This window comes from Zea mays, chromosome 7 (genome assembly GCF_902167145.1).
Source record: "Zea mays cultivar B73 chromosome 7, Zm-B73-REFERENCE-NAM-5.0, whole genome shotgun sequence".
Lineage (NCBI taxonomy): Eukaryota > Viridiplantae > Streptophyta > Magnoliopsida > Poales > Poaceae > Zea > Zea mays.
The window spans coordinates 171319543-171461427 of NC_050102.1; the positions used below are offsets into that span (position 1 = coordinate 171319543).

At 49.2% G+C, this 141885-nt stretch overlaps 7 protein-coding genes, 1 long non-coding RNA gene and 1 pseudogene across 43 annotated transcripts in view; 6 read left to right on the plus strand and 3 right to left on the minus strand.

Moving 5' to 3' along the window:
• Window positions 1-38, plus strand: part of LOC103633378 (uncharacterized) — a 1072-nt gene extending 1034 nt beyond the window's left edge. The window contains exon 2 of the long non-coding RNA XR_556485.1: window positions 1-38. This exon is cut by the window's left edge and continues 231 nt beyond it. This is a non-coding gene — a long non-coding RNA (uncharacterized lncRNA).
• A 33397-nt stretch (window positions 39-33435) lies between these two features.
• On the plus strand, window positions 33436-37397 carry LOC100282288 (uncharacterized). Of its 2 annotated transcripts, none has more exons than XM_035960586.1 (9): window positions 33436-33663; window positions 33938-34078; window positions 34615-34912; window positions 35298-35557; window positions 35647-35821; window positions 35917-36035; window positions 36123-36188; window positions 36364-36433; window positions 36997-37397. In XM_035960586.1, the coding sequence occupies exons 1-9, from the start codon at window positions 33637-33639 to the stop codon at window positions 37149-37151; spliced, it is 1311 nt and encodes a 436-aa protein (XP_035816479.1). In that variant the 5' UTR covers window positions 33436-33636; the 3' UTR covers window positions 37152-37397.
• A 3625-nt stretch (window positions 37398-41022) lies between these two features.
• LOC107546753 (uncharacterized) lies at window positions 41023-42119 on the plus strand. The gene has a single exon (NM_001322458.1). The coding sequence runs from the start codon at window positions 41220-41222 to the stop codon at window positions 41775-41777; it is 558 nt and encodes a 185-aa protein (NP_001309387.1). The 5' UTR covers window positions 41023-41219; the 3' UTR covers window positions 41778-42119.
• LOC103633379 (SAC3 superfamily protein and akyrin-repeat superfamily protein pseudogene) lies at window positions 41876-65359 on the plus strand (annotated as a pseudogene). Of its 33 annotated transcripts, none has more exons than XR_004851593.1 (21): window positions 41876-42166; window positions 42307-42748; window positions 42828-42934; window positions 43011-43120; window positions 43207-43614; window positions 43816-43981; window positions 44179-44534; window positions 44641-44992; window positions 47088-47203; window positions 47669-47783; window positions 48030-48591; window positions 48720-48820; window positions 49332-49378; window positions 49514-49652; window positions 62802-62923; window positions 63075-63131; window positions 63466-63634; window positions 63751-64086; window positions 64271-64414; window positions 64747-64850; window positions 64926-65359. The product of XR_004851593.1 is annotated as an SAC3 superfamily protein and akyrin-repeat superfamily protein pseudogene, transcript variant X1 (transcript). The 33 variants fall into 33 exon arrangements; XR_002263765.3 differs by having other exon boundaries at window positions 44641-44726; XR_002748834.2 differs by having other exon boundaries at window positions 44179-44486.
• A 45-nt stretch (window positions 65360-65404) lies between these two features.
• LOC103633380 (putative protein TPRXL) lies at window positions 65405-66849 on the minus strand. Its single transcript, XM_008655083.4, has one exon. The coding sequence runs from the start codon at window positions 66523-66525 to the stop codon at window positions 65668-65670; it is 858 nt and encodes a 285-aa protein (XP_008653305.1). The 5' UTR covers window positions 66526-66849; the 3' UTR covers window positions 65405-65667.
• Window positions 66850-69497: 2648 nt separating this feature from the next.
• On the plus strand, window positions 69498-70650 carry LOC118472999 (zinc finger protein 36). The gene has a single exon (XM_035961140.1). It carries the CDS (start codon window positions 69768-69770, stop codon window positions 70362-70364), a length of 597 nt encoding a protein of 198 aa, XP_035817033.1. The 5' UTR covers window positions 69498-69767; the 3' UTR covers window positions 70365-70650.
• A 654-nt stretch (window positions 70651-71304) lies between these two features.
• LOC103633383 (pentatricopeptide repeat-containing protein) lies at window positions 71305-78995 on the plus strand. 2 transcript variants are annotated; one of them, XM_035961142.1, is made up of 4 exons: window positions 71305-73807; window positions 76128-76271; window positions 76747-76963; window positions 77618-78995. In XM_035961142.1, the coding sequence occupies exon 1, from the start codon at window positions 71374-71376 to the stop codon at window positions 73759-73761; it is 2388 nt and encodes a 795-aa protein (XP_035817035.1). In that variant the 5' UTR covers window positions 71305-71373; the 3' UTR covers window positions 73762-73807; window positions 76128-76271; window positions 76747-76963; window positions 77618-78995. The 2 variants fall into 2 exon arrangements, with proteins under 2 accessions (XP_035817035.1, XP_035817034.1); XM_035961141.1 differs by having other exon boundaries at window positions 76128-76963.
• On the minus strand, window positions 78987-80760 carry LOC100281910 (uncharacterized). The gene is made up of 2 exons (NM_001154829.2): window positions 80115-80760; window positions 78987-79286 (listed from the first exon to the last, which is right to left on the minus strand). The coding sequence occupies exons 1-2, from the start codon at window positions 80727-80729 to the stop codon at window positions 79218-79220; spliced, it is 684 nt and encodes a 227-aa protein (NP_001148301.2). The 5' UTR covers window positions 80730-80760; the 3' UTR covers window positions 78987-79217.
• Window positions 80761-98702: 17942 nt separating this feature from the next.
• Window positions 98703-100922, minus strand: LOC100277866 (uncharacterized). The gene is made up of 3 exons (NM_001151322.2): window positions 100071-100922; window positions 99574-99933; window positions 98703-99453 (listed from the first exon to the last, which is right to left on the minus strand). The coding sequence occupies exons 1-3, from the start codon at window positions 100614-100616 to the stop codon at window positions 98806-98808; spliced, it is 1554 nt and encodes a 517-aa protein (NP_001144794.2). The 5' UTR covers window positions 100617-100922; the 3' UTR covers window positions 98703-98805.
• Between the last annotated feature and the right edge of the window lie 40963 nt (window positions 100923-141885).

The window sequence follows — 141885 nt, forward strand, 5'->3', positions numbered from 1 at the left end:
TTTTGCAAACTGGATATATGAAGGATAGGTAATTGTAATTTACAAGTGTTTTTGTCCTTTGTGTTGTTTAAGAACAGATATGGTACACTTGATCTGATGTGTATGTCCTTTATGCCAATGATGATAGCGAAAATGGATATTAAGCCTAATCAGGTAGCCATTTACTAATATTCGTTGTTTGTGAACAGATATCATTTATGTTGTTTTTATGTCCTATATGGTGCTTAAGAACAGATATGCTACACGATTTGATGTGTCCTATTTGTTGTTTACATGTTCACATTTGCTGCCCTGTTTGAATTCCTGATGTTTCTATATAGTAGTTGGCTACACTGTCATGTGGAAAATTTTATTGAGTTGAGTCTAATAACAAAAAATTCACTGTCATGTCATGTTTGCTGCTTTTACAAGTTTTGTTTGCTATCATGTTTGAAGTCCTGTTTGCTTTTTGAGAACACTTGATGTTCTGTTGCGTTTACAAGTCATGACTCGTTTAAGATTTGTAAGTGTTTGGTGTGTATTTACAAGTGTTTTGGACTCTATTTAAGCTATGTTAGAAGTTTTGTTTACTTTTTGAGAACAAATATGGTACAAGTCAGATGGCCTCTATTTGCTGCTTTTAGAAGTTAGATGGTCTCTATTTACAAGTGTTTTGGTCTCTATTTACAACTATTTACAAGTTTATGTATTTACAAGTGTTTAGATAGTTGAACAAAACAGTGATGTGTTTACAAGTATTTACAAGTGTTTAAATAGTTGAACAAAAAATAGTGATGTGTGTACAAGTACTGACAAGCGTATGTATTTACAAGTGAACATTCGAAGTGTTTTGATCCATGGCATGGTCTCTGATGTGTGCATAGTAGCAATTTTTCAGTGCTACAAGTGAGCATTACAAGTGAACATTTGTGTCACACCCGGTTTTAGAAGGCAAACCGAATGCGAACCATGTACGTGCCAGGATCAGTTATTCACGTACACAGCAGTTACATAACATGGACATCATCACACAGTGCTCAAATAGCATTAAAAAGGGAAATAATAGTCGATTACATCATACGTCTGAGACGTCCATATAGTTCTTACAATAAATCAAAGTGCGGAAAAGAAACGTAGATAACGCGGCCTTCACAGGCAGCCGACTGGGGGTTGCCGCTAACCCACACCTAGAACTCGTCGTAGTCTTGGAACTCCTAGAAGTCTCCTTCCACAGCTTCATCTTCGCCTGAGCAGTGGTTGCAATGCTGACAACCTGGGGGGGGGTTGGTGTGTAGAGCAAGGGTGAGTACACATCAACATACTCAGCAAGTATCCTGTTTGGCTGTAGTGGACTAGCTTTATGTGGGGATAAGTCAAGCAGTTGCTTTTAGTTGGTCAGGTTATTACTTACTAGTAGAAAGCCAGGTTTTAACATTAACCCAAGTTATTAGCCCAATGTATCCTTTCCAAACGGAAAGAATACCACTTACCAATACCATAATCATAATCAGAACCATCAATCTCATTGCCACCTGTACCAAAGTATCTCTGATCAAGTATCACTAATCTCTGGAGCTCCCTTGGCCGCTCATAACCGTGAGCACGACTGATATATCAGTTTCATAACACTCTGCAGAGGTTGTGCACTTTACCCACAAGTCGTGATTCCCTCTCTGGCCCGGGCTTGCAAGACCCTTATTCACTCCCGAGGTGAATGGCCAAGGATTCACTACGAAGCCTTTACAAAGATTCCCCGGGGCTGTAGCCACCCGTTAGGTTTCCTAAATGTACCGCACTCCTCCCCAAGGGACAAATCAACCTTGGTAGAGCGAGTCGCATACACCGAGCCCCATTGACGGCACGACGGCGAAGCGAACTACACCCCGGATCCTCTAATTATTCAGCTAAGGGCACCCCATTCCACCCTCATGGTTGCACTGTTTTCCCGGGCGGTCATCCATTGAACAGGTCCTTACGGAGAGGCACTCGAGAAACCGCTCGAGTCCCCTTAAATGCCACAAGTATAATCATAAATAAGAACGGGAAAACAGCGTATCATAGATAACCACATCATGTTCATTGATTAAAGTTGAGCAATAGCATCAAACTAAGCAGTAATAATCTGACCCAAATAGGTAAACAAGGACATGGATAACAAAAAGCTAGTCAATCCTTAGGTATAAATGTGTGATGCGGGAGGTGAATTAAAGAATGAATAGGACAGAGATAGGTCAAAGGACACTTGCCTCCACCAACCGACTGCTGCTCAGGGGCTTCTCCTGCGAATTCCTCGGGCTCTTCGACCGGATCGTTCTCTATGCGAGCGCAAACATACATACATCCATCCACATATTTAATACAAAAGAACAGTACACCATACAAGGGAACAAATAAAGCGAATATGCATCAAGTATGACATTTGACATCGCATTTGTTATGGTTAGAAAGAAACGGGAAAAGGGTCTCGCAGGGGGGTTAAAGTTTATGCACTAATGATTAGTTAAATTATGCACTCTAGTTTCAATAGGTTCCTAACAAAAGAATTCTGTTATATGCACTAGTGGGAACCTAATCATTTTAAGTTGATTAACATTGCACGGGATAAACAATTAACTAAATGAATCAACTAGCGCAACGAAATTCTAAATTAAACTTCTCATTTCCATAGCATGAACAATGATTAACTTACCTAAAATAAAGTAATTATGATCACAGAAAGTAAATAAAATAAAATAAAAAAAATAAAAAAAACAGAGGGGGGCGGTTGAACCGGCCATGCGCAGGGGGCGCGGCCAAGGGCCAGGCGGGCGGTCGGGACTGGCCAGGGGCCGGCTGGGGCCGGCCAGGCGGGGGCTGGGGCGCGCGGCCAGGGGCGGCCGTGGCCGGCTGGGGCCAGGGCGGCGCGGCAGCGGCCGGCTGGGGGCGCGGCCAAGGCGGCCAGGCCAGGGCGGCCAGGCGGCCGGGCTGCCGAGGAGAGAGGAGGGGGAGGGGAGAGGGAGGGAGGAGGGAGAGAGGGAGGAGGGGGGCTCACCGGCGAGGGGCGGCCGACGGCGAGGGCGGCGGCCGGCGCTAGGGCAGGGGGGTAGGGGCGGCGGCGGCTTAGGGTGGGGGAGAGAAAATGAGAGAAAATGAGAGGGAGGGAGAGAGAAGTGGGGAAAAAGGGGAGGTGGGGGGGCGGTTGGGCCTTTTTGGGCCCAAAAGGGGGCGCAAGGGCGGCTGGGCCGGCCGGGGTCGGCCCACGGCGCGGGAGGGAGAGAAAGAGAGGAGAGAGAGAAAGAAAAAGAAAAAGAAAGAAAAGGTTCTCCTTATTTTTCGAAATCCGATCTTTCTACATGAATGCATTTGCACTTTCAAAGCAATCAAAAGAAATGCAAGGTTCGGCATGGTGCATCAAACAACATAAAGTATTTAGGGTTTTTCATTACACGGGAATTCCAAACCGAATCCCGCTAAAACTTTGGAAAAGGTCAAGGTCTAGCGAGGGGAAAAAGAAAAGGAAAAGGTAACACCCGAATTTTGGCGAGTAAAGAAAAGAAAAAATTCAACTGCAAAATTCGGGGCGTTACAAACCTATCCCCCTTAAAAGAATCTCGCCCTCGAGATTCAGGGCTGGCTAGCAAAGAGCTCTGGGTATTTGGCCACTAGATCGTCTTCACGCTCCCAGGTTGCTTCTTCCTCAGAGTGGTGATTCCATCTGACTTTGCACATTCTGATGGTCTTCCTTCGGGTGACTCTGTCTGCAATCTCAAGGATCTGAGCTAGCTTCTCAACATAGGTCAAGTCCTCCTGGACCTCAAGACCTTCCACTGGCAACTGCTCTTCTGGCACACGCAAGCACTTCTTCAACTGAGACACATGAAAGACATCATGCACAGCAGACAAATTCTCTGGCAGGCTGAGCTGATAAGCCACTTCTCCACGCTTTGAGAGAATTTGATACGGACCAATGTAGCGGGGTGCTAGCTTGCCTTTCACTCCGAATCTTCTGACTCCTCTGATCGGTGACACTTTCAGATAGACAAAGTCTCCGACTTCAAAACTCAACTCTCTTCTTCTTGTGTCTGCATAGCTTCGCTGCCTCGATTGCGCTATCTTCAGATTCTCTCGGACCATCTTGATGTTCTCTTCGGCTTCAAGCAGAATGTCTGGCCCAAACACTTGCTTCTCTCCAGGCTGATCCCATTGCAACGGAGTTCTACAACTCCTTCCATAAAGCGCCTGAAACGGTGACATCTTCAAACTGGCCTGGTAACTGTTGTTATAGGAAAACTCTGCATAAGGCAATCGCTTGTCCCATCCGGACTGATCTTGCAACGCACAGGCTCTCAACATATCTTCGAGAATTTGATTGGTCCTTTCAGTCTGGTCATCTGTCTGCGGGTGATAAGCTGAACTGAAATTCAGATGTGTGCCCAAGGCTTCATGCAACTGCTGCCAGAAATGAGAGGTGAACTGCGTTCCTCTGTCTGACACTATCTTCTTTGGCACACCATGAAGACAAACGATCCGAGACATATACAACTCTGCCAATACTGCACTGTTGTAGTTGGTCTTGACAGGTATGAAGTGGGCTGACTTGGTCAAACGGTCCACTACTACCCAAATAGAATCGTAGCCGGCTCGAGTGCGAGGCAATCCGACTATGAAATCCATACCAATTTCATCCCATTTCCACTGAGGGATCTGCAACGGTTGCAACAATCCAGCTGGTCTCTGGTGCTCTGCCTTAATTCTTCGACAACTATCGCACTTAGCCACATGCTCTGCGATTTCCCTCTTCATTCCGTACCACCAGAATTTCTTCTTCAGATCCTGATACATCTTCTCACTACCAGGGTGAATCGAATAGGCTGTCTCATGAGCTTCCTTGAGGATCAACTCTCGAATAGACTGGACATTGGGAACACATAAGCGGTCTTTGAACCATATCACGCCTTCAGCATCTTCTCGAAAATCTTTGCCTCTGCCATCTAGAATCAATCGCCGAATCTCACTGATCTTTTCATCATTCTTCTGCGCTTCTTTGATTTCTCGCTCCAAGGTAGGTTCCAATTCAACTGTGACTCCTCGCGAATTGTTCAGAAACCCGAGACTCAACCTATCGAACTCCTTGGCCAACTCATAAGGCATCGGGCGAGCGACCATCAGATTGACTTGACTCTTTCTGCTCAAAGCATCTGCCACTACGTTTGCTTTGCCTGGATGGTAATGAATCTCCAACTCATAGTCTTTGATCAGCTCTAACCATCTTCGTTGCCTCATGTTCAGCTCTGTCTGAGTGAATATGTACTTCAGACTCTTGTGATCTGTGTAAACATCGCATTTCTGTCCATACAGATAGTGCCTCCATGTCTTCAGTGCGTGAACCACTGTTGCCAACTCTAGATCATGGATTGGGTAATTCTTCTCATGAACCTTCAACTGTCGGGACGAGTAAGCCACAACTCTTCCCTCTTGCATCAACACACATCCCAAACCCGTGTAACAAGCATCACAATACACCGAGAAGGGCTTGTGCACCTCAGGCAAGACTAGGACAGGCGCTGTAGTCAACTTCTCTTTCAGCGCTTCAAAGGCCTCTTGGCATTTCTGGGTCCATTTGAACTCAACCTTGTTGCCTAGCAACGCTGTCATTGGTTTCGCAATCTTCGAAAACCCTTCGATGAATCGCCGATAATATCCGGCCATTCCAATGAAACTCTTGATTCCTCTAGCATCTGTTGGCGCTTTCCAGTTCAGAATGTCTGCCACTTTCTTCGGATCCACAGCCAATCCTTCCTTGTTGATTATGTGACCCAAGAACAGGACTTCACTGATCCAGAACTCACACTTGCTCAACTTTGCATACAACTGGTGCTCTCGCAATCTCTGCAATACCATCCTCAAATGATCTGCGTGCTCTTCTTCGCTTTGGGAATAAATCAGAATGTCATCAATGAATACCACCACAAACTTATCGAGATAATCCATGAATACACTGTTCATCAAGTTCATGAAGAACGCTGGCGCATTGGTCAAACCAAAAGACATCACTGTGAACTCATACAACCCATACTTGGAAATGAAGGCCGTCTTCGGAATGTCCGAAGGTCGGATCCTGAGCTGATGATATCCTGATCTCAGATCAATCTTGGAGAACACACTGGCTCCTCTCAACTGGTCGAACAGATCTTCTATTCTGGGCAAGGGATACTTGTTCTTGATCGTGACTTCATTCAAAGCTCGGTAATCGATGCACATCCTCTTGGTGCCATCTTTCTTCTCCACAAATAGGACAGGGGCGGCCCAAGGCGAGGTGCTTGGCCGGATGTAACCTTTCTCTAACAGCTCATCAATCTGCTTCTTAAGCTCAACCAACTCTGGTCCAGATATTCTGTAAGCTCTCTTAAAGATGGGGGCGGTTCCAGGAAGAAGCTCTATAGCTAGGGATGGCAATGGGTACATACCCGTCGGGTAGTGTCGTTCCATACCCGTACCCATCAAGAAAACTTCTACCCGTCGGGTTACCCATATATGCTCGCGGGTATAAAATCCTACCCATACCCGTACCCGCGCGGGTAATTTTACCCATCGGGTAACCCATACCCGCTAGGAAAGTCTTAAATTCCAATATAACAATCACTCAAAACATTAAATAAACATAAAAAACAAGTCCAACTTCACATATAACAAATCATATGATTACATAACTTGGTAGCTAGACAAATGATAGCTAGAGAAGAGTTTTATTTTAGCTAAGATGAGCTCTATTAGATGATTATAGTGGTATTGTTGCGGGTATATTCTACCCATGGGCACATGGGTATGGGTAGTACCAACCCGTACCCGTACCCGTCTACCCAACGGGTAGAGGATCTTGCCCATTAACATACCCGCGGGTAGAGAAATCATCCCATACCCGCCTTCATAACGGGTAAAACCCGTCGGGTAGTCGGGTTTCGGGTACCCATTGCCATCTCTATCTATAGCGAATTCAACCTTCCGCTCTGGTGGCATACCCGGTAAATCCTTTGGAAACACATCTAGGAATTCAGACACAACCTTGATACTCTCAATTGGGTCTGCTTCACTGCTATCGACAGCCATCTGATAACAACTTCCTCTCTTCGGCTCAGGCGGGACTAACTCGGTCACCACTTCCTTTCCTAGTGGGGACACCAACTTGATTGTCCTTTTATCACAACTGATAACTGCCTGATACTTATCTAACCAATTCATCCCTAGGATGACATCTATTCCCTGAGTACCCATTACTATAAGGTTGGCGGGAAACGCTATCCCCCTTATTTCCACACTTATATTCAAACAAATGCTATCAGCTCGAATTCTACCACCGGCTGAGTCAATTTGAATAGGGGTTGACATGGTAATAATTGGAAGATTATGTGCTTCTACCCATGATGCAGTAATGAAAGAATGCGTTGCTCCAGTATCAAATAACACTTCTGCAATATGGGAGTCGACTGGGAACATACCTACTGTCATGCCGGGGGTCTCCTGAACTGCTTCAGCCTCCAAGTGATTCAATCTTCCATGATTATAGCGCTGTTGAGGGCGGTTGCCTGCTCCAGGCTGAGACACATTCTGCTTTGCTGGGGCACTAGGGCCTGACTGCTGCTGGGCTGCCTTCTTCGGACATTGCATCACCCAATGGCCCTGCTCTCCACAGTGGAAACATGCCCTGTTTCCAACCTGAGCTGGTGCTGCCTGACTGTTCTGCTGGTTTGCTGGGGCAGGAAGACGGGGTGCCTGCTGATTCTGCCTTTGAAACTGACCTCCTGACTGATTGCTCTGACGGTTCTGGTACTGATGCTGAGGATACTGCCTTTGGAACTGCTGATGCTGCTGACGCTGCTGAGGTGGACGCTGGTTCTGCCTGAACTGCTGAGGTTGATTGCCTGACAAACGAGGGCGGCTGCTGCTTCCAGGCTGGGGTCCACTGATCTTGCGCTTACGATCTTCCATCTCCTTGCGCTTTCTCTCTGTCATGATTGCTCTGTCAATCAGGTGCTGGAATGTCGGGAAGGTGTGATTCATCAGTTGATACTGCAGAGGGTCAACCAAGCCTCTCAGGAAACGATAATGTCGCTTGGCGTCGGTGTTGACATCCTCAGGAGCATAGCAAGACAATTGCAGAAACCTGTCTCGATACTCACTGACAGATGATGACCCTTGCTTAAGGGCCAGGAACTCCTTCTTCACTGTCATCAGACCTGCAGGCACGTGGTACTGACGAAAGCTACCTCTGAATTCTTCCCAGGTGATGGTGTCGGGGTTGGCATGGGTGGCGAGGTAAGACTCCCACCATGATTGGGCTGCTCCTCTCAACAGACGGGGACCATACAAGACTTTCTCCCTGTCATCACACTGAGCGGTATGCAACTCCCGCTCCACAGTGCGCAGCCAATCTTCAGCATCCATGGGGTCAGAAGAGTGAGCGAACGTTGGTGGATGACCTCTCATGAATTCAGCACGCTTGTCTCTGGGCATCTGAGGCATCTGAGGCTGGGGTGGTGCTTGCTGCTGTTGCTGCTGCTGCTGCTGAATGGCGGCCAGAGTCTGACCGATGGCTTGAACTGCCTGAGTCTGCATCAGAAACATCTGCTCGATCGACATCGGGGGCGGGGGTGGCAGCTGCTGCTGCTGGGGCGCCTCATCTTGTTGACCGGCTTGCTCCTGCTGAGCACGCCTTCCTCCTCTGCGCCTGTTCTCTGACATCTGCAGAATGCAACCACACATCAGAACTGATCTGGCAAATCTTGCAGCATAAGAAAAGAGTATAGAATTCTTCAACAGCACTGAGCAGGTGAGCATCTTCACTGATCTCCAACACAGACCACACAGCTTCTCAGATAAAGAGGAAAGTGGAATAAAAGGTTTCCCAACTTATATAACTAACTCCATTAACATAATATGTAAACCAAAATGCAGGGGATACCCACACTCTGGTGACAATCATTACAAAGATCCAAACCAAACATAGTTCATCATGACAAGCATAAATGCACAGGATATAGCAAACTACCCTGTCTAACTAAGACTAACTAAGACCGAGATTAACGCTAAGACTGAAGCTTCTATGCATATATTTCGTATTAATTACAAGATCCAACTCTAACGATCTATGGTTCTAGATTTATCTTGGTCTTGCAGTCGGGATTGCCATAAGACTGGTGTCCACGCTGAGGTGAGCGGTACGGGTGCTGGGTCCCGACGGGAGCGGGGGAACCACCATCCAGATGACGACGTTCCGCGCGCTCAGCCCGCAGCAGGGCGATCTCAGCACGAGCCCTACTCAGCTCGTCTAATGCATGGTCCAGCTCCGTGTTTAGCACGGCGGCTAGGTTGACTGTGCTGCTCAACCTAGGATTGCCCTCACCGACAGGTGAGACAATCACGCCTCCTGTGCTGCCAGATGAACGACGGGGGTAATACTTCAGGTCGAGACCGTCAGCTGCCCCACCGAAAACCGAGCAGTAGTGCGAAAGCGCACGCCATGCAGCATCTTGCATGGCTGCCTCAGCTGAGTCCCGCTCAGAGATAGAATAGTGCTCTGAGCAGGCCTCTGCACCCTGGAGACTGTCCTCCGGGCAGCGCACCAAGCAAGTCGCCTCCCAGCGGTCCGGGTAGACCCCGCGACTATGCTGGTAGACCACACAGCGATACTCGACGGACCAAGTATGCCGGTCAAATGCCCGACGTAGCAGGGTGTCGAGCGCATCGTGGAAGTGACACCCGCGAGCAGCGTCGCGAGTGATGGGTCGAGCAACCCATCCTTCCGGCTCAGGGTTAGCAGAGAAGTCGGTGTCGTGGCTCGAGCTGTCGTCGCCATCTCCGTCGTCTGGGTCTCCTCCAGCAGCTACTCCAGAAGCTGGGGCGCCCAGTGGTGGTGCAGGGGGCGCCTCCAGAGGAAGCACAGGAGAGCAGCTCCTCACAGACTCTATCTCCTGGTGGAGCGAGAAAGAAGAGCCCTGCTGCTCCTGTCGTCGACGTTCCTGCTCCTCACGCAGGCGGTGGTGTAGTCTCTCCAAGTGGCTGGACTGTCCGGCCACGGGACGGCGAAGCGGACGCTCAGCAAGGCGGGAGGGTAAGAAGGGGATGACTGACTTTCGTGCAGTGTGTCTAAGTCGAGCCATCTACAAAAGACATCGCAAGCAAAAGGGTGAGAACAGAATTAATATGACCAGCAAGTAATAAGTGAATGAAGGATCAGAATGAAACACAATTTTTTAGCAAGGTATAATATATAGTAGAACATAGGTTTGGTCGGTAGGACCAACTTTTGAAGAGATATCAAAGTCAATGTAGGGACAGAGGTCTATAATCCTTAAAACGACCATTCTACTCTAGGTTAGCGGTCCTACAGTCAGCACGGCTTTGATACCACTTATGTCACACCCGGTTTTAGAAGGCAAACCGAATGCGAACCATGTACGTGCCAGGATCAGTTATTCACGTACACAGCAGTTACATAACATGGACATCATCACACAGTGCTCAAATAGCATTAAAAAGGGAAATAATAGTCGATCACATCATACGTCTGAGACGTCCATATAGTTCTTACAATAAATCAAAGTGCGGAAAAGAAACGTAGATAACGCGGCCTTCACAGGCAGCCGACTGGGGGTTGCCGCTAACCCACACCTAGAACTCGTCGTAGTCTTGGAACTCCTGGAAGTCTCCTTCCACAGCTTCATCTTCGCCTGAGCAGTGGTTGCAATGCTGACAACCTGGGGGGGGTTTGGTGTGTAGAGCAAGGGTGAGTACACATCAACATACTCAGCAAGTATCCTGTTTGGCTGTAGTGGACTAGCTTTATGTGGGGATAAGTCAAGCAGTTGCTTTTAGTTGGTCAGGTTATTACTTACTAGTAGAAAGCCAGGTTTTAACATTAACCCAAGTTATTAGCCCAATGTATCCTTTCCAAACGGAAAGAATACCACTTACCAATACCATAATCATAATCAGAACCATCAATCTCATTGCCACCTGTACCAAAGTATCTCTGATCAAGTATCACTAATCTCTGGAGCTCCCTTGGCCGCTCATAACCGTGAGCACGGCTGATATATCAGTTTCATAACACTCTGCAGAGGTTGTGCACTTTACCCACAAGCCGTGATTCCCTCTCTGGCCCGGGCTTGCAAGACCCTTATTCACTCCCGAGGTGAATGGCCAAGGATTCACTACGAAGCCTTTACAAAGATTCCCCGGGGCTGTAGCCACCCGTTAGGTTTCCTAAATGTACCGCACTCCTCCCCAAGGGACAAATCAACCTTGGCAGAGCGAGCCGCATACACCGAGCCCCATTGACGGCACGACGACGAAGCGAACTACACCCCAGATCCTCTAATTATTCAGCTAAGGGCACCCCATTCCACCCTCATGGTTGCACTGTTTTCCCGGGCGGTCATCCATTGAACAGGTCCTTACGGAGAGGCACTCGAGAAACCGCTCGAGTCCCCTTAAATGCCACAAGTATAATCATAAATAAGAACGGGAAAACAGCGTATCATAGATAACCACATCATGTTCATTGATTAAAGTTGAGCAATAGCATCAAACTAAGCAGTAATAATCTGACCCAAATAGGTAAACAAAGACATGGATAACAAAAAGCTAGTCAATCCTTAGGTATAAATGTGTGATGCGGGAGGTGAATTAAAGAATGAATAGGACAGAGATAGGTCAAAGGACACTTGCCTCCACCAACCGACTACTGCTCAGGGGCTTCTCCTGCGAATTCCTCGGGCTCTTCGACCGGATCGTTCTCTATGCGAGCGCAAACATACATACATCCATCCACATATTTAATACAAAAGAACAGTACACCATACAAGGGAACAAATAAAGCGAATATGCATCAAGTATGACATTTGACATCGCATTTGTTATGGTTAGAAAGAAACGGGAAAAGGGTCTCGCAGGGGGGTTAAAGTTTATGCACTAATGTTTAGTTAAATTATGCACTCTAGTTTCAATAGGTTCCTAACAAAAGAATTTTGTTATATGCACTAGTGGGAACCTAATCATTTTAAGTTGATTAACATTGCACGGGATAAACAATTAACTAAATGAATCAACTAGCGCAACGAAATTCTAAATTAAACTTCTCATTTCCATAGCATGAACAATGATTAACTTACCTAAAATAAAGTAATTATGATCACAGAAAGTAAATAAAATAAAATAAAAAAAATAAAAAAACAGAGGGGGGGGCGGTTGAACCGGCCCTAGGGGCGGTTGAACCGGCCCTGCGCAGGGGGCGCTAGGGATGAAAACGGTCGGAAACGGTCGGTAAACACTAAAACCATTACCGTTTTCATTTTTTTTATCGGAAACTGAAAGGGAAATAGGCTTTAAACCTTTTCCTAAATGATTTTGGTGGTTGAATGTCCAACACAAACAATTGGACTAATTAGTTTGCTCTAGATTACATGTTCTACAGGTGCCAAAGATTCAACTCAAAACTAATAAAAAGAACAAGACAGGGTTCAAAAGAAAGGAGCAAAGAAAAACCGAAGTGCTCCCTGGTATGGCGCACCGGACTGTCCGGTGTGCCACCGGACAGTGTCCGGTGCTCCACCGGACAGTGTCCGGTGCACCAGGGAGGATTGCCTTCAAACTCTTCACCTTCGGGTTTCTCAGGCGCAGCCCACTATAATTCACCGGACTGTCCGGTGCACCACCGGACAGTGTCCGGTGCTCCAGAGTGAAGCGGCTCTGAACTGGCCAGCTTCGGGAAAGTGGGAGGTCGCTCCGCTAAAATTCACCGGACTGTCCGGTGTGCCAGCGGAGCAACGGTCATCTGCGCGCAACGGTCGACTCTGCAAAGTGTACAGTTGAATTCAGAGTGTCAGAGCAGAAGTCAGAGGGGCACCGGACTGTCCGGTGCTGCACCGGACTGTCCGGTGCCACATGAGGACAAAGCCTCCAACGGTCGACCAGCTCCAATCTCAACGGATAGGATGACGTGGCTGGTGCACCGGACATGTCCGGTGTGCACCGGACTGTCCGGTGCGCCCATCGCCAGCAGCTTCTCCAACGGCTACATAATTGGATGGTGGCTATAAATACCACCCCAACCGGCCACTTCAAGGTGTGGGAGTCCAAGCAACATTCCAAGTCATCTAGTTGACATACTCAAGCCCTCCCAACCACCTATATTCATTGATCCATCCTATACACAAGATCTAGTCCACTACAACCAACACAAGTGCCACAAAAGAGAGAGCGAGCAATTGAGAGCTACTCAATTGAGTTTAGCCCTAGTGCCTTGTGAGATACATTGAGAGATAGTGTGTGCTTCATCTTTGTGTTCATTTGCGCGTGGAGTTTTGACTCCCATTCAAACTTCCTCCAAAGTGTTGGAGGCTTGTAAAAGCTAGCAAGAGACACCAAAGAGTGTGGTGGTCCTTGCGGGATCGAGAGTGATCCTTGAGAAGAAGAAGAGCTCACCGATCCTTGTGTGATCGGTGGAGAGAGGGAAAGGGTTGAAAAAGACCCGTCCTTAAGTGGACTCCTCAACGGGGACTAGGCCTTCGAGGGCCGAACCTCGGTAAAACAAATCACCCGTGTTCATTGTGTTTATTGCTTGTGATTTGTTTGTTTTCCCTTCTCTAAGTTTTCTTGCGTCACTCTTTGTCGATATCATTTGGTGTTGCTTCAAGTTACATTCTCATTTAGTAAAGCAACACTTCGCAAGAAAGAAACTTGATTAATTGTTTTTCTCATCTAAGTCTTCTTGCTTTTCTATCCATATATCTAGTAGTTGTATTGCTTATCAATTCCGCATTATTTCAAAGCAACTTTGATTACAAGCAAAGGACTTAGTTGTTATACTCCGATAATCATACTTCTTGTTCTAACCACTAATCAAAGGATCTAGCTGGGGGATAAAGTTTTAATTTTCAGGTTTCGCCTATCCACCCCCCCTCTAGGCGACTTTCAATTGGTATCGGAGCTAGGCACTTCATCTTGAGTCTAACAACTCGAAGTGATGGCTCGTAGAAGATCCCAAAAGAACAAGAAGACCCAAGAGAACACAACTCGGAAGGAGGTAACTCTTGAGATTTTATTTGATGATTGTTCTAACTATGATTCATGGTCTACTAGTGTGCTAAATGCTTTTAGAACCGTAGATCCTCGATTAGAACAAATTATTGACAAGAGTATTTTTCTCTCTAGTTTTAATGAAAAAATTAATTCCGAGGAGGATCAAAGATGTTATCGCTTAAACTACCTAGCTTTTGACATCTTAAGCAATTCTCTTAGCATAGAAGATTATCGTGCCTTCATATCAAACTATGACGAATCCATTCATGACGTGCATGATATTTGGACTAGAATTAGAAGCAAATTTGATGAGTTCAAACATGATAGTTCATTTTGTGCTTCTACTTCCTTTAGTTCTTGTGATACTAACCCTTGCAAGGAAGAAGAAGAAAATGAACGATGGAGACCAAACGATGAATCCACCTCTCCAAAAGGTTTGTCTTCCCATTTCGATTTCCACATGTGTTGTGTGGCTAATGAAAATGATAGCGGAAGCACAAATAAGGATGAGGAGGAAGAAAGAAGCTTTGTGCAACTCTACGCTCGCCTAAGCCAAGAAGATAAGGCGGTCATGCTCAAACTTCTAGAAAGAGCGAGAGAGCAAAGCGAAGCTCGTCAAAGGCTAGAAGATATTCTCTCCATGAAAATGCAATGCTTTGACGAGTTGACTAAAGAACATGAGGAGTTAAGGTGCTCTCATGTTGATTTGGTCCAAAGGTATGAAACTATTTCAATTGAGCAAGATAACGCTTTACATTGTATCGCTCAATTAGTAAATAGGAATACCTTGCTTAAGGACCAAGTAGAAAAGCTAAAAGTTGAAAATCTAGCTTTTCAAGAAAAATATGATATGCTCCTATGCTCTCATGAAAATCTTATGAATGATCATATCATGTTAAACATTGCTCATGAGGTTGTGATAGAAAACTTAAAATTCCAACAACCTCACTCTTGCACATGTGTTCATATTAATACTATATTACCATGTGCTAATGCTTGTTGTCCGTCGACAAGCAAATCTTCTTTTAAGCTAGAATTTGCAGGAACAAATGATGATACATATCAAAAGCTCAAAGAAGAAAATGAGAGGCTAAAGATGAGCTTGACACAACTTAAAGGGAAATGCATCGCTCAACCTTCTCAAGATAACCGTGATTACATGGTGAAGAAGCTTGAGACGGGAACAACCGTGGCATGCACTACATCCCTTGAAGAAAATGTCAAGGACTGGAGGATTACCAAGAAGAGGAAGCAAAAGAAGAAAATCAACACCTCTTTCAAAAGCCTCAACCATGCCTCCACAAAAGGTAACATCCAAGGTAATGATCAAACCACACTTCACATTAAGAGGTGTAGTGAATGCTTTGAAGAGGGGCACTTGATTAGATCATGTCCCTACATTAAAAGTGTCTTGATTATTAACAAGGATGATAGACATTGTTTTAAATGCTCCAAGAAGGGACACTTACTTAGATCTTGTCCCCATTTAAAACAAAAAGGCATAGGGTTAGAAAAGAAAGTTTTTACTAACCATGTAGCAAGCAACAAACAAGGAAAGAAGAAATCTTCAAAACTTGGAAAACGCTTGTGCTACACATGCCAAAAGATGGGACATCAATGCAAGGATTGTCCCATTGGTAACAATTCCACTCCTAACTTGTCAATTGATTTTCATGTAACTAGGCAACCCAAAATTGCAACCTGTGCTAGAAAGGTAACGAGTTTACCAAGCGCTAGCACAAAGGACACTTGGGTTCCTAGATCCTTGTTTACTAACCTTAACGGACCCATCAAGCGATGGGTACCAAAATGTGCTTAACAAAGCTTTGTAGGAAAAGGAGATGGTATGAAGCCTTGGGTTGCTTGAGGGAGTTAATTCAATTCTTATCAACTCAAGCTATCAATCTTCAAGTGATCTACATATTCAAGATTGACCCAAGGTTACTTCAATTTATTGTATTCAAAACCCATATCATCTCGGGGAAGATATTGATGTTGTAGGAATTGAAGAATCATCATGTATGGAAAATCAAGGCCTACAACATGGAGGAATGTCAAAGGATGGTAACACTTATGCTTTTAAGTGCAAGTATCTTAAATTATCATTTCTTATGTGTCTTGTGTAGTCACATAGAAAAAGAAAGCACTTAAGATGGTTTTAAAATTATGTCACCATTCTTTGAAGAAATTCCTCTCATATGGTAGATTGCATATTCTTCATTTCTATATTACGACAATCTACATGCTTTAAAATTATTGCTATTTCCCATGGCATGTGTTACTTTAATTATCCAATTATTGCCATGATTCTAGATATAAAGAGACATTTCAAGTTCTTAAAAGAATAAGGTGTCATGTAAGGAATTCAAATCCTTAGGACACTTATAAAAGGAAAACTCTCTCTATAACTAGAATAGTGAGACTAATGATTTTATCTAAGTAACCCAAGTAGTCTCACTTGTAGAGAATATGTTTCTCTTTGGAAAAGCATGTAATCTAACATGAAATGAAAAATCAATCCAATAATTTATGATGCACCTCTACTTGCTTGAATTGGATTTGATTCTTTCACAATTATCGCTTTACATATCATGAATTAGATTTATTCCCATAATCTTGAAGGATTATTTATGCTTGTTTTATGAGTTAAAATTGAACATAACATCATCTATGGATAATCTAGTTCATGCTATGAAGTTTCCTTGCTTTTAGTAATATAGCTTTTCATTCCCTATCAAAATAATTACTAAATGGAAACTGGTGCTTGTGTTACTAACATTTCTCTTAAGCTCACTTATAAATATGCCAAAATAGAAAAGTGCACAAGCCTCATGGGTTGATCTTCACCCAAAAGAAGAAAGGTAAAAGCAAAGGTATGGGAACTCATCTTCCTAATTAAGTTTAGTTTCATCTCAATGGGTATTTAATCTAAAGTTATCATATTCTACCCTTGTGAGGAATAGATTCTTTATTGGACCGAAATTATCTAAGTATGCATTTAATATCATATTCATAAATGCGCTTGTCCATTAGAATCCATTTCATACCTTTGCTATAAATGTTCTCATATTGACTTGTTTTTAAAGTAATGATTAATAAACTCAATATGAAGAAGTAAATTCCTATGATTGATCAAATGGTTAAATAGTGCATACTCCTCTTCTCTTATGATGTGCACTAATGCTAGGAACTTTACTTCATGTCTGTGTGACTTATGGATGATGAATTGTTCATATTTATTTTCTAAAAGAAATCATCATTCATCATATACTCCCTTGCGCTATTGACATCTCTCTTGAGTATATTCAATAAGTTTGGAAAGAAAAAGAGACAACTACAAAGGGAGGACACTCAAATGAAAAAGGAAGATCATCAAGAACAACAACACCTACTTGGACAATAAGGCCTTCACAACAATCAATGGTGTGGTTGTAAGTATTCTAAATCTTTTTTCATTGTGAGAATACAAGGCTTAAGTTGTTTATTGCAAATTTTATAAGCCTTGATCAAGATGTATAATTGAAAGGGAAATGTGCCTTTGGGCCATTTCTAAGTATTTTGGTGATTGAGTGCAAACACAAGTGCTTAAATGTGAAAATATGCCCAAGGATAATGTTGGGGGCCTTCGGCTTCCGAAGGTCCTCAAAAACATGATTTAACAATGTTTCTGGAGTATAATGTGTGAACAGGTATCTTCGGACTTGAATCAGAAAGGGAGAAGCTCAAAAGATACGAAGGTTGACACAGTGCCGAAGCTGTGAAGCAGGAAAGCTTCGGCATGTTCGCAGAAAAGGGAACCGACTTAAAGATGAAAAGGCCATTTAGACCTCGATAGAATGCTATAGAATTATCACCAAATGTAAAGGGCATGTATGTAATTTTGTATGGGTTGTACCCCGTGCCTATAAATAGGTGAACAGTACTCCCGTACTGTTCACGCTGACTTGGCATTTGCTTTTGCGTCACACTTGTACTTTCTACCCTCTCTCAGGACCGAAGGTACATTTGTAATTTGAAATCATTTCTATTTTTCCATGTTAATAAAATAGAAATGATTCTACGATGATGCTTATATTATGTTTCATGTTTTATATAAGTCCTTCGTCATTATCTGTTATGTTTACGAAGGTATTTCTCTTATAACCTTCGTCCCAGACTCATTATTTCCCGAAGGGGACATAATGCTTCGAAGGACGAAGGACTTTAACACTTAACACTTTTTATGTTGCCTTGTTCTTAACTCTTAGCATTTGAGAACAAGTCCCCAACAGATAATCAAAGTGCAAATCACAAGTTAAGGTATGTTTCTAAGCCTTAGTACATTGGTTTTGTGTACTAATATATTTGTCTAAGTGTTAGAAACAGATAGAAGAAGAGAAGAGAAGACTTGGCTGTGTACAGCCAAGGGGCTGCTTCGGTCTGGGGCACCGGACTGTCCGGTGGTGCACCGGACAGTGTCCGGTGCGCCAGGCTGCCTCGGCCGAAGAGGCCGCTCTCGGGTTTTTCTCCGGCGACTTCGGCTAAAATTCACCGGACTGTCCGGTGTGCACCGGACTGTCCGGTGAGCCAACGGTCGGCCAGGGCCAACGGTCGGCCGCGCAATCCGCGCGGGACACGTGGCCGAGCCAACGGTCGGAAGACGGCACCGGACTGTCCGGTGTGCACCGGACATGTCCGGTGCGCCAACAGCGCCAGATCTGCCAACGGTCTGCAACGGTCGTCTTCGCCGTTTAAGGAAACAAATCGGGCACCGGACAGTGTCCGGTGTGCACCGGACTGTCCGGTGCCCCCGACGACAGAAGGCAAGGATGGCCTTCCGGATTTGCTCTCAACGGCTCCTAGCTGCCTTGGGGCTATAAAAGGAGCCCCTAGGCGCATGGAGGAGACACACAAGCAACCTTTGAGCATTCTTGATCATCCACACTAAGTCTCTGCGCATTCGTTTGTGTTTCTAAGTGATTCGAGCTCTGTTCTAAGTGAGAACTCTGAGATAGTCTTGTGAGCTCGATTCTTGGCCGTGTGTGTGCGCTTTTACTGTGGACTTGTGTGTGTTGCTTCCCTCCCTTACTCTGTGTTTCATTTGTGATCATATACTTGTAAGGGCAAGAGACTCCAATTTGTGGAGATTCCTTGCAAACGGGATAGTGAAAGGAAAACAAAACACCGTGGTATTCAAGTGGGTCTTTGGACCGCTTGAGAGGGGTTGATTGCAACCCTCGTCCGTTGGGACGCCACAACGTGGAGTAGGCAAGCGTTGGTCTTGGCCGAACCACGGGATAAAACCACTGTGTCACTCTGTGCTTGATTCTCTTGTGGTACTGTGTTTTGTTGAGATTGTTGAGACTTCACCTTAGCCACTTGGCAATAATCGTGCTAACACTTAACAAGTTTTTTGTGGCTTAAGTTTGAAGTTTTTACAGGATCACCTATTCACCCCCCCCCCTCTAGGTGCTCTCAATTGGTATCGGAGCCGTTCTCTTCACAAAGGGACTAACCGCCCGAAGAGATGGATCCTAAGGGGAAGGGTATAGTGATCAACGACAAAGAGAAGGAATCCTTCGTCAACGAGCCGAAGGACGATAAGCCTACCGACTCCGGCTCGGGCCAAAGACGGAAGGAAGGGAAGAAGAAGAAGACCAGGCGCATCAAGGAGATCATCTACTACGACAGCGACGAGTCTACTTCTTCCCACAAGGACGAGGACCACAACGACTACGAGAGAAGAAAACCGGTTAATTCGAACTTTTCTTTTGATTACTCTCGTATTCCGCAAAGTTCACATTCTCATTTGCTCTCCATTCCACTCGGCAAGCCCCCACACTTTGATGGAGAGGACTACGGATTTTGGAGCCACAAAATGCGTAGTCACCTATTCTCTCTCCATCCTAGTATATGGGAGATTGTAGAGAGTGGAATGCATTTTGATAGTTCGGATAGTCCCATGTTCATTAATGAACAAATTCATAAGAATGCACAAGCTACTACTGTTCTTCTAGCTTCCTTGTGCAGGAATGAATACCATAAGGTGAGCGGCTTGGATAACGCCAAGCAAATCTGGGACACCCTCAAGATTTCTCATGAGGGGAACGACGTCACCTTACTCACCAAGATGGAGTCGGTGGAGGGCGAGCTTGGACGGTTCGCAATGATAAGGGGCGAGGAGCCAACGCAAACATACAATCGGCTCAAGACCCTTATCAACAAGATAAGAAGCTACGGGAGCACGCGATGGACGGACCACGACGTCGTCCGCCTAATGCTAAGGTCATTTACCGTTCTTGATCCTCACTTGGTGAACAATATACGTGAAAATCCCAGGTACACCAAGATGTCGCCCGAAGAAGTTCTTGGGAAATTTGTTAGCGGGCGAATGATGATCAAGGAGGCGAGATATGTGGACGACGCCTTGAATGGTCCGATCAACGAGCCGCAACCTCTCGCTCTCAAGGCAACACGAAGCAAGGAGGCGCTACCTAGCAAGGTGGCACAAATTGAGGCGGCCGGACTCAACGATGAAGAGATGGCTCTCATCATCAAGAGATTCAAGACGGCGCTAAATGGTCGCAAGGGGCAGCCAAGCAAGACCAAGACCAAGGGGAAGCGCTCATGCTTCAAATGCGGTAAGCTTGGTCATTTTATCGCTAACTGTCCCGATAATGAAAGTGACCAGGAAAAGGGGAACAAAAGAGAAAAGAAGAAGCAATACAAGAAGGCAAAGGGCGAGGCGCATCTAGGAAAAGAGTGGGACTCGGATTGCTCCTCCTCCGACTCCGACAACGAAGGACTCGCCGCCACTGCCTTCAACAAATCGGCTCTCTTCCCCAACGAGCGTCTCACATGTCTTATGGCAAGGGAGAAGAAGGTGAGTACTCAAGACTCCACTTATGCTTCTTCTAGTGATAGTGAGTCTAGTGATGATGACATAGATTATTCATGCTTGTTCAAGGGCTTAGATAGATCTAAGATAGATAAAATCAATGAATTGATTGATGCATTGAATGAAAAGGATAGGCTTTTAGAAAAGCAGGAGGATTTATTGTATGATGAACATGATAAATTTGTAGAGGCACAAAAATCATATGCTTTAGAAGTAAAAAGAAATGAAATGCTTTCTTATGAACTATCTACTTGTCATGAAACCATTTCTACTTTACAAGGTGTTAACAATGATTTAAATGCTAAGTTAGAGGTAGCAAATAAATCTAATTCTTGTGTAGAACATGTTGAAATTTGTACTAGGTGTAAAGACTTTGACATTAATGCTTGTAGTGAACACCTAGTTTCAATTTCCAAGCTTAATGATGAACTGGCTAGTCTTAATGCTCAACTTAAGACTAGCAAGAATGATTTTGATAAGCTAAAATTTGCAAGGGATGCCTACACAATTGGTAGACACCCCTCAATTAAGGATGGACTTGGCTTCAAGAGAGAAGCTAAGAACTTAACAAGCCATAAGGCGCCCATTCCCGCCAAGGAGAAAGGGAAGGCCCCTATGGCTACTAGTGCTAAAAGGAACCATGCATTTTTGTATCATGATAGAAGACAAACTAGAAATGTAAGTCATGATGCTTATGATTCATATGTTTATGATTCTCATGCCATGTTTGCTCCTAGTTCCTCTTATGTGTATGATAGAAATGTTACTAGGAGAAATGTTGTTCCTAAAAGAAATGCTATTCATCATGTGCCTAGAAGGAATGTTATTCATGCTCCTAGGAAAATAGCAAATGAACCTTCTACAATTTATTGTGCTTTGAATGCTTCATTTGCAATTTGTAGAAAGGATAGAAAAGTAATTGCTAGGAAGTTAGGGGCAAAATGCAAAGGTGATAAAACTTGCATTTGGGTCCCTAAGGAAATTGTGACTAACCTTGTAGGACCCAACAAGAGTTGGGTACCTAAGTCCCAAGCCTAAATTTGCCTTGCAGGTTTATGCATCCGGGGGTTCAAGCTGGATTATCGACAGCGGATGCACAAACCATATGACGGGGGAAAAGAAGATGTTCACCTCCTACGTCAAAAATAAGGATTCCCAAGATTCAATTGTATTCGGTGATGGGAATCAAGGCAAGGTAAAAGGGTTAGGTAAAATCGCGATTTCTAATGAGCATTCTATCTCTAATGTATTTTTAGTAGAGAGTCTTGGATATAATTTGCTATCTGTTAGTCAATTATGTCATATGGGGTATAACTGTCTATTTACAAACGTAGATGTGTCTGTCTTTAGAAGGAGTGATGGTTCACTAGCTTTTAAGGGTGTATTAGACGGCAAACTTTATTTAGTTGATTTTGCAAAAGAAGAGGCCGGTCTAGATGCATGCTTAATAGCTAAGACTAGCATGGGCTGGCTGTGGCATCGCCGCTTAGCACATGTGGGGATGAAGAACCTTCACAAGCTTCTAAAGGGAGAACACGTGATAGGTTTGACTAACGTTCAATTCGAAAAAGATAGACCTTGTGCAGCTTGTCAAGCAGGGAAACAGGTGGGAGGAGCACATCACAGCAAGAATGTGATGACCACTTCAAGACCCCTGGAGCTGCTGCATATGGATCTCTTCGGACCCGTCGCCTATCTAAGCATAGGGGGAAGTAAGTATGGTCTAGTTATTGTTGATGACTTTTCCCGCTTCACTTGGGTGTTCTTTTTGCAGGATAAGTCTGAAACCCAAGGGACCCTCAAGCGCTTCCTCAGGAGGGCTCAAAATGAGTTTGAGCTCAAAGTGAAAAAGATAAGGAGCGACAACGGGTCCGAGTTCAAGAACCTTCAAGTGGAGGAGTTCCTTGAAGAAGAAGGGATCAAGCACGAGTTCTCCGCTCCCTACACACCACAGCAAAATGGTGTGGTAGAGAGGAAGAACAGGACGCTCATCGACATGGCGAGGACGATGCTAGGAGAGTTCAAGACCCCCGAGTGCTTTTGGACGGAAGCCGTGAACACAGCGTGCCACGCCATCAACAGGGTCTACCTTCATCGCCTCCTCAAGAAGACGTCGTATGAGCTACTAACCGGTAACAAACCCAATGTATCGTACTTTCGTGTATTTGGGAGTAAATGCTACATTCTAGTGAAGAAGGGTAGAAATTCTAAGTTTGCTCCCAAAGCTGTAGAAGGGTTTTTGTTAGGTTATGACTCAAATACAAAGGCGTATAGAGTCTTCAACAAATCATCGGGTTTGGTTGAAGCCTCTAGCGACGTTGTATTTGATGAGACTAATGGCTCTCCAAGAGAGCAAGTTGTTGATTGTGATGATGTAGATGAAGAAGATGTTCCGACGGCCGCTATACGAACCATGGCGATTGGAGAAGTGCGGCCACAGGAACAAGATGAGCAAGATCAACCCTCTTCCTCAATTATGGTGCATCCCCCGACTCAAGACGATGAACAGGTTCATCATAAGGAGGCGTGTGATCAAGGGGGAGCACAAGATGATAACGTAATGGAGGAAGAAGTGCAACCGGCACCTCCAACTCAAGTTCGAGCGATGATTCAAAGGGATCATCCCGTCGACCAAATTCTGGGTGACATTAGCAAGGGAGTAACTACTCGATCTCGTTTAGTTAATTTTTGTGAGCATTACTCCTTTGTCTCTTCTATTGAGCCTTTCAGGGTAGAAGAGGCCTTGCTAGATCCGGACTGGGTGTTGGCCATGCAAGAGGAGTTAAACAACTTCAAGCGCAATGAAGTTTGGACACTGGTGCCTCGTCCGAAGCAAAATGTTGTGGGAACCAAGTGGGTGTTCCGCAACAAACAGGACGAGCACGGGGTGGTGACGAGGAACAAGGCTCGACTTGTGGCAAAAGGTTATGCCCAAGTCGCAGGTTTGGATTTCGAGGAGACCTTTGCTCCTGTGGCTAGGCTAGAGTCAATTCGAATCTTGCTAGCATATGCCGCTCACCATTCTTTCAGGTTGTTTCAAATGGATGTAAAGAGCGCTTTCCTCAACGGGCCAATCAAGGAGGAGGTGTACGTGGAGCAACCCCCTGGCTTCGAGGATGAACGGTACCCCGACCATGTGTGTAAGCTCTCTAAGGCGCTCTATGGACTTAAGCAAGCCCCAAGAGCATGGTATGAATGCCTTAGAGATTTCTTAATTGCTAATGCTTTCAAGGTTGGGAAAGCCGATCCAACTCTTTTTACTAAGACTTGTAATGGTGATTTGTTTGTGTGCCAAATTTATGTCGATGACATAATATTTGGTTCTACTAACCAAAAGTCTTGTGAAGAGTTTAGCAGGGTGATGACGCAGAAATTCGAGATGTCGATGATGGGCGAGTTGAACTACTTCCTTGGGTTCCAAGTGAAGCAACTCAAGGATGGCACCTTCATCTCCCAAACGAAGTACACGCAAGATCTGCTAAAGCGGTTTGGGATGAAGGACGCCAAGCCCGCAAAGACTCCGATGGGGACCGACGGACACACCGACCTCAACAAAGGAGGTAAGTCCGTTGATCAAAAAGCATACCGGTCAATGATAGGTTCTTTGCTTTACTTATGTGCTAGTAGACCGGATATTATGCTTAGCGTATGCATGTGTGCTAGATTTCAATCCGATCCTAAGGAGTGTCACTTAGTGGCGGTGAAGCGAATTCTTAGATATTTGGTTGCTACGCCTTGCTTCGGGCTCTGGTATCCAAAGGGGTCTACCTTTGACTTAGTTGGATACTCAGACTCCGACTATGCTGGATGTAAGGTCGATAGGAAGAGTACATCGGGGACGTGCCAATTCTTAGGAAGGTCCCTGGTGTCATGGAACTCTAAGAAACAAACTTCCGTTGCCCTATCCACCGCTGAGGCCGAGTATGTTGCCGCAGGACAGTGTTGCGCGCAACTACTTTGGATGAGGCAAACCCTCAGGGACTTTGGCTACAATCTGAGCAAAGTCCCACTCCTATGTGATAATGAGAGTGCTATCCGCATGGCAGAAAATCCTGTTGAACACAGCCGCACAAAGCACATAGACATCCGGCATCACTTTTTGAGAGACCACCAGCAAAAGGGAGATATCGAAGTGTTTCATGTTAGCACCGAGAACCAGCTAGCCGATATCTTCACTAAGCCTCTAGATGAGAAGACCTTTTGCAGGTTGCGTAGTGAGCTAAATGTCTTAGATTCGCGGAACCTGGATTGAATTGTAGCATACATGTAGTTATGCTTTTGATCATGTTCCTTTTTGCATTTTGTTGCTTATTGTGGTGCTCAAGTTGTACAAACCCTCCCTGGACCTCACAAGTCCGTTGCAAAGTGATGCACATGTTTAGGGGGAGATGTGTTACAACTTGACCCTTTGAGACTAACCATTTGCTTGAGTTTGCTTGATTTAGTCTCGAAGGTGAATTGAAAGGGAAAGGTGAACTTGGACCATGAAAGACTTCCACTGCACTCCGATGAGAGGGTAACTAATTCCAAGTTCATCTCATGAAATCTTATTGCCATTTGCTCTTAATTGAAGACTTTGGTGAGGCAATGAGGTTAAAAGGCCAAGATTGATCCCGTTTTGGTGCTTGATGCCAAAGGGGGAGAAAATAAAGGCCAAAGCGATAAATGGATCAGCTACCACTTGAGAGATTTTGAAAATAGTAGAATAGAGTTTTTGTTGTGTCAAAAGCTTTTATTGTCTCTCTTGTCAAAAGTTGGCTTCTTGTGGGGAGAAGTATTGATTATGGGAAATAGGGGGAGTTTTTGAAATCTTTGATCAATCTCTTTTGGAATGACTCTCTTTATACTTCAACATGTGAGTTTGACTTAGAGATAGAGATTTGAGTTTGATTTGCAAAAACAAACCAAGTGGTGGCAAAGGATGATCCATATATGCCAAAATTGAATAAAACCAATTTGAGTTTTTATTTAAAGTGATTTTGCACTTGTTCTAGTTGCTTTATATTGTGTTGGCATAAATCACCAAAAAGGGGGAGATTGAAAGGGAAATGTGCCTTTGGGCCATTTCTAAGTATTTTGGTGATTGAGTGCAAACACAAGTGCTTAAATGTGAAAATATGCCCAAGGATAATCAAAGTGCAAATCACAAGTTAAGGTATGTTTCTAAGCCTTAGTACATTGGTTTTGTGTACTAATATATTTGTCTAAGTGTTAGAAACAGATAGAAGAAGAGAAGAGAAGACTTGGCTGTGTACAGCCAAGGGGCTGCTTCGGTCTGGGGCACCGGACTGTCCGGTGGTGCACCGGACAGTGTCCGGTGCGCCAGGCTGCCTCGGCCGAAGAGGCCGCTCTCGGGTTTTTCTCCGGCGACTTCGGCTAAAATTCACCGGACTGTCCGGTGTGCACCGGACTGTCCGGTGAGCCAACGGTCGGCCAGGGCCAACGGTCGGCCGCGCAATCCGCGCGGGACACGTGGCCGAGCCAACGGTCGGAAGACGGCACCGGACTGTCCGGTGTGCACCGGACATGTCCGGTGCGCCAACAGCGCCAGATCTGCCAACGGTCTGCAACGGTCGTCTTCGCCGTTTAAGGAAACAAATCGGGCACCGGACAGTGTCCGGTGTGCACCGGACTGTCCGGTGCCCCCGACGACAGAAGGCAAGGATGGCCTTCCGGATTTGCTCTCAACGGCTCCTAGCTGCCTTGGGGCTATAAAAGGAGCCCCTAGGCGCATGGAGGAGACACACAAGCAACCTTTGAGCATTCTTGATCATCCACACTAAGTCTCTGCGCATTCGTTTGTGTTTCTAAGTGATTCGAGCTCTGTTCTAAGTGAGAACTCTGAGATAGTCTTGTGAGCTCGATTCTTGGCCGTGTGTGTGCGCTTTTACTGTGGACTTGTGTGTGTTGCTTCCCTCCCTTACTCTGTGTTTCATTTGTGATCATATACTTGTAAGGGCAAGAGACTCCAATTTGTGGAGATTCCTTGCAAACGGGATAGTGAAAGGAAAACAAAACACCGTGGTATTCAAGTGGGTCTTTGGACCGCTTGAGAGGGGTTGATTGCAACCCTCGTCCGTTGGGACGCCACAACGTGGAGTAGGCAAGCGTTGGTCTTGGCCGAACCACGGGATAAAACCACTGTGTCACTCTGTGCTTGATTCTCTTGTGGTACTGTGTTTTGTTGAGATTGTTGAGACTTCACCTTAGCCACTTGGCAATAATCGTGCTAACACTTAACAAGTTTTTTGTGGCTTAAGTTTGAAGTTTTTACAGGATCACCTATTCACCCCCCCCCCTCTAGGTGCTCTCAATAATGGATCTCCCTTTATGTCTTTAAAAGAGAATGCATCAAAATCAATTCTTTCAATTACTTGATGCATATTTTTAGGAGGAGTCCATTCTTACATTTTTGATGTTGTTGAGACTATTGCTTCATCTTAGTAATTTCATATAGTCTCTTGCATGAGAATAATGTTTCTCATGTAGTATGCTACTACACATCAATCCAACTTGTTAAAATAATGTCACTTTTATCAAGGTTGTAGCTTTCATTGTTATAGTAGCATCTCTGCTGGATTCTCCTATCTTAAGTGTGTTTGATGATCTAATGCCTATGTTGTTCTTTTGATCGCATCTATTGCTTGTTTGATCAATGAATAACTTCAATTAAACACTTATGTTTCTTAGTGCATTATTTAAATTTCGATCAATATCCTTCTTAATATGCACTATGTTATAAGGAGAATTCATGATATATTTATGCAATTTGTGATCCACTTGATATTTGTTAATCATGACTTGGAAAAGGATCACTAGTTGTAGAACTCTCTCTTGTGCAAAATATTTTCATTCACTGTCATTAAGCAAACAAGACTAAGGACAAAGCACAATGAAGAGAGCATCTACAAGTAAAGGTACAAAAAGGGTAAAACTAATTCCTATTATTTACATATGTACCTAAATCTTCCTCTTATATACACTCCTTGCGTATCTTGTATAAAAGGAAGAGAAAGCATGTCCTTTGCATTTATCCCTGCTTCATACCTAGTTTAACCTCTTAAAATTTCTCTCATGCATTATTGCATCTTTGTTAAAACTGGATGAAGTGGTTTTATTGTCAAAGAGCTTAAAGCTTAACCTTGTAACGAGGATAAGCTACCTTTGTTCCAAAGGTGGATGGTCCTTAAGTCTCTTTGAAATCTTTAAAGGAAAATGCTAAAAATGTTTGCAACATGCTTTCATAAGTGCATAATCTGTCATAAGCATCACACATATACTATGACACAATGCACTTCACTTTCTCTATGGTATAGACTTGTCCTCATTAACCTAATTATGTGCACTTGGCATTTAAGGCCAAAATATGTATTCCTCTCAAGGCACATATTTAGGGGGAGAAATCTATACTGTATAGAACTATGATCATGCTTAATTGACATATCTTTTGATCATATCTCTTTCATTTTGGTACAAATGCATATATCTTATTATTCTCGTACCATGACTACGACTAATATGTTTCCAAGTATATTTCTATACTAAGTCGTAGATTGAAAGGGAAATGGAGTCTTCGGCGAAGACAATGCTTCCACTCAACTCTATCGGTACTATTTATCCTTCGCCATCACTCCACACTAGCTCTCCACATTGGTATAATCTTTCACTCATATATTATTTGCCAAAGGGGGAGACAACTTATAGAAAGGGGCTTATATTTCACTCATATGTATCCGTTTTTGGCGATTTATGCCAAAGGGGGAGAGAATGTTAGCCCAAAGCAAAAGGACCGCACCACCACCAATTTCAAAAACTTAAGTGTTGAATATTTTCAATTGGTAGCCCAAAGCAAAAGGACCGCACCACCACCTAATTTTAAAAAGAGTTTCAATTAAAAATTTCAAATTGGTATCTTATTGTGTTCAAAAGGGGGAGAAAGTAGTATCTTAAAACCCTCTTTAACACTAAGAGGAGGATTTAATCTAGGGGGAGTTTTGTTTAGTCAAAGGAAAAGCATTTGAAACAGGGGGAGAAATTTTCAAATCTTATGATTCATTTACCTTTGACTATTTACAAAAGACTTTGAAAAAGAATTTCCAAAACATTTGCAAAAACAAAACTTTAAGTGCAAGCATGGTCCAAAATGTTAAAAATAAAGAAAAGCATCCTTGCATATCTTATGAAATGAATATTGGTTTAATTCCAAGCAATCTTTGCACCTATCTTATGCAAACTAGTTCAATTATTCTCTTATATATTTGCTTTGGTTTGTGTTGGCATCAATCACCAAAAAGGGGGAGATTGAAAGGGAAATAGGCTTTAAACCTTTTCCTAAATGATTTTGGTGGTCGAATGTCCAACACAAACAATTGGACTAATTAGTTTGCTCTAGATTACATGTTCTACAGGTGCCAAAGATTCAACTCAAAACCAATAAAAAGAACAAGACAGGGTTCAAAAGAAAGGAGCAAAGAAAAACCGAAGTGCTCCCTGGTATGGCGCACCGGACTGTCCGGTGTGCCACCGGACAGTGTCCGGTGCTCCACCGGACAGTGTCCGGTGCACCAGGGAGGATTGCCTTCAAACTCTTCACCTTCGGGTTTCTCAGGCGCAGCCCACTATAATTCACCGGACTGTCCGGTGCACCACCGGACAGTGTCCGGTGCTCCAGAGTGAAGCGGCTCTGAACTGGCCAGCTTCGGGAAAGTGGGAGGTCGCTCCGCTAAAATTCACCGGACTGTCCGGTGTACACCGGACTGTCCGGTGTGCCAGCGGAGCAACGGTCATCTGCGCGCAACGGTCGACTCTGCAAAGTGTACAGTTGAATTCAGAGTGTCAGAGCAGAAGTCAGAGGGGCACCGGACTGTCCGGTGCTGCACCGGACTGTCCGGTGCCACATGAGGACAAAGCCTCCAACGGTCGACCAGCTCCAATCTCAACGGATAGGATGACGTGGCTGGTGCACCGGACATGTCCGGTGTGCACCGGACTGTCCGGTGCGCCCATCGCCAGTAGCTTCTCCAACGGCTACATAATTGGATGGTGGCTATAAATACCACCCCAACCGGCCACTTCAAGGTGTGGGAGTCCAAGCAACATTCCAAGTCATCTAGTTGACATACTCAAGCCCTCCCAACCACCTATATTCATTGATCCATCCTATACACAAGATCTAGTCCACTACAACCAACACAAGTGCCACAAAAGAGAGAGCGAGCAATTGAGAGCTACTCAATTGAGTTTAGCCCTAGTGCCTTGTGAGATACATTGAGAGATAGTGTGTGCTTCATCTTTGTGTTCATTTGCGCGTGGAGTTTTGACTCCCATTCAAACTTCCTCCAAAGTGTTGGAGGCTTGTAAAAGCTAGCAAGAGACACCAAAGAGTGTGGTGGTCCTTGCGGGATCGAGAGTGATCCTTGAGAAGAAGAAGAGCTCACCGATCCTTGTGTGATCGGTGGAGAGAGGGAAAGGGTTGAAAAAGACCCGTCCTTAAGTGGACTCCTCAACGGGGACTAGGCCTTCGAGGGCCGAACCTCGGTAAAACAAATCACCCGTGTTCATTGTGTTTATTGCTTGTGATTTGTTTGTTTTCCCTTCTCTAAGTTTTCTTGTGTCACTCTTTGTCGATATCATTTGGTGTTGCTTCAAGTTACATTCTCATTTAGTAAAGCAACACTTCGCAAGAAAGAAACTTGATTAATTGTTTTTCTCATCTAAGTCTTCTTGCTTTTCTATCCATATATCTAGTAGTTGTATTGCTTATCAATTCCGCATTATTTCAAAGCAACTTTGATTACAAGCAAAGGACTTAGTTGTTATACTCCGATAATCATACTTCTTGTTCTAACCACTAATCAAAGGATCTAGCTGGGGGATAAAGTTTTAATTTTCAGGTTTCGCCTATCCACCCCCCCTCTAGGCGACTTTCAGAAACAAAATCGAAAACGGTAACTCCGGAAACGGAAACGATATCGGTATTTCGGAAACATCGGAAACGAAAGTTTGGTGCGGAAAATACACCGGTAACGGTCGGAATCTAAAATACAATCGGTAAATATATTAAACTTCATAATACAACAAAGTTGACAAAAGATCACAAGTTCACAATTCATGATACAACAAGTTCACAATATAAAAAGTTCACAATGATCACAAATTTGTAATATAAAAAGTGTGCAAAGATCACAAGTTCACAATATAACAAAGTTCACAGTATAACAAGTTCATAAAGATCACAAGTTCATAAACTCAAAGTTCACAATTCACAATATCCACTCAATCTAGCTGACATGGCATGCTTACTTATGAAATATTTTTTCCTCACATAAAAAGTTTTTCACAACCTCACAGGAAAACCCTAAAACCTAGTGTGTGAAAAAGACCAAATCGTTAATCTCAACTGCCTTCCAAAACCATCTATCCAAAAAAAATCTAAAGGTGTCCAAAAAATACAAAAATAAGTAACCCTTATCTAGAGATGTACAAGCGATGCGAAAAATCACATGCTGGAAAATTCCGAAAAAATCCGAGACACAATTCCGAAAAATTCCGAGACACAATTCCGGAAAATTCCGAGACACAATTCCGGTAATTTCCGACAAAAACCGGTAACCGAAGGAAACGGTCGGTAAAACACCACGCCGATTCCGATACCGATTCCGATAGAAAATTCCGAAAACCGATTCCGTTTTCGAAAAATACCGTTACCGATGAATCCGACCGAAAAAATTCGAAATCGGTTTCCGGAATACCAAAAAATTCCGAAACCGTTTTCATCCCTAGGGGGCGCGACCAAGGGCCAGGCGGGCGGCCGGGGCTGGCCAGGCGGGGGCTGGGGCGCGCGGCCAGGGGCCGGCTGGGGCTGGCCAGGCGGGGGCTGGGGCGCGCGGCCAGGGGCGGCCGTGGCCGGCTGGGGCCAGGGCGGCGCGGCAGCGGCCGGCTGGGGGCGCGGCCAAGGCGGCCAGGCCAGGGCGGCCAGGCGGCCGGGCTGCCGAGGAGAGAGGAGGGGGAGGGGAGAGGGAGGGAGGAGGGAGAGAGGGAGAAGGGGGGGCTCACCGGCGAGGGGCGGCCGACGGCGAGGGCGGCGGCCGGCGCTAGGGCAGGGGGGTAGGGGCGGCGGCGGCTTAGGGTGGGGGAGAGAAAATGAGAGAAAATGAGAGGGAGGGAGAGAGAAGTGGGGAAAAACGGGAGGTGGGGGGGGGGGGGGCGGTTGGGCCTTTTTGGGCCCAAAAGGGGGCGCAAGGGCGGCTGGGCCGGCCGGGGTCGGCCCACGGCGCGGGAGGGAGAGAAAGAGAGGAGAGAGAGAAAGAAAAAGAAAAAGAAAGAAAATGTTCTCCTTATTTTTCGAAATCCGATCTTTCTACATGAATGCATTTGCACTTTCAAAGCAATCAAAAGAAATGCAAGGTTCGGCATGGTGCATCAAACAACATAAAGTATTTAGGGTTTTTCATTACACGGGAATTCCAAACCGAATCCCGCTAAAACTTTGGAAAAGGTCAAGGTCTAGCGAGGGGAAAAAGAAAAGGAAAAGGTAACGCCCGAATTTTGGCGAGTAAAGAAAAGAAAAAATTCAACTGCAAAATTCGGGGCGTTACAATTTGATCATGTACATTCGATCCTAGACATTACTGCTACTTCTACTTTCCAATGAGCTGTCTCTACGAGTCTGCGTACATTCCTATGTACGAGTCTGCGTACATTACTATGTAATTTTTCAATTGCATGTGTTACAAGTGAAGCAAACCAAACATGAGCATTGTTGGCGCAACTTACAAAAGAAGTAAACCAAACATGGGTTGTGTTGATCCTGGCTAATTGGGATCAGACAACCAAACACGCATGCTACTGTGTAATTGCATCAACTCATCCTGCATATGGTCTTGAACCGGCTCTACTCATCTACCGTTAAGGCCTTGTTCGGTTATTCCCATTATACATGGATTGAATGAGATTGGAAAAAAAATTAGAAGAACTTTGACTTGCTTAGGATTTAAATCCATCCAATCCCACTCAATCCACATGGATTGAGAGCTAACCGAACAAGCCCTAAAGCGGAAGAGCGAGCACTGTTGCCCTTAAGGCTTTGTTCGGTTATTCACAATACACATGAATTGGATGAGATTGGAAAAATTTCTTAAGAAGTTTGACTTGTTTGGGATTCAAACTCATCCAATCTCACTCAATCCACATGGATTGAGAGCTAACAGAACAAGCCCTAATGTGGGGTATGTGAGTTCATCTGTTCAAGACGGTCTTATAAACGAGTGTGAGAAACTATTTAGGAACAATTGGATCTATACCATTAAAAGATCCAAACTTTAGATATATACCATGGACCCCACATGTCATTGACTCATGTGGACCCACATGTAAGTGAGATAGTAATGGTATGGATCCAAAGTGGTGATCTTTTAATGGTATGGATCCAAATTTCCCAACTATTTATGGGTGTGAACACAAAACAGAATGTACTTGGATGAGACAGATGTTTTATCAAGGGGTCCCTACGCAAAGTATCCGGATACGTTCCCAGCACCGATCGAGTCCCTCCACCCTTGATCCGTCGGCTATGGGCCTGTGGCTGCTGCGTAACACGGTGGCATCGCAGGGTCAGCAGCATCATTAGAAAACGACGTCTCGCCGTTCTTCGTCTTCAGATCTAGGGTTCTCTCGTGCTCTGTTCTCATCTTCTGCTCGCTGGTGTCCCCTCCCTCTCACCCATGGCTTCGGCGGCGGCGGCAACTCAGGTACTCCCTCCCCCCTATCCATCCCCCATGGGTTAGTGGTGTAGACTGGGGAAGGATCTCCCTTTACCCTCACGCGAAGCAAAATCCTATCCCCTTAATCCCGCCCGCCACCCTCCGCGGCGGCCCATCGTCGTTAGCTCGGGGATTAATCTGCCCCACGCGGCCTGGGTATGGGTTCCGGTGGTTTTCGCGTGCGATGAGTTGATTATGCGGCCTGGCTATGGGTTCCGGTGGTTTTCCCGTGCGATGAGTTGATTAATCCGTGGCTTGGCAGGTGGGGACTTACTTCCTGCGGAACTACTACAACCTGCTGCAACAAACCCCCGATGTCGTCCACCAGTTCTACAGCGAAGCCAGCACCATGGTCCGCGTCGACGACCTCACCGGCACGACCGCGGCTGCCAACAACATGATGGTTTGTCGCAACCTTTCTGTTCGCCCTCACTGTCCATCTTAGATTGCGTTTCTTCTTTATTTGCCATCGTATCATTTGGCTTAGGATTTTTGCCTACTCAATCTACACATGAGCTGTTGTTGTAATGTACCACTATTCATGGCCCATCACTTAGCTCATAGAACCTTACTGCCCCCCCACCCCCCAAAATAAAAAAATGATCTTTGAACTGCTGGCGTAAGCTTTTATTTTCATGCGTTATCACAGTGTCTTGTTATGCATGCCACTTGTTTGTCAGCTTCACATAGTTGATTTTGCTTATGCTGCTGCTAAAGTTGGATATACGTGTGCCACTTTGTTTGCCCACTTCACTTAGTTGAGTTTGCTTATAGCACTGCTAAAGCTGGATACATGCGCCACCACTTTTTTGTTGGCTTCCTCGGTTGATTTTGCTTATAATGCTCCTAAAGTTGGATGTAACCACTCTGGTTCACATATACCCTGTGTGTTTCATACCTGCATATATATCTAACCTTAAATACACACTACTTTTGCAGGACATACACTCACTCATCATGTCTTTGAACTTCACCCAAATTGAGATCAAGACTGCCAATTTTGTGAACTCATGGGGCGATGGGGTGCTAGTTATGGTCTCTGGTCTAGTGCAGACCAAGGAGTACAGCCACCAAAGGAAATTTATCCAGATGTTCTTCCTTGCCCCTCAAGAGAAGGGTTACTTTGTCCTCAACGATTACTTTCACTTCGTTGACCAAGAACATGTGCAGCCTGCGCCAGTGATTGCTCAGGAAGACTACGAGAGCAATTTGGCACCCAACACAGTTGTTGAGACCGGTATGGAAGTTCAAATATTTGGCTGATGAAGCATCCTCAATAAAAACTTAGAAGTTGCACCTATTTTAGTCTTTTTAAAATTATGTTGATTGACTGAGATTTATATGTGAAGTATTTAATTCCAATTCATGCTTTATTTGGAGTTTTGGACTATCCTGTCTTGCATTAGGTGTCATGAGGTAGTTGCTTACATCTTCATATGAAACTTATCTCTCTTTTTTAAACTGCCAAAGGCGCTGTTGGGATGCTATTTTGGTGGACACCATTAGTAATTTAGTATTCACATATGGATAGGCTTCGCGGCAGTACTTATTTTCTATAACATGTTTACTGTCTCATACACAAATTAATAGTCAGTCTTCCTGCCTATTGTCATTGCCTGCAGCTCCTGAGTACGTTCACGAGGAAGAAGCTCAACAAATAGCACCTGAAGTACATGATGTGGTCGAAAACTATACTTATTCTGAGCCACAACAGCAAGTAGTGTCGGACAACTGGGGAGAGGAGCCTCTTCCTGAAGAACCGCCTTCTTTCTCAAATGAAATGGCAGTCGCTCCTGAGGAGCCAGTGCAAGCTCCACCTGTGCCACTTCCTCACGTGGATGAGCCTGTTTGTGAACCAGTAAAGAAGACTTATGCTTCCATCGTATGTCACTTCTTACTTGCTGTATCATTTTATTTATTTGACATCTTGCCTGATGCATCTTTAAAACTACACTTGACTGATTCATGCAGCTAAAAACCGCAAAGGCTCCTGCATTCCCAGTAGCCCAGCAAGTACCTGTGAGTAAGACTTCTCACCCTACAACAGAGTCAAACCAAACCCAGCATTCAGTTATGGCTTCATCAATGGGAACCGAGAAACCGAGGTCTGATGTCTTTGGTGAGGGTGCTTCCCATGATGACGAAGGTTGTCCTATCCTCTGTGTTAAACATCAAATTTCTCTGGTGATTTGGCTCTTATGCATTGTTTACTGACCCAATCTTTTCTGTTCATATAACTAGAGAGCAAATCTGTGTATGTCGGCAACGTGCCATCATCTGTAAGTGAGGCTGATCTTGAAAACGAGTTCAAGAAATTTGGCCGGCTTATTCCTGACGGTGTTGCTATCAGAAGCCGAAAGGTTTGCTGTTAATTGTCTTTTGATTCTCCACTTCCGATAACACAACTTAAACTATTAGTTGATTTGGTTTTGCATCCAAATTGGCAGGAGACTGGCGGCTATTATGCTTTCGTGGAATTCGAGGAACTCAGCGGTGTACACAATGCGTTAAAGGTGACTGTTAGCATCAATGCATTTCAAAATCATTTGTGTGTTAGTTCCTTCAGTTTCTTTTCTGTTCTCTTTTTCTGTTGAGAAAAGCTATATGTTTTCTTTCTTCATCATTGTTTTGTGTCTTTTAATCATGTTTCAACGGGTCATATATCTAAATTATATCGTCCCATTTTAGGCTTCACCAATTGAAATAAATGGGCGGCAGATATATGTTGAGGAGAGGAAGCCAAATAGCGGAATAAGAGGTGGAAGTAAGTTCTTGTTTTCTGTTGATACTTGTGCGATATTTGCATTTTCCTGGTATTTTCGCCAACTCTTTCCTCTAGGAGGTTTATAGTGCTATCAAAAACTTGATGCTATAAACTTATACTTCATACCTATACATTACCATGATTTTAATTGTGATGGTTTGGTGCTTGTTTGAGTGTATAAAAGGAAAAAAACACTACATTAGTATTCCGAAAATATACATCAAAATGTTATATTTGAAGGGCAAACTGAGTGGTTCTATTTAGGGGTGTTCAACTTGTTTGATCCACAGGCTGTTCAACTCAGATAGTACACTGTTAACGGTAAAATGGTTGTCTGTCAATCTGTGGTTCTGCAAATATATACAGTAAAAAAACACAAATGGTTTGGCAGTGACCGGTTTCTACGTTTATGTTTGTTGCTGCTCCTTGCAGCAGAAGGATGGTGTCGATTACAGTATGCATGTTCTTTGGATGAAATAGGTGGCACACCTAGCAAGATGTGGATATCAAACCATGAACATGTTGTACTAATGGGTTTTTTACATTGGCATTGGCAGGGAGGGGAGGACGTGGCCGTTTCAGTGGTGGAGGCCGGGGATATTCGAGAGGTGGAGGCGATGAGTACAATAGTAACCGTGGGAGGTCAAACGGTTACGGTCGTGCTCCTCACCAAGAGAGGGGCATACTTGGGAGCCACACCCCAAGGAACTGATTCAGTCCAGCAGCAAACATAAGGTTTTGATCCGTGTCGTCAAAGCGAGAGAGAGAGAGATCCTAAACAATCTGCCTATCAGCTACTAGGCCGCGTTTGGGTTTTGGGGCTTGTTTTGTCGATGAATGTGTGTGCGCGCGTCATCGACCTATGTGACACTTAAAACTTTTGCTAGTCTGACGCTATCTCTTTACATTAAGATCGGCTGTTCTATTAACCTTGCTGCTATTGTTGCTCGTGCATTTCTGGCGGTGGTATTTGATGTTTTGCCTCTGCATGGAAAAGGTTTCAGCTTTACATATGTTACATTGCAGTCCCCCCCAAAACTTCTTCCGCCAGGCCTAGCTAGTGTCCCGTCGGCCCATCCACACCATTTCTTCGTTTGTCGCGTGCTTTCTTCGTGAAGTCTCTGCTGGTGCCGCCAGCCACTCTCCCCTGCCCCCACATTCCTCTTCACCGCCGGCGGCGACTCTGCCTCGCCCCCACTTCCCAGCCGGGGTGGGTGTCAAATACGTACGAGGGATGTGGCTTCCCTTCCAAGAAGGCAACTGCAGCGTACGATGGCTGCGACTACACGTCCACACGGACTCAGCTTCCAGACTTTGTACGACTCCATCCCACTCCAATCCTACGACTGGGAATTTGGAGCCTATGGTATCTTGTGTAGCAGCAGACCATACTTCTCAGTTTGGATCGATTAATGGAACTTGTATAGCAGCAGACAATACGCCGCCGGGAAGCTATAGCGATATCTGACTCCAAGCAAGATCACCGCTGCACAGGGACAGTTTTGAAGGCGACGGCACGGCCCCATGGGCATAGCAGACGACGGCGCACAAGTACAAAGACAGATATCACCGTGCAGTGGCCTATGAACGAGTCCGGTCTGGTCCAGTTTAATTTTTTGTTTTTTTTGGTAACCTGATGGAGATTACAATAAACAAACAACTTTGATACGGTTTAGGTTGCTCCAAAAAATACTCTTAACGCTTTGTTCGGTTATTTCAATTCCATGTGTATTGATGTGTATTAGGATGGATTGGAATGTATTTTGACTTGCTATGGAATTAAACCGACTCAATACCACCCAATCCACATGGATTAACGGTGAAACGAACAAGCCCTAAGGGAGAATTTTATGTGGTTCTTTTGTAGATGCTCTAAGTTCAAATGGATTTACGGCCACTGGGACTGTAAATGTCATTTTTTAAGAAAAAAAAAACCGGCCGAGTTGCGCGCCCCGTAGCCCTCGTACAGGTCCTGGTATATCCGTATACGGTGTGCTACGAGCCTACGAGTAGACGGATTCGTGATGTAGCACACCATGTCCATGCGCCTCCCCGGGGATGGGACATGGGACTGGGTCATCTGTCTCTGTGGGTCGTCAAACGATGATCGTGGCTCTGGCCGGCCCCCCACGCGAGGACCACGGTGATGAACTGGTTAGCCGGTCGAGCACAGTACTACGCTTGTTTGTCTGTTTCGTATCATGACATGGCCGGACGGCCCTGGGCCTGGGGTGTGTGCGCGTGGTGTCTCCAAGGTCCAAACCAAACAGCCCACCACTTTTTGACTGACACACACACATACTCCATTAATCTATACCTACAGAGCCAGAGTACTTAGGCTATCCGCAGCGGTTCCCTCTAAATTTTTCTCCCTATATCACTTTTCTGGGTCACATCATTAATAGTGTATCCCCTACTTTTTCATCTCCCGCAGTGGTTCCCCCTAAATATTCCCCCTATACCCCACTACAATATAAAATATTATTTTCTATACCTACTTTTTATCTACTATCAATTTTTCTTCTACTATTAATTCAAAGCGGGCCCACACGAACAGTGCAAGGGGGAGCTCGCGCGCGCGCTGCAGCCGGCGGGAGAGAGAGGAGTCCCACGCGGTGGAGTGCGCGATAGCGCGCTGCGCTGCGGGCGATAGCGCGTGCGCTGTAGCCGGCATGCAAGCGAGCGCGCGCCGTAGCGTGCGGCGCTGCGGCCAGTCTTATGGTACTCCCAAGGTTTGCCTCCGGGGGACGACGAGATCCACACGTTTCGTGAGAGTGGCATACTGGCATAGTCGCATGGCATGGGTTCCATTTCGTAGGGACATGGCGGCGAGTAGAGGTTGATTAGGTTTTTTTATTAGACTGCTCCAAAAGCACTTTTAGGCGCCTCGGGAATTGGAACCCCATAAGCGGCGGTTGGCTGGAAACACAAAACCATCGCGCAGCCTTTTGTGCGTAGCGTAGCGGCGTGAGGTGCCATGCCATGATGAACTGAACTCGTTCGTTCGTAGTAAGTACCCTCCGTTTCGTTTTAGTTGTCGCTGGATAGTGCAAAATTGAACTATCTAGCGACAACTAAAAAGAAATGGGAGTAGTAGTTTATGCCGCGTTCTGCACACCGTAGGTTTCGGTTGACGCCATGAGAACCCTGGCCTGGCCATGAGTTGACGCCAGCGTGTTTCGAACTTTACCCCTGCGAAATCCCTCCCTCCCTCCCCTTTTGCGACCTAGCTAGTGCCACTTTGTCAGCCACCCGCTTTGCTCTCTTTTCCCAGGCTCAGTCACTGGTAGTCACTTTCTCAGGCTCAGTCACGCCCCCCTGGTAGTGCCCTCGGTTGCTCTTTGAGTACCACACACTACTATTACCCCTTCTGCTGTTGTGCACTCGTCGCACCAGATAGATAAGGCGCGGCACGACCAGGCAGGCCCTTTTGCTCGTCTAACCGAACGAGGCTGGCTTTATTAGGTGACGGTTAGATGAGCTGTTTTATTTAAGTAAATAAAGAAATTTGCATACCGCTGCGCGCCTCCGGTCCGGCGATCGGGGCTCACCTACCCGAACCTGCCGGCGCCCAGGATTTGGCGATCCGTCGATGGATGGGAATGGGATCGAGCAGCTTGAAGCGTAGTAGACCCTGAGCGCGCTGGGCCGGGCGCTCCTAGGTCTCCGGCCTGACACGCGGGCGCTATCAGCGCCAGCGAGCTCCGGACGCGACAGAGGAGGGAGACGGACAGACGTCGCCGTCAGGCGTCGCGGAGGGGGAACGGATTATGAGGCCTGCGCCGGGCCGGCCGCCGTCGCGATCGCCAATTCACCACAGCGGGCACGCGACGCGAGTTCAGTTCAGGCAACGGAGATCACGCCACGCGCCCGCCAGTACTACTACTGCTACGTAGTACAGTAACTGGCAACCGGCCAACCACAGCACAGCCACAGACGAGACGACCCTGTCGCTGTCGCGGTATCCATCGGAGATAGTACAACCGCGTCAGCGGCAGCGTCCACGCCGAACCGGCAGGCGGCAGGGGCTCCTTTCCAGGTATCTCACGGCGACGAGGACGCCCGTAATACACGTGATACGACGGCGGCGAGGAGGTTCAGGCAACGCCACTAGTGGCCTGGCGCATGCTCACGCCTGCCGCGTTGGAAAGGATTCATCAAAGGACTCGCCACCAGCACCACACCAAGCTTCCCCCAAACTCTGCTGTGTCAGGACAGGAGTGTTCATGCCATAAACCACGGTATCCCAGGCACATGGAATTTCAGATGAAGTCGTTTTTTATTTCTAACATTGACTCCTACCCGCACGACACCCTCAAACTGCACAAGCAGGTGCTCTGATTGCCAGAATGGCAAAAACCTGGGGCAGCAGAACAAAGGTTAGCTGTGATGAAGTCAGACTTCGTATACTCGGTACAAATCTCTACTACTAATTATGTTAGTAGTGTAGACGTCCAACCACCGCATGGCGCACGTTCTGCCGCGCCCGCATCCCGCGTACGCCCGCAGCCGCCCCAGTCGCGCATCCCGCAGCCGCGCCGCGCCGCAACCCGCAGCCTCCCCGCATACGCCCACAGCCGCCCCACGCGCGCATCCCGCAGCCGCGCGATCCGTCCGCTTCCTCCTCCCCGCGCCCGCAGCCCCCGCCGCCGATGCCAGCCGCCGCGCCCGCGCAAGGGAAGTTGCTTCCCAAATCCCGCAGACAAGATTTAATCCCGTGATTCTTCCCATCCATGGCAGCCGTGCCCGCAAACCGCGCCTCCCCACGACTCCCACTTCCATGGCGTCGCCCCCTTCCATCCATGGCAGTCACGCTCCCTCTGCGCCCTTCCATCCATGGCTGCGGCTCCCTCCGCGCCGCAATTCTTCCCATCCTCTCCTTCCGCGCGGTTTGCGGCTACCAATCCTCTCCCTCTGCGTCGTGTTCTTCCCATCCTCTCCCTCCGCGCCGGATCTCGCCCCATGTCCACCAACGCCGGTGTCCGTGATGGCGCGCTCGGGGCAGCGGTGGACGCAGCCTTTGCCAGGCGTGTGCTCCAGGCCGAGGCCCTCCTCGGGTACCTCTCCGCGCTGGCCACCAGCCCGCGTGCCGAGGGCGACAGGGTGGACCCCGCCGTCGCCGCGGCGCAGCTCGGGGCGCTCGGCCGGTGGAAGGGCTCGGCGAGGGGCCTTCCCGAGTACACGGTCGTCCACGGCATCGATGGTGCCGTCGTCGCCGCCCCTGGGAGAGCCAAAGCCAAGCAGAGGAGGCCGCAGTCGACCGGATTTGGGAATCCTGCTCCTGCCAAACGGGATGAACGGAAGGAAGCAAAATCTTTCTGGGGTTGATTTGGCTTGAAGGAAGCGGGATCTTTCTGGACAATGGCTGTCTAGCTTCATCCATTCTGGTAACAAAGAAAAAAACAAGAAACATCTGGTATCTGAGTCCAGTAGAAAGTTGTGCAAAGAGAAGAGCAAAATATCTACACCAGACGTCTCTTTTAGGTACAGAGGGATGGAGTCTTGTAAGAAGGTAGCTGCAAGCTTGAAGTCGTGTGAGCCATGGGGGAACAGGGCATCCTGGACAAACGCCGTTGGGCCAGGTTGGAAGTTGAGCTTTGCTGTTGAGCCATGGACTAAGGGCTTTAGCGCGTCGTGTGCGGCGCCATATTCTGCTGGAGCCACAGAGCATCAATTATCGCTCGATGAGAAGGTGGATAACTCCACCGTTGCATCTGGTTTTGATGGGTATGTACCATATTATTAATGCCTCTATTTTCTGTTTATATAAACAGACCATTAATAATTTTCAGGTAAAGTTATCTGTCATGTTGTCAATAATTTCTGTTTATATAAACAGACCATTAATGCATCTGATTCTGATGCAGGTAAAGTTATCTATCAGCTAGATTCATGGCAGGAAAGGTTTTTTCTATTGTCGGTATCCAGCACCTAAGTAGGCCTAGGATTTTTTTCTTCTATCTTTAATTAGCAATTGCCTTTTTCAGCAACCCGTTCTTATGAATTTCTTTTATTGACAACATGAATTAGTCTATTTTAGTTCATCTCTTTCTTGTCACAAATTTAAATGAATATAATTGTTTGTTTCAGTGGCAATTCTGTGAAGCCCAAAGGTTCCAAGTCACCATGAAAAAATTGAAATGACGAGATCTCTTAATCTAATTGTTGCACCTTGGAAGGTCTGAACCATCATAGTTTAATTGTATCACCCATTTACACAAGTTCCTACCATCAGAGTTCAACTGTATCACCCATCCATAAGCAATTCCTTTTGTTGAAATTTATGAGAAGACATATGCCTCTGTTAAGGTAAACCTTATTCTTCAGTTACAAATACTTATTGTTAATGTGATGGTCTTAATTTTATGGTCGCTACCATGACTTGCAGTCTCAGGAACTTTTTTGCTGGGAAGCCAATTCCTTACTGATCTGAGGGACAACATTTTTGTTTGCCTGATATAAGGTGATGAAGGTGGCTGGATAACACGATTATGGGTATTTTCTTATCGAGGTATGCTTTTCCTTTTTTTTGATAATTGAATATATTTATGGATATTTGTTTGTGGAGCAGGTAAAGTGTGAAAGGGAAACGCGAAAAGAAACGTGTCCTGGTCCCAAGTCACCTGCCATACTGAACACGATTGATCGCAGAAAGAAACACGTTCTGGTCTAGACTGACAGGTTCCGCTGCTACTATTTTGTATATATAAACTATCTTATATAAAGAGTACGCACTTCGTTCTCCCATTTATGAAAATTATTCATAGTTTTGGAGCTGGAGCCGGCCATGCGCTCGATCAGAGTTCCGCTGCAGCCACGACCTCTCTCCCGAACGCGCACGAGGAGACCAGGTGGAACATATGCAAGCAGGTTCTAGAGCAATAACCCCATGAATCCAGATCGGGGGTCTGCATCTACACGGGCGTGTACTCCGCACCGCTCCCCTCCGGCCCCGACCGCCGTGTGCTCGTTGTAGCCGGGGTCGACCTCAACCACGACGACGATGCGGTCTCCTCGCCCCAGGCTCGACCTCCTCGCTGACCTCGCCCTGCTCCACCTCAACTCGCGATGAGGATTGTCGGCACGTTCACACCGCGCCGTTGCAGAACGTTGGAGCCTCTCAGAACTCTAGAAGCTGCCTACCACCACGCACCCTAAGATAGGGGCATATCTGTGTTAGTCGCCTGCACACATACTGAAATATGGGCATATCCACCATGTATTCTTCTCTTAGTTATGTTAGATAAGACTTTTACTCTGTCATTTACTGATCTGGTCTGTTTTTAGCTCCATTAGCTTGTTCACAAGCTTATGTTAGAGAAGGCGTTATGGCTTTTCTCAAGATTATAACATTTCTGAATAACTGTTCTGCGTAGGCATGGTACCATCTTCATCATGTAGCTGGGATGAGCTGGCACCATGAAAGAATTCAAGTGGTTAAATCATGCATCTGCAGAAATATTGTACTCTCAAATGGTGGGTTGCTGCGTCATGGGAGTTTGGGTGAAGGCCTGAAGGATGTGATGCAAAACGTCGATGCAGGTTCATGTCTTCTCCTAACATTATTCCTACTCTATTTGAATTTGAGGCACATATCATGAACTACTGCTTGGACATTCTTAGTGTGTCAAATATGTCATGTAAAGTGAAGTTCAGTGGTATGAATAATGCTTTGTTGTTTACTGAATGTTCATTGTTCAGTGATAGCAGCTTACACACCCCATGCTTTATTTCTCTAGGTCTGGGATGTCCGCCTCATTATGGATCAAAATTCATGACGTTCTAAAGGTGTCGGATGAGTACCTATATACTCCCTCCCAGAAAACAAGGCGCCTCATTACACTATTGGAAGCTGGACGACATGGATGACTCTGGCAAGATGCGGTGGGAGCACGACGACATGGATGACTCCGACCATGAGTTCGACAGGAAGCCTAGCAACAGTACGCAGTAGCAAGGTTGACCAGAGGGGCAGTGGAGACTAACCCAACACCCCCTCCTCCGACCGTCATAGCGCTTCTTTCCTCTGGCTTCATTTCTTACCTATGTATGGATGGTCTTCACCACTGGTTACATCTAGCAAGTCCTCCTAGGGGTGAGCTCAATTTTCTCCTGATTTGCTCTCTCCTTTGTTTTTTATTGATTCATCTATGCACATTTAATGATCTATGGCGTGCCTTCAATGCAATTGGTGGAGGCAGTGACATGAAGGAGATTGTCATGCTGCCAAAGCACATCAAGGACAATGCAAACAAGGACAGAGGAAGACCGGACATGCCATTTCCAGGTGGTGACATTTCTATTCTCACGCGCCCACCCAACATTTTTGCTTTTACTAAATGACTATGTGCGCGAATGCTTTGTGGATGTTGAGAGGGATTATCTGTGCTTGACAAAACAGTATCCCAGACTTGCAATTACTCCAGAATTTTCTAAGGTTGGGCATTTTGTACATTGAACTTTTGTTGCTGATCGATATTCAATGTGGCTTTTGGCATTCTCTGTCACTCTAGCTAGGTCCTTGGATGAGCCACACTATTGACATGGGTTTAGGTGAGTGACTCATCACGGTGCCTTTATATGGCTCGATCAATTCCAAATTTGCTATAGTCTAGTTGTCACTAGAATTTCCTCATTTGGCATGCAATAATTACAATTGATTTGCCTGGTACTCTGATTGAAATGGGAAAGTTGAGTGCTTACATATGTTGATCCACAATATTTCTTTATTGTCAAGGGCAGAGTTAAAGTGAATTGTGTGGATTCACACCAACTGCACCTTTGGATCTCTTCTGGGTCGTTTCATTTCAAAAAATACTGGCCATATCCCCCTCTATATCTGGTAAACATAGATTGAGGACTAGATAGATCAGGATAAACAAGGCGTGTTAATTGTTGACAAATACAATAAAAGTAAAATCACAGTAATGACGAGTGAACAAACATGCCTTCGCTGCTTCATCTGTTTGAAACTAGAGATATCAACCTTTAAGTGCAGCTTAAGGTTTTTTGGGATGATTCTTTGTTTATCATCGCAGGATATAATGCACATGGGTTAGTTCATCTCTTTTTCTTTTGCACCCAAGTATGCCATTTTGGGGATTTCTCCACTATGTATGTTTAAATGAGCACATTATTTAGAAGCCTTTTATTATCATGTTGTTATGTTCTATGTTGTTTACTGCTTGCTTGGTGTAATCTCTAGACCCGTGGATCTAATTGCTTTTGCAAGGGAAAGAGATATGCCTTCTGATTCAGATAGGACCTTAAATGAAGACAAGCGTTTCATATCTTGTAGTATGCCACAGGAGCATCAAAAGATCTTTGAATTGGGCTGAAGAAAACATAGAATATAGTGTAATCTTATAGTATAAAATTTAGAGTCTATTGTCACCCATACATATAAGTCTTGTGAACGTTTATGGAACCAGGGAATAAGACATTGTTCTGTATGGCCAGTCTGTTGGTAGCAGACCAACCCTTGATCTAGCTATTCGTTTCAATCATGAAGAGATGTGGTATTAATCATAGATAAGGGATGTTTAGTTCCAGAGACTAAAGTTTAGTACGTGTCACATAGAATATTTGAATCTCATTTTACTATGGATTTATATATCATAGTGACATTTGTCGTTATGTATTGATGTTTTATACTCATATTGTTTGGTTGCTGGACTAGCGTTCGGCTGCTGCCCCTGCAGCAGTAGCTGATGCTGCTACGTCACGTTATATAAAAAGTAAATATTGTAGCATTTGCAGCTATCACAGCTCTTAGACCATCACCGAATAAGTATACTAATTTTTAACTTACGTAGCGAAGCACGGGCACATACCTAGTCTCTACAACTATTAAGACCCAAGTGTAGACTGCCCCCGCCTCCATACGCCTGCACACCCGCAATCCAGCCACCGCCGCGATCCGCCCGCCCGTGCATGCCGCAACCGCGCGATCCGCCCGTCCGCCGTGATCTCGCGGCCCGCCCGTCCACCATCCAGCCACCCCGCCGCGACCGCTCCGTCCATGCCTCCACTGTCGCGATCCGATCTAGCGCCGCGCCGCGCCTCACCAGCCATCACTGTGGCACCAAGCTAAAAATCGCAATCCCCCGCGGCAAACCTGTCATGCTGAAGCGACAGCGACACGGAAGCAAGCTGGGAACAAGAGCAGGAGCGGAATCTACCGAGCCTAGATGCGGGCCCGCGGTGTTGGCAGCGTTCGCAGCGGCTCGGCGGCCCAGCTCGGCGCCGGCGCCGGCCATGGCGGAGCAGCACCAGTCGGTCGTCGGTTCGTGGCGGCCGATGCGCAGCAGCTAGCGGAATTGGGGAGAGGCTTGAGGCGGAGAAGCCGAGAGAGGGGTTGGTCTAGAAGCAAGCACTGGCGGTTGGATGAGCGAGGGCGACCTCCACCACCTCCCCCCACGATCTCCAGGTCGTGTCCTCTTGGCATGATCGCACAGGACGGTGGCGGCCCTCCTTTGTAGCTGGATTTTGCTAAACGTAGGTTTACTGATGGGATTTTCCCCATTTGTTTCTTTCTCCTCTTAAAAAAACGTGCCAAGGCAGTGCTCTGAAAAAAATACCATCTCTTTTTTTTCTGCCAACTCTGATGAAGAACTGACAATTCCATGCTTTTGCCTCTTGACTCCAGAGAACTTCTCAAGGGCCCGCTGTATTATGCCTGTGCTATAACTCTGACAACAATAGTTTTCTGGAGGACATCTCCCATCTCAATCGCGGTGATCTGCAATTTGTGTGCCGGAGATGGTATTAACTTGCTTCTTTCTTCGATCGCAACTACAATCTGTTAGTAGCAGAAGAGGCTCCGCCATAGCCACAATCTCTCTTTGTTTGTTCGCGTGAAACCTGAACCCACAACCCAGCACACTGTTTCCTTTTAGGTGTTGCCGACATAGCTGGGAGACTGTCGCTTGTGATGCCCCCTCTCCCCCACCCCCATACGCTCGCCCCCACCCCCATGTCTGGTTATTGGAGCTGGATTGCCTATTAGCTCCCCTTTGTCCTATCATGAGGATTATGAGGATCATAGTATTAGTAACGGCACAAATGATGATTGGTTACCAATTGTTATGCCCGCAAAGAAACTAATTTCTGATGAAAACCTGAAATCAATACTGAGGTTCTTTTATACTTGTTATATTCCTTTATGCTCCCATCAGTAGAACTTTGGTGGTAACTTATAAAAGCTTCATTCCTATTGTGGTGTTTCAGGAAATGGAGGCAGCATGCTGCTGACAAGCGATTACTTAGGGAGCAGAAGAATGCTCTTGCTGTTGCAGCATTGTGTTCTCTATCACTTGGCCCACCAGTTCATAAAAGTACAACGGTAAGACATGTCATAGTTTTTTTCCCAGTATCAGTAAATTGAGGTATCACTTTTCTTCTCCCGCTGCATTATAAATATCACTTTCTGCAAGATAAAAATTAAATTGGATGGACTTGTGTACCTCTATTATTAATTGATAAATCATCGAATTTTGGTGAAATTTCTGTGTGAACTGATGTTTTAGTGATTCTTTATAGTGTTGTTAAAAAGTGATAATGATTAAGACTTGTGTACTATACTATGAAGGTGTCTAAGCTAGCAGTTGAAGAACTAGATATTGGCCACGCCTTTAAAGAAAGACAAGCAAGAAAGCAAAGGTCCTGGTCACGGCTAAATGTTTCGGAGTTGTCTGGTCCCATTCTAAATGAAAATAACCCTGATGCTAGATGCCTCTGCTGGATGTTGCTTGTACTTGTTCCACCGGGTATGGAATCCCAGACCAACAGTTTTGTCTCAAAATGGTTACTTAGAAAGCTCATGGGTTATGGAACCGGATATATTGGATTGGTTGTTTCTTCAGCAGGCCTATCAATTTGGACAGAGTGGATCAGTTTTCCAAATGCATGTTGTTTGTCTGTTGTTAGGGCCAGCGATCAGCAAGTTATTGATAATGATATTTGGTCGTGTTTTGGTCAGTATGACATGGCGGCAGTGGTATCCACAATGTTGCTCGTCACCGGGGTGACTACATTGCTGCACATGTTTGTTGGAACGAGACTATCCACTTGTGCAGGGTCCATCCTTTTTATACCTGGCTCCTGCCCTTGCGATCATCAACTCACAAGAATTCTTTGGGATCAATGATAATGTATGCACGAATTTCTGTGTCTTATGTTGTTGCATGCCTAGAACATGGCAAATGTTTTAGTCATGCAAGGCTTTTTTGTTTTCTACTAGCAGTCCTGACTGAGCTTAACAATTTGCATTTCATTACAGAATTCTAAACACATAATGAAGCACCTGCAGGGAGCTATAATAATTGGAGGTGCATTCCAAGTGTTTTTGGGATATAGAGGCCTCATGTCACTATTTCTTAGGTCTACCTTTTTTTCTTTTGATAAAATATAAACCCGTTTTCTTATCCCTTTATGTGTGCAAATCATTATTTAATGCAAAACATGATTGGCCTTTAAAAAATGTTTTTGGTGGCATACACACTTAGGATATATAAGATCTGACCTGAAGTTTTGTTCTGATTTCTGAATGCCAAATATCTGAAGTCTATAACAACTTTTGCATGGGCTTGAAACCATCTAACAAGTAGGAGCAATGCACAGACATATTGTTGTATATATTGATGGCTTAAAAGCTACAGGGATCATTGTTGTTATGGGTTGGCCGCTTTGTGTTGGTTTCTAAGTGTAATTGTGTAAACTGTTTGTCTACCAGACATAAACATCTTTTCATGTTTCTGTAACTGATGACTAGAATTACTCATGCACCTCATCTTTTTGGTGTATAATTCACCATATGTTACAGTGACAAGTAGTAATACTCAGGGTGATATGTATCTTATTTGTGTGATTTGTCTTCATCTGCTTATTTCAGGTTGATAAATCCAGTGGCGATGAGCTCCACCTGCTGCTGCTTATAAGGTATGGTGCTTGTGAGACCTGTCATGGTTGCTTGCTTTGCTTTGTTTAGAGATGCTCTCGCCATGGCTGCCAGTTGCACTGGTATTCATGCAACCTACATTTGGTCCCTGCAATATAGTTGCTTCTTGAAAGCAGGTAGGTGGAGATGGTCGAGAAATTGAGACACATGGTTCTGCTGTCCTGGGTAACTTCTGCGACAAGCGCATTCGATGGTACAAAAGACATAATGGAAGCTCTTAGCAACAAACATACTAATCTAGCCAATGAGCTTGAGGTAAATATCATATTATTATGTTCTCTAAAATCATGTTAAGCTTTACTTTATTTATTTTGCTACATTTTGCTTTGATTTTCTTTTACGGTATTTGGCTACGTGCTTGGTAATACTGATTTTGAAGGCTGATTTGTTTGCCTGTCTAGAAAAACATAACAGAGTGGATAAGAAAAAAAACATGGTTAAAATATTAGGATGTTGAATAAGATTATGTTTTCAGGCATTGTAAAGTACATTCTAATAGGATGCATATGTTCTATCTTTACCTGTGGTTTGCTATTGCAAAAGTATCTAAAAAAGCGTGCTTGTTCATGATCATCTATTTTTTAGTTTTTCATAATTTTCCTTTCATGGCCTCCTTACATGCTTGATTTCTGTCCCAGCGCAATACTTTTTGTTTGCGCTTGCTGGGGGCAAGCTGATAGAGCGTATTCGTGCCTTGTCATTTCAAAGCATTGTGCGCTAGGAAATTTCTTGGTTTGACTATGTCTCAAATTCCAGGTACGATAAAGACTTCTTATTTCTTATTGTTTATTTTCTAATACACATATACAGATTTAATGGAGGGATTGGTACAAGGCTCTTAGTTGATGCGCTAAATGTCCGACACTTAGCAGGAGATAACCTGGCCCTTATAATGCAGTCCATAGCTACACTAATAACTAGATTTGCCATACGCTTAGCAGGAGATAACCTGGCCCTTATAATGCAGTGAATAGGTTGAACCTATAGGTATATACATCTGTGGTAGTTGACTGTATCTCTTGTCATCAGTATTGTAATTGTTTTAGGATAGTTTAGTGAATATGTTAGTAAGTGCATCTTATAATATGCATAAGCAAATAAGGCGAAGCTATATGTATATACCTAGATAAAACGGTACAATATTTATGAGCAATAAAATGTGAAAAAATAGAGGAGTAGAAAACATTGCCACGAGCAATTTGAACAAATGAATTGGGATGTGCTTTCTAATTCCCCGAGTCAAAAGCTACAATAGTAAGTAGGAGTAGAAAAGCATGGGGTTAGTTGGTTAGGTCCTAATCAGACAAACAGATCTATCATTGAGGAAAATATCCAATTAGTAGTTTCAGAGAATTCATTCATTCCAAATGGGCTCCAACACTGCTAATCAGATTAGAAGTTTTTTCATTGCAATAGTAAACATCGTAGTGATTTGACAAAAAAGACGCAGCCTGTATGCAGAGGTGTTATATCTGCACAACATATGAATATTTATGGTTCCCATGTGCACTCTAGGTTGTGCACTAGCTTTTAAGTTTGTTGCTATATTAAGTGGTCACAGAAGCATGATACTGTCACACCCGGTTTTAGAAGGCAAACCGAATGCGAACCATGTACGTGCCAGGATCAGTTATTCACGTACACAGCAGTTACATAACATGGACATCATCACACAGTGCTCAAAATAGTATTAAAAGGGAATAATAGTCGATTACATCATACGTCTGAGACGTCCATATAGTCCTTACAATAAATCAAAGTGCGAAAACGAAACGTAGATAACACGGCCTTCACAGGCAGCCGACTGGGGGTTGCCGCTAACCCACACCTAGAACTCGTCGTAGTCTTGGAACTCCTGGAAGTCTCCTTCCACAGCTTCATCTTCTCCTGAGCAGTGGTTGCAATGCTGACAACCTGGGGGGGGGGGGTTTGGTGTGTAGAGCAAGGGTGAGTACACATCAACATACTCAGCAAGTATCCTGTTTGGCTGTAGTGGACTAGCTTTATGTGGGGATCAGTCAAGCAGTTGCTTTTAGTTGGTCAGGTTATTACTTACTAGTAGAAAGCCAGGTTTTAACATTAACCCAAGTTATTAACCCAATGTATCCTTTCCAAACGGAAAGAATACCACTTACCAATACCATAATCATAACCAGAACCATCAATCTCATTGCCACCTGTACCAAAATATCTCTGATCAAGTATCACTAATCTCTGGAGCTCCCTTGGCCGCTCATAACCGTGAGCACGGCTGATATATCAGTTTCATAACACTCTGCAGAGGTTGTGCACTTTACCCACAAGCCGTGATTCCCTCTTGCCTCGGGCCGATCAAACCCTTAAACACTACCAAGGTGAATAGGCAGGGTTTCACTACGTAGCCTTTACAAAGATTCCCCGGGGCTGTAGCCACCCGTTAGGTTTCCTAAATGCACCGCACTCCTCCCCAAGGGGCGAACCCAAACTTGGCAGAGCGAGCCGCATACACCGAGCCCCATTGACGGCACGACGGCTAAGTGAACTACATCCCGGATCCTCTAATTATTCAGCTAAGGGCACCCCATTCCACCCTCATGGTTGCACTGTTTTCCCGGGCGGTCATCCATAGAACAGGTCCTTACGGAGAGGCACTCGAGAAACCGCTCGAGTCCCCTTGAAAACCACAAGTATAATCATAAAGAAGAACGGGAAAACAACGTATCATAGATAATCACATCATGTTCATTGATTAGAGTTGAGCAATAGCATCAGACTAAGTAGTAATAATCCGACCCAAATAGGTAAACAAGGACATGGATAACAACAGCTAGTCAATCCTTAGGTATAAATGTGTAATGCGGGAGGTGAATTAAAGAATGAATAGGACAGAGATAGGTCAAAGGACACTTGCCTCCACCAACCGACTGCTGCTCAGGGGCTTCTCCTGCGAATTCCTCGGGCTCTTCGACCGGATCGTTCTCTATGCGAGCGCAAACATACATACATCCATCCACATATTTAATACAAAAGAACAGTACACCATACAAGATAACAAATAAAGTGAATATGCACCAAGTATGACATTCGATAACGCATTTGTTATGGTTAGAAAGAAACGGGAAAGGTCTCGCAGGGGTTAAATCTTATGCACTAATGACACAATTGGTTTTTAACAAAATAATTCTGTTATATATATTTATATATACTAATGGAAACCTAATCACTTTTAGTTGATCAACATTGCACAGGGTAAACAATTAACTACGTGAATCAATAACATAACGGAATTGTAAATTAAACTTCCTATTTTCCCATAGCATGAACAGTGATTAGCCTACTTAAAATACAGTAATTATGATCACAGAAAGTAAATAAAATAAAATAAAAAAAAATAAAAAAAAACAGAGGGGGGGGGCGGTTGAACCGGCCCTAGGGGCGGTTGAACCGGCCCTAGGCGGGGCGCGCAGGGGCGGCCGAGCCGGGGCGGCTGAGCCGGCGGCGGGCGGCCGGGCTGGCGAGGGCGGGCGGCGCAGGGGGCGGCCGAGCCGGCCGAGCAGGGGGGCGGGGCGGCCGAGCTGGCCAGGCGGCCGAGCCGGGGGCGCGCTGGGGGGCCGGGGGCGCGGCCAAGGGGCCGAGCGGGCGGGGTGGGGCGGGCGGCCGAACCGGCCATGGGGCCGAGCGGCGAGGGGAAGGGGAGGGAGGAGAGGGGGAGGGAGGAGAGGGGGAGGGGCCTCACCGGGGACGGGGACGGGGCGGCCGAGCGGGGCGGCGGATCGGCGACGGGGAGGGGCGGCGGCCTAGGCAGGGGCGGCGGCTAGGGCAGGGGTAGGGGCGGCGGCTTAGGGAGAGAGAGGGAAAATGAGAGGGAGAGGGAGAGGGTTTTGGGAAAAAGGGAGATGGGGGGCGGCATGGGCCAATTGGGCCCAAAAGGGGGGGCGCCAGGGGCGGCTGGGCCGGCCGGGGTCGGCCCACGGCGCGGGATAGAGAGAAAAAGAGGAGAGAGAAAGAGAGAGAAAAAGAAAGAAAAGATCTTCTCCTCATTTTCGAAATCCGATCTTTCTACATGCATGCATTTGCACTTTCAAAGCAATCAAAAGAAATGCAAGGTTCGGCATGGTGCATCAAACAACATAAGGTATTTAGGGTTTTTTCCTACACGGGAGATCCAAACCGAATCCCGCTAAACTTTGAAAAAGGTCAAGGTTTAGCGAGGGGAAAAAGAAAAGGGAAAGGTAACGCCCGAATTTTGGCGAGTAAAGAAAAGAAAAAATTCAACTGCAAAATTCGGGGCGTTACAAACCTATCCCCCTTAAAAGAATCTCGCCCTCGAGATTCAGGGCTGGCTAGCAAAGAGCTCCGGGTACTTGGCCATCAGATCATCTTCACGCTCCCAGGTTGCTTCTTCCTCAGAGTGGTGACTCCATCTGACTTTGCACATTCTGACGGTCTTCCTTCGGGTGACTCTATCTGCAACCTCAAGGATCTGAGCTGGCTTCTCAATATAGGTCAAGTCCTCCTGGACTTCAAGACCTTCCACTGGCAACTGCTCTTCTGGCACACGCAAACACTTCTTCAATTGAGACACATGAAAGACATCATGCACAGCAGACAAATTCTCTGGCAGGCTGAGCTGATAAGCCACTTCTCCACGCTTTGAGAGAATTTGATACGGACCAATGTAGCGGGGTGCCAGCTTGCCTTTGACTCCGAATCTTCTGACTCCTCTGATCGGTGACACTTTCAGATAGACAAAGTCTCCGACTTCGAAACTCAGCTCTCTTCTTCTTGTGTCTGCATAGCTTCGCTGCCTTGATTGCGCTATCTTCAGATTCTCTCGGACCATCTTGATGTTCTCTTCGGCTTCAAGCAAAATATCTGGCCCAAACACCTGCTTCTCTCCAGGCTGATCCCATTGCAACGGAGTTCTGCAACTCCTTCCATACAGCGCTTGAAACGGTGACATCTTCAAACTGGCCTGGTAACTGTTGTTATAGGAAAACTCCGCATAAGGCAATCGCTTGTCCCATCCGGACTGATCTTGCAACGCACAGGCTCTCAACATATCTTCAAGGATTTGATTGGTTCTTTCAGTCTGACCATCTGTCTGCGGGTGATAAGCTGAACTGAAATTCAGATGCGTGCCCAAGGCTTCATGCAACTGCTGCCAGAAATGAGAGGTGAACTGCGTTCCTCTGTCTGACACTATCTTCTTTGGCACACCATGAAGACAAACGATCCGAGACATATACAATTCTGCCAATACTGCACTGTTGTAGTTGGTCTTGACAGGTATGAAGTGGGCTGACTTGGTCAAGCGGTCCACTACTACCCAAATGGAATCATAGCCGGCTCGAGTGCGAGGCAATCCGACTATGAAATCCATACCAATTTCATCCCATTTCCACTGAGGGATCTGCAACGGTTGCAACAATCCAGCTGGTCTCTGGTGTTCTGCCTTAATTCTTCGACAACTATCGCACATAGCCACATGCTCTGCGATTTCTCTTTTCATTCCGTACCACCAGAATTTCTTCTTCAGATCCTGATACATCTTCTCACTGCCAGGGTGAATCGAATAAGCTGTCTCATGAGCTTCCTTAAGAATCAACTCCCGAATAGACTGGACATTGGGAACACACAAGCGGTCTTTGAACCATACCACACCTTCTGCATCTTCTCGAAAGTCTTTGCCTCTGCCATCTAGAATCAATCGCCGAATCTCACTGATCTTCTCATCATTTTTCTGCGCTTCTTTGATTTCGCGCTCCAAGGTAGGTTCCAATTCAACTGTGACTCCTCGCGAATTGTTCAGAAACCCGAGACTCAACCTGTCAAACTCTTTGGCCAACTCATAAGGCATCGGTCGAGCAACCATCAGATTGACTTGACTCTTTCTGCTCAAAGCATCTGCCACTACGTTCGCTTTTCCTGGATGGTAATGAATCTCCAACTCATAGTCTTTGATCAATTCTAACCATCTTCGTTGCCTCATGTTCAATTCTGACTGAGTGAATATGTACTTCAGACTCTTGTGGTCTGTGTAAACATCACATTTCTGTCCATACAGATAGTGCCTCCATGTCTTCAGTGCGTGAACCACTGCTGCCAACTCTAGATCATGGATTGGGTAGTTCTTCTCATGAACCTTCAGCTGTCGGGACGAGTAAGCCACAACTCTTCCCTCTTGCATCAACACACATCCCAAACCTGTGTAACAAGCATCGCAATACACCGAGAAGGGCTTGTGCACATCAGGCAAGACTAGGACAGGCGCTGTTGTCAACTTCTCTTTCAGCGCTTCAAAGGCCTCTTGGCATTTCTGGGTCCACTTGAACTCAACCTTGTTGCCTAGCAACGCTGTCATTGGCTTCGCAATCTTCGAAAACCCTTCAATGAATCGCCGATAATATCCGGCCATTCCAATGAAGCTCTTGATTCCTCGAGCATCCGTTGGCGCTTTCCAGTTTAGAATGTCTGCCACTTTCTTCGGATCCACAGCCAATCCTTCTTTGTTGATTATGTGACCCAAGAACAGGACTTCACTGATCCAGAACTCACACTTGCTCAACTTTGCATACAACTGGTGCTCTCGCAATCTCTGCAATACCATCCTCAAATGATCTGCATGCTCTTCTTCACTTTGAGAATAAACCAGAATGTCATCAATGAATACCACCACGAACTTATCAAGATAATCCATGAATACACTGTTCATCAAGTTCATAAAGAATGCTGGCGCATTGGTCAAACCAAAAGACATCACTGTGAACTCATATAAACCATACTTGGTAATGAATGCCGTCTTCGGAATGTCCGAAGGTCGGATCCTGAGCTGATGATAACCTGACCTCAGATCGATCTTGGAGAACACACTGGCTCCTCTCAACTGGTCGAACAGATCTTCTATTCTGGGCAAAGGATACTTGTTCTTGATCGTGACTTCATTCAAAGCTCGATAATCGATACACATCCTCTTGGTGCCATCTTTCTTCTCCACAAACAAGGCAGGGGCGGCCCAAGGCGAGGTGCTTGGCCGGATGTAACCTTTCTCTGACAGCTCATCAATCTGCTTCTTAAGCTCAACCAACTCTGGTCCAGATATTCTGTAAGCTCTCTTAGAGATGGGGGCGGTTCCAGGAAGAAGCTCTATAGCAAATTCAACTTTCCGCTCTGGTGGCATACCCGGTAAATCCTTTGGAAACACATCTGGGAATTCAGACACAACCTTGATACTCTCAATTGGGTCTGCTTCACTGCTATCGACAGCCATCTGATAACAACTTCCTTTCTTTGGCTCAGGCGGGACTAACTCGGTCACCACTTCCTCTCCTAGTGGGGACACCAACTTGATTGTCCTTTTATCACAACTGATAACTGCCTGATACTTATCTAACCAATTCATCCCTAGGATGACATCTATTCCCTGAGTACCCATTACTATAAGGTTGGCGGGAAACGCTATCCCCCTTATTTCCACACTTACATTTAAACAAATGCTATCAGCTCGAATTCTACCACCAGCTGAGTCAATTTGAATAGGGGTTGACATGGTAGTAATTGGAAGATTATGTGCTTCTACCCATGATGCAGTAATGAAAGAATGTGTTGCTCCAGTATCAAATAACACTTCTGCAATATGGGAGTCGACTGGGAACATACCTACTATCATGTCGGGGGTCTCCTGAACTGCTTCAGCCTCCAAGTGGTTCAGCCTTCCATGATTATAGCGCGGCTGAGGGCGATTGCCTGCTCCAGGCTGAGACACATTCTGCTTTGCTGGGGCATTGGGGCCTGACTGCTGCTGGGCTGCCTTCTTCGGACATTGCATCACCCAATGGCCTTGCTCTCCACAGTGGAAACATGCCCTGTTTCCAACCTGAGCTGGTGCTGCCTGACTGTTCTGCTGATTTGCTGGGGCAGGAAGACGAGGTGCTTGCTGATTCTGCCTTTGAAACTGACCTCCTGACTGATTGCTCTGACGGTTCTGGTACTGGTGCTGAGGATACTGCCTTTGGAACTGCTGATACTGCTGACGCTGCTGATGCTGCTGAGGTGGACGCTGGTTCTGCCTGAACTGCTGAGGTTGATTGCCTGAGAAACGGGGACGGCTGCTGCTTCCAGGCTGGGGTCCACTGATCTTGCGCTTACGATCTTCCATCTCCTTACGCTTCCTTTCTGTCATGATTGCTCTGTCAATCAGGTGCTGGAATGTCGGGAAGGTGTGATTCATCAGTTGGTACTGCAGAGGGTCAACCAAGCCTCTCAGGAAACGGTACTGTCGCTTGGCGTCGGTGTTGACATCTTCAGGAGCATAGCGAGAAAATTGCAGAAACCTGTCTCGATACTCACTGACAGATGATGGCCCTTGCTTGAGGGCCAGGAACTCCTCCTTCTTCACTGTCATCAGACCTGCAGGGACATGGTACTGACGAAAGCTACCTCTGAATTCTTCCCAAGTGATGGCGTCAGGATGGGCATGGGTGGCGAGGTAAGACTCCCACCATGACTGGGCTGCTCCTCTCAACAGACGGGGACCATACAGAACTTTCTCCCTGTCATCGCACTGAGCGGTATGCAACTCCCGCTCCACAGTGCGCAGCCAATCTTCAGCATCCATGGGGTCGGAAGAATGAGCGAACGTTGGTGGATGACCTCTCATGAATTCAGCACGCTTATCTCTAGGCATCTGAGGCATCTGAGGCTGGGGTGGAGCCTGCTGCTGCTGCTGCTGCTGAATGGCGGCCAGAGTCTGACCGATGGCTTGAACTGCCTGAGTCTGCATCAGAAACATCTGCTCAATCGACATCGGGGGCGGGGGCGGCAGCTGCTGCTGCTGGGGCGCCTCATCTTGCTGACCGGCTTGCTCCTGCTGAGCACGCCTTCCTCCTCTGCGCCTGTTCTCTGACATCTGCAGAACGCAACCACACATCAGAACTGATCTGGCAAGGCTTGCAGCATAAGAAAAGAGTATAGAATTCTCCAACAGCACTGAACAGATGAGCATCTTCACTGATCTCCAACACAGACCACACAGCTTCTCAGATAAAGAGGAAAGTAGAATAAAGGTTTTCCCAACTATATAACTAACTTTATTGACATAGTATGTAAACCAAAATGCAGGGGATACCCACACTCTGGTGACAATCATTACAAAGATCCAAACCAAACATAGTTCATCATGACAAACATAAATGCACAGGATATAGCAAACTGCCCTGTCTAACTAAAACTAACTAAGACCGAGACTAACGCTAAGACTGAAGCTTCCATGTATATATTTATTTCGTATTAATTACAAGATCCAACTCTAACGATCTATGGTTCTATGTTTATCTTGGTCTTGCAGGCGGGATTGCCATAAGACTGGTGTCCACGCTGAGGTGAGCGGTACGGGTGCTGAGTCCCAACGGGAGCGGGGGAACCACCGTCCAGGTGACGACGTTCCGCGCGCTCAGCCCGCAGCAGGGCGATCTCAGCACGAGCCCTACTCAGCTCGTCTAATGCATGGTCCAGCTCCGTGTTTAGCACGGCGGCTAGGTTGACTGTGCTGCTCAACCTAGGATTGCCCTCACCGACAGGTGAGACAATCACGCCTCCTGTGCTGCCAGATGAACGGCGGGGGTAATACTTCAGGTCAAGGCCGTCAGCTGCCCCACCGAAAACCGAGCAGTAGTGCGAAAGCGCACGCCGTGCAGCATCTTGCATGGCTGCCTCAGCTGAGTCCCGCTCAGAGATAGAATAGTGCTCTGAGCAAGCCTCCGCTCCCTGGAGACTGTTCTCCGGGCAGCGCACCAAGCAAGTTGCCTCCCAGCGGTCCGGGTAGACCCCGCGACTGTGCTGGTAGACCACACAGCGATACTAGACGGACCAAGTATGTCGGTCAAATGCCCGACGTAGCAGGGTGTCGAGCGCATCGTGGAAGTGACACCCGCGAGCAGCGTCGCGAGTGATGGGTCGAGCAACCCATCCTTCCGGCTCAGGGTTAGCAGAGAAGTCGGTGTCGTGGCTCGAGCTGTCGTCGCCACCTCCGTCGTCTGGGTCTCCTCCAGCAGCTACTCCAGAAGCTGGGACGCCCAGTGGTGGTGCAGGGGGCGCCTCCAGAGGAAGCACAGGAGAGCAGCTCCTCACAGACTCTATCTCCTGGTGGAGCGAGAAGGAAGAGCTCTGCTGCTCCTGTCGTCGACGCTCCTGCTCCTCACGCAGGCGGTGGTGTAGTCTCTCCAAGTGGCTGGACTGTCCGGCCACAGGACGGCGAAGCGGACGCTCAGCAAGGCGGGAGGGTAAGAAGGGGATGACTGACTTTCGTGCAGTGTGTCTAAGTCGAGCCATCTACAAAAGACATCGCAAGCAAAAGGGTGAGAACAGAATTAATATGACCAGCAAGTAATGAATCATAAATAAATGAAGGATCAGAATAAAACATAATTTTCAGCAAGGTATAATATGTAGTAGAACATAGGTTTGGTCAGTAGGACCAACTTTTGAAGAGATATCAAAGTCAAGGCAGGGACAGAGGTCTATAGTCCTTAGAACGACCATTCTACTCTAGGTTAGCGGTCCTACAGTCAGCACGGCTTTGATACCACTTATGTCACACCCGGTTTTAGAAGGCAAACCGAATGCGAACCATGTACGTGCCAGGATCAGTTATTCACGTACACAGCAGTTACATAACATGGACATCATCACACAGTGCTCAAAATAGTATTAAAAGGGAATAATAGTCGATTACATCATACGTCTGAGACGTCCATATAGTCCTTACAATAAATCAAAGTGCGAAAACGAAACGTAGATAACACGGCCTTCACAGGCAGCCGACTGGGGGTTGCCGCTAACCCACACCTAGAACTCGTCGTAGTCTTGGAACTCCTGGAAGTCTCCTTCCACAGCTTCATCTTCTCCTGAGCAGTGGTTGCAATGCTGACAACCTGGGGGGGGGGGGTTTGGTGTGTAGAGCAAGGGTGAGTACACATCAACATACTCAGCAAGTATCCTGTTTGGCTGTAGTGGACTAGCTTTATGTGGGGATCAGTCAAGCAGTTGCTTTTAGTTGGTCAGGTTATTACTTACTAGTAGAAAGCCAGGTTTTAACATTAACCCAAGTTATTAACCCAATGTATCCTTTCCAAACGGAAAGAATACCACTTACCAATACCATAATCATAACCAGAACCATCAATCTCATTGCCACCTGTACCAAAATATCTCTGATCAAGTATCACTAATCTCTGGAGCTCCCTTGGCCGCTCATAACCGTGAGCACGGCTGATATATCAGTTTCATAACACTCTGCAGAGGTTGTGCACTTTACCCACAAGCCGTGATTCCCTCTTGCCTCGGGCCGATCAAACCCTTAAACACTACCAAGGTGAATAGGCAGGGTTTCACTACGTAGCCTTTACAAAGATTCCCCGGGGCTGTAGCCACCCGTTAGGTTTCCTAAATGCACCGCACTCCTCCCCAAGGGGCGAACCCAAACTTGGCAGAGCGAGCCGCATACACCGAGCCCCATTGACGGCACGACGGCTAAGTGAACTACATCCCGGATCCTCTAATTATTCAGCTAAGGGCACCCCATTCCACCCTCATGGTTGCACTGTTTTCCCGGGCGGTCATCCATAGAACAGGTCCTTACGGAGAGGCACTCGAGAAACCGCTCGAGTCCCCTTGAAAACCACAAGTATAATCATAAAGAAGAACGGGAAAACAACGTATCATAGATAATCACATCATGTTCATTGATTAGAGTTGAGCAATAGCATCAGACTAAGTAGTAATAATCCGACCCAAATAGGTAAACAAGGACATGGATAACAACAGCTAGTCAATCCTTAGGTATAAATGTGTAATGCGGGAGGTGAATTAAAGAATGAATAGGACAGAGATAGGTCAAAGGACACTTGCCTCCACCAACCGACTGCTGCTCAGGGGCTTCTCCTGCGAATTCCTCGGGCTCTTCGACCGGATCGTTCTCTATGCGAGCGCAAACATACATACATCCATCCACATATTTAATACAAAAGAACAGTACACCATACAAGATAACAAATAAAGTGAATATGCACCAAGTATGACATTCGATAACGCATTTGTTATGGTTAGAAAGAAACGGGAAAGGTCTCGCAGGGGTTAAATCTTATGCACTAATGACACAATTGGTTTTTAACAAAATAATTCTGTTATATATATTTATATATACTAATGGAAACCTAATCACTTTTAGTTGATCAACATTGCACAGGGTAAACAATTAACTACGTGAATCAATAACATAACGGAATTGTAAATTAAACTTCCTATTTTCCCATAGCATGAACAGTGATTAGCCTACTTAAAATACAGTAATTATGATCACAGAAAGTAAATAAAATAAAATAAAAAAAAATAAAAAAAAACAGAGGGGGGGGGCGGTTGAACCGGCCCTAGGGGCGGTTGAACCGGCCCTAGGCGGGGCGCGCAGGGGCGGCCGAGCCGGGGCGGCTGAGCCGGCGGCGGGCGGCCGGGCTGGCGAGGGCGGGCGGCGCAGGGGGCGGCCGAGCCGGCCGAGCAGGGGGGCGGGGCGGCCGAGCTGGCCAGGCGGCCGAGCCGGGGGCGCGCTGGGGGGCCGGGGGCGCGGCCAAGGGGCCGAGCGGGCGGGGTGGGGCGGGCGGCCGAACCGGCCATGGGGCCGAGCGGCGAGGGGAAGGGGAGGGAGGAGAGGGGGAGGGAGGAGAGGGGGAGGGGCCTCACCGGGGACGGGGACGGGGCGGCCGAGCGGGGCGGCGGATCGGCGACGGGGAGGGGCGGCGGCCTAGGCAGGGGCGGCGGCTAGGGCAGGGGTAGGGGCGGCGGCTTAGGGAGAGAGAGGGAAAATGAGAGGGAGAGGGAGAGGGTTTTGGGAAAAAGGGAGATGGGGGGCGGCATGGGCCAATTGGGCCCAAAAGGGGGGGGCGCCAGGGGCGGCTGGGCCGGCCGGGGTCGGCCCATGGCGCGGGAGAGAGAGAAAAAGAGGAGAGAGAAAGAGAGAGAAAAAGAAAGAAAAGATCTTCTCCTCATTTTCGAAATCCGATCTTTCTACATGCATGCATTTGCACTTTCAAAGCAATCAAAAGAAATGCAAGGTTCGGCATGGTGCATCAAACAACATAAGGTATTTAGGGTTTTTTCCTACACGGGAGATCCAAACCGAATCCCGCTAAACTTTGAAAAAGGTCAAGGTTTAGCGAGGGGAAAAAGAAAAGGGAAAGGTAACGCCCGAATTTTGGCGAGTAAAGAAAAGAAAAAATTCAACTGCAAAATTCGGGGCGTTACAGATACTGAGGTGGCACTAGGTTGAATTTCCTTGTTTGCTGGACTTGGATGCCATTCAAGCTACCAAACTGAACGAGTACCATGCTGGTAATGGAAGAGTACCATACTAAAGTAGTTTGCATGCATAAACAGAATTCTGAAGAAGTACCATTTCCAGGTCACTTGACATCCAAGAGCAATGTGTGCAGCTTTAGGGTGGTGCTGCTGGAGCTCATGATAGGCAGACGGTCAATGGACAAGAGCCGATCAGCAGGGTAAGACAAGTATTATTTATGTACTTTATGACTCATGCGCTGTACTCTTTCGAGCAATATAATATTTCACTGATTCTCATGCTTTGTTTATTTATCTTATGTGAGCACAATAATGCAATAGCTTTAACACTAGAAGTTTCCATGCCTGCAGTCTGCCACCAGAAGTTTCTTTTATGCTGGATTTGTGGTATGAAGAAACTTTGTTGAGGTGTGATTATCCTCGTATTTGAATAATTTTCACTTATTACCATTTTTGGTACCTAAAAAGGTATCTGAAGTTATGTACCAGTCCATACTAATCACCATCTTTCCATTCTCTATATGGTAATGCTTTCTGGTTAGGTATCCTCATGGTTTATGCTCACTTATGAACTTCGATATCCATTTCTGTAATGATTAATCATTCAAGGGTCTTACTTGTCACAGTCCCACTTATTAGCTGACTTTTATACAATTAGATAGTTTCATATTTGTGTCAGTAGCACAGTCCTCTATATTTGGACCTGTTATTTACATTTCCAGGGTGTGTGTTATTATTGCAGGTATTATGCACCAGCTTTGGGGTTCTTGATGTTTGCTGTTGGTGTAAACTCAAGCGCCAAGGATTTGATTGAAACAATAAAAAGGCCAGATGCTATTGCTGCGGGCTATATCAGACAGTTTGTCAAGCTCGTCACCGTCGACGACCCTTTCATCACCACGGACTACATGGTATGCCCCTCGATCTGCTGCGTTCGAGCTCACCCCGCACCGACCCTAGCCACCGTCGGCGAGGCCACTCCCTCCTCAAGTTGGTTTGGTCCGATCTAAACTGTGCGTCTGCTCAGGTTTCGGGAGGATCAACGGGCTCGTGGCCAGGGTCCCCCTCTAGAAATGTGGGGAAAATTGATGAGGCATCAGAACTGAGGAGAACTGTGAGTGATATCAAGCACAATGTTCAGACACAGCTTAGCGAGAATGCTAAGACCAATAAACGAGTGATTGGGATTCACAAAGAATTGCAGAAACTGCATAGAGAAGCTATTCAGAACACCATCAATTCAGTCACCATGGTAGCAACCCTGATTGCCTCCATTGCCTTCGTTGTCATATTCAATTTGCCAGGTCAATACTTCCAAGATGTGAATAGTGGGGGAGACATTGGTGAGGCTCAAACAACTATGGTATATTACTGTTAAATATCTACTCATTATACTTTGTCTCTATATAATATGTTTCTTTCCATCCTCTAGATTTTATCTGTTAAGATATACTATTGAAACATTAAAAACTACTTGTTTCCTGTGAAAAAATATCGCAATATCTAAGTGTTGTTTGGAACTGCTTATTTGTGTTGATTTTAATCAGATTGTGAGTGAGGCGGTGGTGGTGGACACGCGCAGGACGGGACGGACGAAGCATCTTCCAAGCCGGGGCAGAGCGCTGTCGAAGCAGCCAGCAACAAAAGCTTTCGCTGGAGCCGCTGGTGGAGTACAGAGACGTGGGAACCAGGTTTGCTGCGCTGATAAATGGGCGATGTTGCAGTTTTAAGGGGCATCTAAAAAATTAGTGGGATAAATTTTAATCTTTTCTCCAATATATCCCTTAAAACGGCATTAGAGACCCAAAAAAACCTCTCATTTGTAGATACAAATAAGAGAGTTTTAAGGGATATAAAAAGTTATGAGTGTTTTAGTGGAAAGGCACATTATTGTTCAAGTAAACGCACAAGTTTTATGTCGCTCTTGCCCATTTGATAATGTTATTGTTGTTTGGTAGCCTGCAATCTTCCTGCCTCACATTACTACCTGCTTCACCATACTATGACCCTTGTCATTTTTCAGGAAGGGTATTGCTGTTGACCGATTAGTTGGGTCTCAAGATCTCAGAAGTAAAGACGATTTTCTGACAAGAGCACTGGAACATATTCTTATTCTCAAGACGAAAGGTAACCATGGAAACCATACAACAACGCTTTACAATCTGGGACGGCAAATTTGTTGATAGTCCAAAAAAATTATAGGGATAATCGATGAGAAGAAGAAAGATGACGAAGATGACGATGAAGAAAGCGAGGCTAAGAATAGGAGGGTTAGGTCCTCAACTGCTCAAGCCTCTGACTCAGACTGAACCTAAGATGAGGATTGAGGACTCACCTTTTTTGCACTTTGGATTTTGTTTGTTTGTTCTGTGATGTGCTGTATTGTACTGTAATTGATTTGTGTAACCATGTATCGGTACCAGACACCACAACAAGAACATGTACAAGAGATTCTTTAGCATCCATTGTGTGTAAAAGTTAGGGTTTGTGGCTGCCTTTTATTTCATTTTTCCTTAGCTGTCATAGGATGGTACAACACAACAAGAACATGTACAAGTATGTCATAGCTTGTCTTTCTTGCTTCTTAAGACATTGTTCTGCCTTTTGGCACTTATGGCATATGACTTTTTCACAAATAGATTACGAAACATTTTCTCATAACAGTATAACACACATTCACATATAAATTATTTTAGTATTATATATGTTTCCGTTGCAACGCACGGGCACTCACCTAGTTTAAACTTATGAGCAATTGACCATCGCTCTGTTAAAATTCTTCGGCATAGCATCGGTGCACTGCTTCCTAGTCAGACATAGAAGAATCTAAAAAAAGGGATGCTAAAAAGAAAGAAAGAAAAATTAATAATCCTTTCCTTGATCGTACACACATACAAACTGCTTCAAGAAAGGCACGATCTTGACGGAGCGATCACCAGCCAGCCTACTTCTTATCCTTCACAATGGAGAGCTCTTCGAGCCAGTCCAGGATCCTGCTACGGCGGGCGACGCCCCGGCCGCGGCCGCACTTGGCGCCGTGCTTCTCCCTGCTCCGCCTCGCCGCCTCCGGCACGCGCGCGCGCACGGGCTCGATGATGGCGTCGGGCGAGCACTTGCAGCCGAGCCTGTCCCCGAACAGCGCCGCCAATCCAAGCTTCCTGTCGACGGCGGCGGCCACCTGTTCGAACCGCGCGCTCCTGCTGCCTCCGCCCCTCGCTGCGGCGGTGACCTTGGCATCGGCCGCGGGGCGCGGCGGCGGCGGAGGGTACACGTCCGGGGCGCCGACGACGCCGAGGCGGAAGCGAAACAGGCCCCACGCCGCCGCGGCGGGCTGCGCGGACCCGGTGCTGCGGCGCGGGCGCGCCGAGCGCAGCCGCGGCGACGGGCTCGGGTGCGCGTAGAACAGGCTGCTCGACAGCGAGCGCCGCGGCGGAGGCGCCCCGGCGCCGTGGTCGGAGGAGGCGCTCTTGGACGACTGGCTCCGGCTCACGCACCCGCTGCTGCTGCCGCTCGAGCTCGAGCTCGCGCTGCGGCTGCCGGACCGCGACACCAGGCCCACGGTGGAGGCCACTGACTCCGACCTCGGCAGCGTGGCGCCGTCGGCGGCCGCGGCCGAGGAGGCGCGGAGCGGGAGGAGCTTGCCCTGGCAGAAGACCTCGTCGGCCACGCACATGTCCGTCCCCGCGCTCTCTCCGGCCGGGACGATGCCGCCGGACGACAGGATGCAGAACTCGAAGTCGTCGGCCGAGTCCGAGGTGGGGCCGTCGGCCGAGTCCGAGGCGCGGCACTCTGTCTCTGCCATGGTCGGATTCTTTTCCTGGTCCAAGGAGAACGGGGAGAAGAAATGGTCAGGTTTTCGTTGTGTTCTGGTCTTCCTTTTGGCTTGTTCGGTTTTATATTGGAAGAAAAGAGGGGATGCAAATGCAGAGGGAGAGAGAGAGAGGTCATGGTCATGCGGTGGTCTCTTTCCGTCTTTCCTCTATGTCGTAGGGAGTAGGGACATCTCATGTCACTGCACTTGGCAGCCATTAGTTAAACCTCAAAACCACAAAGGCTGATTTTAGCTAGCTTTAAAATGACACTATTTTATCAGGTATCATGGATGTGAGTCGGAAAATGCACGTACGGGAAGAAGAACGTCGTAACAAATCGTGTCGACCAGTTAATTCCTATTATAAAAAATATATATATGGTAAAATACCAGCTTGCCAAAAAAACCATTCATATTTTTTTCTGCGTTTAAATGCATATTTCTCTTAGAGACAAGTTTCGAAGGTAAACAAAACTACACGTCAGATGAAGTATTTTCGGTCGACTAGTTTGTAACTCAGTAAAAACACTGCGGTAGATATATGTCCCTACACAACCACCCGTAAAAGAAAATCGGTTATGTTTGAAATATGTTTTCATTGGGAGCAGATCGTGGCCGTGAGGAAAACAAAAATGCTCATTACACCAAAGGTGTTGTTTGGTTCAGAAATGCAAATGAAAAACGTAAATGTAATCAATATACTACTCTGATGACGGTTCGATGACTCCTCGTTTCGTTTGGTCAGGCATTGGAATGGAACGAACAACAGTCGACAGCCTTAAGCCGTTAGCAAATGACTCTCACACGGTTAGTCCGTCGCTGGCGCCTGTGGCCCAATGCAAAAGTCTTAAGTGTGGCACGTACGTACGATCGAAATAGAGTCGTTGAGAATTGAGACATGTATACCAGATACCACAGTAGAAACGGGAAAAAAAACAGATGGCACATATACTGATACACACACAAATGGCAGTGATCTGAATGTGTAAACTTCTGTTTGTGTAACCGTCAACAACTTGAAGATTTGGATTTGCATGCCAAGTGGCCGTATGAAAAGGACCTATTGCAGAGCTAATGAGCGTATCACCCTTGCGTAAATCAAATCGCCCCGAAAGCGTCGCGTCCTGCTCCTGCTCGTATTGGTTTACTCCAACTGGCCGCTATTGAAAAAAAGACGACAACTTTTGTTTACTGAATTCGTACTGCCAGAAATATCCGATAGCTCAGATTGCACAAGTGTTTCTATCGAAGAACAATTTTAATTGATTAAAAGGAAATCCAGAATACATTTTTAATAAAAATTCAAATACTGATGCGCTCTACATCTCAATCTGTACGTGTCGTATCTATATCCGACCAGTGAACTGCAATGCATCAGGTTTATATCTACACCACCTCACTATGGATCGGTGTGTATCTACCAGGGCGTCAGCCTTTTATCTCGCAAAACTTTCTAGTACACAGCAGCCTATGGCTAAATCAGTGCCACCACAGATCCATACCATAGATCCTAAATCATAAAAGGAGGATGGAAGTGTGTGGGTTCGGGTTCCATGCATGGCCCCGCGTCCAGCTCGGTGGCTCTTCCACTCTTTACAGTGCACTATTGCAGGTGTCGCGGTAGGTCGTTGAAGTGGTCGGCGGCGAGATCGCAACGGCCCAGGTGACGTCGCTTTTGACTCGACAACTGGAGTACTGGACCGATCTGTGCTGCTTCTTTTTTCCTGCCTTCGTGACACGGTCCTACTAGTGCTAGTAGTGCTGTGTGCAATGCGGCTGTGCGGTGCGGGCATGAGTCATGGGTGCGCGACTTCTGTTCAGGTTCATCAGCCCATGTCCACGTCGTCGTCCGTCACGGACCTGTTTTTTTTTGTTTTGGAGAAAAAAAAAAGTTGTCCGTCACGCGTTTGTGTTTCCTCGCCTCGCTCGGCAGGGATTACCTTGCCACCAGTGGAGAGAGCCTTTTCCGGCTCACCCAACCGAAGCTAGCAATACAAAACCGCGTAAAATCAAGCCAGCAAATCAACGCCGTGTTTGTTTGTTTCACCGTGGAATATTCGAAATCTAATTTCGAAAATACAGTACGGATCCAAACGTCACTGATTTTCTGCGTTGGATTCTGTGCGTGAAGAAACAAAACCCTAGCTGACAAAGCAAGCAGCCTGCTAATCCCGCCTTGTCTTTTCAAGGCTGGAGAGCGAATTTTGGCTTGCTTGCCTGTGTTTGCCCAGCCAGGCAAGGGAGACGTCCCCGTAGGCCGTAATCTCTATCGCTTCCGCCTGCGGCAGCATTGGGCCGTTGACGGTTTTGTTTTTGTGTCGATGACGCCATTGACGAACGACACGAAGTTTTCTGTCTGCTCTTATTGATGGCCCAGTAGCATCGCTACGCGCGGTTGCGTGGGCTGGTGATCGGGCCTAGTGGTGCCACGCGACGCGAAGGCTGGCGTCCTGGTGTGGTGCATGCGAGACGGCCCGTAAAAGCGAAAGCACGTGGCCACGGTCGTCTCGGATCGGTCGCACACAAGCGGGCGAGACTGGGCAGTGGGCACTGGGCACGCACGACCTCTTCTAGTTCAAAATCCACGGCCATGGACGCGTCCCTAGCTGGCGTGGTTCTACGACGTGGACACATGGTAAACGTGCAGTGCCGCTATCCAACGAAACAATCATCGTTTCTAGAACTACAACTAGGGTGCTCCGTAGTCGACCGTTTTGTTTTTATTATATGCAAAAGACAGAGTCACAGAAACATCGCCGGCGGTGCTCCGCGCACAGAAGTTCCTCGCGTTCTTGTTTAGAAAACTGCAAGTTGAGATGGAGTTTGGACAAAGCAGAGCCTGAGCCGCTAGGACTAGGGCGCGCGATTCAAACGCACGAGCGCAAGTGTGTACCAGGCGGGATATATACGCCATCAGTCGAGTCATCTCAGAGATCGCCTTCCACTTTCCAAGAAAGCCTGTCCTGGCGACACTTCGCGTTCGCCTTCCTCGTGCTTCTTTTGACGCGATCACGCCGCTCTTCCACATTCAGGCCAGTACAGTAGTGCGACCAAGGTATAAGTAAGTAAGTAACCATGGATGGCTAGAAATACCGCTGTGTGTGTGTTACCAGATCTCAATTGGTCACAGGAAGATTCGTTCCATCCATTATCTACACCGACCGCACCCACCGGTACGTGGCTACAGCTCTCATCATTACAAGGAGAGGATCGTTACACATCGTGAATTCGTCATGGACCAAGACGACTACCTGTCGCTGTGCCTCGCGGCGGCGCTGGTCGCCGCGTCCCAACAGGCCGCCGGCGACGCGCCACCGTTACGCGCGAGGGCGGCGGCGTCCGAGCTCCGGCCGCTCCACTTCCGCTGCCCCATCTGCGGCAAGGCGTTCGCGTCGTACCAAGCGCTGGGCGGCCACAAGGCGAGCCACCGCAAGCCTGCTGCTGCGGCGGCGGCATACGATGGCAAGGCGCCATCATCGCCGTCGTCATCCGGCCAGCACCAGAAGGGAGCCGTGGCGGCCGGGATCGGCGGCGCCAGCGCCGGCGGGCGGCACGTCTGCACGGTGTGCCACAGGTACTTCGCCACAGGGCAGGCGCTCGGCGGCCACAAGAGGTTCCATTACCTGCACGGCCCGTCGGTGCCGGCCTCATCGCTGCCGCCCAGCACTGCAGGTGCTGCGGCCGGCGTGGGCTGGCTTGACCTCAACCTGACGCCCCTTGCGCCGGACGTTTCATTTGCCGGAGTCAGACGACGACGGGGCGAGGATGACGAGGTTCAGAGCCCATTGCCTTTGCCGGCCAAGAAGCATCGGGCGTCAACTTCTGCGTGAACTAACTCAAAAGCCATGCATATGCATGCATGCAGTAGTCGGGAGACGAAGCAGTGACTGCTGATCGAGCAGTGGCTAAATCGAATAAACATGGTAGATGCATCGTTGTACTCCAGTTGAGTTATATTCTAGGGAAAAAACATGCTACGGTTCTCATGCCTCTAGCACCAATAGTCCAATACCATACATGTCCATATATACCCTGCAAACTTTCTCTAGGGATTTGGAAAGCGGACAAATTCAGGAATATATATAACTTGTGCCTTTACAACTTGGTGGCGAACAAGACACTTCAAATGCAATCTTACTAAACACACATGGTGAGCAAGACACTATGTAGTCACTATCGGAATTTAGCTCTTTGCCGAGTGTAAAATAGCCTTTGCCGAGTGTCTTAGACACTCGGCAAAGAACGCGATTCCGGTAATGAGTTGTTGTGCAATGTCCCGTATATGAAAAAAATAGTTATGAAAACCTTCAATAGTCATGAGTGCATGTCTTCTAACGATTTTGGCGCTTAGTTTTCGCCGTTTAAGTTTGCGCTTTGTGTGTTCAGCAACTTGTTTTTGCTTAGTAGCAGCAGGCTGGAACTTGTGATGTTAGATGGCTGAGTGCGCAAATAGTTATGCAAACATTGGGGGAATGATTTTTTTCCTTTTTGTTATATAAAAAAACTCCCGACTCGTATCGTCATAAAAATCGTATGCAGCGGCCACTGGCCAGTGACAGATTTCTCCAAATCTGTCTACGCCTTTCGGACTCATCTCCAAAGCCAACACAGATTAGCCAGCCCCGCGCAACCAGGCCAGAACTGCACCGTCAACCGCAACTGGGCCTCCAAGCGGCTTGGAGCCCAGCACCCAAAATATCACTGGCCACCCGCTCCCACCCACCACCAGCACATCCAGGCCCAGCCGCGAGCGTCTGCCGTGCCATATCCTCTCGTCCCCACCGGGCACCGGCCGAAGAAGATAACCCCAAAACCCCGCCGGTCCCCACCGGCTACGCCATGGCCGAAATGCTCGCCCTTCCGCTGCCCCTCCGAGCTCCGGCGCCACCGCCGCGTCCTACAATTCCCAACCCCATCGTCACCCATCGCCAACCTCACACACCGTCCTCCTCCCCTCCTCGCCTCTTCTCCCCGAACTCCCTCCTCTCCACTTCCCGCCCCACTCCAGCCTCATCCTCCCGCAAACCGCGCCTCGGCCGCCCGCTCGACACCTTCCGCGGCGAACAGCCGTGGCACCTGCCTCCGTCCCTGTCCCTCCCCGCCCGCCGCGCGCTCCTCGCCCTGCTCGCCGACCCGGCGGAACACGCTTCCCCGCGCGACGTCCTCTCGGCGCTCCCGGAGACCGATCTCCCCGCCGTCGTGAACACGCTCGCCTCCCGAGGGGGCCACCCCGGCATCGCTGTCGCCGTGGTCCGCGCCGCGCGGGACCTCCACGGTGACCGCGCTCTCCATCACCCGCGCGTGCTGCCTACTGCCATCCGCGTGTTTGCGCGCGCCGGCTGCCTCGCCGAGGCCTCTGCTATCCTCGAGGCCGCGCCGGCGCCCGACGCCAGCGCATACACTGCGCTCGTGTCCGCGTTCTCCCGCGCCGGGAGGTTCCGGGACGCGGTCGCCGTGTTCCAGCGCATGGTGGATGGAGGCGTGCAGCCCGCGCTCGTCACCTACAACGTTGTGTTCCATGCCTACTCCAAGATGTCTGTCCCGTGGAAAGAGGTCGTGGCGCTCGTGGACTCAATGAAGGAGGACGGCATTGAGCGGGACAGGTATACGTACAACACGCTCATTAGTTGTTGCCGTCGAAGGGGGCTTCACAGGGAGGCAGCGCAGGTGTTCGATGAGATGAAGGCTGCTGGATTCGAACCTGACAAGGTCACATTCAATTCCCTGCTGGATGTATATGGTAAGGCGCGGAAGCATGAGGAGGCAATTGGGGTGCTAAAGAGGATGGAGAATGCCGGATGTACACCCAGCGTGGTGACCTACAACTCGCTCATCTCGGCTTATGTGAAGGATGGGTTGTTAGAAGAGGCTCTGGAGCTAAAACAGGAGATGGAGTTCAGGGGTATGAAGCCGGATGTGGTTACATACACGACATTGATCTCTGGCCTTGACAGAGTTGGCAAAATTGACGCAGCACTTGCTACATACAGTGAAATGGTGAGGAACGGATGTAGCCCGAACTTATGCACCTATAATGCATTGATCAAGTTGCACGGGGTGAGGGGGAAATTCACAGAGATGATGGCTGTCTTTGATGACCTCAGGTCTGCTGGGTATGTGCCAGATGTTGTCACCTGGAACACGCTCTTGTCCGTGTTTGGGCAGAATGGTCTAGATTCTGAGGTTTCAGGGGTGTTCAAGGAGATGAAGAAAGCTGGCTATATCCCTGAGAGGGACACATATGTTTCACTAATTAGTTCATATAGTCGATGTGGTTTGTTTGATCAAGCAATGGAGATATACAAGAGGATGATAGAAGCCGGTATATATCCAGATATTTCGACTTATAATGCTGTTCTATCTGCATTGGCTCGTGGTGGTCGCTGGGAACAAGCAGAAAAGTTGTTTGCTGAGATGGTGGATCGAGATTGTAAGCCAGATGAGCTCAGTTATTCCTCATTGCTTCATGCATATGCTAATGCTAAGAAGTTGGACAAAATGAAAACTTTATCAGAAGATATATATGCAGAGAGGATTGAACGACACAACTGGCTAGTAAAAACATTGGTCCTGGTCAATAACAAAGTTAATAATTTACCTGAGACAGAAAAGGCGTTTCAGGAACTGAGGAGGCGGCGTTGCTCCCTGGACATTAATGTTCTTAACGCCATGGTATCCATATACGGGAAAAATAAGATGGTTAAGAAGGTGGAGGAGGTCCTTTCACTCATGATGGAGAATTCTATCAACCACAGTGCTGCAACCTATAATAGTTTGATGCATATGTATTCTCGTTTAGGTGATTGTGAAAAGTGTGAATCAATCCTCACTGAGATCAAGTCAAGTGGCATGCGCCCTGATAGATACTCTTATAACACTGTGATATATGCATATGGAAGAAAAGGACAGATGAAAGAAGCCTCAAGGTTGTTCTCTGAAATGAAATGTTCAGGCGTGAAACCAGATATTGTAACATACAATATTTTCATCAAGAGCTATGTTGCCAACATAATGTTTGAAGAAGCTATTGATTTAGTACGCTATTTGGTTACACAAGGTTGCAGGCCAAATGAGAGAACTTTCAATTCAATACTGCAGGGCTACTCTAGACATGGAAGGATGGTAGAGGCGAAATCATTCCTTAGCAACCTTCCTAAGATTTATCCTGGAATATCGAAACAAGAAAAACAACGACTGTCGGAACTGCTGGCAAAACACACTTCGTAAGATGGTTGATATTATAAGAACCAAACCCTTTTTGTGAGCATGATAGGTAGGTAATACTAAGACTGAATTTTTAGTTGTCCTTAGCAGCATGCACATTAGAGTGGACTTGTACAGATTACATATGTTCTGGTTCTGAAAAAGAATTGAAAGAAGCCATTAATTACATACAGTTCTCTGCTAAATCTGCAGTCTGCATAACAAATGAGCCACCTTGTTTTTGTAATGGCATTTTACATTTTGAACCTGATCTGTTGGAGGTTTTGCCTATTGAGCATTGTCTTTATGTGCTGATATAGCGAAAGGGCCTCTAGCTGAGTTGGTTAGGTGGTCTGAGTAGCACTCATCAGGTCCTGGGTTCGACTCCCCGTGGGAGCGAATTTCAGGCTGTGGTTAAAAAAATCCCCTCGTCTGTCCCACGCCAAAGCACAGGTCTAAGGCTCAGCCCCGGTCGTGGTCGTTCTCACATGGGCTTCGATGCCGCTGTGTATGGGTGGGGCAGGGTTCGGGGGTTTTCTTGACCTGTGTGAGAAGGTCTTCTTCTTAATACAATACCCGAGGGCTGTCTTACCCCCCGCAGGTCAAGTTTTTTTTTATGTGCTGATATCTGGCGTTTTATTTTTTTATAGAGGAGCATCTCAAATTTAGGGTACCTAGTCTAATTTGTATGTGATGTGTGTTCCTGAATTGTTTTATGGTTTTATCTCTCTTTTCATTTGCTGAAAATATTAAATGGTGTTTGCATTCTGATGGAAAAGTAAAAACGAGTTTTAGGTGCTACATCTAATTTTCTATTTCAATGAAGTTATCATAAAAGTTCTGTATGTCTCTGATTTTGTATTTCAATGAACTTATCATAAAAATGTGTTTATGGTGCTACATTTGACGGACTGTACCACTTGTAACCCTTTAGTTGACTTACTTTGTTTTATACATCTGATTTTTCATTTGTGGATGCCTGAGTGGTTACTATTAGATCTGCATGATTGTCAGCAACTTCTCTCTCTCTCTCTCTCTATCTATCTCTATCTCTATCTCTATCTCTATCTCTCTCTCTCTCTCCACATTTCAGTGCAGTGGACAGAGATGATCGTCTATTGGAGCTGTTTGGATCCCTGTCTGGTAGACATTGTTTTCGGTGACAGCTTTATTTCTCGGTATATGAAGTCATGGACCTGTATTTAGGGGTGGTAACGGGCCATTTAATTTAGCCTAGCAAATTTAAGGATCGGATCAAGTTAAGGCCGGATCATAAAACAATATAATTTTGAACTAACAAAATTAAGGGCCTTATTAGTTTGTGAAGCAAGTATTAGGGCCATGATCCATTACCACCCCTACCTGTATTAAGTAAAGGTAGGAGCCTCAGCATTTTTGTATGTTTAAATAGTTTTATCAGAGATTACTGGTTGCTGAGGAACCTTTTGTGATGATAGTTGATATCCTCACTGCCAGCTGATGCCCACCTGCGTGCAATGAAACCTGAGTGAAACCGCAGGCACTAGCAATTATGAGGCCTTGTATTAGGTCACATTTTGTGAAAAATATATTTCTCGGATGTTGCACGCACATTTTAACTTGCGCCGCCAATGACTAATCTCGTTTGCCATAGTTTTGTCAGTTTTGAATATGTTTTAATCTAGCATGCTTCTTTCCATGACTATTTTAGTTAATTATTTATTTTTAAGTGATGATGCATTTATAAGTTCTGATCTCAAGTACAAATCATAGCATCAGTCTGAATAGTATCACCAGTACCAATTAGTTACTCTTTCCATCCCAAAATAAATGTACATTACGCTTTTGAGGAGTCAAACTCTTTTAAGTTTGACTGGTTATGTAGAAAATTGTATCAATGATTGTATCTTCAAATAAGTTTCTCATGAAAGTACTTTCCACAATCTACATCATGATGCTTCATCATGAATATTAGTACTTTTGTATGCATATTTGTTCACACATAAAATGGTTTGGCGGCTCCTCAAAAAGTGAGATCTGCATGACCCTATGGAGTACCTTGTTACAACTTACAGTATCTTAAATCATGGTCTAGAGTTATTCTCTTATATGAATATTGAATAGCATATGCCTTGTCTGCTCCAAGATAGACCGTTTTTATTAGTGATAGACTGATAGTGTTTGAACTATACAGTGGCATGCTTACAACATTTATATTTTCTACTTTGAAAGTTCCGCACATCTTTAGTTAATGTATGGATTGGGGGACTGCACCACTTAACCTTTGAGTTGACTTTGCTGTAGATCTGTGTTTTCATTTGTGGGATTGTCTGAACTATCATTATTAGGTCTGCATGATTTATTCTATTAACATGTGGTGGTATTTTTCTTCATATCTATTGCATGCGAAGGTTGATTCTTTTCCATGGGAGCTCCGTGTAAACACAGCATGAATATGTTGTTCCCAAAGATAAGTGGCAATGCATCATTTTAAAAAGATGCACATTGGTTTGTAGGCGCAAGCGCAAGAAGCCATGAACCTGTGCGAAGTCAAGGTAAGAGGTTCGGCACTATTGTGTTCTGATTTTATACACTGTACTCATTGGAAGTCCGTTGTTTCGTTTTTCTTGGTGTTATCCTTGTATTACGATTTTCTTCATTTTTTTAAATGGTTTCTCGAATATTTTCATCCTTGTTGCCGAGGATCCCGTTTGGGACGATAGTTGGTTTCCATATTGCCAGCTGGTGCCAGTATGGTTACCGTGAAATCTGAGTGAGAGCACACCGTCCGCATCTTCCATCAGCTGGCACATCGCAAAATTGTATACTGTTTTGCTCTTGGGTGTTGCATTGCATGTATAGTTTTAGCTTGAGCGGTTGATTGGCCATTCGCATACGGTGACAAGGCAGGTAGGCATTAGGTATCGTTTCCCGTGCTGTTCTAAGTTGTGTGAGTAGGCTGCGTTGCTTCTTTGTTTTTGTCTAGCCTTGCTTTCTTTCCATGCCTGTGCATAGTTATTTCTTTTTCAGGTCAGCATTCATTGTACACGTTCCATCTCGTGTACATTGTACTTATTACTCCCCCCTGTCCCCGAAGAATCTCGTGTACTTTGGATTGACCTTAACATGAGCAAGATGAAGTTGGTTTATTTACCGGCCGTTACACCAACGTTTCACTTACATTCGCGTGGTGTGCAGTCAGTATATCGGATGAGGAGTTGAGGACATCAACTTTTTTTTGCGGCAGGTACGTATGTAGTTGGTAATACAGATTACAGTGACTCAGTTAATGTCGATGTACCGGATCATGTGTTCCTTACTTTTGCAATAGTGCTCGATCGTTCCGATCAACTTTTGCGTGCATCTCGAACGAAAGACAAGTGATGTAGTCCCTCCAATTCTTTTTTATTTATCGCGGTTTAGTTTAAAAATGAACTAGATTCAAGAACGGATTTAGTAGTTGGCAAGCATGAAAGTGTTCAGACGTTTTTTCTGCTGGTAAGTTTTTTTAACGCGGCCCATGCTTCGGTTTGCTTTGCGTGCGCAATTGCAACCGAAAGGTAGTCCTGGATCATGCAGTGCCGCGCTGTCCATTGCGTGCTGGCTTGTGCTGCCCCTAGCTCCCTGCTGGTGCCTAGTATTAAACAGTATAGGTTGTCTAGGGGGGCATCTTTGTTGCCGTCTCAGATGATGGCGCTCGAATTCCATGGTGTTGGGCATCTACCCCTCTGGAATCATGAGATCTGCTGCTGGGTTCCAGCTTTCTGGGGTGCCATCTTTTTTTTTGGCTAGGGAATTTTCAGAAAGCAACGAAGCATCTCAGTGAAACGCGACCGATAATAAGCAACTAGAGTTGTTTTGGTCCACGCTGGTGGATGCTGATGACGGGATACGGTTGCAGGCTGCCAAGTTACTGGAGCTGCACACACATCCCCTCTTCGTCGCGGCGGATGAACAATAATGGTCGCCTCGAACGATTTGTTAACGAGGCGCCGACACCGGTGGTCGGGCCATCAATGATTTTGTGTATGGCTCCCGTGACAGAAGGAACGCGCGCACAGGAAGGAAGGGCCGGAGAGACGAGAACCAAGCATCCATCTGATCAGCTGGTAAAGTAAGCGCGGAGTACTATTATCTATCTGCAGACTGCAGGTAGCGTCGCGGAGTCCAGCGCAGGGTGGGTGGGGATCCCGGCGTTCGTGGTACTGTCACGGGCGGGATTCGCATGGATCCGATGTGCCAGGGGGGAGCTGCTCGGACGGACGTCCTGAACAAATGGAGCTGGATCCGATCCAAGTTGCAGCCGAGGACCGCGTGAATCGATCAGTGTCGACAATGGCGGCCCACGGGTTTCCATTTCGGCCGACGTAAATGGGGTGCACCTACACACGCCTCTCCTCGCACCGTGCGTGCATAGACGGCGCTACGACAGCTGCGTTCGGTTGGTTGCGCGTAGTAGTAGTAGGTGAAAAGTCACTGTAGACTCGTAGAGCAGAAATATACTACCTCCGTTTCTTTTTATTAGTCGCTGGATAGTGCAAAATTACACTATCCAGCGACTAATAAAAAGAAACGGAGGGAGTATTAGTATTGTATATGATATGACACGCGTCGTGTGGCGTGGTGACAACCGTCGGCGCTGGCCCGTTGTGCACGCCATCGTTCTCGTATGATTTGGTATGGTGCGGCGCACGAAGAGGCTTGGAATACACGCCTGTTACGCCAGCTATTCGGCTTTTATTATTGGTTTTCTCCAAATTCGTCCCAGTCACCGACTCGCTCACATCACCCGTTTTAAGTGCCTCGATGATGTTTTGCAAGAGAGGAACCGGTGTACCGTGTACGCGTTCAGAAACAAGTAGGGAATAATGGCGAAGTATACGTAGTACCAGCTGCTTCATCACACGCGCCGGCGCTGTAGATAGCAACATCTGCCACCAAGCGGTAGGTGGATCAGATCAGTGTTATTTGGCCGCAAAGGCGCAATATGGCAGATGCATTCCGTAGCCCCGACCGCGAGCGAGCATCGCGACATGTAGCTACAGTGTCTCGTCCAAACAAGCAAAGCAAAAAAGGCAACGCCAATCAACAACAGGCACATCCCAACAAACGCATCCATCTTGCCAGCGGGGTGCCAGGGCGCTCAGGACAGGGACACATGAACAAAGTCGTGTGTGTGGCTCATGCATGGATGGGGACCATACAAACAACGGCAATAAAATAAATATATAAAATAAAGCATCTCAATGGGGTCGCAATATAGTACAGCAAAAAAAAAACAAAAGGAAGATAGAAGAGAAAGAATCCGAGGCGACGGTGGTACGTCCGCACCGCACGTACCACCCGCCACCGAACGTGAGTGGTACTGCACTACAACTACACCGGCCAAGAATACAGCGCGGCGCCGCGCACCGGCTGCATCCGCGTCACCAATTCCTGTCGTCGTCCGTCCCGGCGGTGCGGTGCGGCCGTGCAGGCGCCACCCGCTCGCGCGCCCGTGCCTAGGCGAGCAGGGCCACGAGGCCCAGCGCGGCCGCCATGATTCCGCCTGCCACGGTCCTTCCAGCGCCCTGCAGGTTCACCAAGAACGAGGCCCTCGTCAGTCAGCAACGTAGCCATGTCACGTGACCCTGCCCTGTAGCAGTGTCTGTAGCTAACAGTACAGCTGTATACTACAACAGTTCTACCCTTGCGCCTGTAGCAGTAGTAGTAGTACTACTATTTGTATACTACTTGCATTGTTGCCTGACTTTCTGTGCACATGGGGGCCTACAAGTACCTAATAATAGTTTGATGGTGGTTGATTAGTGCTGGCTGTTATTTTAGTGTGCAAAGATGCTTCCAGAATGCAGGGTTATTTACTGGCTCTGTACTGTAGTACACATACACGCACTGTGTGAATCCCATTTTGCACTGTACGACGTACGTGCTGTACAGTACATGATGCAAGTAATACTTAAATGGTGACAGCCTCAAAATGCCGCATTATTTAACAATGTCCGTGACGCGATGCGCTGAAAGCACATGCGTCCCTGCCCGACATGTCGGTGCAGATCGGATCTACTATATAATTCACGCGCTCATTATGGTCACGGCTCACAGGTTAGGTGCTGCTGCTCGTACCATACAATACAAGACAATCAATTGTCAAATCGATTGAGCGTGAGTGCGCATTCATTCTCAGATAAAGAATTGATGAGTGTGGCCGTAGAATAACGACACGGTCAGATGTGGTTTGGTGCCATTCTAACAACGGTGTTAATTTTCGCTCTTTAATAACATCAAAGCAAAACGAGCAGAGCAGTTGTTGTTTGATGAGAGCACGGAATCGTAATTCAGGCACGCAATCGCAATGGGGTTCAAATGGAAATTGGAAAAAGCAGAGCAGACACACGTACCGCGGTGTCGGCGGCCACGCCATCGCCGACCGGGCCGGGTGCGTCGGCTTCGCTGGCCGAAGGTGCCTTAGCCTTGGAGCGCTTGGTGCTGGTGGGTGCCTCGGCGACGGGGGCTGGAGCCGGGGCCTTGGACTTCTTCTTCTTGTTCTTGGACGACGAGGAGGGCTTCTTCTTCTTCTTGGACGGCGCGGGCGCGGGGACCTCGGCGGGCTTGGTGGGCGGGGAGGCGGGGGCGGGGGCGGGAGGCGAGGCGGCGGGCGGCAGCTCGGCCACCGGCGGGGTGGCCTTGGCCTTGGGCGACGGGGCGGGAGGGGACGCCTTGGGGGCGGACTTGGGCGGCGCCGCGGCGGGTGCCAGGGTGGCCGGGGTAGTGGGCGCCGCAGCGACGGGCGCGGGGGTGGCCGGCGTGGTGGGCGGCGCGGCGGCCGGGGCCAGGGTGGCTGGGGTGGTGGGCGGCGCGGCGGCGGGCGCGGGCGACTTCTTGGTCGGGGTCGCCGGCGGGGTGGTGGCGGCGGCCGGCGCGGCGGCCGGGGCTGTCGTGGACTTCTGCGCTGCGGCTGAGTGCGCGGCCACGAGGCAGAGCAGCACCAGGCAGAGAGCGCCGGCGCGCGCCATTGCTGCTGCTGCGGAGGCGGCGGTGTGCGGCGTGTGCTCTGTTGCTGTGCGCTGCTCCGGGTGCTTCTGGCTCGGCGGTTGGAGTGGCAGAGACGGGTGCAGAGAGAGGGGGGATAAATAGCAGCGGCAGCCGGCAGGGAAAGAAAGCGAAGGGGGAGGCCAGCCAGGAGAAGCGGCGGGAGATGCCGCGGCGGCATTTCACAACTGGCGGTGGGCCCGCGGGACCATGTGGAGGGTACGGGCGCCCGCGCCTGTTGGTGGCACGCGTTCACGTGGGTCGATGGGCCGATGAGTTGTGTTCGTGCTGTGCCTGTGCCTGTGCGGGGCGGGGCACCAACTATGGTTTGTTGTAGGAGGCGGAGCCGCGTTAGTTGGGGCAGTCGGTGCAGCGGACACGCACGCGTCGGGATGCAGCGGCGTCCGAGGCCCAGATAGGACTGGCGGGAGCTGGGCCCGTTGGCCCGTTTGCTGCTCGGACCGAATGGAATCGGAATTAAGACGGCTTTGCTGGTATTATTTGTTAGGGTTTTGTATAAAAAAGTTAGATGATGCAGCCTAGACTAGAAAATCTTCCGGGTTGTTTTTGATCGGTGACCAACTGTAGCTTTGTTTGTATCCGTACTAAGCAAGTTCTTCTGACTGAACTATTGAGAGATTAGATTCTCAGTTTAACATATTATATTTATAAATATTTTTATAGTCAGTGGCCTGCCATGTTTACGCTTTTGTTTTTTAAGAACTATAGACTTCGTATACTCTAAGGCCAATTTCGATCCTTTAAATTGATTCCATTCTTATAGTCCTAATTTAGACACATATCAATTAGACCAGTATAAATTATATGGAATATATTTATATCCTATTGTCCATATATAATTATATACGGTCATCCAGGATCCAATTTTTGAACTACCTGCTCTTGTTCCACCAATAGTGCAAGACACTGTAGTGACAACACATATTGTCAATTCTGCTTTGGCGAAAATGAATGAGCATGAGGAGTCTATCCTTCAAGATCCTATAGAACATCCTCAAATAGTAGATGCCGCAAATGTAGAGGCCCCAAGAAGGCCTCAAATAGTTAGAAGATTAGTTATTTCTAATGATAATGAGGTGTATAACACTTAAGAACTACAAGTGGGGGGATGACCCCACCTCATTTAAAGAAAATGTTAAGAACAATTGTGTATAAAGTTTAAGAATGGAAAGTATATCTTTTGTATTCCTGTATGTGGATGATATCTTACTTGCCAGTAGTGATGTTAGTCTAACAAAGAAGTTTTTGTCCTCAAAATTTGACACGAAATACCTTGATAAAGCGTGCTTTATTTTTGTCATAAAAATTCATCGATATAGAACAAAAGAGGGTATTAGGACTGTCATAAAAGTCATACATAGAATAGGTTTTAAAGAAATTCCGTATGCACAAATGTAGTGCATCACCTGCACTGATAGCCAAGGTGATAGATATGGGGATTTTCAATGCCTCAGGAACCAGTAGTAGCTCAATCAAATGAAAGTGGTTATTTATGCTTCTGTCGTGGGAAGCCTACAATATGCTCAAGTGTGTACGTGCCCTGACTTAGCCTTTGTTACCGAGTTGCTTGACAGATTTCAAAGTAATCTAGAGAATGAACAATGAGAATTGGTAAAGAAAGTCTTACAATATTTGTAAGGCGTGAAAGGCCTCATGATGACATATAGAATAACATATTCATTCTAAATAGTGGGGTACTCATATTCTAACTATGCAGTAGATGATAGAAATTCCATGTCAAGATATGTGTTTACTCTCACAGGAAAAGTTATTTCATGGAAAACCTCAAAACAAACCATGACTACATCGTCCATAATATATATCGAGTTTGTAGCTTGTTATGAGGCCTCGGGGCAGGTGAAATGGTTAGAGCAGTTCATAACCAGTTTAAAGGTGGTTGACATCATACATAAAACACTAACATTATACTGTGATAATAATCAAGCAGTACAACATGCTCACAATAAATAGGTGAAGGGGAAGAATGTTGGACTGATGTCCACCACGATCAGCCAGCGGCCATCTTAGGCCTTTGATCCGCGCCGTGATCGTGGGCGCTTAACCTTACATGGTTGGTGGGGCCCGTCACACTGCGCTATAAATAAATAGGTGGGACCGGCAGATCAAGACACGTCGTTCGCCTGAGCCGCATTTCACGACTATAAAACCCTAACATCCAGGGGCGTATCCAGGGGTGGGGCAATGGGGGCCATGGCCCCACCTCAATTTTTTGTAATCTTTTATACCTAAGTTTAGATATACAATAAAATAATCAAATTTTTATATAGTAAGTTGGACCAATTTAATAAAAACTAGACTTTGATCTAATTTTTCTCGACCCTCCACTGCTCATCCCACTCCTTACCTGAGTCGTTCGATTCCTTCCTCAAGCGCTAGCTCACTCACGGTTCGCTCGCTCCTTCGGTCATCGAATGATCAGTTGGACGACCTAACTCGCCCGCTACCAGTGCCACCTTACCTCCTCGTCACTTGTTAGCTTGTCGCCTCATGCTTTGTCTGAGTACTCTAATATTCACCCCAACCCACATGTATTGAGGCGGATTGGGGTGTAAGTTAAACTAATTGAAAGGGAACTAGGCTTACACCTAGTTCCTAAATAGTTTTGGTGGTTGAATCGCCCAACACAAACAATTGGACTAACTAGTTTGCTCTAAGATTATGTGTTCTACAGGTGCCAAAGGTTCATCTATAACTATACTAAATCGACTGTCCGGAATACCGTAGATTATTCCGGACAGGAGAAGCTTTTTGGAAAAACAGGCCAAGCGCGGACCGTCCGGGCCCCTGCGGCGGACCGTCCGCGACACCAGGATACCCTTCGGACAGAACCAATGCAAAAACACAAGTTTCCACTACGGACTGTCCGGAGGAAAAGCAAAGACAGTCCGAGCCCTCGCGCGGACCGTCCGGCCTCAGGCGCGGACCGTCCGGTCGGTAAGAAACCGAAAAACCCGAAGGTGACGGGTTCAGAGAAATGAATTATAGGGGGCCTCGCGGACCGTCCGGGGTGCACGACCGGACCGTCCGCGACTGGCTCTGTCTGACATCTGACGACGCATTAAATGCAATATAGCCGTTGATATAGCCGTTACTGCTGACCGTTGCATTTTCAGCCGTTGATCTACAGGGGCGGACCGTCCGGACCTGGCTCGCGGACCGTCCGCGCTCAGCAGAATGGCCCAACGGCTAGGAAGTGGTTGGTGGCTATAAATACAACCCCAACCACCTCCATTCACATCATCCAAGCATTCCAACCTTCTACATTCAATACAAGAGCTAGCAATCCATTCCAAGACACATTCAAAGCCTCCATCTCTCCAAGTTTCACAATTGAGAAAAGAGATCATTAGTGATTAGTGACTTGAGAGAGAAAGTGATCCGTGTGTTATTTGTCGCTCTTGTTGCTTGGCTTTTTCAATCGTGCTTTCTTGATTCTTTCATTGCGATCAAACTCACTTGTAATTGAGGCAAGAGACACCAATCTTGTGGTGATCCTTGTAGGAACTTTGTGTTCCAAGTGATTGAGAAAAGAAAGCTCACTCGGTCTGAGGGACCGTTTGAGAGAGGGAAGGGTTGAAAGAGACCCGGCCTTTGTGGCCTCCTCAACGGGGAGTAGGTTTGCGAAAACCGAACCTCGGTAAAACAAATCCGCGTGTCACACTCCTTATTTGGTTACGATTTGTTTTGCACCCTCTTTCACGGACTCGTTTATATTTCTAACGCTAACCCGGCTTGTAGTTGTGTTTATATTTGTAAATTTCAGTTTCGCCCTATTCACCCCCCCCCCCTCTAGGCGACTTTCAATTGGTATCAAAGCCCGGTGCTTCATTAGAGCCTAACCGCTCGAAGTGATGTCGGGAGATCACGCCAAGAAGGAGATGGAGACCGGCGAAAAGCCCACTACAAGCCATGGGAGCACTTCATCGGAAGAGTCCCGCACCAAGAGGAAGGAGAAGAAGAAGATCTCCTCCAACAAAGGGAAGGAGAAGAAATCTTCTTCTCACCACAAAGAGAAGAAGGAAAAATCTTCTTCCCACAAGCCGCATCGGAGTGGGGACAAGAAGAAAAGAATGAGGAAGGTGGTCTACTACGAGACCGATTCTTCATCGGCATCCACATCCGGCTCCGACGCGGCATCCGTCACTTCTAAGCGCCAAGAGCGCAAGAAGTATAGTAAGATCCCCCTACGCTACCCTCGCATTTCCAAACATACACCTTTACTTTCCGTCCCATTAGGCAAACCACCAACTTTTGATGGTGAAGATTACGCTAGGTGGAGCGATTTAATGCGATTTCATCTAACCTCGCTCCACAAAAGCATATGGGATGTTGTTGAGTTTGGTGCACAGGTACCATCCGTAGGGGATAAAAACTATGATGAGGATGAGGTGGCGCAAATCGAGCACTTCAACTCTCAAGCGACAACAATACTCCTCGCCTCACTAAGTAGAGAGGAGTATAACAAAGTACAAGGGTTGAAGAGTGCCAAGGAGGTTTGGGATGTGCTCAAAACCGCGCACGAGGGAGACGAGCTCACCAAGATCACCAAGCGGGAAACGATCGAGGGGGAGCTCGGTCGATTCCGGCTTCGCAAAGGGGAAGAGCCACAACATATGTACAACCGGCTCAAGACCTTGGTGAACCAAGTGCGTAACCTCGGGAGCGTAAAGTGGGATGACCATGAAATGGTTAAGGTTATTCTAAGATCTCTTATTTTCCTTAACCCTACTCAAGTACAATTAATTCGTGGTAATCCTAGATATACTAAAATGACCCCCGAGGAAGTAATCGGGCATTTTGTAAGTTTTGAGTGCATGATCGAAGGCTCGAGGAAGATCAACGAGCTTGATGATCCATCTACATCCGAGGCTCAACCCGTCGCATTCAAGGCGACGGAAGAAAAGAAGGAGGAGTCTACTCCAAGTCGACAACCAATAGACGCCTCCAAGCTTGACAATGAGGAAATGGCGCTCGTCATCAAGAGCTTCCGCCAAATCCTCAAGCAAAGGAAAGGGAAAGACTACAAGTCCCGCTCCAAGAAAGTTTGCTACAAGTGTGGTAAGCCCGGTCATTTTATTGCTAAATGTCCATTATCAAGTGATAGTGACAGGGGCGACGACAAGAAAGGGAGAAGAAAGGAGAAGAAGAGGTACTACAAGAAGAAGGGCGGCGATGCCCATGTTTGTCGGGAATGGGACTCCGACGAAAGCTCTAGCGACTCCTCCGACGACGAGGACGCCGCCAACATCGCCGTCACCAAGGGACTTCTCTTCCCAAACGTCGGCCACAAGTGCCTCATGGCAAAGGACGGCAAAAAGAAGGTAAAATCAAGATCCTCCACTAAATATGAAACCTCTAGTAATGATAATGCTAGTGATGAGGAAGATAATTTGTGTACCCTTTTTGCCAACCTTAACATGGAACAAAAAGAAAAACTAAATGAATTGATTAGCGCCATTCATGAAAAGGATGACCTCTTGGATTCTCAAGAGGACCTCCTAATTAAGGAAAACAAGAAACATGTTAAGGTTAAAAATGCTTATGCTCTAGAAATTGAGAAATGTGAAAAATTATCTAGTGAGCTAAGCACTTGCCGTGAGATGATTGACAACCTTAGGAATGAAAATGCTAGTTTAAATGTTAAGGTTGATTCACATGTTTGTAATGTTTCAATTCCTAATCCTAGAGATAATAATGATGATTTGCTTGCTAGGATTGAAGAATTAAACATTTCTCTTGCTAGCCTTAGAATAGAAAATAAAAAATTAATTGCTAAGGCTAAAGATTTTGATGTTTGCCAAATTACAATTTCCGATCTTAGAGATAAAAATGATATTCTTCATGCTAAGATTGTTGAACTTAATTCTTGCAAACCCTCTACATCTATTGTTGAGCATGTATCTATTTGTACTAGATGTAGAGATGTTGATATTAATGCTATTCATGATCATATGACTTTAATTAAACAACAAAATGATCATATAGCTAAATTAGATGCTAAAATTGTCGAGCACAACTTAGAAAATGAGAAATTTAAATTTGCTCGTAGCATGCTTTATAATGGGAGACGCCCGGGCATCAAGGATGGCATTGGCTTCCAAAGGGGAGACAATGTCAAAATTAGTGTCCCTCCTAAAAAATTGTCCAACTTTGTTAAGGGCAAGGCTCCCATGCCTCAGGATAACGAGGGTTACATTTTATACCCTGCCGGTTATCCCGAGAGCAAAATTAGGAGAATTCATTCTAGGAAGTCTCACTCTGGCCCTAATCATGCTTTCATGTATAAGGGTGAGACATCTAGCTCTAGGCAACCAACCCATGCTAAGTTGCCTAGAAAGAAAACTCCTAGTGCATCAAATGATCATAATATTTCATTTAAAACTTTTGATGCATCTTATGTTTTGACTAACAAATCCGGCAAGGTAGTTGCCAAATATGTTGGGGGCAAGCACAAGGGTTCCAAGACTTGTGTTTGGGTACCCAAAGTTCTTGTGTCTAATGCCAAAGGACCCAAAACCATTTGGGTACCTAAAGTCAAGAACTAAACTTGTGTTGTAGGTTTATGCATCCGGGGGCTCAAGTTGGATACTCGACAGCGGGTGCACAAACCATATGACAGGGGAGAAAAGGATGTTCTCCTCCTATGAGAAAAACCAAGATCCCCAACGAGCTATCACATTTGGGGATGGAAATCAAGGTTTGATCAAAGGATTGGGTAAAATTGCTATATCTCGTGACCATTCTATTTCAAATGTTTTTCTTGTAGATTCTTTAGATTACAATTTGCTTTCTGTATCTCAATTATGTCAAATGGGCTACAACTGTCTTTTTACTGATATTGGTGTTACTGTCTTTAGAAGAAGTGATGATTCAATAGCATTTAAGGGAATGTTAGAGGGTCAGCTATACTTGGTAGATTTTGATAGAGCTGAACTCGACACTTGCTTAATTGCTAAGACTAACATGGGTTGGCTCTGGCACCGCCGACTAGCCCATGTTGGGATGAAGAATCTTCACAAACTTCTAAAGGGAGAACACATTTTAGGATTAACAAATGTTCATTTTGAGAAAGACAGGATTTGTAGCGCATGCCAAGCAGGGAAGCAAGTTGGCACCCATCATCCACACAAGAACATCATGACGACCGACAGGCCACTAGAGCTCCTGCACATGGATCTTTTCGGCCCGATCGCTTACCTAAGCATCGGCGGGAGTAAGTACTGTTTAGTTATTGTGGATGATTATTCTCGCTTCACTTGGGTATTCTTTTTACAGGAAAAATCTCAAACCCAAGAGACCTTAAAGGGATTCTTGAGACGGGCTCAAAATGAGTTCGGCCTAAGGATCAAGAAAATAAGAAGCGACAACGGGACGGAGTTCAAGAACTCTCAAATTGAAGGCTTCCTTGAGGAGGAGGGCATTAAGCATGAGTTCTCTTCTCCCTACACGCCACAACAAAATGGTGTAGTGGAGAGGAAGAATCGAACTCTATTGGACATGGCAAGGACCATGCTTGATGAGTACAAGACTTCGGATCGGTTTTGGGCTGAGGCGGTCAACACTGCCTGCTACGCCATCAACCGGTTATATCTACACCGAATCCTCAAGAAGACATCATATGAACTCCTAACCGGTAAAAAGCCCAACATTTCATATTTTAGAGTCTTTGGTAGCAAATGCTTTATTCTTGTTAAAAGAGGTAGAAAATCTAAATTTGCTCCTAAGACTATAGAAGGCTTTTTACTAGGATATGATTCAAACACAAGGGCATATAGAGTCTTTAACAAGTCCTCGGGACTAGTTGAAGTTTCTTGTGACGTTGTGTTTGATGAGACTAACGGCTCTCAAGTAGAGCAAGTTGATCTTGATGAGATAGGTGAAGAAGAGGCTCCATGCATCGCCCTAAGGAACATGTCCATTGGGGATGTGTGTCCTAAGGAATCCGAAGAGCCTCCAAATGCACAAGATCAACCATCCTCCTCCATGCAAGCATCTCCACCGACTCAAAATGAGGATGAAGCTCAAGATGATGAAGTAGAAGATCAAGCAAATGAGCCACCTCAAGATGATGGCATTGGTCAAGGGGGAGATGCAAATGAGGAAGACAAGGAGGATGAGGAACAAAGACCGCCACACCCAAGAGTCCACCAAGCAATACAACGAGATCACCCTGTCGACACCATCCTCGGCGACATCCATAAAGGGGTAACTACTCGATCTCGTGTTGCCCATTTTTGTGAACATTACTCGTTTGTTTCCTCTATTGAGCCTCACAGGGTAGAGGAAGCTCTCCAAGATTCGGATTGGGTGGTGGCGATGCAAGAGGAGCTCAACAACTTCACTAGGAATGAGGTATGGCATTTAGTTCCACGTCCTAATCAAAATGTTGTAGGAACCAAATGGGTCTTCCACAACAAGCAAGACGAGCATGGTGTGGTGACAAGGAACAAAGCTCGACTTGTGGCCAAGGGATACTCCCAAGTCGAAGGTTTGGATTTCGGTGAAACCTATGCACCCGTAGCTAGGCTTGAGTCAATTCGCATATTATTAGCCTATGCTACTTACCATGGTTTTAAGCTTTATCAAATGGACGTGAAAAGTGCCTTCCTCAATGGACCAATCAAGGAAGAGGTCTATGTTGAGCAACCTCCTGGCTTTGAAGACAGTGAGTACCCTATCCATGTCTATAAGCTCTCTAAGGCGCTTTATGGGCTCAAGCAAGCCCCAAGAGCATGGTATGAATGCCTTAGAGATTTCCTTATTGCTAATGGCTTCAAAGTCGGAAAGGCTGATCCTACACTCTTTACTAAAACTCTTGAAAATGACTTGTTTGTATGCCAAATTTATGTTGATGATATTATATTTGGGTCTACTAACGAGTCTACATGTGAAGAGTTTAGTAGGATCATGACACAAAAATTCGAGATGTCTATGATGGGGGAGTTGAAGTATTTTCTAGGATTCCAAGTCAAGCAACTCCAAGAAGGCACCTTCATTAGCCAAACAAAGTACACTCAAGACATTCTTGCTAAGTTTGGGATGAAGGATGTCAAACCCATCAAGACACCCATGGGAACTAATGGGCATCTCGACCTCGACACGGGAGGTAAGTCCGTGGATCAAAAGGTATACCGGTCGATGATAGGTTCTTTACTCTATTTATGTGCATCTCGACCGGATATTATGCTTTCCGTATGCATGTGTGCAAGATTCCAATCCGACCCTAAGGAATCCCACCTTACGGCCGTAAAACGAATCTTGAGATATTTAGCTTATACTCCTAAGTTTGGGCTTTGGTACCCTCGGGGATCCACGTTTGATTTGATTGGTTATTCGGATGCCGATTGGGCGGGGTGTAAAATCAATAGGAAGAGCACATCGGGGACTTGCCAGTTCCTGGGAAGATCCCTGGTGTCTTGGGCTTCAAAGAAGCAAAATTCGGTCGCTCTTTCCACTGCCGAAGCCGAGTACATTGCCGCAGGTCATTGTTGCGCGCAATTGCTTTGGATGAGGCAAACCCTGCGGGACTACGGTTACAAATTAACCAAAGTCCCTTTGCTATGTGATAATGAGAGTGCAATCAAAATGGCCGACAATCCCGTCGAGCATAGCCGCACTAAACACATAGCCATTCGGTATCATTTTCTTAGGGATCACCAACAAAAAGGGGATATCGAGATTTCTTACATTAACACTAAAAATCAATTAGCCGATATCTTTACCAAGCCTCTTGATGAACAAACTTTTACCAAACTTAGGCATGAGCTCAATATTCTTGATTCCCGCAATTTCTTTTGATAGATTGCACACATAGCTCATTTATATACCTTTGATCATATCTCTTTATGCTATGACTAATGTGTTTTCAAGTCTATTCCAAACCAAGTCATAGGTATATTGAAAGGGAATTGGAGTCTTCGGCGAAGACAAAGGCTTCCACTCCGTAACTCATCCTTCGCCGTCGCTCCAAGCCACTCTCCATCCTTGGGGGAGAGAACAAAAGGACTTCATCTTTGGTATAATCTTAACTCATTTGTTTATGACCAAAGGGGAGGAAATTACTTCAAGGGCTCTAATGATTCCGTTTTTGGCGATTCATGCCAAAGGGGGAGAAAGTAAGAGAACCCAAAGCAAAAGGACCGCACCACCACCAATTTCAAAAATGTTTTCAAAGAATTTTATCATTTGGTATCTTATTGTGTTCAAAAAGGGGAGGAAGTAGTATTTCAAAAATGCTATATCAAAACCCTCTTGAACACTAAGAGGAGGATCTCATTTAGGGGGAGTTTTGTTTAGTCAAAGGAAAAGCATTTGAAACTGGGGGAGAAAATTCCAAAACTTGAAAATGCTTTGCAAAATCTTATTCATTTACCTTTGACTATTTGCAAAAAGAACTTTGAAAAGGATTTACAAAAGAATTTGCAAAAACAAAACATAAGGTGCAAGCGTGGTCCAAAATTTTATATAAGAAAGAAATAATTCATGCATATCTTGTAAGTATTTATTGGCTCAATTCCAAGCAACCTTTGCACTTACATTATGCAAACTAGTTCAATTATGCACTTTTATATTTGCTTTGGTTTGTGTTGGCACTAATCACCAAAAAGGGGGAGATTGAAAGGGAACTAGGCTTACACCTAGTTCCTAAATAGTTTTGGTGGTTGAATCGCCCAACACAAACAATTGGACTAACTAGTTTGCTCTAAGATTATGTGTTCTACAGGTGCCAAAGGTTCATCTATAACTATACTAAATCGACTGTCCGGAATACCGTAGATTATTCTGGACAGGAGAAGCTTTTTGGAAAAACAGGCCAAGCGCGGACCGTCCGGGCCCCTGCGGCGGACCGTCCGCGACACCAGGATACCCTTCGGACAGAACCAATGCAAAAACACAAGTTTCCACTACGGACTGTCCGGAGGAAAAGCAAAGACAGTCCGAGCCCTCGCGCGGACCGTCCGGCCTCAGGCGCGGACCGTCCGGTCGGTAAGAAACCGAAAAACCCGAAGGTGACGGGTTCAGAGAAATGAATTATAGGGGGCCTCGCGGACCGTCCGGGGTGCACGACCGGACCGTCCGCGACTGGCTCTGTCTGACATCTGACGACGCATTAAATGCAATATAGCCGTTGATATAGCCGTTACTGCTGACCGTTGCATTTTCAGCCGTTGATCTACAGGGGCGGACCGTCCGGACCTGGCTCGCGGACCGTCCGCGCTCAGCAGAATGGCCCAACAGCTAGGAAGTGGTTGGTGGCTATAAATACAACCCCAACCACCTCCATTCACATCATCCAAGCATTCCAACCTTCTACATTCAATACAAGAGCTAGCAATTCATTCCAAGACACATTCAAAGCCTCCATCTCTCCAAGTTTCACAATTGAGAAAAGAGATCATTAGTGATTAGTGACTTGAGAGAGAAAGTGATCCGTGTGTTATTTGTCGCTCTTGTTGCTTGGCTTTTTCAATCGTGCTTTCTTGATTCTTTCATTGCGATCAAACTCACTTGTAATTGAGGCAAGAGACACCAATCTTGTGGTGATCCTTGTAGGAACTTTGTGTTCCAAGTGATTGAGAAAAGAAAGCTCACTCGGTCTGAGGGACCGTTTGAGAGAGGGAAGGGTTGAAAGAGACCCGGCCTTTGTGGCCTCCTCAACGGGGAGTAGGTTTGCGAAAACCGAACCTCGGTAAAACAAATCCGCGTGTCACACTCCTTATTTGGTTACGATTTGTTTTGCACCCTCTTTCACGGACTCGTTTATATTTCTAACGCTAACCCGGCTTGTAGTTGTGTTTATATTTGTAAATTTCAGTTTCGCCCTATTCACCCCCCCTCTAGGCGACTTTCACTAATTTACACCCCAATCCACTTCGATACATGTGGATCGGGATGGATACTAGAGCATCCAAATAAAACCTAATCAAGATCTTGCACACAGTGCCGCTACCTTGTGTCATAGTCCGCACCAGTAGATGGGTAGGCTATCGGTAGGATCTTTCCTTGGCACCATGACGCCATCTACGCTCACTATCTCACTAGGTCTCACTATGCCGTTGCAACGCGGCAATGGCTGCCGCTTGCTGCCGCTGCCATGTACCGACGCATCATCGTCAGCCCTCGCTAACCCTCGCATGTTGTCACCTCACCGTCACCGTTTCGCGTTGGATTCATTGACATGTGACACGCCACACTGATGCACCGAAGCGGCCGCTCTGCCCTAGCACACTGCCACCACCGGCCTACCTCTTTGCCCTCTCCAACTCTCATTTAAGATGACCAAAAAGGTTTTTTTATATTCATGTCATTTTAGAACACTTCTCGTATTATCACTTAACCACCGTAAATATTGTTATTATGAAACTATTTTTATCTAATAGTCTAATCTAGTGATTTGTATCTTACTGTATGGCCCCACCTACAATTTTGTCCTGCGTCTGCCACTGCTAACATCGATCCATGAGGATGCACATCGGGAAGTAGTCGTTGCCCTTCATCGTCACCAACATCACCTCCCAATCGTCGTTGACCTAGCGCACTACTTCACCGACGAACGTGATGGCGTTGGGATCTAGCGCCTCCACCACACGTCCACGCCCCGCGATGCCTACTGGCGGTATAATATGTTTTGTGCTTTAAAATCTAGTGGTTAGGGCACACTCGAATTACCTAAACGAACAACGATCAATCAAAATCGTGGTACTATAGTTTCTTGTTATAATGCACGGGTATTTCACGATTCATGAACACTATTCTAAACGAGAGAGAGAGTTGGGAATTGGGAGGGTAATGCTTACTGAATTGGGCTGCTCCAAAATGCATTTCAAGTTCAGTCTAGTTGGAAACTTCCTCCATAAACAGGCCTAACCATTCCTGACCCCGCGGTAAGCGATCTGAAAACCTATTGGGCCAAAGCCCATGAGCTCTACGAGCTTGGAAAAAGTGAAGTGAAGCACTAGGCCACAGAGGGCGACGGATGGGACAACAAACGTGACAGAAAACTTGAGCACTCGCATCTCGGGCGGAGGACAGCTTGGCAGCACCCGTCAAAATTTTCAGCTCCACCTGACTGTATTCGAGGGCTTTTGCGAGAGCCTGGAGAAGAGAACGCAAACGCATGGCTGCAAAGCTAGCAAGCGCCTGGAGAAGTGGAGACTGGAGAGCATCGGAAAATGTAGCCGTGCTTGGCATCAAAAGCTGACTGAATCCAAGGCCGGGAAATGTAGCCCCTGGAGGAGTAGCAGCTAGCAGTAGTGTAGTAGTACTATGCAGTCTCTGAAAAAAAGTGAGCCAGACTTCCGTACTGTTTGAACACCAGCTTGTGCTTGTCCTAGGAATCGTAGCTTTGGAAAATGGTCGCACTGCTCGTACCGTGCTCGTGTTGTGTTGCTCCGCCTCAGCTGAAAAAAAGCTACTAGGTACAAAAAAAAACTTGTGTGCACTGTTCTAAAAGCCGCGTTGGATCAGCCATCCTGAAATCCGGCTTTGCCCTAATGGGAATCGGAGCTGTAGCAACAGAGAAGGTAACGAAAGACGAGCGAGCTGCAGCTGTCTCCTGATCGAGTGAAGCTTCTGCTGCTTTTTTCTTCTTTTTTTTTCGACTCGAAGATATGGCATGTTATTGCTTCCAACAGGACAGACATTGGGCTAGTCCGTGAAGCAACCTCTCTCTCTCCGGTTCAGATCTAATAAACACAAGGGAGCCTAAAGATGCTTGTTCAGCGTTGCAGATGCCCTCATGATTATTTTTAATAAAGCGTCTCGAGATCGATCGAATTTGTTAAAAGTGTCGGTATTCACCAAAGATTCAGCGTCAAGTGCTTTTATTTAATCCGAGACATTTTTGGTGCCTGACATCGATACAAAAGTCGGCTACAAACTTGTCTGCCGCGAAACCAAGCAGGCGAACGGCGTATGTTGTCGACAAAATGTTTTTGTAGACATAAGCACGGAGGAAATAGACAAATTGCTATCTAACGGGATCTCTGGTGGCATGGCATGGCATGGCATGAACGATGGAACAGATAACGTGCATGTCTGTCTGTCTGTTCAGAACCTAATGTGTCCGTTCAGAACCGGTAGGGCCAAAGTAGACTGGGCCGTGTGCACAATAAGGACTTGTTCGGTTATTTTCAATCCATATGGATTAGAGAGGATTGATATAGATTGGAGGGGATTTTGACTTATTAGGGATTGAAACCCCCTTAATCCTCCCTCAATCCATATGGATTGGGGTAGAACCGAACAAGCCCTAAGAGGGGATTGTGCACGTATAGAATCTGGTCCCTTTATATCAAATCCAACGGTCTAAACCTATTTCGCAAAAAATACGTCTCCGGCAGCCCTCTTTTTTTCATGTGCACAGGATAACCACAAAAAATGGCTGCTCCTTTCTTTTAGCCTTTCATTTATGAGCTAAAAATAGGGCCTCAGATTAGCAGCCGCCGTTGCGATGACCGTTGAAACAGGCAAAGGTTGGAGACGACCGTATGATTGCGGTAAACAGGGTTAGCATGCGTTGTTGGGCCGTCATTATACAGCCAGATTGCGCATCTTTTCACCATCGCGTACTCCTACCACTCCATCTCTACGCTACAAGCCGTGCAGGACCGAGTGTGCGCAAAGGCCACCGATTGGCGGCAAGGCAGCGCACGAGGGGGTCGTCGCGTCGGTGGTGCAATTGAATACGAAAGACAGGAGGAGTTGGTGCTGCTACGGTTTGCCATGGAAGTGGAGACCAATCAATGCGCTGGTCCCAGTCCCAGGCAAGCAAAGGCGCGCGCAGCAGGGGTTTGATACGATTTGTTTCCTTTTTTTTAAAAAAAAGAACATACAAAGTTGTATAATTCTCTTCCGGGAAAACTGATTGTGTTGTTTTATGATCAGGGTTCTCGTCGATGGAAAGAGCGAGCGTAGTACAGTTTTATTAGTGCAAAGGCAGACGCTCTGCATAAAACTAAAATATGCTACGCTCATATGCTACCAGTACCACCACCAGCACCAAACACACCACTAGGTGTGCAGAGTCAAGTGGACTGCAGCTCGGAGCAGCACTTCCTTCCTGGGGGCTGGCCTGGTACCACCGCTAGCGAAACAGAAACTAGCCATGTGGCCTCGTCAAACCTTTTTTTTTTGTTTGCTTTTTCTCGCCGACGAACAAATTAAAGTCAACTCCGGCGTCAGAAAGGAGCTTTGCCGTTGTCTTTCTTCCACTTGGCCCATGAGACTCGCATTTGCTTTTGCTTCGGCTAGCGGCACCGCATGCGAGGTGCATCAATACAATTTTTTTGTACTCCTGCGCAAGTTTTAGTAGTACTAGTATACTCCTACTAGCTGAAATACACGTACGTACGTTCTACAGCGCCCCCCAATTCGAACAGGTATACATTTGTTCCGCCATTCCACCTGCCGAACAGATTCCGGCATTGGGCTGATATACTTAAGATGCATGAGCGCCGAATAGTAGCTGTGCACGATGCCTTTTGTTTTGCACACATGGAGGTGACGTTTTTTGTTTTTTTTGTTTTGTGTTTATGGAAGAAGGAAGCAAAGAGGACCCGAGGATGGGTATTAGACTGTCTCCAACAAGGGACGCCATATCGTTCTGTACGCCAAATTTAGAGGATATCATGCTCCTTTATGCGCCCAGCAAGAAACCCTAAAGTGTGCGCTAAAATTTGGAGTCCGTCTGCGAGACGCTAAATCTGGAGATTCACTGTTCGTTCGCTACCTGCACTGACGTCCTCCCAGCAACCTGCTAGCATCGAATAGGAAAGAGGCTGACGTCCTCCAAGCAACCTGCTAGCATCACGAATAGGAAAGAGATTGTTTCCCACGGTGATGTGTTGATATGTGTACGATAGTTGTAAAAAGTATTTATTAATATGAATAAAAAATGATTTCAAATTTGTGAGTGACTCAAATTTTTGTTAAAAAATGGTTTTGAAAAATTCTATTAATATAGTAGAAAAAAATGTAGAGAATAAAATAGAGGATGAAATTTTAGAGGATCGAATATATAGAGGATAAAATATAGGATCGAATAAATAGAGGATGAAATGGAAAAAGGGAATCTGTTAACACTGTAGCTTTAGGGGACCGAATTTAGAGAACGCTGCTGGAGACTGAGAAGATATAGAGGACAAAATCTTTTAGAGTGTGCTGTAAAGGACAGAGAATAATCCTTTAGGGGATGAAATTTAGAGGACGCTGCTGGAGACAGCCTTAGTATTTGTGTGCAGCCACACCACAGGTGCCTGATTTGTTTGTTTGCGGGAGCACAAAAGCATTGCCACATTCCGCACTGTCCGAATCAAATGTGCGACACCCCCATCGCAATCGCAGGCAGGCGCCCTTTGCTCATTGCCTAGGCGACTACGACGGACGGCCAGAGGTAGCGTGCTAGCTAGCGTAGCACGCCAAAAGCGAGGTGAAAACCAGGGCCTGGCCACATTCACCCAGCCACAGCCACGCTACACCCAGACGGCCAGTGAGTCCAGGTCGCGAGACAGGGCAGCAGCATCATGCGAGTCACCAATCGGGGGCGGGGGCGGGGGCGGGACGGGACAGGGCAGCGCGCTCGCCTCCCGAGGCCGCAATAATTTGCCTGCGCCTAGCGACGGCCCGTCCGCGGGTCGCAGCAGAGCAGTGCAGTGCAGTGCAGCACCCAAGCAGCTGACTTTCTGTAGTTGCATTGCAGCGGGCGGGGCAGTGGCTGCTTCCCGTCGTCGTCTTTCTTCGCTCGGCCACTGGCCACTCACTCTCCTCCTCTACCACCACTGCTCTTTTGCTGGAGTAGCTGCTGCCGCCGCCATGCGTCTCTCCTCTTCCTCCCCCAACTACAGCGGATCCAGCGATGGAAAAGAAAAGGATGCGGTGCACCACCGTCTGTTCTACTGCTTCTTTCTACGGGGCCTGCTGCAAATGGAGACGGGCGGGGCGGCGGGGTGCACCGACCGCAGACAGACACGACGCGCACAGGTCAGGGTCGCCTTGCGGTGCACCATCGGATGGGTGTCCTTGCTTGGTCAACAAAGATGATGGAAGTAAAAAGCCCGGCAGAGCCGGCACCGCCGGCAGGCACGGTGGAGGTGGACGCAGTTGCCACCTGGGACGCCAGTTCCGTCACGTCATGCTATGGCCTGCAGCTGGGCCCTCCTCCCGGCCCTGTCTGATGAGTAGCAGCAGTGTTCACTGGTCGGCCCAGCGCTCCAGCCAGGAGGTCCGTCCCCTGAATCTGATTCTGATGAGAGGGGGGAGAGACGACAGCATGAGCCGAGTGGACCGGAGTGACGGAGAGCAAGAGCAAGCGGGAGTGGAGTGGACGGAGACCGGCAGGTGCAGGAACGTACTACGGGGTTCTGATCTGCGATCCACCACTTGCCATGCCAAGCATCCAATGCTATTGCTGCCGGCCGGGTGCCTGCTGTGCCCCTGGGTTAGTAATCTTGCAAGCAAGATTTCCACGGAAACTAAACCGCCATCCATCCTACCACTAATCCAGAAGCCACGCTGCAGGATGAGGCCAAACAGTACGTCTTTTTGGGAAGGCTTCCACACAGGTCAGCACCAAACGGTACACAGATTCAGCATTTTTAGTACTAGGAACATCAAGTGCCGTTGACAGTAAACACGAACAGAACTGGACCAGTACTACATCTTTCTCATGGCCTGCACGAGCTCTCTCTCTCTCTTTCTCTCAAGATCAAAACAAGGTCTGCAAGACTAGGGGAACGGAGGATGGTGCTAAAACTTCTGCGTTTTCAGAGGATAAAAGATTCATCCAGCCCGAGGACAAGACATCAGTGACGGACGGCCTGGGATCGTTTATGCTCCTATTTACAGAAACCTAAACCAGCTCTCTACTACTAGATGCAGCGAGTTAGTGTGATTCATTCGATTGATTTGATTCATGACTTGGGCTGGCGAAAATTAAAACTCTACTAGTATGGACACAGATTAGAATCGGGCAATCGGTTTCAATTCTCTCTGCCGCTGCTAACTGATGCGCGCCATTCCTCACACTTGCACTCTCCACATGACCTTCTTCTCGCCGCGGCCTCCGGCGCCGGCAGCAGTGCCGGCGCGCTCCACGGCGGCCACGCGCGAGGGGTGCACGGCGGCGCCGGTCCTGGCGCGCTCGCCGTGGGGCTGGGACGGCAGCTCGCAGGCCTCGCCGACGGAGCCCGACCGGATGTCGGCCGGCGGGATGAAGCAGTCCACGGACAGTCCCGGAACGTTGAACGCCACCTCCTCGATGCTCCAGGCCTCCTCCATGCGCGTCTTGGTGTGGCTCATGGCGGCCTCGCCGAACCGGAACAGGGTCACCGCGGAGCGGCCCGCGTGCGCGACCATGACGCCCTCCACGGCGCGGTAGTCCTCCAGGGCCGAGCTGATGGTCGTCTCCCAGTACACGGCGTCCCCGCCGGCGTGCGGCTGGATGCGGGTCAGGTGCGAGTCCTCCATCTGCACCATCAGCCCCGTGCGCTGGCTGAAGTAGCCGAACAGCACGTGCCGGATGATCTCCGCCGGGCCCTCGCTGCGCAGCTTCAGCGTCTGCGGGTCGGCGCTCAGCTTCAGGATGAAGCAGTCCTCGCCGTTCACCTTCTTCTCGCCCACGCATCGCGCCTCCGCGAACAGCCCGGCCGTGGTCAGCGGATCGAGGCCCTGCATTGCCAGTTGCCAGTGCCAATGCCAGACGGAAAGGAAAGAGGCGGAGATCGTAAGGTGATTTGCTCGGGTCGGCGGGGAAGGGATCAAACGAGGCGTGGGAAGAACAGCTGGGACCTGGAGGACGCGGCGTAGGGGGCGGACGGGCCCCTTGGCGGCGTGGGCGCCGAGCCAGGGGGTGTGGCGCCAGACGAGGCGGCCATTGGAGCCGGCATGGACCTTGCTGCCGCCGACGGCGAGCTCTACGTACCACATGTCGGGAGCCATCTGCCACAGCACGAAGCCGCCCTGCTCCACGGCGGCGGCGCCGCGGCCGCTGGGCCCGCGGTTCTTGACGACGCGCGTCGCCGTCTCGAACTCGGACGCCACCATCCGCACCTTGCCCATGGCGTACGCGTTCCGCACCGACTGCAGCAGCTTGTAGCCACCGGACGCCGCCGTGTACTGATGCAGGATGTACTGCGCGGACGACGACTCCTGCATTATCTCAGGCGGGGGCGGTCAGCCCAGGCCAGGCCAGGGGTACCGGATGCACGGGCACAGACCGCATCTCGTAGAAGCGAAGCAAACACCAAACAAAATCAAATGCTATGCTAGGCAACAAGTGGACGTACAATGGGGGTTCCCTTGATGGAGAGGAGGGGCAGCGGCTCCGCCGTCTTGGACGGGATGGGCGCGAGCGGCGCGCCCATGACGCCGAGGAGCAGGCGGAGGTCGGACCGCCGGAACGAGCCGCTCGACCCGCCGGGACCACCACCACCACCTGCGGCAGAGGAGGCCATGGACGGCGTGCGCGTCAGGTGGCCGCGGACCCAGTGCCCGAACCCCTCGCGGCGGCCGGAGTCCTCCGCGTCGGGGTCGCCGGCGGCGAGGCGCTCGGCGTCGGGCCCCTCGATGAGCGGCGCCAGAGCCTCCCCGCCGGGGCGCAGGCTGCCGGAGCGCGCGACGAGCTGCTCGCCCAGGTACTGCTCCAGCACCTTCTCCGGCGGCGGCGGCGGCGGAGCCGCGGGCGCCTTGCGCCGGCGCGGGATCAGCATCCTCGCCGGCGACGCGCTCCGCGGCGGCGCCGGGGACTTCCCCCTGGACCTCGACGGCGACAGCCCCCGTACGACCTCCTCCTTGAGCGCGGCGAAGAAACCCTGCTTCCTCTCCTTATCCATATCTCACAATGCCGTCGCCCTCGTCCGGCGCCGCGACCAAGGAGAGAACGGGGACGACTAGCTAGTAAAGTGATGTAGCAAAGGGGTTTTTGGTTTTCGCTTCGCCTTCACGGGGTGGGCATGGAGAGTGCGGCGAGGAGTGGAGTAGAAGAAGGGGGGAGTCGGGGACGTACGGTACAGCGCTGCGCTTGAGTTGGAGTGAAAGGGAGGGAGGGAGGGAGGGAGTGCGAGAGGTGGAAGGCGACGGGCGGAAGTGGTAAAAAGCAGGCAGGGCCGAGGAAAAGATAAAGCGGAGGGAGGAGAGAGAGAGGGGGAAACCGTTTGACGTGAGAGCGCAGGTGACAAAGAAAAAGATCAAAAGAGGCGGTGTGGGATGTCGGGGTGGGGAGGAGAGAGAAGAACACCCACCACGAGCCTCCGGTGCTTTTTTCCGTGCCTGCTCGATAAAAACTCATCCACCGGACCGTGTTCCTGGTTCGCGTTCACGTTCACGAACTTGAACAATGGAAGCTGCCGCTGTGTTTTTTTTTCTCCAAAAAGAAAAAGGACGCGCATTTCGATCCGATGAGGATGCTCTGGCTTTTGTTTTACACGGTTTGCGAAAGGGAAAGGGCTCGCGTTTAGTACTAGTCGGGTGAAGGAAGAGAATGTGGGACAGCGGCGCGGGTTATTGGCGTCGAGTCGATCGGGGCTGCGATGATGTGGCGGCTGCGGCTTCGGGATCCCGCTGCGCCGTAGGAGGAGCGGTAACCGTAGGAGGAGCGGCAACGAGATGCTATGGATCAGAGCAGTGGCGGTCCTAATATGTTAGTGACTCGGAAAATGGTAGAGGTCTAGGACAAAGTTTTAAATAGTGATCCTTCAAATTATTTTTAATATATAAATAGTACTAATTAAACACTCAAAATACATCTAAAAATAATTATATCAAATAATAAGTAAATAAAAGGATATATATTATATTATCACCTTAAAATTTTCTTTTAACATATTTAGATATTCATTATTTTGTTAATAGACTATTGTATCACATGATTAGAATTGAACCTTATGAATTCGAGGCCCGGGTCGACTGCCCCTCTACCCACCCTCAAGGGCTACCACTGGATCAGAGCCGGCTCCCACTGCGACCGGTGGCGGGCGTCCGAACTCCGAACCAAACAAAAGCAATGGTGTTGGAATGCGGCGGGAATGGTTCTGACCAAAATAGGCCGAAGCAAACACCTTCTAAAAGGTTATATATATATATATATAGTAGAAAAGAGACGTATTATCACACTCCTATAGTACACGGTAGTTAAATACGGAGTAGGCTAAAGCCTAAAGGCACTATGACTTGCAACTTTTTGATAAGGCAACAGATGTAGCTATCTAGTATGCCTAATACATAATGTCGGCGTTTCGAGACAGCGGGTCCCTAAGCCGACGAGTGAGTGTGCTGCGTGCCCCAGCCCAGATGGGTCGAGCGCGTGGGCGAGCGCGAAGGGGGGAGAGGCGAGGTGGCCGGAGCCGAGCGTGAGAGAGGTGGAAGTCCCGCGGCCTTCGTGTTCGTCCCGCGCCCAGGTCAGGTGCGCTTGCAGTAGGGGGGTTACAAGCGTCCACGCGGGTGAGGTAAGCGAGCGGCCCCAAGAGAGCGCCTGTCCCGTCCTCGGTCCCGCGCGGCCAACCTTCTCTGAGAAGGCCCTGGTCCTTCCTTTTATAGTCGTAAGGAGAGGATCCAGGTGTACAATGGGGATGTAGCAGAGTGCTACGTGTCTAGCGGAGGGAGAGCTAGCGCCCTAGGTACATGCCAATGTGGCAGCCGGAGAGATCTGGGCACCCTGCTGGCGTGATGTCGTGGCTGTCGGAGGTGCGGCGGAGCCTGATGGAGGGACAGCTGTTGGAGCGGTCGAGTCCCTGCTGATGTTGTCCTGCTTCCGTAAGAGAGCTGGGGGCCGCCGTCGTCATAGAGCTTGTGGAGCGCCATCATTGCCTCTCTGGCGGAGCTGGCCGGATGAGACGTCGGTCTTGTTCTCCGTGACCCGAGTCGATTCGGGGTGGGATGATGATGGCGCCTCCTGTTGACGTGGCGGTCTGTGCCCTAGGCAGGGCGACGTGGGGTTTCCTCCGAAGCCGAGGTTGAGTCTGCCTTCTGTTGCCGTGGCCGAGCCCGAGCCAAGGGGTCGGGCGAGGCGGAAGTCGTTCGGCCGAGGCCAGGGCGGAGTCCGAGCCCTGGGGTCGGGCGAGGCGGAGTTTCGTCATCTTCCGGGTCTTAGCCCGAGTCCGAGCCCTGGGGTCGGGCGGAGCGGAGTTCGCCGTCTTCCGGGTCTTAGCCCGAGTCTGAGCCCTGGGGTCGGGCGGAGCGGAGTTCGCCGTCTTCCGGGTCTTAGCCCGAGTCCGAGCCCTGGGGTCGGGCGGAGCGGAGTTCGCCGTCTTCCGGGTCTTAGCCCGAGTCCGAGCCCTGGGGTCGGGCGGAGCGGAGTTCACCGTCTTCCGGGTCTTAGCCCGAGTCCGAGCCCTGGGGTCGGGCGGAGCGGAGTTCGCCGTGGCGCCTTTGGCAAGGCCTGACTGCCTGTCAGACTTACTCTGTCGAGTGGCACTGCAGTCGGAGCGGCGCAGGCGGCGCTGTCCTTCTGTCAGACTGGCCAGTGGAGCGGTGGAGTGACGGCGGTCACCTCGGCTCTGCCGGGGGCGCGTGTCAGGATAGAGGTGTCAGGCCACCTTTGCGTTAAATGCCCCTGCAATTTGGTCAGTCGGTGTGGTGATTTAGTCAAGGTTGCTTCTGAGCGAAGCCAAGGCCTTGGGCGAGCCGGTGATGTGTCCGCCATAAAAAGGGGGCCTCGGGCGAGACGGAAGTCTCTCGAGGTCGGCTGCCTTTGGCCGAGGCTAGGCTCGGGTGAAGCGTGATCGAGTCACTCGTGTGGACTGATCCCTGACTTATCGCGCCCATCAGGCCTTTGCAGCTTTATGCTGATGGGGGTTACCAGCTGAGAATTAGGCGCCTTGAGGGTACCCCTAATTATGGTCCCCGACAGTAGCCCCCGAGCCTCGAAGGGAGTGTTAGCACTCGCTTGGAGGCTTTTGTCGCACTTTTTTGCAAGGGGACCAGCCTTTCTCGGTTGCATTTCGTTCCGGTGGGTGCGCGCGAGCGCACCCGCCGGGTGTAGCCCCCGAGGCCTCGGAGGAGTGGTTACACTCCTTCGAGGTCTTAATACTTCGCTTAACGCTTCGGCTGGTCTGGTCGTTCCCTCATGCGAACTGGTCGTAGCCCGGGTGCACGGTCGGGGCCCAAGCTCTCGGGCTGGTATGTTGACGCTGTCAACGATTTGGCCGGAGCCGGTTTTTGCGAGAGCAGCCCCCGAGCCTCTGCACAGGGCGAGAGGACGATCAGGGACAGACTCGGCTTTTTACATACGCCCCTACGTCGCCTTTCTGCAAGGAGGAGGGGGGGAGTGCGCCATGTTACCCTCGATGGGCACCGAACATGGTGTCTCCGGTGAGCTGCAAGCGGGTAATCCGAGTGGACGTCCGTGCCCCGTTCGTTGGGGGTCGGCTAGGGGCCCAGAGGCACGCCCAAAAGTACCTGCGGGTGATTTGCCGGACCCGGTCCCCTGGCGACGGGGTCCGAGGGCTCGATGCCTCCCTCCGATGGGATTCCGTTACAAGATCGTTCCCGCTGGTCTCGGAAACGTCCTAGGGTACCTCGGGAGCGCAGCCCGAGCCTCGGTTATGTATCGAACGTACCCCTGGTCATCCCTCGCTCGGTGTCTGAGGCGACTGTGAACCCTTCGGGGGCTAGCCTTCGAACCCCTGATCAGTAATGGGCGCGGAGCCCGAGTAGCCTGAGGCGGCCATGGAGCCCTTCGGGGGGCTGGCCTTCGAACCCCTGACCAGCCTTGGCTGCCTGTCAGACTTACTCTGTCGAGTGGCACTGCAGTCGGAGTGGCGCAGGCGGCGCTGTCCTTCTGTCAGACTGGCCAGTGGAGCGGTGGAGTGACGGCGGTCACCTCGGCTCTGCCGGGGGCGCGTGTCAGGATAGAGGTGTCAGGCCACCTTTGCGTTAAATGCCCCTGCAATTTGGTCAGTCGGTGTGGTGATTTAGTCAAGGTTGCTTCTGAGCGAAGCCAAGGCCTTGGGCGAGCCGGTGATGTGTCCGCCATAAAAAGGGGGCCTCGGGCGAGACGGAAGTCTCTCGAGGTCGGCTGCCTTTGGCCGAGGCTAGGCTCGGGTGAAGCGTGATCGAGTCACTCGTGTGGACTGATCCCTGACTTAATCGCGCCCATCAGGCCTTTGCAGCTTTATGCTGATGGGGGTTACCAGCTGAGAATTAGGCGCCTTGAGGGTACCCCTAATTATGGTCCCCGACAGTAGCCCCCGAGCCTCGAAGGGAGTGTTAGCACTCGCTTGGAGGCTTTTGTCGCACTTTTTTGCAAGGGGACCAGCCTTTCTCGGTTGCATTTCGTTCCGGTGGGTGCGCGCGAGCGCACCCGCCGGGTGTAGCCCCCGAGGCCTCGAAGGAGTGGTTACACTCCTTCGAGGTCTTAATACTTCGCTTAACGCTTCGGCTGGTCTGGTCGTTCCCTCATGCGAACTGGCCGTAGCCCGGGTGCACGGTCGGGGCCCAAGCTCTCGGGCTGGTATGTTGACGCTGTCAACGATTTGGCCGGAGCCGGTTTTTGCGAGAGCAGCCCCCGAGCCTCTGCACAGGGCGAGAGGACGATCAGGGACAGACTCGGCTTTTTACATACGCCCCTACGTCGCCTTTCCGCAAGGAGGAGGGGGGGAGTGCGCCATGTTACCCTCGATGGGCACCGAACATGGTGTCTCCGGTGAGCTGCAAGCGGGTAATCCGAGTGGACGTCCGTGCCCCGTTCGTTGGGGGTCGGCTAGGGGCCCAGAGGCACGCCCAAAAGTACCTGCGGGTGATTTGCCGGACCCGGTCCCCTGGCGACGGGGTCCGAGGGCTCGATGCCTCCCTCCGATGGGATTCCGTTACAAGATCGTTCCCGCTGGTCTCGGAAACGTCCTAGGGTACCTCGGGAGCGCAGCCCGAGCCTCGGTTATGTATCGAACGTACCCCTGGTCATCCCTCGCTCGGTGTCTGAGGCGACTGTGAACCCTTCGGGGGCTAGCCTTCGAACCCCTGATCAGTAATGGGCGCGGAGCCCGAGTAGCCTGAGGCGGCCATGGAGCCCTTCGGGGGGCTGGCCTTCGAACCCCTGACCAGTAGTGGGTGTCGGGCCCACGCGATCTGAGGCGACTGTTGAACCCTCGGGGGGCCAGCCTTCGAACCCCTGATCAGTAATGGGGGGCTCGGAGCCCGGTTCCTTCGCGGAGAAGGATCCCTTTCGGGGTATCCCCCTTTCCCGGTCCCTGTTGCAAGAGATAGAGAAAGAGGAAAACGGAAAAGGATACGAAATCGGACGACGTGGCGTACCTTTTCTGAAGCGGTCATTACGGCGAAGGTGAAGCGCCGCGCGCTCCTCCTGCCAGAAGCGCCGCGTGTCCTGTCGCGGAGTTAATGCGACGGGGCGAGTGGTCGGCGGGGCGGCCGTTACGCGTGTGCAAGCCGTTTCGAGGAACGGCTGTGCCGCTTTGCGTTTTTCGAATCCTGCGTCCGGTCCAGGCGGCGTGCTGGAAACGGTTTCGCCCTGGCCTTCATATACTTGAGAGGGGGCCCGGTGACGGTTCTTCACTCTGTTCCCTTCTTTTCCCTTCAGGTTTTCGCCATCCGGGAAACTTTAGTCGGAGGAGAGAGAAACCGCCTTCCCTGCCCCCCGCGCCGCCATCTTCTCCATCTTGGTGATGGCGGACCGAGTGACCATAATCCCCCCGCGCGATCCGTGGCCCTTCTCCACGGTGACGGCGAGTGATCTGGAGGAGCTGGTCGGCGAAGGTTTGCTCCGCCCCCTCACCGACAAGCAGCGGCCAGAGTGGATTCCTCCCGTGGGCGAGGGCAAGATCGCAGCAGCGCCGACCCACTGTTGCCGTAGTCAGGACGGGCGGCGGTGAGCCGGCCATCGGCCTTCTGTGGTTCCGCAGGCCTTCCCCATGGAGTGGGGTCGTTCGTACCTGCGGAGGGGGGAACCGGAGTTCCGTTGGTAGTGGCATCTCGTATGCCAGTGGTCCTCGTTCATTGTGGCTGTCGAGGCCTGAACGTGTATGTAATTTCGGCACTGAGCCGTGTTTTTTCCTCATTTTCGAGCACTAAGTCTCGCCCGTTGATTATCTGAACCGCTTTACCAAGCATGAGTTGCCCCGTGCCAAGGTGACGGGTGAGGTATCCGTATCCCGGAGGCGTAGGAATCCCTCGGCCCGTTCGGCCTTGTTATGTGAGGCTCCTCTAGCTTAGTTGAAGAGACCCCTCGGCCGCCCTTCGGTGGATCGAGGCCGGGGGTAGCGATATCAGTATGAACAGAGGCGGAGTCGGCTCGAGAATGGGGAACCTGGTTGGCCGGAGCCTAGCCGTGTTGTCCGTCAGCGGAGCCGACGCCAAAGTCGGTCAGTCGAGGCCTCGGATCGGGCTGGCGCCCTTGGAAGCCGGTTGACCGAGGCCCCAGGGGTAACCGGTTGAGCCGCCTGCTCGGGCCGGATTCCCGGAGGAGCCCCTGGACCGCGGCGCCGCCCGAGGCTGGGTCGGGCTTTGCTGAAGACGTCGTCGATGCCGAGGGTGCTACGGCTCCCTTCGGCGTGAAGACCCGAGCCTGCAGGATCAGATCATCTTGTAGCGTGTGCTTTCTATGGCCGCCGAGGCCAGAAGAAAACGCCCTCGCCGCGCTTGCGAAGCTGCGTCTTTTTTCCTCCTGTTTCAAGCATCTGGACTCTGTCGGTAACAGGGATGTTTGTGTGAGCGAGAGTTGCTTTTCGCGGAAGGGACGAGTGAGGTATCCGTATCCCAGAGGCGTGGGAATCCCTCGGCTCGGTCGGCCTTGCCGCTTACGCGTACTTTCACCCGTCCATGAGGCCCTGTCCCCGACTTAGTCGAGAAAGCTTGAAGGACTGCTTCGGCAGGAGAGCTTCCGAACGTGATGACTCGTTCGGTCCACGGAGTCGCTTTACCCGAGCGCAAGTTACTTATCGCAGAAAGGGACGAGTGAGGTATCCGTATCCCGGAGGCGTAGGAGTCCCTCGGCTCGGTCAGCCTTGGCTGCTTACGTGTACCTCGTCGTTTCCAGGATCCGCTTTCCGAAGTGGCCAAGAAGCACGAAAGAAATCCTGCTAAAAAGAGATCCTTTTTCGAGGAAAGATTCGACGCAGAGGGGGTCTCCCCCCTTTTAGCCCCCGAGGGAGGGTCGGGCTTTGCCGAGGCTAGGCCGACCCTTCCTTGACAACTAAACTTTGCGTAGGTGCGAGGTATATGAACAACTTGAAAACATCTTAAGGGTAGAAGCGACGTAGCTGTTTGATGTTCCAAGCGTTGCCGTAGATCTCGCCTTGATTGCTGGCCAGCTTGTATGTTCCGGGCTTCAGAACTTTGGCGATGACGAATGGCCCTTCCCAGGGGGGCGTGAGCTTGTGCCTCCCTCGGGCGTCTTGTCGCAGCCGAAGCACCAGGTCGCCCACCTGGAGTTCTCGGGACCGGACCCCTCGGGCGTGGTAGCGTCGCAGGGACTGTTGGTACCGCGCCGAGTGCAGCAAGGCCCTGTCCCGAGCTTCCTCCAGCTGGTCCAGCGATTCCTCTCGGCTGGCTTGGTTGCTTTGTTCGGTGTAGGCCCTCGCCCTCGGGGAGCCGTATTCCAGGTCAGTGGGCAAGATAGCTTCAGCCCCGTAGACCAGGAAAAACGGCGTGAAGCCCGTGGCACGACTCGGCGTCGTCCTTAGGCTCCAGACCACCGAGGGGAGTTCCTTCATCCATCGCCTGCCGAACTTGTTGAGGTCGTTGTAGATCCGAGGCTTGAGTCCTTGTAGAATCATGCTGTTGGCACGCTCTACCTGCCCATTCGACATGGGATGAGCCACGGCGGCCCAGTCCACCCGGATATGGTGATCTTTGCAAAAATCCAAGAATTTTTTGCCGGTGAACTGGGTGCCGTTGTCGGTGATGATGGAGTTCGGGACCCCGAAGCGATGGATGATGTTGGTGAAGAATGCCACCGCCTGCTCGGACCTGATGCTGTTCAGAGGTCGGACCTCGATCCACTTGGAGAATTTGTCGATGGCGACCAGCAGGTGCGTGTAGCCCCCGGGCGCCTTCTGCAAGGGACCGACGAGGTCCAGACCCCATACAGCGAAGGGCCAGGTGATGGGTATTGTCTGCAGAGCCTGAGCGGGCAGGTGTGTCCGCTTCGCATAGAATTGGCACCCTTCGCAGGTGCGGACAATTCTAGTGGCGTCAGCCACCGCCGTTGGCCAGTAGAAGCCTTGCCGGAAAGCATTTCCAACAAGGGCTCGGGGTGCTGCGTGGTGGCCGCAAGCCCCCGAGTGTACTTCTTGCAGCAGTTCCCGACCTTCGGCGATGGAGATGCATCGCTGGAGGATGCCCGAGAGGCTGCGATGGTAGAGCTCCTCTTCGTCGCCCAGCAAGATGAATGACTTGGCGCGTCGCGCTACCCGCCGAGCCTCGACTTGGTCGAGGGGTAGCTCTCCTCGACGGAGATATTGCAGGTACGGGGCCTGCCAATCTTGGTCTGGTGTGGCCCCGCTCTGCCCTTCCTCGACGTTCAATGCCCCGCCCTCGGGGGCCGAGGGTACCTCGGGCTAGGCCGAGGGTGCCTCGGGCTAGGCCGAGGGTGCCTCGGGCTGAACCGAGGGTACCTCGGGCTGAGCCGAGGGTACCTCGGGCTGAGCCGAGGGTACTTCGGGCTGAGCCGAGGGTACCTCGGGCTCGGGCGCGTCGTCGAGCTTGACGGAGGGTTGATGCAGATCCCGGGAGAAGACGTCCGGGGGGACTGTCGTTCGCCCCGAGGCTATCTTAGCCAGCTCGTCTGCGGTTTCGTTGTAGCGCCGAGCGATGCGGTTGAGCTCGAGCCCGAAGAACTTGTCTTCCAGGCGCCGAACCTCGTCGCAGTAGGCCTCCATCTTCGGGTCGTGACAGTGGGAGTTCTTCATGACTTGGTCGATGACGAGCTGCGAATCACCGCGGGCGTCAAGGCGTCTGACCCCTAGCTCGATGGCGATCCGCAATCCGTTGACCAGAGCTTCGTACTCGGCCACATTGTTGGACGCCGGGAAGTGGAGGCGCAGCATGTAGCGCAAGTGCTTTCCGAGGGGCGAGATGAAGAGCAGGCCCGCGCCGGCCCCCGTCTTCATCAGCGACCCGTCGAAAAACATGGTCCAGAGCTCCGGTTGGATCGGAGTCGTTGGCAGTTGGGTGTCGACCCATTCGGCCACGAAATCCGCCAACACTTGGGACTTGATGGCCTTCCGAGGGGCGAACGAGACCGTTTCGCCCATGATCTCCACCGCCCACTTTGCGATCCTGCCCGAGGCCTCTCGGCACTGGATGATCTCCCCCAGGGGGAAGGATGACACCACAGTTACCAGATGGGACTCGAAATAGTGTCGTAGCTTCCGCCTTGTCAGGATCACAGCATACAGCAGCTTTTGAACTTGTGGGTAGCGGATCTTAGTCTCGAACAGCACTTCGCTGATGAAGTAGACCGGCCTCTGAACGGGCAATGTATGCCCTTCCTCCTGCCTTTCGACCACAATCGCGGCGCTAACCACCTGAGTGGTCGCGGCGACGTAGACCAAGAGGGTTTCCACGTCCGCCGGCGGCACCAAGACTGGCGCCTTTGTAAGGAGCGCCTTCAGGTTGCCGAGGGCTTCCTCGGCCTCAGGGGTCCAAACGAAACATCCGGCCTTCCTTAAGAGGCGGTACAGAGGCAGACCTCTTTCGCCGAGGCGTGAGATGAAACGGCTCAGGGCCGCGAGGCATCCCATGACCCTCTGTACCCCTTTTAAGTCCTTGATGGGTCCCATGCTGGTGATGGCCGCAATCTTCTCCGGGTTGGCTTCGATGCCTCGCTCAGAGACGATGAACCCTAGGAGCATGCCTCGGGGTACCCCGAAGACACACTTCTCAGGATTAAGCTTGACTCCTTTCGCCTTGAGACACCGGAATGTCACTTCAAGGTCGGAGAGGAGGTCGGAAGCCTTCCGTGTCTTGACTACGATGTCATCGACGTAGGCCTCGACTGTGCGTCCGATGTGTTCGCCGAACACATGGTTCATGCACCGCTGGTACGTCGCGCCTGCATTCCTCAAGCCGAACGGCATGGTGACATAGCAGTACATGCCGAACGGCGTGATGAAAGAAGTCGCGAGCTGGTCGGACTCTTTCATCCGGATCTGGTGATACCCCGAGTAGGCATCGAGGAAGGACAGGGTTTCGCACCCAGCAGTGGAATCCACGATTTGGTCGATGCGAGGCAGAGGGTAGGGAACCTTCGGACATGCTTTGTTGAGACCAGTGTAGTCTACACACATCCGCCATTTCCCCCCTTTCTTCCTCACAAGCACAGGGTTGGCAAGCCATTCGGGATGGAATACCTCTTTGATGAACCCTGCCGCCATTAGCTTGTGGATCTCTTCGCCAATCGCTCTGCGCTTCTCCTCGTCGAATCGGCGCAGAGGCTGCCTGACGGGTCGGGCTCCGGCCCGAATATCCAGCGAGTGCTCGGCGACATCCCTCGGTATGCCGGGCATGTCCGAGGGACTCCACGCAAAGACGTCGGCGTTTGCGCGGAGAAAGTCGACGAGCACTGCTTCCTATTTGGGGTCGAGCCCGGAACCGATCCGGATCTGCTTGGTGGTGTCGCCACTGGGGTCGAGGGGGACGGCCTTGACCGTCTCCGCTGGCTCGAAGTTGCCGGCATGGCGCTTCACGTCTGGGACCTCCTTGGAGAGGTTCTCCAGGTCGGCGATGAGGGCCTCGGACTCGGCGAGGGCCTCGGCGTACTCCACGCACTCCACGTCGCATTCGAACGCGTGTTTGTACGTGGGGCCGACGGTGATGACCCCGTTGGGGCCCGGCATCTTGAGCTTCAGGTAGGCGTAGTTGGGGACGGCCATGAACTTCGCGTAGCATGGCCTCCCTAGCACGGCGTGGTAGGTTCCTCGGAACCCGACCACTTCGAACGTCAGGGTCTCCCTTCGGAAGTTGGAGGGTGTCCCGAAGCAGACTGGGAGGTCGAGTCGCCCGAGGGGCTGGACGCGCTTCCCAGGGATGATCCCGTGGAAGGGCGCAGCGCCTGCTCGGACGGAGGACGGATCGACGCGCAGAAGCTTGAGGGTCTCGGCGTAGATGATGTTGAGGCAGCTGCCCCCGTCCATCAGGACCTTGGTGAGCCTGACATCGCCGACAACGGGGTCGACGACGAGCGGGTATTTCCCCGGGCTCGGCACATGGTCGGGGTGGTCGGCCCGGTCGAAAGTGATGGGCTTGTCGGACCAGTCTAGGTAGACTGGCGCCGCCACCTTCACCGAGCAGACCTCCCGGCGCTCTTGCTTGCGGTGCCGAGCCGAGGTATTCGCCGCATGCCCTCCATAGATCATGAAGCAGTCGCGGACCTCGGGGAACCCCCCTGCTGGGTGATCTTCGTTCTTGTCGTCGTCGTGGGCCCTGCCACCCTCGGCGGGTGGCCCGGCCCTGTGGAAATGACGCCGAAGCATAACGCACTCCTCGAGGGTGTGCTTGACGGGCCCCTGATGGTAGGGGCACGGCTCCTTGAGCATCTTGTCGAAGAGGTTTGCACCTCCGGGGGGCTTCCGAGGGTTCTTATACTCGGCGGCGGCGACAAGGTCCGCGTCGGCGGCGTCGCGCTTCGATTGCGACTTCTTCTTGCCTTTCTTCTTGGCGCCGCGCGGAGCAGACGCCTCGGGAGCTTCTTCCGATGGGCGGCCCTGGGGCTGCTTGTCCTTTCGGAAGATAGCCTCGACCGCCTCCTTGCCGGAGGCGAACTTGGTGGCGATGTCCATCAGCTCGCTCGCCCTGGTGGGGGTTTTGCGACCCAGCTTGCTCACCAGGTCGCGGCAAGTGGTGCCGGCGAGGAACGCGCCGATGACATCCGAGTCGGTGATGTTGGGCAGCTCGGTGCGCTGCTTCGAGAATCGCCGGATGTAGTCCCGGAGCGACTCCCCCGGCTGTTGCCGGCAGCTTCGAAGGTCCCAGGAATTCCCGGGGCGCACGTATGTGCCTTGGAAATTGCCAGCGAAGGCTTGGACCATGTCGTCCCAGTTGGAAATCTGCCCCGGAGGCAGGTGCTCCAACCAGGCGCGAGCAGTGTCGGAGAGGAACAGGGGGAGGTTGCGGATAATGAGGTTGTCGTCGTCCGTTCCACCCAGTTGGCAGGCAAGGCGGTAGTCCGCGAGCCACAGTTCCGGTCTCGTTTCCCCCGAGTACTTTGTGATAGTAGTCGGGGGTCGGAACCGGGTCGGGAATGGCGCCCGTCGGATGGCCCGACTGAAGGCCTGCGGACCGGGTGGTTCGGGCGAGGGACTCCGATCCTCCCCGCTGTCGTAGCGCCCCCCACGCCTGGGGTGGTAGCCTCGGCGCACCCTTTCGTCGAGGTGAGCCCGACGGTCGCGTCGATGGTGCTCGTTGCCGAGGTGGCCCGGGGCCGCAGGCGCGGTGTTGCGCGTGCGCCCGGTGTAGACCGAGGCTTCCCGCATGAATCGGGAAGTCGCGGCATGAGGTTCCGAGGGATATCCTTGCCTCCGGGATGCAGTGCTCTCGGCCCGCCGGGCCGCAGCGCCTTCCAGGAGATTCTTGAGTTCTCCCTGGATTCGCCGACCCTCGGTGGTTGACGGCTCCGGCATCGCGCGGATGAGCATCGCTGCGGTTGCCAGGTTCTGACCGACCCCGCTGGATGCGGGCGGCGGCCTGATCCTGACATCGTTGGCGACGCGGTGCTGGAGACCTTGGGGCAGATGACGTATTTCTCCGGCCAGGGGTCGGCCCACCCATGCCTGTCCGACGTCCCGACGGATCGGCTCAAGCGCTCCTGTTCCCTCGTTGAGCCTGGCCTGCGCCTCGCGGACTTGCTCGAGTTGTGGGTCGTAACCCCCCGCCGGAGCGGGGACCACAGCTAGCTCCTGTGGGATGTCGGCGCGAGGCACCGGCCTGGGGAGGTCACCATCCTCCGGCATGCCAAGATGGTTGCCTTCGGTGGGATCCCCTAGCTCGATGTGGAAACATTCGCGGCTTGGGCCGCAGCTCTCGTCGCCAAGGCTGCGGCTTCCATCGGAACAGTCGGATAGACAGTAGTCACATGCGGTCATGAAGTCCCGCACGGCACTGGGGTTGCCAAGTCCGGAGAAATCCCAACCGATGCTGGGATCGTCATCTTCCTCGGACCCAGAGGGCCCGTAGGTCAAGACGTCCGTCAGTCGGTCCCAAGGCGACCGCATACAGAACCTCAGTGGGGTTGCACTCGCCTCAATGAGAGCGCCCGCCAAAACGAGGTCGTTTGGCGGGTTGAGGCCGAGTCGAAATGACGCAAGATGGGAGTTAGTCGTTACCTTTTGGTCGACGAGGAGCGACGTAGTCACACCGGGGACTGGTTGCGTCGTCATCCCTGGTTCGAGGGCGACGTCCTGCAGGCTTTCCGCGAGCGCGCCGGCGTCGTCTTCTTGCTCAAGGTCAGCGTGTCGCGGGGGGACGGCGCTCTCCTCCGTCTCGAACGCGAGGTCGACGTCCGGCGTGCCTTCCGTCGGGGCGTCGGGGGCGTCGATTCGCTCGACGGCCGACGAAGCGCGGCCTCCCGTCTGGCCTTGACGGCTCCGCCTCCTCCTCCGTTGGCGGGGGAGAGAACGGAGCGAGCCCGAATATTGCTCTTCCATCACGCGGGGAAGACGTCGTCGATTCCGCCGCCGGCGGGCGGGTTGTCGGCCGCCATTGTCGTAGTCGCGCGGCGGTGGAAGAAGTGTCATGTCGTAGCTGCCGTCGAAGGACATGAACTCGAGAGTCCCGAAACGAAGCACCGTCCCGGGCCGGAGAGGTTGCTGGAGACTGCCCATCTGGAGCTTGACGGGGAGCTGTTCGTCAGCACGCAGCAGGCCCCTACCTGGCGCGCCAACTGTCGGCGTTTCGAGACAGGAGGGTCCCTAAGCCGACGAGTGAGTGTGCTGCGTGCCCCAGCCCAGATGGGTCGAGCGCGTGGGCGAGCGCGAAGGGGGGAGAGGCGAGGTGGCCGGAGCCGAGCGTGAGAGAGGTGGAAGTCCCGCGGCCTTCGTGTTCGTCCCGCGCCCAGGTCAGGTGCGCTTGCAGTAGGGGGGTTACAAGCGTCCACGCGGGTGAGGGAAGCGAGCGGCCCCAAGAGAGCGCCTGTCCCGTCCTCGGTCCCGCGCGGCCAACCTTCTCTGAGAAGGCCCTGGTCCTTCCTTTTATAGTCGTAAGGAGAGGATCCAGGTGTACAATGGGGATGTAGCAGAGTGCTACGTGTCTAGCGGAGGGAGAGCTAGCGCCCTAGGTACATGCCAATGTGGCAGCCGGAGAGATCTGGGCACCCTGCTGGCGTGATGTCGTGGCTGTCGGAGGTGCGGCGGAGCCTGATGGAGGGACAGCTGTTGGAGCGGTCGAGTCCCTGCTGACGTTGTCCTGCTTCCGTAAGAGAGCTGGGGGCCGCCGTCGTCATAGAGCTTGTGGAGCGCCATCATTGCCTCTCTGGCGGAGCTGGCCGGATGAGACGTCGGTCTTGTTCTCCGTGACCCGAGTCGATTCGGGGTGGGATGATGATGGCGCCTCCTGTTGACGTGGCGGTCTGTGCCCTAGGTAGGGCGACGTGGGGTTTCCTCCGAAGCCGAGGTTGAGTCTGCCTTCTGTTGCCGTGGCCGAGCCCGAGCCAAGGGGTCGGGCAAGGCGGAAGTCGTTCGGCCGAGGCCAGGGCGGAGTCCGAGCCCTGGGGTCGAGCGAGGCGGAGTTTCGTCATCTTCCGGGTCTTAGCCCGAGTCCGAGCCCTGGGGTCGGGCGGAGCGGAGTTCGCCGTCTTCCGGGTCTTAGCCCGAGTCCGAGCCCTGGGGTCGGGCGGAGCGGAGTTCGCCGTCTTCCGGGTCTTAGCCCGAGTCCGAGCCCTGGGGTCGGGCGGAGCGGAGTTCGCCGTCTTCCGGGTCTTAGCCCGAGTCCGAGCCCTGGGGTCGGGCGGAGCGGAGTTCGCCGTCTTCCGGGTCTTAGCCCGAGTCCGAGCCCTGGGGTCGGGCGGAGCGGAGTTCGCCGTGGCGCCTTTGGCAAGGCCTGACTGCCTGTCAGACTTACTCTGTCGAGTGGCACTGCAGTCGGAGCGGCGCAGGCGGCGCTGTCCTTCTGTCAGACTGGCCAGTGGAGCGGTGGAGTGACGGCGGTCACCTCGGCTCTGCCGGGGGCGCGTGTCAGGATAGAGGTGTCAGGCCACCTTTGCGTTAAATGCCCCTGCAATTTGGTCAGTCGGTGTGGTGATTTAGTCAAGGTTGCTTCTGAGCGAAGCCAAGGCCTTGGGCGAGCCGGTGATGTGTCCGCCATAAAAAGGGGGCCTCGGGCGAGACGGAAGTCTCTCGAGGTCGGCTGCCTTTGGCCGAGGCTAGACTCGGGTGAAGCGTGATCGAGTCACTCGTGTGGACTGATCCCTGACTTAATCGTGCCCATCAGGCCTTTGCAGCTTTATGCTGATGGGGGTTACCAGCTGAGAATTAGGCGCCTTGAGGGTACCCCTAATTATGGTCCCCGACACATAACGTCCGCTGGTTAGACTGTTTTCGTTAACCCAATTCTAGGCCCCACCAAGCACAATGCGACCTGGCAACTCTCTCCTGAACCCAAAGACGCATGCAGTGGCATTAGACACGTGTGCTGAATTAAATACTGTTCTTGATGCATTCCTATGTGCAGTAGAGATGCTAGATATGTGACGAAGGCGCTATTGTAGGGAAACAACAACAGTAGGTATCATCCAATATGCCATGCCTTCATACATTTCTTACTGCGGACGGCTTTGCTCAACGCCTTTCATTCACAAGAATAAAATAAAATGCATGGCCTGATCGCCAGCTCGCCCAGCAGGAATGGAGCCGCGGCGGGCCCGCCGGCCTGATCCACCGTGCAACTATCGCTTTCAGGCCCCACCAAGCGGCAGTGCCAGCAGTCCAGCACGGTCCAGGGCAACTACCCACCCCCGTTCAGTTTCGTTCCCAACAGCAGCACGGATCCGTCCGAAAAAACAGAAACGTGAACTGTAACGGGAACGGGCGGCAAAGGGACGGCCGCCGAACTGGAGATGGCGGCAACCCGCGCAGCGGCACTGGCGCCAACCAACGGGCAGCACAGGAGCACAGAGCGCCGGCACGGCGAAGATGCCAAAAGCGCCGCGCGAGCCACGTGCCGCGGGGCCGCGTCCGATTCTGGAGCTAGCGGCCTCGCCACAGTCAGTTTGCGTAGCTAGGATGGCTACGGTGGTCATGTTATTTTTAATAACCGTTAGAGCAACTCCAATAGTTATGCAAATTTTAGCTCTCTAAATCACAAATTTAAAAAGTTGCTGTTTGAACCATAAAAGAGCCGGCGGACGGTTCGGCCCTGAGGCCGGACGGTCCGCGGTCCGAACAGTCCGCGCTTGTGGGCCGGACGGTCCGCGCGTGCGCAGAACAGATTAGGGTTCCGAGTTTTGTGCTACGGTTGTTAGCTAGATTCGCGGGATTAGCTCGGAATCAGTTGTGTAAAGGGTCCAGCCCCCCTCCTCTATAAATAGAGAGGTCTACGGCCGATTTGTAAGAATCAATCGAAGCAATACAACTTCTAATCGCATTTATTTCCAGTACAATTAGGAGTAGTTCTAGTCTAGTTCTAGTTTAGCCTCCCGATCCCCAAATTCTTCGCCTCTCTTCGACTCTACGTCGATTAGAGGAGTTTAGGTCGGCCGGCCCGAGCCTAGACAATCCCTAGGATCTCTCCTCCCCGACGGGGTCCCTCCCGGGAGCGAGATCCAGGCGCCGCCGGTGATCTTCCGCCGTCCCTGCGCACGCGCGGACCGTCCGGCCCCAGGGCGCGGACCGTCCGGCCGTCAGGCAGGAAACCCTAGCCCCTGTGCCAGGTCGCGGACCGTCCGGCCCCAGGCCGCGGACTGTCCGCGCCTGACCAGAGAGCACCGCCGCCGGTTCTTCTTGAGTATTTGGCGCTCCAAAAAAGCGTCAACATACTTTTTGGCGACTCTGTCGGCGTTTTGGGTCCGACCGCACACCCGGGGTTGCCCCTCAAGGTGTTTTCTAGGAGTAGGACGGTGTCAACGACTGTAGCAAAATGGTTCGTGCCGATCGCACGAGAGACAGTGGACAAGATTTGCAGGTTCGGGCCGCTGAGAGATGCGTAACACACTACGTCCTGGTGAGTATGCGAGTGTGATTACAAGAGGGCTCTCTGGATTGAAGGCACAGAGAGTTAATGAGGGTGGCTAAGTAAAAATAGGGTCGATCGATCTGAAGGGGTGCCCCCTAGGCCTTATATACTCGACCGTGGGGCAGTACACGTGGATATGATAACAACAAGTAGCTGAAAGGTAGTGAACCTCCTGAGTTTATCCCTACGTAACCTTCGCCGACTTATCCTTGCATGGCTCCGTAGCATGAGGGCTCCAGCGCGGGAAAGTCGGGTCTCCGTTGCGATTTACTCGCTCAACGTTGTGGGTCGTCCGGGTTTGCATCAATCCGGCCTTACGTCTTCTCTGCTTTGTTGGTCGTTTCTCCTCAGGCCCACGAAGGAATGACCTTACGATTTATTGGGCCCTTGGGCCTTTCGTGAGGTCTTTTACTCCTTTAGTGGACCTAGGGGATATCTATCCCCCACAAGCCCCCGATCTTTGGGTTAATTTGGAGGTAATCAACCCAAAGATCCAAGGTCCAAAAAATGACTTCCTGCTGTCTTCTCTTGCCCCGATCACTCGTTTGACCAAAGCTTAATTTCATGCTTGTGCCTTAGAGGTCGGCATTTCGACTTGTAGGATTCTGAACTTCATTGGGTGCACCAGAGGTGCACCCAATGGGTGTAGCCCCCGTCCTTTGAGTAGATTTTAGAAAACAATCTACTCGAAGGTATTTCCCGGAAATTATCTCCATTTGTGCTCCTGCCTCCTGGTTGAGGGTTGGTCTTTTAATCTTGTCCTTCGCTTTAGAGGTCGGCACTATCTCGACTTGGAATGATAATCCATGGGGTGCACCGGAGGTGCACCCAATGGGTGTAGCCCCCGACCTTCAAATGGATTTTTTAAGGATAATCCATTCGAAGGTCTTCCTTTCGCTTGTAAAAATTGGTATGAGGCTATTTGCATTATGCTTTGGAGGTCAGCATTATGTCATCAATATTTTGCTGCAGAGGTCAGCATATATTTTGTCTTTAGTAGCCGAGTTTGCAATCCATCCATATCTTGCTAGGTGATGCAATTTATTTGCTTCTGCGACTTGATTGGACGTTTGATGGACGTTCTCTGTCTAGTCATTGCGTCGCTTCTGTCGGCCACATCTTGTACTTTGCTGGCTATATTTGGCTTTCCTCTGATCCTTACTGATATCTCATTTTTGTCTTGAGGTATTCACTGCGTGCCCTGCATGGATGTGACTGTTTTGAAAAATATACTGATAATTCCTGGGCGTCCCCCCCCAATGGGTGTGGGCAAGGGACGGCTTGGTGCGCTGAGTGTTTTAGCCGGCTGCTTCTGAGTAGTAATGTGATGGGACGGCTAGTGTAATCATATCCTTTGCGCTGTTGACTGGAGTCCCAATGGGTGTAGTGTTGCATGAAACGGCGTCAGCCGCCTGACGTGCCTCCAGGCGGGTAGAAGTGCTTATTGAATGCTTTGCGACTGTTCAGTGACCACGGTTGGAGGTGAGCGGTTGCCTTTCCCTTCTATAAATAACGTTGTTGCTCCTCTGGTTTTTTCACATCTCTTCGCTGTTTCTTACTGCCTCCTTCTCTTCCCTTCTGTCTGCTTCCGCCATGGGCAAGAGTAACAAACGCAAGCGTGAGCCGACTCCTCCGTCGGAGGACTTCGGCGACTCGGAATACTCGGAGGAGGAGTTCTCCTCCGAGTCCGAGGGATCTCCGGCTCCCGTCTCTCCCCCGGCGTCGTCTGATGATTCAGACGACTCCCAGGGGATTGCCGCGGAAGTCTGGACGTACATCCGGGCCGTCGAGCGCTCCGGGCTCGAGGGCTCGGATGAGTCGGAGTTCTCCTCGGAGGAGGAGGACTCGGACGATGGCGAGGGCGAGGACGACGACGACGACGACGACGACGGTGGCGACGGCGATGGCGACGACAGCGGCAGCGGCGGCAAGGGCAGCACCAGAGGCGGCAGCAGCACGGGCAGCACCAGAGGCGGCAGCAGCAAGGGCAGCACCAGGGGCGGCGGCGGCAAGGGCAGCAGCAGCAAGGCCAGTGGCTAAACGCCACTGGTCTTTAGATATTAGTATAGTGTAGTTAGAATAATGTAGCAGTAATGTAGAGTAGTATAGTGTAGTTTAGTAGTAGTAGTAATGTAGTAATAGTAGGGAAGCACCAACTCGCAAAGAGCTGGTTTGTAAGCTTATTATCCTCCCCTTAATGAAAAACTGACGTTGGCCTCTTCTCGATGACTCGCCTTCCCTGATTATTGCACTGATTCTTTTGATACGGTAGATGAATAACTTGTGCATCACACTGACGCTTCCAGAAGTAGCTGCCGAGTAATACTGTAGTCGGTATCGGCGTTTTAGAAGCAACGCCGAGCGGTTGAAGGTCGACGTCGTCATTTTAGAAGTAATGTCGAGCTTTCGAACACGAGATCAGCGTTTTAGAGGCAACGCCGAGTGACTGGAGGTCGACGTCGGCATTTTAGGAGTAATGCCGAGCGAGTGAATAGAAGATCAGCGTTTTAGAGGCAACGCCGAGTGAGTGGGGGTGACGTCGGCATTTTAGGAGTAATGTCGAGCGAGTGAATAGAAGATCAGCGTTTTAGAGGCAACGCCGAGTGAGTGGGGGTGACGTCGGCATTTTAGAGGTAATGCCGAGCGACTGAAGATGAAATCAGCGTTTTAGAGTCAACGCCGAGTGAGTGGGGGTGACGTCGGCATTTTAGAGGTAATGCCGAGCGACTGAAGATGAAATCAGCGTTTTAGAGTCAACGCCAAGTGAGTGGGGGTGACGTCGGCATTTTAGAGGTAATGCCGAGCGACTGAAGATGAAATCAGCGTTTTAGAGTCAACGTCGAGTGATAGCCGGCCGCATAAGTTATTTTGAGGATGATAACCGAGTGATGAAGTGGAACGTCGGCTTTTTTGGAAATAACTGCCGGATGACCGCGTGGCATGCTGGGGTTTCGGAAATAACCGCCGGGTGATGACTGGGCACTTTTTGAAGCGGTATCCGGCTCGAGAATATCCCATAAGAGTTGCGCTTTTAGCCGCCTTTGCTTTCCGTGCCCTAGTTCTTGCATTCCCGCATCTGAATCTTCTCTGCCACTCGCCTCCTACTCTGCTTGCTGGTAAAAATCGAGATGGCGCCCAAGAGGAAAACTGCGAGCTCATCTGCTGCGGTGATCCCTCCGATCGACCCCAACAGCCAATTGCCTTTCGCAGGTAACCATATGTCCATTATTTCAGAAGCTGAGCTCCTCCACCTCGTATCCATCGGGGTTCTTCCTCCGCGGGAACTCTGTTCTTGGCGGATTTGCCGCGGGACTACTGTCCCAACAGAGGATACCCACGAGTCTGTAGTCTACGCTCCTTTCCTTCTCCGCGGCCTCGGCCTTCCCATCTCTCCTTTTTTTCGCGGCCTCCTTGATTTCTACCACATTAATTTGACACATTTGAACCCTAATTCCATTCTGCAAGTCTCCATTTTCGTCCACTTATGTGAAGCCTTTCTCGGCGTGCTGCCGCATTTCGGTTTATGGAAGTATCTATATCATTGTCGCCCTGGGATGGCCGGGGGACAACATCAGTTGGTCGGAGGTGCCAGTTTGGAGATGCGCCGTGGGCGGAAAACTGAGTATCTTGAGATTCCCCTCAAGGATAGCATTAAGGGGTGGCGTCTAGAGTGGTTTATAGTTGATAATTATGGAAATTCTCTCCCCTCCCGGTCGGGAAGACAGCCAGACGTTCGCACTCCGAGTTGGACTGAGTCTCCCACAGATCAGGAAGTGGCTGAGGCAGGTGTGTTGCTAACTGAAGTTGGATTGCTGAAAGAGAGAGGTCTAACTGCTGAAGCTGTGGTTACTGACTTTGTTTTCAAGAACATTCAGCCACTGAAAGATAGGGCCTATCCGGCATATCTGTATAGAGGACTAGCCGACTCAACTCGGGTTACCACTAGGAGAATTCATTCTGTAGACTTGGTAAGCCGACTTGAGATGATCCTCAGGGGTAAGGTTTCAAATGTTGGTGCTCCAGTGGCATACTCGGCCTGGAACCTACCTCCTTCCAAAGCTTTCACCCTTTTTGTGTCAAATCCACCTGTGACTGATGGCAATTTGGGCCTTAGAGTGCGACCCTCTGCTGAAGAAGTCAATACTTTGGTTGCTTCGCTTGGGGAGATTCCTGATGATGAACGGCAGGTTTATTTTGAAGTGCCCCTGAACCCTAGTGATGCAGACATAAATGATATGCTTGATCTGTTAGCTGAGGATTCGTCCGACGCTGCTCCTGTTGGTACGTTGGCAGTGGTGCCCCTTCCAGAGGTTGATACAACTTTGGATGCCCCGAAACCTGTCAGTACTCGCCCGAGGCGCCCTAGCCGAACCAGTCAACCTGAGCCTTCTGCTGACGAGCAAAAGAAGAAGAGAAGACGCCTCCGGCGAGTGTCCAGTTTTGATGAGGACGCCAGTACCTTAGCTCCTGCTGCTGAAGAAGTGCCTGCAACTGGCCTTACCGATGCTGACCCCAATGGGTGTGCCCAAACTGCTGCTGATCCCAATGGGGGTGCTGCTTGCGTTGTTACTGTGGAAGATGAGGAGGAAGAAGATGAAGCTCCTTTAACTCGGAAAAACAGTCGGCAGTTCATCGCCAGCGGTGGAAGTAGTGGAGTTCCTTCTCCTGCTTTGTCTGCCCTTATTGGTCTGCAAGAACTGTCCCTGTCCAACTTTGATCAAACTCTAGAGGATATGGTCCCAGAGGACTTGTTATCAGAGCCTGTGGATGTTGATGCAACGGAAGCTTGCGCTGCCGCGCCTGACACTGGGTTGAGGTCATCCCGTGCCTCATCGACCTTAGAGTGCAATCTCGAGGGTCGGGATGCAGACTTGGATTGTCTAGGCTCCATGGAAATGGCTAAAGGCCCGTCAGCCTTAGAGGTGGTTACTGCAGAGAGCCAGGACCTCAAGAATGGTGCTGACGCATGCCCAGCCCCCGAGGATGTTGCCGAGGATGACTCAGCTCGGGCGAAGAACGTAAGCCACTACCCAGCCCCCGAGGGTGCTGCCGGGGGTGATCCGGCTCAAGTGGGCAGCGCCAATTATGACCCAGCCCCCGAGGGTGCCCAAGCAGGGTCTCCTTCCTGCACTTCCATGGATGTCCACGCAGGATCACCTCCACATTCTGGCTGCATGGTGGTGGCTCAAACTTTGGACCAGGGAGGCGCTTTAGAGGGCAGCGTCCCCGCTGATCGGGCATTTGGCTCTGTTGAAGGCACTGAACTGATTCCTACTGGTCCATTGCAAGCTGCTTCGGGTGGTGGTCTTGCGCCTGGCTATCAGCTGATTTCTCCTGATTTGGGGATCCCTTCGTTCTTTTCCAACCTCCAGGTATTGTGTTGTACTTTAGCTTGATCTTTACGTTGCATGGACTTTTGTCATTATGTTCACGTGTTCTTCTCATCAGGCTTTGGTGAATGGGATGGCCAGCCAGCTGAGATCGCAGGGTGCTTCCATCCCAGAAGTGGCTTCGTCTTTTGAGTGTTGGAATCCGGTGTCGCTTCATCGTCGTGTATCTGAGTTGGAGGCGACTAACGCTGGTTAGTGCCCTTTTTCTTCTTCTCCTTTGCCTTTGTTCGTGGACTGTTTTACCTCCTGACCTCATTTTGTTTGATTACCTCTTGATAGGAATGGCTCGGCAGATTGCAGTTCTTGAGGAAAAACATTCCCGAGATCATGCTGAAATGGTTCAACGGTGCGCTGACTTTGAGGAGAAGTATTCTCAGAGCCTGATTGAACTAAATCAGGTCTCCGCTGCTTTGGATGACGCCAACGCTCTGAGTTCTTCTCTTCATGCCCGGCTTGACTCTGAAAAGGTAAGTTACAAAACCGTGCCTCGCCTTGCTATGCTCTTATTACTTGCTTGGATTCTGAAAGAGTTGATTTTTGTTTGTAGGAAGAAAAATGTATCCTTGCTGCTTCTCGTGACAATCTGGACATATTGTATCGTGATTCTAGCAACTCGCTGACCATCTTGGAGAGGAGTCACCGCTTTACAATGGAGGAACTGGACAATCAGCGTTGTAGGCTGCAAGAATCTGTGGACGAAGTGACCCGCCTTAAGCAATTGATATCAGCGAAGGATGCCACCATCAAAGAACTCCGAGCTTCCAAGAAAACCATTGCCCAGGAGTTGGAGGCCGCTCGGCTGGCTGCTAAAGTTGCCGAAGAAACTGCAGCTACTCTCAAAGCCCAGCGCGATAAAGCCATGGACAAGGCTATTCGTGCTGGACGAATCTTAATGAGGAGACCCGGCGTGGTTGTTCCTGAAGACATAAAGGCCGACGTGAATGCTGCCCCCGATTCCTCGAATCGCCCTTCTTCGTCGGTCGTTCCTGAGAAAGACATTGGAAAATAGAGAAACATTTTGCGTGCTCTGAGCGCGCGGTTAGCATGATCCAGTATTCGTTAGAAGACATCAGCTTATCATTCGAATGACATGATTACTCCCTTATTGTATCATAATTTGTTGGTTCGTAGATTTGTGGTAATGCCGCATGATGATTATGAAATTTGTTTGCGGGATATGGAAGTCATCCCCTGAATTATATAGGCGCGAGTATGCTGCACCGGCTTAAGCCACCACTGACTTTAGCCGATAGCTCCGTTTGTAGGGCATAGTGATCACCCCGAGTTAAGTAAGCGTGAGCATGTTGCACCGCCTTAAGTCGTTGCCGACTTAAGTCGATTGCTCCGTTTGTAGGGCATAGTGGTCACCCCGAGTTAAGTAAGCGTGAGCATGTTGCACCGCCTTAAGTCATTGCCGACTTAAGTCGATTGCTCCGTTTGTAGGGCATAGTGGTCACCCCGAGTTAAGTAAGCGTGAGCATGTTGCACCGCCTTAAGTCATTGCCGACTTAAGTCGATTGCTCCGTTTGTAGGGCATAGTGGTCACCCCGAGTTAAGTAAGCGTGAGCATGTTGCACCGCCTTAAGTCGTTGCCGACTTAAGTCGATTGCTCCGTTTGTAGGGCATAGTGGTCACCCCGAGTTAAGTAAGCGTGAGCATGTTGCACCGCCTTAAGTCACTGCCGACTTAAGTCGATTGCTCCGTTTGTAGGGCATAGTGGTCACCCCGAGTTAAGTAAGCGTGAGCATGTTGCACCGCCTTAAGTCATTGCCGACTTAAGTCGATTGCTCCGTTTGTAGGGCATAGTGGTCACCCCGAGTTAAGTAAGAATGCAAGCCAATCGTAAACGAGCCGAGTATCTTTGAAATCTCTCTTTATTGATGACATATTTCCACCTTTACAAAATACATTGTTGCCTCAGCAGTTTTGAAACACAGGCACAGCTAGGGATAAAATTTTCTGAGGTGCTCTATGTTCCAGGAGTTCCCAACTTCTGTGCCATCCATCTGAGTGAGGCGATACGATCCGGGCCGAGTGACTTCTGCTACTACGAAGGGTCCCTCCCATAAGGGCGATAACTTGTGTCGTCCCTCCCCCGTTAGAATTCGGCGGAGGACGAGGTCTCCTATCGAAAAGAACTGTTGTCGCACCGCCTTGTCGTGATAGCGCCTTAGAGTCTGCTGGTACCGTGCTGACTGGATTACTGCATTCAGTCGTTCTTCCTCAAGTACATCAACATCCTCCAGCCTGGTGGCCTCGGCTTCTGCTATGCTTTCGAAGATCAATCTTGGCACCCCAAACTTGAGATCAGCAGGTAGCACTGCCTCCGATCCATAGACCATGAAGAAAGGAGTGTTTCCATGCAGGGCTTTGCTAGGTTGGGTTCTTAAGCTCCAAACAACATAAGGCAGTTCTCTTATCCATTTTCCTGCGAATTTTTCATTCTTATCGAAGACCCTTTTCCTGAGTGCCTCCAATATCATTCCGTTGGCTCGCTCAACCTGCCCGTTGGCTCTCGGATGTGCTACAGACGTGTACTTGATCTGAATGCTCTTTTGCTCGCAGAAGTCAAAGAACTCTGAACTGGTGAAGTTGGATCCCAAGTCAGTGATGATACTGTTTGGTATCCCGAATCTGAATATTATGCCTTGTATGAATTCCACGGCTTTAGCAGAGGTTAAAGAAGCAATGGGCTTGAACTCTATCCATTTAGTGAATTTATCAATCGCCACCAATACATGGGTATATCCCCCTTGAGCTCTTTTGAAAGGTCCAATCATATCCAGTCCCCAGCATGCGAAAGGCCAAGTTACTGGTATGGTCTGTAGTTGCTGTGCTGGCAGGTGTTGTTGCTTTGACAAGTATTGGCAAGCTTCACACCTCTGAACTAACTCGGCTGCATCATTCTTCGCCGTCGGCCAATAGAATCCTGACCTGAAAACCTTTCCGACTAGTGTTCTGGATGCTGCATGTATCCCACATTGCCCTGCATGGACTTCTTCCAGAAGTTGTTTCCCAGTGGACGGGAGAACGCATTTCATGAGGATGCCTAACGCGCCCCTTCTGTACAATTCTTCCCCAATGAGTGTATAGTGAGCCGACTGCCTGGCAATACGCTCTGCCGAGTTCTTGTCATCTGGCTCTTCTTCATTCTTTATATACTTAATAATCGGCCGTCTCCAGTCATCGGAATTTGACTCGGGTTGATCTATGATGTTGCACTCTTCTGTTTGATCCATTGAGATACTCGGCTGAAGAATTTCTTGCACGAAGACCCCGGGTGGGACCTGAGTTCGACTGGATCCGAGCTTGGACAGTACATCGGCTGCCGTGTTCCGATCTCTTTCTACATGATGAAATTCCAGTCCTTCGAATTTATCTTCCAACTTTCGGACGGCCGCACAGTACTTTCCCATTGAATCACTTGAACAGTCCCATTCCTTGTTTATCTGGCTGATGACTACCAGGGAATCTCCGTATACCATCAATCTCTTGACGCCCAGCGATATGGCGATGTTCAATCCGTGTATCAAAGCTTCATACCCGGCTGCATTGTTAGAGGCCGGGAATAGCAACTGGAGAGCGTACTTGAGGTGCTCGCCTCCAGGCGCGGTGAAGAGAATCCCTGCTCCTGCTCCCTGCAGCTTCAGCGAGCCATCAAAATACATTCGCCATACTTCTGCAGTTTCTGGATTGTCTGGTACTTGCTGTTCTGTCCATTCTGATACGAAGTCGACCAGTGCTTGAGTTTTGATGGCAGTGCGAGGTCGGAACTCGATATCGTGGGATCCCAGCTCGCAAGCCCACTTGGCTATTCGGCCAATGGCTTCCTTGTTGTGAAGAATGTCCCCTATTGGAAAACCAGTGACTACTATGACTTTGTGGTCGTCAAAGTAGTGACGCAGCTTGCGGGCAGTTAGAAGTACTGCATATAATAGCTTCTGAACCTGAGGATACTTTTTCTTCGAGGGGCCTAGAACTTCACTGATGAAGTAAACAGGATGTTGTACTGGATAGGCGTGTCCTTCTTCTACTCGCTCGACTACCAACGCGGTGCTTACCACGTGAGTTGTGCAAGAGATATACAACAACAAATCTTCAGCCGGTTGAGTCGGCGTAGCTCGCCGGGGTGGTTTCAGTACTGGTGTTGTTGTCAAGAATTTCTTCAGTGCGTCTAGAGCTTCTTGTGCTTCTGAAGTCCATTGAAACTTATCCACCTTCTTGAGTAGTTTGTAAAATGGCAAACCTTTTTCTCCCAGCCTGGATATAAATCTGCTCAGAGCTGCCATACATCCAGTGAGTCGCTGAACCTTCTTTTGTGACCGAGGAGCTTCCATCTTCATGATAGCTTCAATCTTGTCTGGATTAGCCTCAATTCCCCGGTGGCTGACGATAAACCCGAGCAGCTTTCCTGCTGGTACCCCGAAAACACATTTTTCAGGATTGAGCTTCCATCTATATCTTCTCAGGCTGTTGAAAACCAGCTGTAAATCCTCGATGAAGTTTTCCGAATTCTCTGTTTTGATCACCACATCATCTACGTAAGCCTCCACACGCTTGCCCCAGTGATCGGCTAAGCATGTTTGAATGGCTCTCTGATAAGTCGCTCCAGCGTTTTTGAGGCCGAACGGCATGGAGGTATAACAGAAAGCACCAAACGGAGTGATGAACGCCGTTTTTTCCTCGTCTTCTTTTGCCAAACTAATCTGATGATACCCAGAATAGCAATCTAAGAAAGACAGCACAGAACACCCAGCGGTGGAATCCACCACCTGATCTATCCTTGGGAGCCCGAAGGGATCCTTCAGACAGTGTTTGTTGAGATCAGTATAGTCGACGCACATGCGCCAATCCACTTTATTCTTTTTGAGTACAAGAACAGGGTTGGCTAACCACTCGGGGTGTAATACTTCTCTAATAAATCCAGCCGCGACCAAGCGAGCTAACTCGGCACGAATGGCCTCTCTCTTGTCGGGCGTGAAACGACGTAGCTTTTGCCGGATCGGCCTCGCCTGGGGATAAACCTTCAATTTGTGCTCGGCCAGTTCTCTTGGGACTCCCGGCATATCCGCAGGTTGCCATGCGAATACGTCTCGGTTATCTTGCAGGAACTGGACGAGCGCGCTTTCCTATTTGTTGTGCAAACTGGAGCTGATGATGGCCGTCTTGCGCTCATCAGCGAACCCCAGGTTGATTCGCTTGGTTTCTTCAGTCGGCCGCATAGAGGTCGCGGCCTGAGCTTCGTTTGCTGGTACTGCGAGGCCCTCCTCAGGCTTAGAGTTCGCCAGTGTAGAAGGAACCGTTGACGGCTTGGTGGTGAGGGCTGCTTGGATGGCCACTCGGAAACATTCTGCGGCGCCTTGGAAGTCGGCGCGCACAGTTATGATTCCTTGCGGTCCTGGCATCTTCAGTATCATGTATGTATAGTGCGGAATGGCCATGAATTTGGCCAGTCCCGGCCTCCCGATGATGACGTTGTACCTGCAGTCGAAATTCGCTACCTCGAACCTCAGGAACTCGGTTCTATAGTTCTCCGGAGTTCCGAAGGTGACCGACATGTAGATGTGGCCCAGCGGGTATTCCCCTTCCGTCGGCACGATGCCGAAGAAAGGAGTGTCCGACTCGTGGAGCTCTTTGAGGTGAACTCCCAAGCCTTGGAGTGTCCGGGGGAAGGTGACGTTGATGCTGCTCCCCCCGTCCACTAGCACCTTCTTTACCCGGCTCTCTCGGATCACCGGATCGACGAGGAGCGGGTATTTGCCTGGATGGTCGAAGTTGAGCCATTGATCCTCCCGAGTGAAAGTTATTGGGTGCTCCGACCACCGGTATGGGGCGGGAGGACCGGTGGTCGCCACCAGTATCTGGCGGTCGTTGAGCTTTTGTTGTCTTTTGTTCTCCTGCGACCCATGTCCGCCGAAGATGACGTTGACCTCCCTGTCAACGCGTGGGAAAGCTCCTCCTCCCCCCTCCTCCTGCTGATGGGGTTGTCGTGGTTCATCCGGTCCTCCCCTCGGCGGAGGAGGCGGTAGAGGTTGGAAGGGTCGGTCGTGCCCGACGGAGTGCTTGAAGTCCCGGCAGTTACGAAGAGTGTGGCGCATGTCCTTGTGGTACGGGCACTGGGCGTCGAGGATGTCGTCCAGTGTGCGCTCGCCTCCACGAGGTCCTCCTCGGGCGCGAGAGGCGGGTGGTCCGGCGGCGTGTACTTCTTCGCAAGGCCTCTTCTCCCAGCGTTTGTCGGGTGGTTGGTTCGCGTCACGTCGCGGTGCTGCTGGTGCAGGCTTTGCTCCTCCGATGAGATCCTGGGCCCGCTCGTCGGCGGTGATGTAGAGGTCGGCTTCCCGGAACAGCTCCTCGGAGGTAGTCGGCGCCTTCTGTAGTATGGCTCGAACGAAAGCCGAGTCATTGGATCCTCTGTAGAAGTCCTCGATCACGACCGCCTCCGTGACCTCGGGGATGCGATTTCTCATGGTCTGGAACCTTTTGAGGTACGACCGGAGAGTCTCATCCCCTCGGCGCTTGATGGATTTGAGGTCCCATGGTTGCGCTGGCTTGTCGGAGAGGGACTGGAAGTTGGCGGTGAAACGTCGACTGAAGTCTCCCCAGTCGTCGATGCAGTGTCTGGGTAGATGTCGTAGCCACTGTAGCGCATCTTGCCCAAGGACGATGGGCAGATACGCGGTCATGACGTCCTCAGATGCCCTGGCAGCTCGAGCAGCGGTGGTGTAGATGGCTAGCCAACCCCCTGGGTCCTGCTTAGGTTCATATTTGTCGACATTGGATACCTTGAAGTTGGGAGGCCATTGGATGGCCCTAAGGCACGGAGTAAGAGCGGATACTCCGCACGTGTCCTCCTGTCGTCGGGGACGATGTCTGTCCCGGGGAGGGGAGTGGTGGTTGTGGTTCCTCGACCGTCCCCGGGTGGTTCCGCCAGTTGAAGCTGTTGCCGACTCAGTCCTGGTGGCCTGGCTTTGAGTCGGGAAGCCATGATCTCGGTCATACTCCTCCCGACGGTGAATTTCGTTTTCATGCCGCCGTTCGCGCGAAGCATTGATAGAGCTTCGCGCGTCTCGGCGACTGTTGATGGCGTGTCGTAGATCGTTTGGCGGGTGAGCAAGCGGTAGGAGATGGTTGGCCGCCTGAGTGAACAAGCGTCGGTATCCCTCGGCGTCGGGAGTCCGAGGGAGTCCGTCAGCTATCCGAGCTAGTACGCCTCCGACTTCGCTTGGCGTGTTCATAGCTCGGGCGAAGTCGGGGTTCAGGTTGCGCCCGAAGAGCGGATTCTCCCGGCGTTGCCTTGCATCTTGCTCGGCTTGCTCCTGAGTCCGTCGGCGATCACGTCGTCGGGAGTTCCTTCGTTCTCTGAAGACGCGTTCTTCCGGAGTTTCTCCTATCTCCGAGATCTCGTCTCGCGAGACAGGCTGCTCCGGATCCCGTTCTCCGGCCGCATGATGTCATCGAACGTTCCTGCGTCGGTTCCTCCGTCGGCGGGATTCTCGTTGAGGTGGTTCTTCTCCGGGCACGGTCGGTTCATCGTCAGAGACGGCGGGCGACTCCACTCTCCCGATGAAGAGGACGTCGGGGTAGAATGGTGCTGCTGTCGTGGCGACTTTCTTTCCGTTCTCCTTTGAGGCCGGAGGAACGGAAAGAACGACTTGCCTTTCTCTGGTCTCCTTCTTTCTCGTGATCCGCGTCCATTCTTTTGTCGGGGAAGTAGACAACGGAGTTTTCCGGGTCAGCGAGCTCCCAGCTCCAGCCTTTCCAGAGACGATCTTTTTCCGAAGAGCCAGAGGTTGCGTCTCTCCAGCATTTCCGGAGTTCGTTGGAGGAGACTTCTTTTCCGGCGGATCCGCGATACGGTGTAGAATTCCCTCTTCATCTGCTACAGATGAGATCGTCCCAAAGCAGAATATGGATCCAGGACGCATGGCGATCTTGTTGTAGAAGGTGATGGCCATTGAGCTAGCTTGGATCGTCGACACACCCCCTACCTGGCGCGCCAGCTGTCGGCATTTTGGGTCTGACCGCACACCCAGGGTTGCCCCTCAAGGTGTTTTCTAGGAGTAGGACGGTGTCAACGACTGTAGCAAAATGGTTCGTGCCGATCGCACGAGAGACAGTGGACAAGATTTGCAGGTTCGGGCCGCTGAGAGATGCGTAACACCCTACGTCCTGGTGAGTATGCGAGTGTGATTACAAGAGGGCTATGTGGATTGAAGGCACAGAGAGTTAATGAGGGTGGCTAAGTAAAAATAGGGTCGATCGATCTGAAGGGGTGCCCCCTAGGCCTTATATACTCGACCGTGGGGCAGTACACGTGGATATGATAACAACAAGTAGCTGAAAGGTAGTGAACCTCCTGAGTTTATCCCTATGTAACCTTCGCCGACTTATCCTTGCATGGCTCCGTAGCATGAGGGCTCCAGCGCGGGAAAGTCGGGTCTCCGTTGCGATTTACTCGCTCAACGTTGTGGGTCGTCCGGGTTTGCATCAATCCGGCCTTACGTCTTCTCTGCTTTGTTGGTCGTTTCTCCTCAGGCCCACGAAGAAATGACCTTACGATTTATTGGGCCCTTGGGCCTTTCGTGAGGTCTTTTACTCCTTTAGTGGACCTAGGGGATATCTATCCCCCACAGACTCCGCTGGGGATATACATATCTAAGCTCATCAAATCGGCCCTCAATGGCCGGTTCAAGGGATAGCTCTGATATTTCTCCAAGCAACATCATAGAGCCGACTTGGGAAACCTTACCGGCTGACGAGCAGCTCCAGTTCGAGGAGCACAAGGAGCGGATGATCCAGGAGGCGAAAGCAAAGTTCTTGGCCAACTTCAAAGTGGACAGGAACAACAAGGTCGTCCGACATCGGGCGATGGATCCGACTTCGCTCCAACCCACGCCAGATATCCCCAATGTAAGTAATACCAACGATATGCAATCTCTTAGAAATTATGTAGAAGATCAGCGTGAACAAATGCAGAACATCATAGGGGGTATGCAAAGCGATCTTAAGAGACTAGTACGTGCATTTGATAAATCTAGTATCACAAATTTTCCTTCGCACGAGGTTGAGTTAGGAGGTAACACGCGTAACACATCGGCTACAGGTTGTCACGACCAGTCACAACCCCTTTATGGGATGCCGATGGACACATACCCTGAGCAACCGCAAATCGGCAGCAAATCAGCCGATCTGCACATGCCCGGACCGTCCGCACGTGAGCGCAGACCGTCCGAACCAACAACAGTCGGGCCGATTTTTAATAAGTTACCTAGATATGCGCCCGAACCACCACACACGACACAAAATCTAAACTACCCAGTCGGACCGTCCGCGTACAACAACGGACGGTCCGCACATAATCACGGATGGTCCGGGCCAATGTCCGGACAGTCCGCACATGACCTTTTTGAGGAGGATTGTTACCGGAATCCTCACCCGTCCCAGCAGCACTTCCCATCGCACTATACAATGCATCAACCCATTAATTCAAGATCCAGAGCCCAGGAAAGCTTTTCGGCCCCACCCAGGAGGCCGGAAAGAAACGATCAAACCTATGACCCATATAGGGCAAATGAAAATGCACCACGTAACTCAAACCAATGGGGGGAAAGACAACATGCTAATATCCAGCCAACTCCACCTATGTTTGACCAGAGAGCCGGTGGTCTCGCACCGGCTGCCATTGATATAGTAAGGGAAGAAATAGTCGGGGCGTTCCGAGATAAGCTCGGAGTAAGCATGGTCCCTGGGGGGCAATCATATCGGAAACCTTATGACAGCCGATTTGATCACCACCCATACCCACAGGGAACCAGGATACCCTAATTCGCAAAATTTTCGGGTGATCAAGGGAAAAACACACGCGAACATATAGGCCAGTTCTTAGCACAATTGGGAGAATTGACCGACACAGAGGCATTTCGCGTACGTTTATTTTCATTATCGCTAACAGGAACCGCGTTTGCATGGTATGCCACTTTACCTCCTAATTCCATTTCATCATGGGGGGATCTAGAACAAAAATTTCATGGTCATTTTTTCTCCGGTGACTATGAGTTGGATTTGGTAGATTTAGTGTCGTTGCGACAGACAAAAGATGAATCGGTTAATGATTACATCCAGAGATTCCGAGATACAAGAAACCGATGCTTTTAAATTCATTTAGCAGAGAAACATCTAGTAGGATTAGCCTTTAATGGTCTGCGATATTATTTAAAAGAAAGATTAGAAGGCATTCAATTTTTTACACTAGCACAGTTACACCAGAGAGCTTTGGCTTGCGAAAGCCGGAGCAAAGAAACTGCTAAAACAATGCGTCACAACGTACACATAGTAGAATGCGACCAAAGTAGCTCAGATGACGAATCGGCAGAAATGTACGCTGCTGAAATGGTTTGGCCAAAGCAGGCCAAATCTTCGGCTTGTGCTTCCTTACAGCCGGTTCAAAAGAAACGACAAGAGGAGGTAAAGTTTACATTTAATGTTGGTAAATGTGATAAAATATTTGATGAGTTACTTAAAAATGGCAATATTAAAATAAATCACACTGTTCCACCCGCCGACGAGCTAAAACGTCGTGCGTACTGCAAGTGGCATAACTCATTTTCTCATGCCACTAACGATTGTAATGTATTTCGGCGACATATTCAATCGGCCATTAACGAAGGACGATTGAAATTTCAGGAAATGCAGGTGGATACAGAGCCCTTTCCGATGAACATGATTGACTTCGAGGGCAAGAAAGTCCTGGTTCGGCCAAATACAGCTGATAAAGGCAAAGGCAAGGAAACAATCATCGACAATGCTAAAAAGGCCGATGGGGATTGTAAAGTTTCTTGCAGGAAAGTGGTGGCCGAGAAGACTCCCGATGGAGGGGAGACCCTGAAGGTGACCATCACAGCCTCTAGCACTGGGGGGCAAGCGCAGACAGGGAGACAGATGCAGGAACCCGTGCTGCGTATCCCGGACGGTCCGGCACGTAGGCGCGGACGGTCCGGGACCCCACCGGACGGTCCGGAGAGCTCCGGCGGACGGTCCGGCCGTACTCAGGACTCGCAACGGCCACGTACTTTCAAACCACGACGACCAGAGAAAGGTACGTGGAAAACAAATACATTCAAGGCAGCTGGTCGGTTGGTTAAAGCTGGCCCAACTTTTGATCAATTATTGTCTAAATACGTAAAAAAGAAGGCCGGCCCCAGTGACCGGCCAGCAAAGCGACCCCGCTCACCCATTCATGAGCAGCGTCAGGTCAGGCCGATTGGACCACCCCACCAATCGGAAGAAATGAAAGGTCATACTGTACAAGTGAGACCTAACGTACCTGCATGGACACCCCACCAATCGGAAGAAATGAAAGGTCCTACTTGGTAACCCATAACCAACGTAGAGCCCTGCGGATCCAAGAGCCCGCTCCATCCAACCCAGTTCAACCCAGGAGAGCTGAAGACCCCCAGATTCTTGAAGGTCACCCGGTCTCTACCATAGGAGAAAAGAAGGCTTCGGAACTACCAGAAGGAGCCATAGTCTTGGAAGGAATTCCAGTCTCCCCTAAGGCTATGGATAAGCAAGAGCACCCTGAATCATCCCAAGATCCCCCGCCAGAGTTGTTTGAGCCCCTCGCCATGAACAAGATTCCAGCACCGTCCCTTGAGGTCAAGGAAGAAGCTGCAAGCACCCCGCCAGCACCGCCGCCCTCAGAGGAGCTACAAGAGCCAGTCCCGCTTGAAGAAGAGTTCGACCCTCTCCTGCCATCTCAGTCGCCGCCAGAAGAAGTCATCAACATCAGCTCCCTGTTGACCCATCCAGGAGATATCTCAGATTGAAGTTGTGCGTCAGCCTTGCCAGAAGAGAAGTTGCCTGGTCTGAAGTTAGTATGCCCAGTCCTCTGCATGCATTGGGTTGTGAAGTTTTTCTTCACTTTGGCTAGAGCCCTGCATGTATGAGAGGTAATCGTGTAGTCCCGTGCCTTGAAAAACTCTAAATGTGTTGCCCCCTAGGGCATTTCAAAATGAATTTCGCTTGATGTTTTCTCCCCTTTTGAGTGCATATGTGATGCTTTAACGTTAGTGCTCATAAGTTGCATTTAGCATAGTTCTCAATTCAGGAGCCAAGCAATAGTAGTTATGCTTAGCCCCCGAATCTGAGTAGCCCGTGCTTTGGAAAAACTCTATTCTTCCCTTATTCAAAACATTTGATTTGTTTGTGCTTATCATTGCTGAGCTTGTGTGTTTTCTTTTCGTTTTTTTTAAAGGTTTTCTCTAAAAACATAGATCACAAATTAGATCTAATCCTCACCTTATGCTTCCATTCTCATCTTAACCCATCTCAAGAGAAAAGTGCCTTACCCAAGAAGATACCGGGAAGCTTACCCTTGAAGCCTGGAACAAGCTACAGAAGAAACCAGTCCAGCCACTCAGTCAAAAGGACCGACCGTGAGAATCAAAGCACTGCCCTGAGTCAAAGTAAACAGAAAAAGAGGACAGAAGAAGTTATTACCATACAGAGAGGCAAAGATTCTTGGAACCAGAGACCACAAACATCAGGGTCATCGACCCCACCACTCACCTGTGCCCCCCGCACGCGTGCCTGCCTCCATGCGCACTACCACCGCCCCACGCCCCGTTTGCAGCGCACTACCGCCACCCATGCCCCCTTTTGCAGCGCACCCACGCCATCGTCGCCGGCAACAGGCCCCCTTCCCCTTGTCACACCTGCTGCCTCGTGTCACCTACTCCATCACTGCCGCTCCGCACCCGAGCACCCACACTCGCCTATAAAACCTCCCGCACCAGCTCCCTCAGTTCCCATCCCAAGCAAAACACTCCAGATAAAACCCCCTCTGCCAAATCGCAAGCAACCCCATTTCCCACTCCCTCGCCCTTAAGATCACAATGTTTGGTGATTCTTGGGTTGAAGATTGTTGTACATGGTTCAACATCTTCGGTTTCCTCCTCTGTATGATGGTAATACTCTTTGATAGAATCCTCCAGTGGGAAGAGCAAAGAGAAAGAAATGGTCAGCGAAAAGAAGATAGTGAAGAGAATATAAGAAGAAGGTTCTCCCAGAATCAACCCTGTGTCAGTCATCTCTCTGCAGCCTGGTCAAGCAGCAACAGCAGAAGAAGGCCCCGTAACACCCTTGTTATGAGGTACTTCAAGGAGTTCAAATCCCCAAGATTCAAGAGTTCTACCCTCATTCTTTTTAAGTGGGGTAGTGTTCCAGTAAGGTTCCTGCTATGGAGAAAAAGAAGAAGGCCTGTAGCAAGCTTGTGGAGGACCAGATCATCAAAGCATATAAGTTTCTGGATAAGAAGTGGTCACCCAAGTTCCGTTGATGAAGCACCAGAAGACAAATCAAGGAAGGAATCCATTGTGGGAGTTCGCAAGAGAAAGGTTTGCGTGTTGGCATCGATGCTTCTTCAATAAGCTAGCTGCCAAGCGAAAGCTAGAAGCCTGAAGATGATCTTTGAGTAGCCAGAATCAGCGTTTGCAATCAGCAACCGAATGCTCCTGAAAGGCCAGATTTTGTTGGAGTTCCATCTCCTCGAAGAGTCTGCAAAGTGAAGATATGTAGCTGAAGTAAAGCTATACCCATAACCCTTCTAAGCCGAATCTCGAGGACGAGATTCCTTTTAAGTGGGGTAGATTTGTAGCATCCCAAAAATTCAAATCTTGGAATTTTCTCAAACTCGCTCTAAATTCAAAATGAATTTCAAATTTCATTTCAAAATGTTTGTTTGCGAGTTGATATCAACAAATAAAGTATAGTGGTCTATATTCTCTCCAAAAATCCTCCTCAAAATATCCTACAATATTTCCCTAGTGATCACCCTCAAATTCTTTCCAGAAATACTGCCCAGATATTTCCCGAGTAATCCCCTTCAAGTTCTTTCCAGAAATATTGCCCAAATATTCCACCAATACATCTCCAAGTATTTTCCTCTTGAGAAATACCTTCAGAATCATTTTTCAAGTCCCTACAAATATTTTCTTCATAACTTTTCTCATGCTCATACGTATACGTATACCTCCGGTGTCATACGGTGAGCTCTACAAGCTAATCTCACTTATACAAGACAAATACATGCTAATCTCCCACTAATCCTCTCATCCTCCCACTAATCCTCTCATCCCTCCCCCTAATCACCCCACCATGGCTATAAATAGAGGGGCAAGGGCCTCCTCTCATCCCACCCCAAGCCATTTCATGGCAACTCTCTTCCCCCCCCACACACACCCACTCCATGTTCCACACAAGCACACACTAGCACAAGGATCGTTCGTCCCCCTGTTCTTAGTTTGTTCGTTCGTTCGTCCGATCGTTCGATCGTTCGTCCGATCGTTCGATCGTTCGTCCGATCGTTCATGGTTCGTTCGTCCGTTCGTCCGATCGTTCGATCGTTCGTCCGTTCGTTCGTCCAAATAATCTTTTTCCTGCCGTTATGCTGGCGAAATTCCGATCGTTTGTTTGTTCGATCATTCGATCGTTCATCGTTCGTTCATAGTCACTATTCATCGTTCTTCCAGATAATCTTTGTCCTGCCGTTATGCTGCCGAAATTCCGATCGTTCGTTCGTCCGATCATTCGATCGTTCATCCGTTCGTTCGTCCAAATAATCTTTTCCTGCCGTTATGCTGCCGAAATTCCGATCGTTCGTTCGTTCGTTCATAGTTCCTATTCATCGTTCATCGTTCGTTCGTACAAACTATTCACTATCACTATTCACCATTACTATTCACTGTTACTATTCATCGTTACTATTCACATACACTATTCATCATCGTTACTATTTACCATTACTATTCATCATTGTTACTATTCATCGATGATATCTATAATTACTTTTCCATCGCCACTATTCATCATTACTAATCATCATTACTATTCATCGGTCATCTAGTCATCCCAAATTTCAACTACTCATCCATCATGCTGTCCAGTCCACCTAAGACCAGCCAGACCCATGTTCCAGTCATACGAACTCCGGTGACTGTGATTTTCCTTCCAGTAGGAACTTACCATCTGGTCACCCATCCCAGGTTTCTTCAAGTTGAGCATGCTTGACTTTGAGATTCCTTCGAACCAGGCTTCCAAACTCCGATTCCAATAATTCTTGTTTCTAAATTCTTATCGAATTATTCCCTATCCAACCATGTCATCCCTTAAACATGGTTCATATTTCAGAAGACTCCCAAAATACTCTTGTCCCATATTCTACCTATAACTCTCCTGTTCATACTAAGTCAGACGATTCATTCGTCACTATTCTCACCAACAGTGAACTTCACTGTGCTACACCACATACACCCAGCTACCCTCTCCCTCTCCACACACACTCAACACCCTCAGCCAAGGCAAACACCCCACCCACTCAGTTACTCCGCTCCGCTGGCTACACGCATAGTGTCGCTTCGCCTCCAGTCCACCCTCCTGGTAAGCACCTCCACTCCACCACTAGTAGTATCTCAACACCACATGACATAGATTCTACTCAAGACTCTACCCATCCATATATCGCTATTCTGATCACTATACTAAATATTTGTTGGCATACTTGCTTGTTTGTATGTTTGCTTGTTCATGTTGCATAGTTATCGGAGCGTTCGTGCCGTCTCGTGGAGGCCAGATCTGCAAGTCTACGCCAGGCGGTGGAGCTAGAAGCTAGTTCCGCGAGCTCCCCTTCCCCCTTCGCCGAATAAGCACGGCAAGCTCACTGGATCCCTTTGATGCATAAATTACCTATGATTTTTCAACCACAACCCTCAGCCTGTTATTTTATGCATGATATGATTTTGAGACAAGTTATTATGGCCACCCAGCCGCTTGCCGCAATCAATCCCTGATATATATGTTCTAAATGATTTGAGAACAGATGTGAGTTTTCAAAAGAAAATGCTTTTCAAAATGTGTGTGATGAAGGGTTTTCACCCTTATCACCTTGTGAGTGGGATAATCAGGGACTCCCTGGTTTAGGGGAGGGCCTAAGGTGTTGGCTCAGCTGGTTTAGGCGTGAGCAGAAGGATTGTCCCCTCGTATAAGGACCGGTTTGTCATCTTCACTACCTGTACTCTTTAATAGTACAACCACTCGAGACTGTGTGGGCAGTCACTCAATCTGAACTTGTACGGTCCAACCCCAGGGTTATGAAGGCTGGGGAGCACCGGGAGGATAAGGAGGGGGAATGTTTTGTCCGGTTTGGACATGGCGGTGGCCTGACTCCTTCCGGTATAACCGTTAAGGTTAGGACGTGCGAGGAAAGAAAGAGATTCGGATTCGGATCTCATTGATCATGAGATCGCAAAGCCGGACTAGTGGGTAAAGTGTACACCTCTGCGCAGAGTTTGAAAACCTATTCGAATAGTCTGTGTCCACAGGAATGGACGAGTCTGGTATGGTATGGCAATTAATGTTTTGTTTTCAAAAAAAAGAGGTGCGTTTGAGAAAAGTGGTTTTTAAAAAAAGGTTCGGCGGTTGAGCCGTGAGCTATGGTGGACGGGAAGTCCAATAGCTGTTTTTGAAAAGGAAAACCAGTGGGAAATTGCTGAGATACCTGGATGGTTTAGTCCAGGGGATTTTGTTATAATACTGAAAAACTTCCTGCTCCTTTTGGAGAGGATGCGCTTTGCAAAAATACAAAATATTTTTCAAAACAACTCTGCATAAAATATTGCTGTTTCTGCAAAATATCCTGAGCTCCACATATTCCATGCATTATATCTGATTTCCCCATTCCGCGGGTGAAGGTGGGCTGCTGAGTACGTTTGTACTCACCCTTGCTTATTTGTTGTTTTTTAGAAAAAGGAGATCGGGTAAGAGTTACGACTGTTCCCAACCTTGCCTGTGGCTGTTGGACCGCTGATTTGCTTCGCTGCGTATATCGGGCTGCTTCAGCCCCACTCTGATGATATGTCCCGAGTTGTGTACCAACTCTTAAAGTTGTTCGCCACCTTTGTAGGTTTGTCTCGTTTGAGCAGATTTGGTATCATCTGATGTATAAATGTGTTTACTAGCCTACTAGGACTAGTAATTGTATCACATTTGAGTCCCAGAGGATTGGGGACGCTTCAAAAGGAAATGGAGACCGAAGACCGTTGAGAAAAAACAAACGGCCACAGAAATAGAAAGTCAATCTGCACCAGGCGCGGACCGTCCGGCCCCTGCGCGCGGACCGTCCGCCGTTCACCAGGAAGTCTCTAAACAACCTGCACCAGACGCGGACCGTCCGGCCCCCGCACGCGGACCGTCCGCCGTTCATCAGGAAGCCTCCAACGATACGACAACATCAATGGAAGAGGACGACCTGCTGGGAGAAGACCTGGTCGACTACGAGGCTTCTCCAGAACGCCCAGGTATGGATGTAAATATTATTACATTTTCTGCCGATTGTACTATTATCGGCGACGATGAACCTGTTGTTGCCCAGTTTGATTTTGGTCCTAAAGAAGCCGCCTTTTCTAAACCAAAAGAATCGGTAAATCATTTAAAGCCGCTCTTCGTGCGCGGCCACATTGAGGGGCGGCTGTAAATCTAATGCCTTATTCATTATACAGAAAATTAGGTAAATAAGATGACGAACTTGTCAAGACCAACATGACCCTCAGCGGTGTTGGAATTGATAGTTCGATCAAAGCCAGGGGAGTCACGTCCGTTGAATTAACCATCGGGACTAAGACCCTTGCTGCTGCATTCTTCGTCGCTGATCACTACAAAAATATTGACCTTCTATGACGTTCTGATGGTATCATAAGCGTCACAGAAGGTGCGTAATTAAAGATCTTCTGTGACGAAACATAAAAAATTATGACATTCCTATGGAGGAATATTCTTAGGAACGTCATTATTTATTATGTTTCGTCACAGAAGACCTTTAATTACGCACCTTCTGTGACGCTTATGATCCCATCAAAACGTCATAGAATTAAGGTTAATATTCTTGTAGTGGATGTAGAAGGAAATTACAGTTTAATCCTAGACAGAGATTGGATTCACGCCAATCAATGTATACCTTCTACATTACATCAAATGCTGATACAATGGGTAGGCGATGACATAGAACAAGTACATGCTGATGTATCGGCCTGCATCGCTGTGGCCGATGCCCCTGTACTCTAGACTTATGAGACTGCTACATGTCTCACAGGAGTAGACTTTTCTGATTATCAATTCATAAGTATAGATAAGAAAGGTTTCATTCCTGTAATGCTAGAGCCGATGGAGAATCGGCTAAATCCTAAATAAAGTTAAATGATGAATACACACAAAGTTCATGAGTCTTTGGTCACGGACAGTTCGGCCGCCAAGGCCAGATGGTCTGGTCTTTCACAAAAGAGTTCGGACTTTAAGACCGAACATCTACCACAGCGAAAAGACAGTATTACGGATGATCCGGTCCCCGAGACCGGAAAGTCCGCCATCACACAAAGATCATTTGATTCCTCTGTGGGGGACATGATAGAGGAATTCAGAGATCTTGATAAACTAGGGCAGGGGTTTACATAGGCCGATCCTTTGGAGGAGATTGACATAGGAGATGGTAAAACTCCAAGGCCGACTTTTGTAAACAAGACCCTGGAGACCGATTCTAGAAATGAGATGA

What these genes read in the sequence shown, in the direction of transcription:
- LOC118472999 (XM_035961140.1), top strand. Translation starts at nt 69,768, where the DNA reads ATGGACCAAGACGACTACCTGTCGCTGTGCCTCGCGGCGGCGCTGGTC.
- LOC100281910 (NM_001154829.2), bottom strand. Translation starts at nt 80,729, where the DNA reads ATGGCGCGCGCCGGCGCTCTCTGCCTGGTGCTGCTCTGCCTCGTGGCC. An exon ending in GCGTGGCCGCCGACACCGCG is followed by an intron (nt 79,287 to 80,114) that starts GTACGTGTGTCT and finishes GTGAACCTGCAG; the next exon opens with GGCGCTGGAAGGACCGTGGC.
- LOC107546753 (NM_001322458.1), top strand. Translation starts at nt 41,220, where the DNA reads ATGGCGTCGCCCCCTTCCATCCATGGCAGTCACGCTCCCTCTGCGCCC.
- LOC103633383 (XM_035961141.1), top strand. Translation starts at nt 71,374, where the DNA reads ATGGCCGAAATGCTCGCCCTTCCGCTGCCCCTCCGAGCTCCGGCGCCA.
- LOC103633380 (XM_008655083.4), bottom strand. Translation starts at nt 66,525, where the DNA reads ATGGCAGAGACAGAGTGCCGCGCCTCGGACTCGGCCGACGGCCCCACC.
- LOC100282288 (XM_035960586.1), top strand. Translation starts at nt 33,637, where the DNA reads ATGGCTTCGGCGGCGGCGGCAACTCAG. An exon ending in TTGCTATCAGAAGCCGAAAG is followed by an intron (nt 36,036 to 36,122) that starts GTTTGCTGTTAA and finishes CCAAATTGGCAG; the next exon opens with GAGACTGGCGGCTATTATGC. An exon ending in GCCAAATAGCGGAATAAGAG is followed by an intron (nt 36,434 to 36,996) that starts GTGGAAGTAAGT and finishes TGGCATTGGCAG; the next exon opens with GGAGGGGAGGACGTGGCCGT.
- LOC100277866 (NM_001151322.2), bottom strand. Translation starts at nt 100,616, where the DNA reads ATGGATAAGGAGAGGAAGCAGGGTTTCTTCGCCGCGCTCAAGGAGGAG. An exon ending in CCATCAAGGGAACCCCCATT is followed by an intron (nt 99,934 to 100,070) that starts GTACGTCCACTT and finishes GAGATAATGCAG; the next exon opens with GAGTCGTCGTCCGCGCAGTA. An exon ending in CCCTACGCCGCGTCCTCCAG is followed by an intron (nt 99,454 to 99,573) that starts GTCCCAGCTGTT and finishes CTGGCAATGCAG; the next exon opens with GGCCTCGATCCGCTGACCAC.